The sequence below is a fragment of the Phascolarctos cinereus genome, unplaced genomic scaffold (genome assembly GCF_003287225.1).
Source record: "Phascolarctos cinereus isolate Bilbo 61053 unplaced genomic scaffold, phaCin_HiC Scaffold_8;HRSCAF=390, whole genome shotgun sequence".
In the NCBI taxonomy this organism is placed as follows: Eukaryota; Metazoa; Chordata; class Mammalia; order Diprotodontia; family Phascolarctidae; genus Phascolarctos; species Phascolarctos cinereus.
This window is the reverse complement of record NW_027556291.1, coordinates 71,804,891-71,949,069: the sequence shown is the minus strand read 5'-3', so window position 1 is coordinate 71,949,069 and position 144,179 is coordinate 71,804,891. Positions and strand designations below refer to the sequence as shown.

Below are 144,179 nucleotides of genomic sequence, written 5' to 3'. Positions count from 1 at the left end.
TTTATTTCCTTCCATTCAAGCTATGTTGAATGCAGACTGGCCCAGGTGATCTTGTTTCCTGAATACAGAATTCTATCTATTGCTTCCATGTCTTTGACTAGGTCAGTCCCTAAGCCAGAAAACCACTTCTGATGATACAATAGTGCAGCAGAACTTACCTTGTCTTTCTTTTTTTATTTTCATTTTTTTCTCTTAGCTTTCAAAGCATGAAAAGATCATTGTTCCATAAATATTGTAGAACTTCATGGGTTTCCCAAATGCTTCTCTGAATCCTTTGATACTGACAACACTCTCTTTTGAAGGACTTACGGACAGCCAGTGACTGACAAAGATATTGACTGCTTGATTGGTGGAGATGAGCCACTAGTGTGAAGACTGGGTAGGGGCGGAATGGGGAGGGAGGTGAAAGATAAGCTGCTTTTGTAAGTGGTCAATTCTTTAGTATTTTCCCCTTTTCATGACTTTATGACATTATCAAGAGGTAGTAGTAGATGGAGAGTTAGCCCTGAGTCAGAAAAACCTGGTTTCAAGCCTTGACTTGGAAAAATGTCAAGTTGCTTAAACTCTTAGTAATGAAATGAAAACCTCTAAGACTGTAACTTGGATAGGAGGAGGGCAGAAAGGCTAATATAATAAGGCTTCTTTGTTGTTGTTGTTGAGTCATTTTAGTCATGTCTGACTCTTTGTGACCCCATTTGGTTTTTTTTTTTGGGAAAGATATTAGAGTGGTTTGCCATTTCCTTCTCCAGCTCATTTTATATATTTTTAAAAATTTTTTTTAATTTTAATTTTTTTTTGCTTTTAGGCAATTGGGGTTAAGTGAGTTGCCCAGGGTCACACAGCTAGTAAGTGTCAAGTGTTTGGTCTGAGGCCGGATTTGAACTCAGGTCCTCCTGACTTCAGGGCCGGTGCTCTATCCACTGCGCCACCTAGATGCCCCTCCAGCTCATTTTATAAATGAGGAACTGAGGCAAACATGGTGAAGTGACTTGCCCAAAGTCACAGAGCTAGTAAGTGTCTGAGGCCAAATTTGAACTCAGGTCCTTCTGACTTCAGGCCTGGCACTCTATCCACTGTATCATCTAGCTACTGCGGGGCTTCTTTACCCGCCCTCAAATCAACAGAGGACAGGGCTATAATTTTAAGGTCGTCTACTGGTGCAGGAAAGTTGCTCATACGTCTGTTATTTAGTTGGTTTACTGCTGTTCTATTCACTGCTTTTTAATCAGGGACTTTTGTTTCCCCTAAGAGTTTCTTAACTTATGTTTTAAGAATTCCAATTGAATCTTTCCATCAGTCCTGCAGCTTTGGAATTATAAACTAGGTGAAAATTCCACATAATTCCATGAGTTTCAGCCCAGTTTTTAACTTTGTGGGGGGTGAAGTATGATCCTTGATGACTCTGTACTCTCACAGGTCAACTGTAACAGCCAATCAACAAACATTAGTGGAATCAGTGTCTGCTCATGTACAAGGGTGAACAAAAGCCAATCCTTTGCACCTGCAAATTACAATTTAAGCAATATTTTTGTTAAGCTTATTAATTGAATAGGCCAAAATAATCTATATGGCAGACTGTTCTCAGAGGCCAGCCTTTGGTGATGAATCCAGATAGTGGTTTCACTAATGGTCTAGTGTTCTGGCAAATGGAGCAGAATGGTTTTGTATATCTCATCACTTCCCTTGTACTTAGTCTCATTTTATATTCTATACAAGATTTGGTGGGCCAAATGCCTAAATGTCCAATTTTCTCCTGAGTCTGTATCACTCTGATTCTATTCCTCTTACAATCCTCCTTTACCTCTCTCTCCCTTAGTTTGCTAACGTGATCCACAATCTCATTGCACTTTGCTTCATCTGATTTCTGTTTAGTATGAGCTGACATGTAGCCAACCTTAATCTGCATATTTGCATAAGCTATGTCTTCCCATAGCTTCTTGCTCCAGACCTCACTGCTATTCACTGTCTAGTTATTATTCCTTCATTTACCAAGATTTTCCCTAGAGGCCTAATGACAGACAACCAACCATGTTGCTCTTACTTCAGCACATTGGGCTGATTTTCCATTCCCTTCTTAGACCATTTGGTCACCAATGGACAGACTGAGGAAAGATGCTCATCACTTCATGCCTTGAAGGGTGAGAATAGTACTCCCATCAGTGAATTACTTCTTGCTTTTGTCTGTCAGCTCTTGCTAAGTAGGCGACCATTCAGCAATACTCTGTTGATGTCCCTTTCTAAGCATTCAGTTGGCTTATCAACAGAATGGGCAGCTATCTCTTCATAGGGTTGACTTGTCTCTTTCTCTCTAGCACTGGTTCTGTCACTTAAAAGCCATTTCCACTTAGGCACTGACTGCATGGTGTTTGTTCCAATGTGTTTGTTAGCCATGATAGTATAGGGATTAGTATGCGTAGTGTTAGTGATGTGCCATGGATCAAATCTTTGTTTTCAGAAATGGTGTGATACACTTACAGGGCTATCTTTTCTGTAATAGTATATCTAATCTATGAACCAGTGACCTTTTAGTCCATAGTCCTACTAGTATGTAAACTTTCTCATTATTTTCCTTTAGCCTGGTCCATGTGAATTAAGTCATGAAATCTTTATAGCTGACTTATAGCCTAAAGGAGGGGTCTGAGGAACTTGGACTTAGAGGCATAGCATGTCACACAGTTACCTTGTTGTTGTTCGTCCTTTGTTTGCAAAGAAGGCTAATGACATCACAATGTTGGGGTCAGAGTACAGAAAATAGTAGATGATGGGTGAAGTCTTGACTCGTGCATGAATTGGATTTAAGTGAGGCAGAGTTGTGTAAAGTCATCAGCCTCACTCTACCAGCCACCAAACTCCAGTGGCAAGACAAAAGTCAAGATGACGTGATGGCCCATGCTGCAGTGGGTGACCTTGGCATTTTTGATGTCTGACCAAGCTCTAAGCACTCCCCAATGCCTGTTTCAGCCACCTTCATGGCCAGTTGTTCTCATCTGTCCATTCCTCCAGGTCTTTACATGCTTGGGGTAGACATCCCTCTAATTCACTGACAGTTTTGAGGACTCTCAGTTATCCTCAACCTGGTTTAGCCCATCTATTACAGCTTCTTGGAGACACAGGTGAGAGTTAGGTGACAGGTGGACACCAAAGGTGGATGAGCAGCCCAGAAAAGGGCTCTGTAATCACTCACACCTATTCTTCCCTGACCACCCCATACATCTTTTAGGCATGGCTACAAATGAAGGAAAGATGAAAGCTGTAACTTAAATAAACCATTTCTCTTTTAGGCTTTATGTGCTAATATGCTTAAAGGTCAATCCTCAAATTTTTTTTTAATCTTAAGGATAATATACCAATCACTCAAAGCTCATGATTTAAACAAAATAATAGCTAACATTTACAGAGTACTTATGTGCTAAGCACTTTACAGTTGTTATCTCATTTGATCCTTACCTACCCTGGGAGTTAGGTACTATTATTAACCCCATTTTACAAATGAGGAAACTGAGGCGGGCAGTATTTAAGTTACTTGCCCAAGGTCACACAGTAAGCATCTGAAGCTGGATTTGAACTGTGCTCTTCCAGACATGCCAGCTCAAATACCAAAATCAATATGGTAGACTTTCATTTATGATAGGTTATATCTCACTCAACAGAGCATCCTCTAAACACCACTCGTGTGGAATCATAGTGCTAGAGCTTGAAAAGGCCTTATAGGTCATCTGGTTATAAATAAGTAAACTGAGAGTCAGAGACATGACTTGGCCATGCATCACAAAACTAATGGCAGACCCAAGCCTCAAACCTAGGTCTTCAAAATTCAAATCCAACATTTCTTCTACTATACCATGAGCCTTCTCCTATAAATACAATAAAATCTCTGGTCTTCAGTTTTATTATTTATAAAAGAAATGGGTTGGATTAGATTATTGCTTAAGTCCCGTCTACCTCTACAATTCAATAAATTGTGTTAAACAGTAAATCTCTTTTAGCAAACATGCCTAGCAGCCAATTTAGTGAAGATGCTGTCCTTATGGTAAGGTACATTTTCATTTACTAAGTATTATTTTATTTTGTGCAAATATTTTCCAAATGTAGGGGTGGAGTGGGGTGGAGAGGGAAGGGAGGAGGTACAAAAGAAGGCAAAAATGCTTTCTGGCAGTTGATAATTGGACTATTTGGGCCTATAAAATGATATGAATTTGGTCAGGTCAGAAACGAGAAATCTGTATGGATATCACAAACTTGGAAAGTTAGCAAACTACTAAATACTTTAGTTTCTCTCTGCTCCAAAGACAACTGGGGACGGAACGCTTTATAGCCCCATCTCAAACCAAAATGGATGTTTTTCAAACTGTGTATGTCAAATATGTTAATCATACTTTATAACGCTTTTAAATATGAGAGAGCTTCAAAATTTGTGGTTTTGAGCAGTGGTGTCAAACTCAAATAGAAATGGATTCCTGTGAACCATATTGACTTAGGAAACTGCAAGTTAACACCATCTATGTTGTATTTTTATGTCTTTTGTTAAACATTTTCCAATTACATTTTAATCTGGCTTGAGCTACACTGGGGAATTTTGCATTTGATACCTCTAGATTTGAGTATTTAAAGTGTTCTGCTGATTCAATGGATAAGGGAGAGCTTTAAAGGGAAATAAGGTCAGCAATCTTGAAGCATTCTCTATTGGAAAGAAATACTTTAGGATTTCTCTGTTTGAAGGAAGTTCTCGAGTTTATCCCCTGTGATATAATAACATTTACCCTCTTGTAAATTATGGTTTTGGAAGCAGGAAAGCATTAGTTTTTGTATATTCTCCATTACTCTTCCTACTCTTGCAAATATAGTGCATACTTAACGTAGTGTATACTTTGTATACGCTGGAGCAACAACCTTGCAAAAAGATTAGGTAATTTTGAGGCATAGTAGTCACAACTCATTTATTTATCATTATTGAGGAATAATCCAATAGGTCTGTGATTTACTTGATGTGGTTATTCCCTCCAAAGAAACATTGTAAACCCTCCACGTCTGCCCATCCTGTAATTGCTGTTTAAATCCTAGCATAAATCCATCATACAGGGTCAACCCAATATGCTGGAGGCATTCCTTGAATTCTTTTAACATTGTGTGGATACCAATGGAGCTGTGGGCTTTGTCCTGTCTCTCACTCTTGCCACAAAACTGTCCCACTATTTTTTTTTGGGGTGTCAATTTACAATTTCTGGATTTCCTTGTAACTTCATACATTGGCACTAGCATCGTACTTAAAATGGGAATATGATTTCTCCAGAAACCAAATAATCTTATTAGTTTATTTGCATCCTTCTTATCCTTTAGGAATAAAGATTCTTTAAGGCCAATTTATTTTCTACAACTGGTTGAGAAATTGACACTCCTTCTAATATCCAAACCATCTCTAGAAATTTGGCTGATGACTGTCCTCTTTGTCCATCGTCTATCAGTTAATGCTTCAATAATCCTGTCTGTAAGTTCCTCTACCTCTTGCTTATCACGTCTCTTGACTAATTTATCATCTATATAATGCTGTATCAAATAATTACCTGTATCAATTTTGTTCATGTCTGGTCTACATAAATTATGGCATAGCACTGAGCTATTATATATTCCTATAATATATACCATGCCCTGCCATGTGAAGGCAAATTGTTCCTGGCTTTCTTCAGCCACAGGCACTGCAAAAAGCATGACTTAAGTCAATAACCAAAACCCAATGTCCTTTGCATCCTTTAATTTCATCAATCATTTCTAAAATATTTGAAGGGTTCCCTTAATAGCCTTAGTCTAAGAATGAAGTTTTCTATAGTCTACTGTAAAGCTCCACTCACTATTTGCCTTTTTCGCTGTCTAAAATGGAGAGTTATATGGACTAGTTGTTTTCCTAATTGCTCCTTCCTGCTCTAGATCCTTTCAAATTGCAGTGATTTATTTTTATTCTCCCTTGATTCTGTATTGAGAGGTATTTACAATTCATTTTGAGGTGGGCAAATACTACTGGATCCCACAGAGTGAAGCTTCCCTACTAATAACTGGACCTTAAATTTTGGTTTCTGGCATAAGACAAAAGTGTTACTCAGTAATCAATTCTAATTATTGCTTCATCTGAGCCTGGATTAATGACAATTCTATAGGTGACCTCAGTCCAATCTGTGATTTTTAGCTTTCTATATACTTTTCAGTCTAGAGCTCTAGAGTCTCCAAAACCATTCATCCTGGTCTGGTTTTGTGGATATTTCTCATTTTCTATTACTGAGTTTTGTATGATAGTAACTTGAGAACCCATCTCTAAGGGTGTTCTCAACTTATATTTTACAAAATTATGAATTCCAGATAGGGGCAACTCTCCCCCTTTTGGAACCTAACAAAGGAACTGGTGAATCCCTACAGGAAAATTAAGCCTCTTTATCAGAGTGCTAGCTTCATTTTGATTGACTTGCTTTAGAGGTCTAGGGGGTCGAAAATTTCTATTGTTTCTTTGATTCTGAGAAAGAAGTTGAGTTTACCTCTCTATATCTATTCTGATAATGCTTTGCCATGAATAGTTACAGAGGCTATTCCTCTCTTAGTTTATACCATACCTCTACCCAAATAGGACTTTGTTCATTTTGTGACTTTTCTTGCCTTGTCCACAATTCCTAAAATTGCCTTGATTCCTATCATCTTGCCCTTTAAAGGGGGTATGTACCTGGTAGGGTTTCTGTACATATTTTGTTCTGGAGATGATAATCCATGCATAGTCTTAAGGCTATCACAACAGGCTCCATCATCTCTGCCCCTCCTAAGAGTTAGAGAAGTTCAATTTTGTCATTTTTATGACCTGTTCTAATCCATATTCTCTTCATTGGTATGGTTTGGGTCTTTCTATGTCTTTATTCAAATGCACATATACCCATTCTACCGTGTTTTTTTTTTTCAATAAAAACTAATGTACTTTCATTGGTTTGGAGTGGGCCATTGCCTTCTTCAAGCATTGAAAATTCAATGCAGGAGAGTATTTTATAACACTCTACCTTATGATGCCTGATTTTTAATAGTTTAATAAGCCTCTTTCCTTACTAACCATCCCTAAGGCTTTAACATCTTCATGATTTGGCAGGATCAAGGCAAGCCAGGAAGCATCTTTTTCTTTTGGTTTCTGAGCAAAATCTTTTAAAAAATTGGCCTAGTTCAGTTCTGTCATAGGCTCTGGGTTTTGCACTGATGATTATATCTTCTCCATCCTTAAAAACCTTCAGATTGGTTAGAGAACATGAGACTCAGCAAGAATCATATCCACTTGGCTAGTAGATCAATTGGCCTACTGTTAAACAAATACTTGTTTGGCCTTTATTTACTGTTTTTATTACCTTGTTTTCTCTGGAGAAGACAGAGAGTCTCAGAAGAAGGTGTTCATCTTGCCCTTGTGATTAGAAGGGCAATTTGCTAAGAAATTTGATTCCATCCCTGGTCAGTGGCTTGTGATTCTAAAAAGAAATGTCAGAATTCGGTTCTCGGCTGACTTTTCCTTTCTATCTCCCTCATGGGATGCCTTTAATAGTGTCCCATCCTCACCAGCAATTGTAACATACAGTGCATACTTATAACTGATTTACCTATACATGTCTGACTAGTGTAATTGAACCACTAATTAGACTTCTACTTCTCAATTCATGTAATCAAACTTCATTAATCAAAGTATGCAAACAATATGCTCTAAGAACAAACCACCAACTTTGGTTGCAGAGGTTCCAATAAGCTTGTTTCATACCAGACTTTGACAAAGTTCCTTCTCTGCCCAGCTAAAGGCCATGTGTCTCCCTCAATCAATCAGCACTGCCCTCTAGTGAAGATGGACATGCTCTAGTCTCAAGTGCAGGGAACTCAGGAGCCAGCCAGTCACACCCTAGGAACAAGCTGATAACTGGGGCCTCAGTTGAGTTTTTAACAGTTTTAACTTTAGAAGGAAGGAAACAGCATCTATTAGGTACCTACTATATGTCGGGCACTGTAAGTGCTTTACAAATATTATCTAATTTGATCCTTACAACAACTCTGGGAGGTAGATGCTGTTATTATGCCCACTTTACAGGTTAAGTGACATGCATAAGGTCACACATCTAGTAAATGTCTGAGGCAGGATTTGAACTTGGGTCTTCTAGACTCCAGATCCAGTTATTTCTCCACTGTATCATCTAGCTGTCTCAAAGTATGGTTTTCCTGAATTATTTACCATGTAATTTGATTGATAGTTTGCTATATAAATGACTGATAAATTATTTATATTTTCTCATTGGTGGTCTGTCTTATCAGAAAGTTCACATATGTTTATCAGTTGTTTAAGAACACACAAAGTTGTTTCCTATATCATACCACACAAATGTTTATCTTATTGAAAAGCAACTTAGAAAGAGGTGGAGTAAAGAAGACAGAATGAGAGCCAGCATTTTTGTCCAGCTCACACAGTACTCCTCTTCCACAACAACCTAAAAATGTTGCTATGTTGAATTATGATTGGGAAAGCAAAAAAAAAAAAGTCACAGTGAGTCACTTTTCTAGACCAGGACAGCTTAGAAAAATAGAGAGCTTTGAGGCAGAGCCAAGATGGTGGAGAGAAGCCAGGAGGTTGCTGGAGCTCTCCCCAGTTTCCCTCAGAAACAACAATAAATCAAGCCTCTAAACAGATTCTAGAGAGACAGAATCTACAAAAAGATGGAGTGAAACAATTTTCCAGCTTAAGATAACTTTGAAGGATTTTAGGAAAGGTCTGTCTCACCTGGACAAAAAGAGAGCAAAGCCTAATGCAGATGGTGTCTGGGAAAGCCAGTGGGAGGCTTTTAGCTATAGCACAGATCAGCAACTGAGGCCTCATGATCCTGGCTCAGGAGGACAGTGCAACATCAGGCCAATTGTGAGGCTTCCAGACGCAGCACAGAAGGCAAATTGCCAGCCCTGGAAACCAGGCAACAAACAGGTGCAATCATGCCAGGCCACCCCAGCACAATGAGCAAGCTTCTAGCATCTGAGGATCCAGTGCACAAAGCCAGTGATCAGGCCCCTGGACCACAGCACAAGAAGCTTGAAACAGTGCCCTCTGTGTCCCAAGAGGAGAGCTCAAATTTAAAAGCCATGAAATAGGCAAAAAAGAGCAAGAAGCAAAAATGAACATTGACCATAGAAAGTTACTATGGTGACCGAGAAGATCAAAACACAAACTCAGAAGAGGATGACATTGTCAATAAACCTATATCCAAAACCTCAAAGGGGAATATGAATTGGTCTCAAGCCCAAAAAGCCTTATTGAAAGAGCTTAAAAAGGATTTTAAAAGTCAAATAAGAGAGGTAGAAGAAAAATTGGGAAAAGAAATGAGAGTTACTCAAGAGAGAGTTAATAGCTTGGAAAAGGAAGGACAAAAACTAATTGAAGAAAACAATTCCTCAAATAATACAATTGGCCAAATAGGAAAAAATCCACCAAAGAAAGCAACTTGTTAAAAAGTAGAATTAGCCAAATGGAAAAGGAGGTACAAAAGTTAACAATTCCTTAAAAATTAGAATTGGGCAAGTGGAAGCTAATGACTATATGAGACATCAAGAAACAATCAAATGAAATCAAAAGAATGAAAAAATAGAATAAAACATAAAAACCTTGTTGGAAAAAGAATTAACCCAGAAAATAGATCTAGGTGAGATAATTTAAAAATTATTGGGCTACCTGAAAGCTATGATCAAAAAAAGAGCCTAGAGAGCATCTTTCAAGAAATTATGAAGGAAAACTGTCCTGAGGTCCTAGAACCAGAGGGTAAAATGGTCATTGAAAGAATCCACCAATAACCTCCTGAAAGAGACCCCAAAATGAAAACTCCAGGGGATATTGTAATCAAATCCCAGGGAGAAAATACTGCAAGCAGGCAGAAAGACACAATTTAAATATCCTGGAGCCACAGTCAGGATTACACAGGACTTAGCAACTTCTACCTTAAAGGATCAGAGGGCTTGGAATATGATATTACAGATGGCAAAGGAGCTTGGATTACAACCAGCAAAACTGAGCATAATCTCTCAGGGGAAAAGATGGAAATTCAATGAAATAGGAGACTTTCAATCATTCTTGATGAAAAGACCAGAGCTCAATGGAAAATTTGATCTTCAAATACAAGACTCAAGAGAAGCATAAAAAGGTAAATAGGAAAGAAAAAAATGTTACTCAGTAAGGTTAAACTGCTTACAGGAACTATACAGGAAGATGATACTTATAACTCTTGAGACCTATATCTTTATTACAACATTTAGAAGGGATATACATAGGCAGAGGGCATGGATATAAGTTGACTTCAATGTGATGATAAAACAAAACCTAAATAAGAGGTGAAAAGGGATTATACTGGAAGAAGAGGAAAGGAGGAGGCAGAATAGGGTAAATTACATCATGTGAAGAGGTGCAAAGACCTATTACAGTAGAAGGAAAGAAGGGAGATGAGCATTGTTTGAATCTTACTCTCATTTAATTTGGCTTAAAGAGGGAATAACATAGTTAGGTATAGAAATCTAACTTACCCTATAGGAAGTAGGAGGGGAAAGGGGAAAGAAAAGGGAGGGGACTGATAGAAGGAAGGGCAGATTGAGGGAGATGGTGGTCAAAAGCAAAACACTAGTGATGAGAGAAAAGGAGAAGAGAGAGAAAAGCATAAACAGGAGGGAAAATAGGATGGAGGGAAAAACACAGTAATTATAACTGTGAATGTGAATGGGATGAACTCTCCCATAAAACTGAAGCACGTAGCAGTGGATTAAAAATCATAATCCTACAATACGTTGTTTATAAGAAACACATTTGAAGCAGAGGGATACACACAGTAAAGGTAAAAGGCTGGAGCAGAATACATTATGCTTCAGCTGAAGTAAAAAAAAAAGCAGGGGCAGCAATTTTGATTTCAGACAAAGTAAAAGCAAAAATAGATCTAATTAAAAGAGATGAGGAGGGAAACTACATCCTGCTAAGAGATGCCATAGATAATGAAGTAATATCATTACTAAACACATATGCACCAAGTGGCATAGCATCTTTTTTTAGAGGAAAAATTAAGTGTGTTACAGGAAGAAATAAAGAGCAACAGTATACTAGTGGGGAACCTCAACTTTCCCCCCTCAGAAATAGAGGAATCTAAGCATAAAATAAACAAGAAAGAAGTTAAGGAGGTGAATAGAATTTTAGAAAAATTAGATATGACAGACCTCTAGAGAAAACTGAATGGGGATAGAAAGGAATATACCTTTTTCTCAGCAGGACATGGCACCTACACAAAAAATGACCATGTATTAGGGCAAAAAACCTCACAATCAAATGCAGAAAGGCAGAAATATTAAATGCATCCTTTTCATATCATGATGCAGTAAAAATTACATGTAATAAAGGGCCATGGAAAGATAGACTAAAAATTAATTGGAAACTAAATAATCTAATCCTAAAGAATGAATGGATCAAACAGCAAATCATAGAAACAATCAATAACTTCATCCAAAAGAATGACAATAATGACACAACATACCAAAACTTATGGAATGTGGCGAAAGCAGTTCTTAGGGGCAATTTTATACCTCTAAATGCTTAAATGAGTAAAATAAAGAGGAGACCAATGAATTGAGCATACACCTAAAAAAGCTAGAAAAAGAACAAATTAAAAAACCCAAATTAAATACCAAATTAGAAAATTTGAATACAAAGGAGAGATTAATAAAATTGAAAATAAGAAAACTATTGAACTATTAAGTAAAACTAAGAGCTGATTTTATGAAAAAAGAAACAATCAAATAGATAAACCTTTGGCTAATTTGATTTTAAAAAAAAGAAAGAAGAAAACCAAATTACCAGTATCAAAAATGAAAAGGATGAATACAACCAAATAAAGAGGAAATTAAAACAATAATTAGGAGCTGTGTTGCCCAATGTATGCCAATAAATTTGACAATCTCAGTGAAATGGATGAATGTTTACAAAAATACAAATTGTCCATATTAACAGAAGAGGAAATAAAATGTTTAACCCCATTTCAGAAAAAGGAAATTGAACAAGCCATCAATGAACTCCTTAAGAAAATATTTTCCAGGGCCACATGGATTTAAAAGTGAATTCTAACAAACACATAAAGAATAATTAATTCCAATACTCTATAAACTATTTGGAAAAATAGGTGGAGTCCTATCAAATTCTTTTTATGACAAAATACGGTGTTGATACCTAAACTAGGAAGAACCAAAACCAAGAAAGAAAATTATAGACCAACTTCACTAATGAATATTGATGCAAAAAATTTAAACAAAATGCTAGCAAAGATATTATAGCAATTTATCATGAGGAAAATACACTATGACCAGGTGAGATTTATACCAAGAATGGAGAGCTGGTTCAATAGTAGGAAAACTATCAGCATAATTGACCATATCAATAACAAAACTAACAGAAATCATATGATAATCTCAATAGATGCAGAAAAAGCTTTTGACAAAATACAGCATCAATTCCTGTTAAAAACCCTAGAGAGCATAGGAATAAATGGAGTTTTCCTTAAAATGATATTTGGCATCTATTTATAACCATCAGCAAGCATTATATGTAATGGGGATAAGCTAGAAGCATTCCCAATAAGATCAAGGGTCAAACAAGGATGTCCATTATCACCACGTTTATGTCAAATTAAGAAAGTTTTTGCACAAAGCCAATTCAACCAAGATTAGAAGGAAATCAGAAAGCTGGGAAACAATTTTTACTGCCAATATTTCTGATAAAAGCCTCACTTCTAAAATATATAGAGAACTGAGTCAAGTGTATAAGAATACAAGTCATTCCCCTATTGATAAATGGTTAATGGCATATTGGTCATGCTGTTTCCCTACTTGTCCTTGCATTTGCTGTCGTGGATTGTGCCTCCACTATAACTCATTGGTACACTCCTCTGCTTCTTCCATGTTAATGAAACCACTCATGTACCACTCAGGGAACCTTGCAGAAGATAGTATCAGAAAGATTACTGCTCATAAGCAGGTCCCAAAGAGTGGAGTGTATAGGGGTAGCCCAGAGTGGGAAAATGACCTCAAGTCTCAAAGAATGCAAACTACCTTGAGTAAATGTAAACAGCAAAAGAAGCTCCAACTATCCCATGGAAAAACTTGGATGTGACTCTGCCTTCTTTATTCTGTTTCCATATAATACCTGAGCTGCCCTGGGGTTGGTGTGGGAATCCAGTGTTACTTTGTCCTGCTACTGCCCAGGACAACTGATCACTCTCCAATTAACCTAATTAGCCCTAATAAAACCTATTAATAACCACACTTTTATGAGTCCCTTTTTCGTTTGTATACCAGTATTCTTTTGGAGGGTGTACAACCCTACAATTGGCATAATTAGGGCTGAACATATCTGCCCTCTGACAACAACAAAATGTACAAAAACAGAAATATTAAATGAATCCTTCTCAGGTCATAATACAACAAAAATTACATTCAATAAAGGGCAATGGAAACAGATTAAAAATTAATTGGAAACTAAATAATCTAATCCTAAAGAATGAGTGGGTCAGAGAACAAACCATAAAAACAATCAACAATTTCATTAAAGAGAATGACAACAATGAGACAACATACCAAAATTTATGGGATATAGCCAGAGCAGTGCTTAGGGGAAAGTTTCTATCTCTAAGTGTTTACATCAATGAAAGAGAGAAAGAGCAGATAAATAAATTGGGTATGCAACTGAAAAAAAAACTGGAAAAGGAACAAATTAAAAATAACCAGTTAAATAGCAAATTGGAAATACTAAAAATCAAAGGAAAGATTTATAAAATTGAAAGTAAGAAAGCCATTGAACTAATAAATTAAACTAGGAGCTGATTTTATGAACAAAAAAGCAATAAAATAGATAAACTATTGGTTAGTTTGATTTTTAAAAAATGAAAGAACACTAAATTACCAGTATCAAAAATGAAAAGAGTGAATTCATCACCAATGTAGATGAAATTAAAGCAAGTATTAACAGCTATTTTTCTGAATTATATGCCAATGAATCTAACAATCTAAGTGAAATAGATGAATATTTAAAAATACATAAATTGTCCAGATTAACAGAAGATGAAATAAAATATGTAAATAACTACCTTAGAAAAAGAAGTCGGGGGCAGCTAGGTGGCACAATGGATAGAGCACCGGCCCTGAAGACAGGAGGACCTGAGTTCAAATCTGGCCTCAGACCAAACACTTGACACTAGCTGTGTGACCCTGGGCAAGTCACTCAACTCCAATTGCCTAAAAAAAGAAAAAAGGAAAAAAAAAGAAATCATAAATTACCTCCCTAAGGAAAATTCCCCAGGACCAGATGGATTCAGAAGTGAATTCTACCAAACATTTAGAGAACAGGTTTTTTTTTTTTAATTATGAGATATTTCACATTTTCTTCTATTTTTTAGTTCTTTTGACTTAATTATTTCTTGATGTCTCATGGAGTTGCTAGCTTGCACTCAGCCAGTTCTAATTTTTAAGGAATCATTTTCTTCAGTGAGGTTTTATACATATCACTTTTACCATTTGTCCAATTCTGGTTTTTAAGGAGTTATTTTCTTCAGGATTTTTTGTGTCTCTTTTACCAAGATGCTAATTCTTTTTCATAACTTTCTTGGATAACTCTTACTTCTTTTCCCACTTTTTCCTCTACAGCTCTTGTTTGATTTTTAGGATCTTTTTTTTTGTGTGTGTTCCTTTTTATCTCTTCTTTTAACTCTTTTAGGAATTCTTATTCAGCTGGTGTCCAATCTGCATTTTTTTTTTGATATCTTGTAGATAATGTCAAGTCATTGTCTTCTGCATTTTGGTCTTGAATTTCCCTGTCACCAAAGTAGCTTTTTATGGTCAGGTTCTTTTTGTTGTTGTTTGCTCATTTTTCACAAGATACTTCTTGAGTTTGGATTTTATACTCTGCTCACCTCTGGAGGGATAATTCAGGATTTGGCTTGAGCTTCTGTCTTTTTATGATCATTTTTTACAGATCATTCTTGGGACCTGCAAGTTTTTGATGCTATCAAGGTGGTGTAATCTGTAGAGAAGTTTCTTCCCTGCTTGCTTGGTCTGAGCTCTGCAAGTTCCTGACCTAATTTTTGGTCTGTTGGATTATGTGATTGTATGTACATTTCTGTAGGCTGCTGCTGGACTCATCTACTGTTAGCCTGCCAAGAGGTCCTGTAGGTTTAGAGCATCTCAACTATTTGACTCCCTGTGGTCTTGGTCTCCGGCCTTGGTTTATTCCACTGTAGGCTTAAGTGTGAAGCTAAAGGTTAGAAACGGTCCCCATTCTGCTCTAGGGCTCAGAGCCATACAGCTATTATTCTAGAACTTGTTTATTGCTGCATACAAAGGTAGGCCCCCCTGTTACCTTGCAACCATGACAACTCCTGTCTGCCCTGGAACTGTGACCCAGAACTGGGTAATGGGTGACAGAGCTACCAAATGGTATCATTACTGCTCCCAGTGCTAGTATAGAGGGACACTGGGAGCTCCTTCTGCCCAGGTACTTCCTGCTCTGGTGTTGGGTTTTGGCCCCCCATACTGTCCCTAGCTGCTAGGATGCTCCACATAGCTACTGTCACCACTGTATTGCATACTTGTCCAGCCCATGCCCCCAAGTGTCTGCAGAGCTCTTTCTTTTTCTTTTTCTTTTTTTTTATTTCTGTTGGTTTTATATTTTCCCACTTAATACGATTTTAGTTTTTTCTAATTACATGTAAAGATAGTATTTAACATTGACTTTTATAAAATTCTGAATTCCAAATTTTTTTCTCCCTCCCTGACCTCCCTCCTCCCCAAGAGGGCAAGCTATTTCCTATAGGTTTTACATATACAGTCATATTAAACATATTTCCACATTAGTCATGTGAAAGAAGAATCAGAACAAAAGGGGAAAAAACATGAGAAAGAACACCCCTGCCCAAAATAGAAAATATTGTGCTTCAATCTGCATTCAGACTCCATACTTCTTTCTCTGGATGTGGATAGCATTTTCCATCATGAGTTTTTTGAAATATTTTACATTATTGTATTGCAGAGAAGAAGAAAATCCATCAAAGTTGATCATTGCACAATGATGCTGTTACTGTGTGCACTATTCTCCTGTTTCTGCTCGCTTCACTCAGCATGAGTTCATGTAAGTCTTTCCAGGTTTTTCTGAAATCTGCCTGCTTATCATTTTTTTTTAGGCAGTTGGGGTTAAGTGACTTGCCCAGGGTCACACAGCTAGTAAGTGTCAAGTGTTTGGTCTGAGGCCGGATTTGAACTCAGGTCCTCCTGACTTCAGGGCCAGTGCTCTATCCACTGTGCCACTTAGCTGCCCCTGCTTATCATTTCTTATAGAACAATAGTATTCCATTACATTCATATACCAAAACTTGTTCAGCCATTCCTCAATTGATGGGCATCCCTTCAAATTCCCAGTAAGGTCAGGATGCCCATTATCACCAGTATTATTCAATACTGTACTAGAAATGTTAGCCTTAGCCATAAGAGAAGAAAAAGAAACTTAAGGAATTAGAATAGGCAATGAAGAAACAAAGCTATCACTCTTTGCAGATGGTATGAAGGTATACTTAGAGAATCCTATAGTAATCTACTGTATGATAAACACAAAGCCTCTAGCTTCTGGGATAAGAATTCACTATTTGACAAAAATTGCTGGGAAAATTGGAAAATAGCATGGCAGAAACTAGGCATAGACTAACATCTTACACTGTGTACCAAGATAAGGTCAAAATAGATATATGATTTAGAGATAAAGGGTGATACCATAAGGAAATTAGAAGAGCAAGGAATAGTTTACCTGTCAGATCTATGGAGAAGGGAAGAATTTATGATCAAATAAGAGATAGAGGACATTATGAAATGCAAATTGGATAATTTTGATTGCATTAAATTGAGAAGTTTTTGCATGAACAAAGCCAATGCAACCAAGATTAAAAGGGAAGCAGAAAGCTGGGAAACAATTTTTATAGCCAATGTCTCTGATAAAGGCCTCATTTCTAAAATATATAGAGAGCTGAGTCAACTTTATAAGAATAAAAGTCATTCCCCAATTGATAAATAGTCAAAGGATATGAACAAGCAGTTTTCAGATGAAGAAAATAAAATTGTCTACAGTCATATGATAAAATGCTCTAAATCACTATTGATTAGAGAAATGCAAATCAAAATAACTCTGAAGTACCACCTCACATCTATCAGATTGGCCAACATGACAATACAGGAAAATGTTAAATGTTGGAGAAGATGTGAGAGAACTGGAAGACTAATGCATTATTGGTGGAGTTGTGAACTGATCCAACCATTCTGGAGAGCCATTTGGAACTATGCCCCAGGGGCTATAAAAGTGTGCATACCTTTTACCCCAGCAATGCCACTTCTAGTTCTGTATCCCAAAGAGATTATACAAATGGGAAAAGGACCCACATGTACAAAAACATTTATAGCAGCTCTTTTTGTGGTGGCCAAGAATTGGAAATTGAAGGGATGCCCATCAGTTGAGGAATGGCTGAACAAGTTGTGGTATATGAATATAATGGAATACTATTGTTCCATAAGAAATGATGAACAGGTGGACTTCAGAAAAACCTGGAAAGACTTACATGAACTGATGCTGAGTGAAGTGAGCAGAAGTAGGAGAACATTGTACACAGTAACAGCAACATTGTGCAATGACCAGCTTTGATAGACTTAACTCTTCTCAGCAGTATAAGGATCTAGAACAATTCCAAAAGACTCATGATAGAAAATGCTATCCGCATCCAGAGAAAAAACTATGGAGTCTGAATGCATATCAAAACATACCATTTTCTCTCTCTCGCTTTTTTTCTTCTTTCTCATAGTTTTTCCCTTTGGTTCTAATTCTTCTTTACAACATGACTAATGTGGAAATTCTTTTTTTAAAAGAATAGAGAATTGAAACTCCCATTATATCATGGTAGAGAAGGGCTTGTTTGGGGTATCACTGCCACATGCCAAGCTTTTGAAGACTGGCCCTTTTCACAATGTTGTAGAACAAAGTTCTTCTGAACCCGGAACTTGTCCATAGACCTCCTCTGGTTGGAGACAAGTCTTCATCTTTACCTGCATTCCCTACTCTGAATGCACAGCTCAGCATCTTCCCTAGTCATTGGATGGTATCTTTTTCTGAACAATTAGATTCCTCAGAATAGGCGTCTACTTACTTAGAATCTTACTTAGAAGCTGAGAGAATGTATTAATAGTCTAAGGTCCCTTCCAGCCATGACATTTGTTTTAAGGTCCCTAATAACTCTAATACAGTACTAATTAAGGTCCTTTTCAGTTCTGTTCTAAATCTTCTCCTAAATCTTCTCTCTAAACCTTCTCTATTTTAAAGTGACTCCCAGCTCTAAAATGACAAGATCTTAGGTCCCTCCAAGCTCTGACATTCCATGGTCTAAGGTCTCTCCACACTCTAACATTTTGTGTGCTAAAGTTATTGCCAACTCTGAAATTCCACGTTTCAAAGTTGTTCTCAGATCTGACATTCTATGTTTTAATATGCCTATGAGCATTGACTATGTTCTTTTTTACATCTAATTTATTTTATTTTTCTCAATTACATGTAAACAGACATTGTTAACATGATTTTTAAAAAAAATTTTTGAATTCTGGATTCTCTCCCTCCTTTCCTACCCACCTTCCTCCTTGAGAAGGCAAGTAATTTGATATAGATTATGTATGCACAGTCATGCAAAACATTTGCATAGTTTCCATGTTGCAAAAGAAGACAGACCAAAGGAGAAAACAAGAATAGTAAAGAAAGTTCAAAAAGTATGCTTTGATGTGCATACAGACTCCATTAGTCCTTTCTTTGGATGTAGATAGTATTTTTCATCGTAGGTCCATTGGAATTGTCTTGGATAATTTTGTTGCTGAGAATAGCTAAGTCATTCACAGTTGCTCATCATGTAATATTGCTGTTATTGTGTACAATGTCTCCTGGTTCTGCACATTTAATTTGCATCAGTTCATGTAAATCCTCTCAGGTTTTTCTGAAATCTGCTTGCTCATCATTTCTTATAGAAAAATAGTATTCCATCACAATCTTATACTAGAACTTGTTCAGCCATTCCCCAATTGATGGGCATCCCATCAATGTCCAATTCTTTGCCACCACAAAAAGAACTGTTATAAATATTTTTGTACATATAAACATTTTTGTATGTAGGTCCTTTTTCTTTTTCTTTGATCTCTTTGGGATATGAATTTAGTAGTGTTATTGCTGGGTCAGAGGGTTTGCAAAATTTTATAGCCTTTGGGAATAGTTCCAAATTGCTCTCCAGAATGGTTCAATCAGTTCACAACTCCACCAACAGTGCATAAGTGTCCCAATTTTCCGACATCCCTCCAGCATTTGTCATTTTCCTTTTTTGTTATATTAGCCAATTTGATAGGTGTGGAGTGGTACCTCAGAGTTTTTAAAATTTCATTTCTAATGAATATTAACTTTGAGCATTTTTTCATATGACTATGGATAACTTTGATTTCTTCTTCTGAAAGTTTTCTGTTCATATGCTTTGACCATTTATCAACTGGGGAATATTTCATATTCTTATACATTTGACTCTGTTCTCTATATATTTGAGAAACAAAGCCTTTACAAGAGAAAGTTGCATTTCCCCCCAGTTTTCTGATTACCTTCTAATTTTAGTTGCATTGGCTTTGTTTGTGCAAAACCTTTTAAATTTGATATAACCAAAGTTATCCACTTTATATCCCATAATACTCTCTATCTCTTATTTGGTCAAAATTCATCCCTAATCCATAAATCTGATAGGGAAAATGTTTCATGCTCCTCCAATTTGCTTATGAAATTACCCTTTATGTCTAAATCATGTACCATTTTAACCTTGTCTCGTACAGTGTGAGAAGTTGGTCTATACCTAGTCAACTGCTTTCCAGTTTTACCAGCAATTTTTTTTTTGTCAAAAAGTGAGTTCTTGTCCCCAAAGCTTAGGTCTTTGGGTTTATGAAACACTACATTATTATGGTCATTTACTAGTGTGTATTATGTACCTAATCTATTCCACTGATCCTCCACTGTGCTGTTTTATAATATAGTTTGAGATCTTGACTCTTTGTTCTTCCAGATGAATTTTATTATTATGTCTTAACCAGTACCAGATTGTTTTGATGATTATCACTTTGAAATATAATTTGAGATCTGATACTGCCACCCCACCCTTCACATTTTTTTCATTGATTCCCTTGACATTCCCTTGACCTTTTGTTCATCCAGATGAATTTTGTTACTATTTTTTCTAGCTATATGAAAAAATTTTTGGTTGTTTTATTGGGATAGCACTGAATAACTAGATTAGTTTAGGTAGAATTGTCATTTTTATTATATTAGCTTGGCTTACCCATGAGGAACTAATATTTCTCGAATTGTTTAGATCTAACTTTAGTTGTGTGAAAAGTGTTTTGTAATTGTGCTCATAATTGACTCAACCATTATGTAGAGCAATTTGGAAGCATGCCCAAAGGGCTATAAAACCATGCATGCTCTTTCTCCCAGCAATACTGCTACTAGGTCTGTATCCCATAAGAGATATAAAACAAAAAGAAAAGGAAGTGTATACACACACACACACACACACACACACACACACACACATATTCATAGCATCTCTTTTCTGGTGGCAAAGAATTGGAAGTTGAGGGGATTAGCATCAATTGAGGGATGTCTGAGCAAGTTGTGGTATATGATTTTGATGGAATACTGTTGTGCTATAAGGAATGATGAACATGATGCTCTCAGAAAAACCTGGAAAGACTTAAATGAACTGATGCAAAGTGAGATAAGTAGAACCAGAAGAGTATTGTACACAGTAACAGCAATATTACATGATGAGCAATTGTGAATGACTTAGCAATTCTCAGCAATACAGTGGTCTAAGACAACTCTGAAGGACTTATGATGTGAGAGAAATGATTATTAATAATCAATGATTTAGGGAGATCCAGAGTTCCCCCTTTTTTCCCCCCTTTTTTCCCTAAAGTCCTGATTTTTAAATTTTTTTTTCATTTTTAGGCAATTGGGGTTAAGTGACTTGCCCAGGGTAACACAGCTAGTACGTGTCAAGTGTTTGGTCTGAGGCCAGATTTGAACTCAGGTCCTCCTGACTTCAGGGCTGGTTCTCTGTCCACTGTGCCACCTAGCTGCCCCCCTCAAGTCCTGATTTCAAAAGTTTAGTCTCTTGAAGGACATTACTGATAATGAGATTGGACTAAGACCTCATCCAGTTGGGGAAGCCATTGTGCTCTACTCAGGTTTGGGTGGGGATAACTTCTTTGAACAGATTGCCCAAGGCTGAGAGTAACTTGGAAGTAAATGACATAATTAAAGTTCTTTTGAATGCATTCAGCCCCTCATTGTAATATCCATTCTCTCATTATTAACCAACCAGAGTTGACTGCCACCCTCAGGAACACCCCTTTTATAATGGGCATATAAGCTGTGAGTCCACCATTATGATTGTCTTTGGTCTTAAGAGAGACGGCCAAATGACCATCCTTTTAGTAAAATGCTGGCATTATTAATAAAATGATTAAACTACCCAGAAATTATGTCTCTCAAACTTTTTAAATGCCACAGATGAAAAATGGCTGCTAACTGATAAACTCATCTCCTATCCTTAGATCTGATAGGTAATTTCTTCCAAGCTCCACTAATTTGCTTATGATATCACCATTATGTTTAAATCATGAACCCATTTTGAGCTTATCTTGGTATCCAGTATGAGATGTTGGTCTGTGCCTAGTTTCTACCAGACTACTTTTCAGTTTTCCTAACAGTTTTTGTTTTTGCCTAGGATATCTGGAATAGCTGGGATCTTTGGGTTTATTAAAATACTAGGTTATTGTATTTATTTTCTTCTCTATATTGTGTGCCAAATGTGTTCAACTAATTAACCTCTCTATTTCTTATCCAGTACCAAACTGTTTTGATTATAGCTTTGTAGTATAGTTTGAGATCTGGTACTGCTAGGCTGCCTTCCTTCCCATTTTTAAATTGATTTTTTCCTATTATTGACTTTTTGTTCCTCCAGATGAAATTTATTATGATTTTTTTGTAGCTCTATGGAGTAATTCTTCAGTTATTTGTTTGATATGGCAATTAATAAGTAAATTAACTTAGGTAGAATTGTAATATTTATTATATTGGCTTGGCCTACACATGATTAATTACTAATTCTCTGATTATTTAGACTATGTGAAGAGTGTTTTGTAATTATGCTCAAATGTGTATGCCTTGGCAGATAGACTCCCAGATATTTAAATGTAAACTCTTCACTTCCTACTGGATTTAGTTGGAAATATACCAAAATTCTGGTGATTTGTGTGGGTTTATTTTACATCTTGTAACTTTGCTGAAGTTTTTCATTGTTTCTATTATTTAGGGGGGGGTAAATATTCATTTATTTTATTTAGATTTTCAGTTTTATTGGTATAAAGTTGGGGAAAATAATTCCAAATAATTGCTTTAATTTCATCTGTATTCATTGTGAATTTACATTTTTAGTTTTTGATACTGATAATTTGGTTTTCTTCTTTTTCTAAAAAGAAACAAATTAGCCAATAGTGTATCTATTTTGTTGTTGTTTTTAAACCAGCTCCTCATTTTATTTATTAGTTCAATGGATTTTTAAACTTTTATTTTTGAGGTGGAGCCAAGATGGTAGAGAAAAGGCACAGATTTGCCTGAATTCTCCCCAAATCCCCTCCAAACAACTTTAAAATAACACCTAAAAATGAATTCTGGTGAGGCAGAACCCACAAAAGGTGGAGCAAAATAATTTTCCAGCCTAAGATAACTAAGAGGATTGGCAGGAAGGATCTGTTGCACCAGTGCAGGCAAAGCCCAGGCAAGACAGCAGCAGACCTTGGGGGCAACTGAATCAGCAGCAGTGGCTTCTAGAGCTCTCAGCCCACAGATAGTATGGGGGTCAGACATCTGATCAGAAGGAGATTACATGGATCCCTTTACTGGCACTGGGTGCAGGACTTTGTTGTATTGCCCACATGTGGATCCTGGTCACGGTCCCAAGGCAAGAAGGAGCACTAGCACAATAGAGCTTGCAGCTGCATGGGCCTGAGACCCTGGTCACAGCTCCATGGCAGAAAAGAGTTCTTGTGATCACTCACAGACAAGAGCACAGGCCAGGAGAGTAGTAAACACATTTCTCTTTAGATTATAGCATCTTGGAACAACTAAAAATTTACAGATCCTTAGAATTAGCTCTGAAAGTAGTTGCCCAAAAAACCCTGAAGCTTGGGAAAGTGCCCCCTCCATCCCAGGAGTAGAGCCCAATTTTAACATAAAGTTCAAAGTCAAGAAATAGGCTGGGAAAATGAGCAAACATCAACAAAAAAGAACATGACCATACAGCCTGACCGTGTCACTATGGTGACAGGCAAGATCAAAACACAAACTCAGAAGAAGATAACAAAGAAAAATGTTAATTGGGTTCAGGGCCCAAAATAATTCCTGGAAGAGCTCAAAAAGGATTTAAAAAAATTAAATAAGGAATAGAGGATTCTGGGAAGAAGTTGGAGTAAGATGGGAAACACAGGGCTTTCCAAAATTCCCCCACAAACACAATAAAAATATTAGCTCAAAGGGAACTTTGAGAGGCAGAAATAACTAAAAGTCAGGGTAAAGTAGTTGTCCTCCTAAGACAGGCGGGAAGGACCTTAAGACCTGACCTCCAGGGGCAAAGGTTTTGCCTGATTGAAGTACAAACTCCTCCAGGCAGACTCCACTGAACCAATAGACAACAAGCCCTGGAGGCAGGCTGTGCCTCAGCTTTAAGAACTTTTGTCTCATGGACTATGTGAGGATCAGAGAGCTGAACAGGGGAAGATTGAAGGATCCTCCCAAGTTGCTGGATGCCAGGCACAGGTGCATTGACCAGACAATCTGGGTTGCAGCTGTGGGTGAGGAGGAGTGGGCACACACCCAGTGAGTTCAGTAGCAGAGGGGCTGTGGCTGATTGACCCTAAATGTGCACTTGCAGGAGAGAGGAGTCCATGGTTTCAGTTTTGGTTCCAAGGCAGAGGGGTGAGCTGAAATTAGCAGCCAGGAGAGAGACAACAGAGAGCAAGAGAATTTGCAGTGACTGTGTGGCTGGGGCCCTTAGGCATAGCTCAGAAGTGGAGAGGAGTGCCCAAGGTCAGGCTTCCAGACAGAGATTAGAAAACAACAGTATATGAAACCTGAAACCTGAGGCATCCTCCCTCATATCTCAGGACTAGAATCAATTATAATAAGCTACTAATACCAATACTACTACTACTACTACTACTACTACTACTACTACTACCACTACTACTACTACTACTACTGATAAGTATATAAATGAGTAAGCAAATGAAAAAGAATTTGAGCATAGATAGCCACTGTGAGGATAGAGATCTGGATTCATACTCAGAAGACAGTGAAACTAAAAAAAAACCCAACCCATTCCTACTTCAAAGAAAAATGTCAAATGGTAACAAGCCCAAAAAGAGTTCTTGGAAGAGCTTAAAAAGAATGTGTGTGTATGTGTGTGTGTGTGTGTGTGTGTGTGTGTGTGTGTGTGTGTAGTCATATGAAAAAATGCTTTAAATCATTATTGATTAGAGAAATACAAATTAAAACAACTTTGAGATACCATCTCACATCTGTCAGATTGGCTAAAATGATAAAAAGGGAAAATGACAAATGTTAGAGAGGATATAGAAAAATTGGGACACTAATAAATTTTTGGTGGAACTGTGAACTGATCCAATTCTTTTGCAGAGCAATTTGGAATTAAACCTTAACAGTCATAAAACTATATTTACCCTTTGACCCAGCAATACCACTATTAGGTCTGTTTTCTAAGATGATCAAGGAAACAAGTAAAAGAACCTATATGTTTTAAAATATTTATAGCAGCTCTCTTTGTGGTGGCAATGAACTGAAAATTGAGGGGATGCCTGTCAATTGGGGAATGTCTGAACACGTTATGGTATATGATTGTGATGGAATACTATTGTTCAGTAACAAGTAATGAACAGGTTGATTTTAGGAAAACATGGAAAGAATTGCACGAAATAACAAAGAATGAAATGAGCAGAATCAAGAGAATATTGTATACAGCAACAGCAATATCTTTTGAAGAGTAAATGTGAATGACAAAGCTATTACAAGTTATATGAATATTCAAATCAACTACAAAGGACCTGTGAAGGAAGATGCCATCCACCACTAGAGAAAGAACTGATATATGGAACCATGTATTATATAGTTTCATGTATCTATATCTACATCTACATAGATATAAAATAGATACACAGACATCTATCTATCTCTATCTATTTATCTATCTATCTGTGTCAAATGTTGGCCTTTTCTAGTGCAATGGGAGGAAGGGAGAGAAACAGCTTGGAACTCAAATGTAATAAAACATTTTTTAAACAGAAAACCAAAACAAAATAATTCTATAAAAAATAGAATTGGGCAAGCAGAAGCTTGATGTCTTCATGAGACTTCAAGAAACAATAAAACAAAGTCAAGAGAATGAAAAAAAGTGTAAGAAAACATGAAATATCTCACTGGAAAAACAACTGACATTGAAAATAGATTGAAGAAAAATAAATTAATCATTTTTGGACCACCTGAAAAACATAATCAAAAAGAGTACCTAGACATCACCTTTCAAGAAATCATCTAGGAAAACTGCCCTGATATCCTAGAACCAGAGGGTAAAATAGAAATTGAAAGAATCCATTGGTCACCTCCTGAAAGAGATACCAAAATGAAAATTTCCAGAAATATTATGGCCAAATTCCAGAGCTCTCAGGTCAAATTCCAGAGCTCTCAGGTCAAGGAGAAAATATTGCAAGGAGCCAGAAAGAAACAATTCAGATATCGTAGAGCCACAGTCAGGATAGCACAAGATATAGCAGCCTCTACATTAAATGATTGGAAAGCTTGAAATATGACATTCCAGAGGGCAAAGGAACTAGGATTACAACAAAGAGTCATCCACCTAGCAAAACTAAGTCTAATCCTTCAGGGGGAAAAATGGATTTTTAATGAAATATAGGACAAGAAGAGAGCTCAATAGAAAATATGACTTTCAAATACAAGACTCAAGGAAAGCATAAAAAGGTAAACATGAAAGAGAAATCAAGGGATTCAATAAGGTTAAACTCTTTACATTCCTACGTGGGAAGATGACACTTGTAACTCCTAAGAACTTTCTCATTATTAAGGCACTTAGAAGGTGTATACATAGACAGAGGGCAAAGTTGTGAGTTGAATATGATGGGATAATATCTAAAAAATAAAATTAAGTAGCAATAAAGGAAATATACTGGGAGAAGGGGAAAAAGAGAGGTAGAATGGGGTAAATTATCTCACATAAAAAGGCTTGAAAGAGCTTTTATGTTGGAGGAGAAGAAGGTGGAGGTGGATGGAAGCATTTGGGCCTTATTCTCATGGGAACTGGCTCAAAGAGGGAATAACTTACTCAGTTAGATATAAAAACCTGTCTTACCCTACAGAAAAGTAGTAGGAGAAGTTGGTAAGGGAGAGTGGGATTGGGGGAGGTGATAGAAGCAAAACACTTTTGAGGATGGACAAAGTGAAAGGAGAGAGAGAGTAGGATAAATGGGGAAAAGAGGAAGGAGGGAAATACACAGTAATCATAACTGTGAAAAAATTTTTATAGCAAGTTCCTCTAATAAAGGCCTCATTTTCAAATATGTAGAGAACTGAATAAAATTTATGAGAATATGTCATTCCCTAATTGATAAGTGGTCAAAGGATATTATCAAGCAGTTTTCAGAAGAAGTAATGAAAGCTGTCTATAGACATATGAAAAGATGCTCTAAATCACTAGTAATTAGAGAAATGCAAATTATAACAACTTTGATGTACCACCCCATATCTATCTCATTGGCTAATATGACATAAAAGGAAAATGATAATTGTTGGAGGGGATGTAGGAAAATTGAGACAGTAATGCACTGTTAGTGGAGTTATAAACTGATCCAAGCATTCTGGAGAGTAATTTGAGACTATGCCCAAAGGGGTTCCAAGCTGAGCATATCCTTTGATCCAGCAATAACGCTACTAGATCTGTATCACAAAGAAAGAAAAAAACAAAAAAAGAAAAAGACCTATAAGTACAAAAATATTTATAGTAGTTCTTTTTGTAGTGTCAAAGAATTGGAAATTGGGGGGGGGATGCCCATCAGTTGAGGAACTGAGAAACAAGTTGTAGTTTATGATTGATGGAATAATATTGTTCTATAAGAAATGATGAGCAGAATGCTTTCAGAAAAACCTGGAAAGACTTATATTAACTGATGCAGAGTGAAGTGAGCAGAACCAGGAGGAGATTGTACACAGTAACAGCAATATTGTAGTATGATCAAGTGTGAATGACTTAGCTATTCTCAGCAACACAATGATCCAAAATAATTCCAAAGGACTTATGATGAAAAATGCCATCCACCTCCAGAGAAAGAACTGATGGAGTATGAATGCAGATCAAAACATAATTTTCAAAACTTTCTTTCTTTTTCTTTATTGGTCTGTTTTCTTTTACAAAATGACTAATGTGGAAATACATTTGCGTAATTGCACACATATAATATATATCAAATTCTTTGACATTTCGGGGGGAAGAACATAAGGGAAGGGGAGAATTTAGAACTCAATATTTTAAAAAATGAATGTTAAAATTGTTTTTACTTGTAACTGGGAAAAATAAAATATTAAGTAGTGTCATTAAAAACTTTTACTTTTGTTAATCTTTCCTTTATTTTTTTCAGGATTTCTTTTTTTGCTGTTTAATTGGGGAGGTGGTTTAATTTTTTGATTTTCTAATTTTTTCATCATACACTCAAGTTTGTTGATCTGCTTTTTAATCCTTTTATTGCTGTGTTTGGAGATATAATTATTCCCCTCGGTATTGCCTTGGCTGTGTCCTACAAGTTTTGGTCTGTTGTCTTATTGCTGTCATTATCTTTAATGAAATTATTGTTTCTATGCTTTGCTCTTTTACCTACCCATTAAGTTATTTTGTTTCCAACTGACCTTTAATCTATATTTCAAGGTATGTAATTTTTATTACATTATGGACAAAAAGGATGCATTTAATATTTCTGCTTTTCTGTAATTGTTTGTGAGGCTTTTATTTGTTGTAAATGAAATTCTAAGAGACAAAGTTCTGAGCAGGGCTAGCAACTGCCAATAAATGGGGTCAGCTGTCTCTCAATGATCAAAGACCCTGAGTGGGAACTGACAGGGTCTGCCACACCTTTGCCCTGAGTGAGAACTTGACAGAAGGACAGTGCAAAATCTGAAGTAACATAGGTGTGCCTTCTGATTGGCTAGAAAGAAAAAACCTCTGACATCAGCTTGACATTACATAATTTGGACCTCCCCTTCTAAGACACCCTTAACCATAAACTAGGCATGTAATTTGGGGAATTTGGGAGTGGCTACAACAACTCTGACTGAATCAGCTTGACTTTTTGGTTAAGCAAGTTTCTCTGGAATATGGGTTCTTTACCTCTTTCATTCCTACTTCTTTGTTGGGTAAGATGAATTTCTGTACTCAACCTCTCCCTCCCTCCCTCTCTCTTTCTCTCTCTCTCTCTCTCTCTCTCTCTCTCTCTCTCTCTCTCTCTCTCTCTCTCTCTCTCTTTCTCTGTGTGTGCGTGTATGTGTGTTTATTCTTCCCTCTTGGACCAGTTGAGATGAGAGTGAGGTTCACATGTTGCCAGCTCCCACTGGCTCCACTACTCCTTCCTTGATATCAGCTCTTCTTTGCACATACCATGTGCATATATGAGATAATTTCCCCCCTTTTTCTTCTCCCTTCCCCCTTCTCCTAGTGCCTGCCTCTTACCTACCCTTCCATGCTCTTTTCAGATCATTCAGATGTAGTAGAATCATACCCAGGCCCTTTGTCTAATTTGACTCCCTCTAACACCCCTGGTGATGATAAAGTTCTAAAGGGTTACATTTATCATCTCCCTATATGATAATGTAAATAGTTTAACCTATAGTTAAACTATAAAATAGTTTAACCCTTATGATTTCTGTCTCATATTTCCCTTTGTACGCTTCTCTTGAGTGTTGTATTTGAATGTCAAATTTTTTATTCTGCTCTGGTCTTTTCATCAGAAATGCTTGGAAGTCCTCTATTTCATTAAATATCCTTTTATGCTCAGCTTTGCTAGGTAGATTATTTTTGGTTGTAATCCTAGTTCCTTTACCTTCTGGACTATCATATTCCAAGCCCTCTGTGGCTGCAAAATCCCCACAATACTTGATTTTTTCCTTTCTGGCTGCTTGTAGTATTTTCTTCTTGACCTAGAAGCTCTGGATTTTGGCTACAATATTCCTGAGAGTTTTCATTTGGGGATTTTTTTCGGGAGGTAACCACTGGATTCTTTCAATTTCTACTTTTCCCTTTGGTTCTAAGATATCTGGATAGTTTTACTTTATAATTCCTTGAAATATGATGTATAGGCTCTTTTTTGTTCACAACATCCACTGATTCTTAAATTATCTCCCCCTTGATCTTTTTTTTCCAGGTTAGTTGTTTTTTTTTCCTCCCATGTTAGGTACTACATGATTTCTTCTATTTTTCCCATCTTTTGACTTTGTCTTATTATTTCTTGATGACTCATGTAGTCAGTAACTTTCATTTGGTCAAATCTAATTTTTAAGGAGTTATTTACTTCAGTGAGGTTTTGTACCTTTTTTTTTTTTTACCATTTGGTCAATTCTTATTTTTAAAGGGTTATTTTTTTCAGCAGTGTTTTGTTCTCTTTTACAAAAATGTTAGTACTCTTTTCATAACTTTCTTGGCTAGCTCTCATTTCTTTTCCCATGTTTTCCTCTACTGCTCATATTTGGTTTTTAAAATAAAAAAATTACTCTTTTAACTTATTTTTCTTTATGTATTTCTTTAACTCTTCTAGGACTTGTTGGGCTTGTATCCAAACTGCATTTTTCTTTGAGGCTTTGCTTGTAAATGTTTTCAGGTCATTCTCTTGTAGATGTTTTCAGGTCATTCTCTTCTTTTGTGTTTATGCCTTGAGCTTCCCTGTCACAATAACTCTTTATGGTTGAGTTCTTGTTGTTGTTGTTTGTTCATTCTTCCAGTCTGTTTCTTGACTTTGGATTTTATGTTAGTGTCAGGATCTGCTTAGTTCTGGGTGAGAGGTGGGGAATGACTGGTTTGAGATTCTGCTGCTTTCACAGTTTCAAATGGGAGCCTATAAGTTTTTAATACTTCCAAAAGTGGTATGATCCAGAGAGAGGTCTTGTCACTGCCCTCTTGGTCTGATCTATGTAAGTTTCTGATCCAGGTTTGTGTCTGTTGGCTTGTATGTTGTTGAGTTTCAGTAGACTACTGGTGGACTCAGTCCCTGTTCTGAAAGATTCTGTAGGGTCAAACTGACTGAACTGCTGTTTCCTCTTTGGTCTTGGTCTCCTGCCCTGGTTTTTTACAGCATGATTATGTGCTGGGATAAAGGTTAGAACTGAATTACCACTCTGCTCCTGTGCTCAGAGCCTCATAGCTAAGTTTTCTGGAATTATTTTTATGCTCAGTGCTCCATACTCAACTAGGATCCTGTGCTCAGTTGCAGCTGCTCCTTTCTGTCCTGGTTCTATGACCAGAAATTGTATAATGGGTGATAAAGCTAATAGATATAACTGTTTCTTCTCCCAGTGTCAGTTCAAAGGTCCCCTGGGATCTCTTTCTCTCCTGGTGCTTCCTGCCCTGGTGCTCTGTGTTGTTTTCCTTTCTGTCCCTGGGCTCTGGAATGCTCCCCATCTACTACAGACTTATGTGCTGGACTAAAGGTTGGAACAGAATTTCCACTCTAATTCTGGGCTCCAAGCCACACAGCTATGGTTCTGGAACTCGTTTTGTGTCTAGCACTTTGCTAGGGCCCTGTGCTTAGTCATGACTGCTCTTCTTCACCCTGGAACTGTGACCTGGAACTGGGTAATGGATGACAGAGCTGCCAGAAGACATCCACTTCTGCTCCCAGAACTGGTACAGTGGTCCTTTGAGGTCTCTTTCTGTCCAGATGCTTCCTGCCCTCATGTTCTGTCTCAGCCTCCTTTCTGTCCTTAGGTGCTAGAGTGCTTCAGGTCCCACCACTGCTGTTGCTGTTGCTGCTACCACACTGCACACTTCTCTATCTGTCTTCCTAAGCTTCCTTGATCTGGAAAATGACTCATTGTAACTTTTCTTGGCTTTCCCTATAAGAATTTTGTTTGGTGTGTTTTTTACACTGTTGTAGAGTTGGTGAATTGAGGGAGCTGGGCAAAATGCTTCCCTTCACTCCTGTTGCTACCTCTACTTACTTTAGTTTCTCATTGACTTCCATGATCATTATTTAGTCTGGGGTGAATTTCTGTTTTTGGAGTAGGGATAATGGAGCTGGACAGACAGCCAATATTCAGGTAGTCATCTTGGCCAGAAGACCCTTTGTACTTTATGTTTGTGCCCACTCTTCCCACCATGGGCTATTTGTGTATTTGTGGGAGAGTTTTAGTGGCTTTGCACCATTTGTGCTATGCCATTTGAGTAAATGTCTTTTCTTAAGAGCTGACTTGCTGTGCTAGATGACTATTAAGGGCAATGAATGAAAAAAATATTAATTGCTTACTATGTGTCAAGCATCATGAAAAGTGCTAGTGATACAAAGAGAAGAAGTGAGGCAGTTCCTGATTTCAAAAAGCTCACACACTCATTGGGAGAGACAAAACATAAAGGAAAATTCAGTTTCAGGGCAGATGGAAGGTCCATAAGTCCTAAGGTTTTACCATCTCTGTGGATGGCAAGGAGCAGGAGTCAGATGACAGTGTCTATTCTGGAGAACATAGAGGTAGGGCAGATGGTAAGGCCTGGAAGATCTCACTGGAGGGAAAAAAAGTTGGTGACTCTCATATTATCCAAGCAATGTAAGCAGTTGAACAGCCTGGATGAGTTTTGGGTTCTGAGGATAGGGAAGGTGTGAAAGCAAGGAAAATGGAGAAGATACCCACCACCCCCACCCAGTGCTGGCAGGAAGCAAAACTACATTGGTTTGTGAGCTACATTGTTAGGAGTGATAAGCCTCATTGTCACCCATAGAAGTCAAGGCAGTCATCATTCTTTTGGGGACTCCAATTGTAATTTTCAGTGTTTACTGAAAGAACGATTCCAGAAAGGGTTCCACACTGCTGGGGATATTCCAGGAAACTTAGCACTTCCTATGATCAACTGGATAGATTGTCCACCTAAGATTATCCTTCTTAGATGCCCTAGTCTTTCATGGATCCACTAGAGAAAAATTATCATTTTTCTAAATTTTAATTGTAGGGGCATCTAGGTGGTGCAGTGGATAGAGTGCCAGGCCTGAAGTCAAGAAGACCTGTGTTCAAATCTGGCCTCATATACTAGCTGTGTGACTCTGGGCAAGTCACCTTCTTGCCTCAGTTTCCTCATCTGTAAAATGATCTGGAGAAGGAAATGTCAAAATACTCCAGTATCTCTGCCAAGAAAACCCAAAAATGAGGTCACAAAGAATCAGACACAATTGAAAATTATTGAACAAGACTCTAATTGAGCAATTTTCTGATGTTTTTTCTTTACAGATCAGACTAAACTCTGAGATAATTTTTGCAGGGCTGTATGTTTCAACAATGATACTTGTATTACTGTATCTATTACAAATATGGGGTATAATATGAGTGATGTAAATGGTGCATGACTAGAGGACAGGTGCCTAGCAATGCAGATTAGACCCTCATGGAGAACTCCTGGCCAAAAAGTGCCACATAATGTAAGAGACAAGGATATTGACAGCATTTTGTGAAGTGCTAGTGAAACTTTGAGGAGATGTGAAATACTCATTAATCAATATGAAGAAAAGGATGAAACATCTGTTTTCTGTAAGTTACCTGAGAATGTGGATACTCCTAAAGTTCCTAGTAGGACAGGACTTTCATAAAGTACTTGGAAAGTGAGCACCAGGCCTCTTACAGAGGATGAGAGGATTAATTGACCATGTACTAAGGCATAAAAACCTCACAATCCAATGCAGAAAGTCAGAAATATTAAATGCATCCTTTTCAGATCATGATGCAATAAAAATTACATGTAATAAAGGGCCATGGAAAGATAGACTAAAGATTAATTGAAAACTAAATAATCTAATCCTAAAGAATGAGTGGATCAAACAACAAATCATAGAAACAATCAATAACTTCATCCAAGAGAATAACAATAATGAGACAACATACCAAAACTTATGGAATGCAGCCAAAGCAGTTCTTAGGGGCAATGTTATATCTCTGAATGCTTGCATGAGTAAAATAGAGAAAGAGGAGATCAATGAATTGGGCATGCAACTAAAAAAAAAAAAGCTAGAAAACAAAAAATGAAAAATTCCCAATTAAGGGGCAGCTAGGTGGCACAGTGGATAGAGCACCGGCCCTGAAGTCAGGAGGACCTGAGTTCAAATCCAGTATCATAACAAACACTTAACACTTATTAGCTGTATGACCCTGGGCAAGTCACTTAACCCTAATTGCCTAAAAAAAAAAATTAAATCCCCAATTAAATACCAAATTAGAAATTCTGAAAATCAAAGGAGAGATTAATAAAATTGAAATTAAGAAAATTATTGAACTAATAAATAGAACTAAGAGCTGCTTTTATGGCAAAAAGAAACAATAAAATAGATAAACCTTTGATTAATTTGATTAAAAAAAGAAAGAAGACAACCAAATTACCAGTATCAAAAATGAAAAGGGTGAATTCACCACCAATGAAGAGGAAATTAAAACAACAATTAGGAACTATTTTGTTCAACTGTATGCCAATAAATCTGACAATCTTAGTGAAATAGGTGAATGTTTACAAAAATATAAATTGCCTAGATTAACAGAAGAGGAAATAAAAATACTTAACCTCATTTCAGAAAAAGGAAATTGAACAAGCCATCAATGAACTCCTTAAGAAAAAATCCCCAGGGCCAGATGGGTTCACAAGGGAATTCTATCAAATATTTAAAAAAACAATTAAGTCCAATACTATGTAAATTATTTGGAAAAATAGGCAAAGAAGGAGTCCCACCAAATTCTTTTTATAATACAAATATGATGTTGATATCTAAACCAGGAAGAGCCAAGATAGAGAAAAAAAATTATAGACCAATTTCTCTAATGAATATAGATGTAAAAATTTTAAATAAAATATTAGCAAAGAGATTATAGTAATTCATCACAAGGATAATACACTATAACCAGGTGGGATTTATACCAGAAATGTAGGGCTGGTTTGATATTAAGAAAACTGTCATCATAATTGACCACATCAATAACAAAATTAACAGAAATCATGTGATTATCTCAATAGATGCAGAAAAAGCATTTTACAAAATACAACACCTATTCTTATTAAAAACATTAGAGATCATAGGAATAAATGGAGTTTTCATTAAAATGATAAGTAGCATCTATCTAAAATCATCAGCAAGCATTATCTGTAATGGGAATAAGCTAGAAGCATTCCCAGTATGATCAGGGGTGAAACAAGGATGCCCATTATCACCACTGTTATTCAATATTGTACTAGGAATGTTAGCTTTAGCAACAAGAGAAGAAAAAGAAATGGAAGGAATTAGAATAGGCAATGAAGCTATCACTCTTTGCAGATGATAGGATGGTATACTTAGAAAATCCTAAAGAATCAACTGAAAAACTACTTGAAATAATTAACAACTTTAGCAAAGGTGCAGGATATAAAATAAACCCACATAAATCATTGGCATTTATATACATTACTAACAAAGCCCAGTAACAAGAGATAGAAAGAGAAATTCCATTTAAAGTAACTGTAGACAACATAAAATATTTGGGAGTCTACCTCCTGAAACAAACCCAGGAACCATATGAACACAATTACAAAACACTTTTCACACAAATAAAGTCAGATCTAAATAATTGGAAAAATATCAGTTGCTCATCGGGAGGCCAAGCTAATATAATAAAAATGATAATTCTACCTAATTTACTTATATAGTGTCATACCAATCAAACTACCAAAACATTATTTTATAGAGCTAGAAAAAATAATAACAAAATTCATCTAGAAGAACAGAAGGTCCAGAATCTCAAGGGAAATAGTGGGGAAAAAAAGCAAGGGAAGGTGGGCTAGCCATACCAGATCTAAAACTGTATTATAAAGCGGCAATCATCAAAACTACTTGGTACTAGTTAAGAAATAGAGTGGTACATCAGTGGAATAGGTTAGGTATGCAAGACACAGTAGTCAATGACTGTAGTAATCTACTGTTTGATAAACGCAAGACTCCAGCTTCTGGGATAAGAACTCACTATTTAACAAAAACTGCTGGGAAAACTGGAAAATAGTATGTCAGAAGCTAGGCATGAATTAACATCTTACACCCTATACCAACATAAAGTCAAAATGGGTCCACAGCTTACATATAAAGGCTGATACTATCAGCAAACTAGGAGAGTAAGGAATAGTTTACCTATCAGATCTATGGAGAATGGAAGAATTTATGACCAAATAAGAGATAGAGAACATTATGAAATGAAAAATGGATAATTTTGACTACATTAAATTGAAAAGATTTTGCATGAACAAAGCCAATACAACCAAGATTAGAAGGTAAGCAGAAAGCTGAGAAGAAAATTTTACAGTGTCTCTGTTAAAGACCTCATTTCTAAAATATATACAGAACTGAGTCAACTTTATAAGAATAGAAGTCATTCACCAACTGATAGATGGTCGTAAAGCTATCTATAGTCATATAAAAAATGCTCTAAATCACTGTTGATTAGAGAAATGCAAATTAAAACAACTCTGAGTTACCATCTCACACCTATCAGATTGGCTAACATGACAAAACAGGAAAATGTTGGAGAAGATGTGGGAAAATTGGAACACTAATGCATTGTTAGTGGAGTTGTGAACTGATCCAACCATTCTGGAGAGTAATTTGGAATTATGCCCAAAAGGCTATAAAAGTATGCATAACCTTTGATTCAGCAATACCATTTCTAGGTCTGTATCCCAAAGAGATCACAAAAATGGGAAAAGGACCCACATGTACAAAAGTATTTAGAGCAACTCTTTTTGTGGTGGCTAAGAATTGGAAGTTGAGGGGATGCCCATCAATTGAGGAATGTTTGAACAAGTTGTGGTATATGAATGTAATGGAATACTATTGTGCTATAAGAAATGATGAGCAAGTGAACTTCAGAAAAAACCTGGAAAGATTTACACGAACTAATGCTGAGTGAAGTGAGAAGAACTAGGAGAACATTGTACACAGGAACAGCAACATTATGCAATGACCAACTTTGATTGACTTAACTCTTCTCAGCAATGCTAGTATCTAAGACAGTTCCAAAAGACTCATGATGAAAAATGCTATCCACATCTAGAGAAAGAACTATGGAGTCTGAAGGCAGATGAAAGCATACTATTTTCTCTTTTTTTTGTTGTTGTTTGTGGTTTTCCCCTTTGGTTCTGTTTCTTCTTTTACAACTTGACTACTGTGGAAATATGTTTAACATGATTGTACATGTATAGCTTATATCAGATTGTATGCCATCTTGGGGAGGGGGACTGGGAGAAAATTTAGAACTCAAAATCTTATAGAAGAGAATATTGAAAACTAAAAACAAATAAAATTTTAAGAAAAAGAAAAAAGAGAGAACATTTGTCTAGCACTTTAAGGTTTGCAAAAAATGCTTTACAAATAGTGCCTCATTTGACCCACACAACAACCTTGAGAGGTGGAGGCTTTATTATCTTCATTTTAGAGCTGAAGAAATTGGGCAGCTGAAGTTAAGTGACTTGCCCAGTTACACAGATAGTAAGTGTCTGAGATCAGCTTGGAACTCAGGTCTTCCTGACTCAAGGTCCAGTGCTATATTCAATGAGACACATAGCTGCCAGGCAGGGGCAGAACCACTTGGTACAGGTAGATAGCAGCTGACTGAGCAAGAGACGACAGCAGAAGCAGGTGCCGGTGGCAGTGAAAAGAAGAGAAGGTAGCTGAGTCAGTAGATGCCTGGACTTTGGTAGAATGACAGGCCCAGAGTTGCTCTTTGATACCTATAATTCAGAAGTGTCTGGTCCTCCACACTGCTGCCACCGTAAAACCAGTGATCACTGGACAACTCCTTCCCAGGGAGGGCTGAGAGGACCAAGGGGTGGCAGTGTTTGGAGGCTGCTTACTTTCCAGCAACAAGGAAGAAGTAAAAATGTCTACTCATCTTTCACAGAAGAAAGTGCTGTCCTTCAGAACCCTCTAACACAGCAAATATTTGGCATTTATCCCACTACTCCCCATTCATGAGGCTCCCAGGGAGAGTAACGTCCTGACTGGTGAGCAAAATAACACAAAATTGGAAAGGGTGTTCAAATAATTCTCCCTGGCTTAGTCACTATGTCATCATAATACAGTAACATTACTAATGTTTCTGGTGCTGTTCCTGTTCACGTCCAACTTTTTACATGGAGAGACCCATTGTGAATTGTAAAGATTGGCATCTCCTACTACACATACCAGATCATTTAGAACCAGGACTTGATCTTTCCACAGGTAAGGGGCAGACAAAGCCTGTGATTTCTGGCTTTTGTTCTCCCATATTCAGCCACTCCTTCAGGGGGTTATAACATTTTGTTTTTGGTATCTTTTTGTTTTTGTTTTTCTCCTTCAACCCCTGTCTATGTCAGGTTTCTTGGATTCCTAAAGTCAGGTTTCATCAGTAACAGGCCTTAAATCACTTGAGTGGTAGAAAGTCTTCTTGAAGACTTTATAAATCCTACCACTAAACTGTGGTATGCTGGAAGTGATATCCTCTATCCCCTTCCTCCATGCTATTTAAACTACTTTTTTTCTTGAAAGGTATTGAGGTTTGATTAGCTCAGGGGACTAAAGGTTGTTGACATCACTTCCTAGTTGCCTGAATATAAAATAGCCACAAGAAGTTCCAAACTTGCTTGGCAGTTAGGCTGACAGACCACCATGGGCAACTCAGTGGTAGAGGAACTTCTTTCAGCTGAATCAGCTTGTGATATTCTCAGTGCATATTCTTGTTGAATTTTCTTCCACTGATATAGCTAAATGCATATTTTGTTAACTATTCAATGACCTCATCTCATTCCAATATCAAATGTAATGATGAATTATGACCTAATGAACTGGCCTAAGTCAGGCTTAGCACAGAAAAATAGGTGCCCCTAATAAATGCTTGTTTGATTGTTTGACTCCATAAATAGACCCTCTCCAAGAATTGCCTCATCTCCAGAGTTAGTCAAGAGTTAAGCTTCTCTATCAGCCAAGGGGAAAGCATGAGAAACCAATGGAGTCTCTCCTTCTCCCTCTGGTGAGCTTTACTTTTCTAGGGACCTATATCCCCAGACTCATGGTAATGCCCCTCTTCACCCCTTCCCCTATTATCCTTGGGACTACCTACCTCACAATTCTATTGGAAGAAAAGTGTTTTGTAAACAGGTAAGCCTAGAAAAATGAGAGCTATTAATATTGTAACAGGGCTCTGCATATACCCAGATCACCTAAGATGTAGGCATCCAGAGAGTGGGGACTTGTCTGGGAGAAGACATTCTGCCTTCCTCTACCATGTGGGTGGAAGCAGCCTCTTTGCATTGGCTGCATAGTCAGAACAAGCTGCATCTTTAAGACTATCAGATACTGAGATAATCTCTCTCTCTTCCTGGCAGCATATAAAAGGTGAAGGTGTGCTTTATCAACAGCACAGGTACCATCAACTAAGCTGGGTGGATGTGATAAGAATTACCTTCCTAGGGGTAGCTAGCTGGTGCAATGGATAGAGCTTCAGCCTTGGAGTCAGGAGGACTTGAGTTCAAATGTGACCTTAGACACTTGACACTTACTAGCTGTGTGATCCTGGGCAAGTCACTTAACCCCAATTGCCTCAGAAAAAAAAAAGGATTACCTTCCCACTCTCTTTTTGACCTTGTGTCTGCAAGAATTGGACTTGGTGTTTTCATCTGTTTCATTTGTCCTCAGTTCTAGGTGCAGGTGGTAGTGAACACTGGACTTGAGAAACAGTGACCTTGGAGGCATGATTCCAGGCCAGGTATTGCTACCAGCCTCTCAGGAAAGCTCTGAGAAGCCAAGGTGCTGGGATTTGAACCCAGTGGGGCTTTGGACTTGGAACTCAGTGGGACTGATGCTCTATAGGAAATTGAGCTAATCGTTGAATTCAACTCTCCCTACCCCTCCCCAGAAATCGAGATGTTACCAGGTGGTATGGAGTTTATAAGATTATCCTTGCTACAGATTTGAAATAAATATTTCTTTGTAAAAGTGAATCTGAATGTTAAGTGGTCAATTGGGCCTAGGGTGCAGGGGATCCCTATAATTAGAGGAATGCTATTGGTGGAAGCTTGAGCCAATGGCAGAGAAATAGGATACCCCTAACCCTCCTCCCCACAAGGTCTAGGAGAACTCTTGGGGAGGGTATGAATGTAACAGACCTGGCTTTCAGGCCTCGGAGCCAGGGAGTGAAAGTTACACTTAGAGTTCTTAGGTTTACATATTAATCATTAATATTAGCATTCCCCATATTAATATTAGCATTCTTTGAAGTGGGTCAGCCACAGAAGTGGATTTAAATGAACTTCCACAAGGGAGCTGAGTCTGATATTCAGTCGAATGAAGCAACACTGCCATCTAGTGTCCAGAAGGCAGCACAACACCAGAATAAGTGGTACTAAAAATAGAGTCATTCGTTGCACTCCACTCTTATAGCAAACCTTGACTTACCCAGTGCTTGACATTGTATTTGTGCACAAGGATGAAAGAAGACTTCCAGCCCTGATAAGCAATCTGAGTAAAGGTCCTGGGAGGGAAAGTGGGGATGGCTTAGTGCAACCCATCTCCACCTCCTTCAATGGAAGATTCCCGTATATCCTCTGGTCTGCCATGTTTATTCCCATAGGCTGTTTTAGGACAGAATAAGTGGCTGATTGTGAAAAAATAATTATTAATTAAATATAAATCATTAATAATAACTAGTATTTCTATAGCTCTTTAAGGCTTACAAAGATCATTGCACATATTTCATTTTATCCTCACCAAAATCCTGGGAAGTAGATGTTATTGCCCTTTTTATACAAATGAAGAAACTGAGGCAGACAGAGGTAAGTGACTTGCCCAGAATTACATAACTAGTCAGTACCTGAGGCTGGATTTGAGCTTAGCTCTTCTGGATTCTAGGCATAGGGCTCATTTCCTTAGAGTCAAAGTCCTGAGACATGGAAAGGATCCCAACACATGGAACTGAAGCTTACACACAGCAAAGTATGAGTCTGCCTATGCAGGGTGATTCGAGAGGTACTGTCTCCCTCTCCCCAAAATCTTTTCACCACTGGTCTATTATGATACCTGAAATTCCACTCATTCACTGTGATGTCAGGGAAATTCTCTGTTCTTGGATTTGGAGTCAGAAAACATGGGTTTAAATTCTTGCTTCATTCTTGGGAAAATAATTTTTTAAAGTTTAATTTTCATCATTAGCATTTTCCTATAACTTTCTTAAATCTAGACAAACGAAAAATAATTTTAAAAAGCCCTGATTTGTGGCAATTGCTAATTTCTGAGGTGTAAAAATTCAGATTGAAAATTAAACAATAGGCTGTCATAAGTTTGTCCAGGCTGGCTAAGAGCACATCCCTGAACTTTATACCATAATTTTTTTTAATTCAATTTTGTTTTATTTCCAATTCTGAATTTTCTTCCTTTCTCACCTCCCTCTCCCACCCACTGAGAAGGCAAGAAAAACAAAACCTGTTATATAAATATATAGTCAATTAAAATAAATTCTCACATTAGCCTTAGCCAAGAGAGGAACTGGGTCAGGGGGCCATGCTTGGTGATTCCAAAATTCAAAACCAGAAGTTTTCTCACTCTATCACAGTGAATGAGTGGAAGGAAGAAGGATGGAAACAAGCATTCATTAACACTGTTGCAATTGAAATTGAGGTAAACTGAGGCACAAAGTTCTGAGCACATTCAGTTTATTTGTAAGGCTAGACCAATGAAAGGGGTCTCTTGACTTCTCAATCAGTCAAAAGACCAGTAATAAACTTTTACATTCCAAATGCCTTAGCATCCAAATTCATAATGAAAACATTAAGTTACCTACAAGAAGACATACATAGTAACACAGAAGTGACAGAAGACTTCAATATCCCTCTAGAGCACTGGGCCTGGAGTCAGGAAGACCTGTGTTCCAATGTATTTCTTTGAATTAGGGTGATTTATAGGACAACAGCTTAGAGAGGAAAGCTGAATTTCTGACTTTAACTCAGATAAAGAAATATGGCTTAGGCAATTTTACAACATATTGAGGGTGATACAAAATAGAATCAATTATAAAATGGAATCAGAATCAATTTGATTTTCTCAATGAAAAGGAACACTTACTTGTGTATGACCATGAACAAGTCACTTCACTTCTGTATCCTAGCCGTGAAATGAAGATAAGAATATCACCTACCACTCAGGGGGGTTGTGAGCATCAAGTGAGATAATGTTTATAAAAGAAGTTAGCACAGTGCCTGGCACATAGTAGGTGCTTAATAATAGTTGGTTGATTGTTGAATATACTTCCAGTTCTTGAAGATTATAACTTCTTTTTAGTGTAATAACGTCCCCAATTTAGAGTTCAACCAGTCTACACTGGAGAGTGTAAGGGAGCAAAACCAGAAACACTGAAATGCACAAGAGAAGGCCTTTCAGACCTAAGAGAAACATTCCACCCTTAGTAAAGGTATGAGGCTTCAGGGCCTCAACTGCATATCTGGAGTTTTGGGGTAAATTCTTTGTAACTACTGCTTTTTCTATGCTATTTAAAAGCTTTTGCTTTGAAACTAAGTCTATTGGCACATTGTTAAGGGGAAACACATGAGTGAGGGCTTATCAACTAGTGTTAGTTACCATCGGAGTTGCACTCTCTGCAGTAGAGTTTGAATGGCTGGCAGTTTAGTTCGAGAAAGGACCTCAGTGTCTGGTATCTTATCCTGCCAGATGATCTTCAGAATCTTCCTAAGACAATTGGAATGGAAGTGATTCAGTTTCCTGGCATGGTGTTGGTGTATTGTCCAGGAAATGGAGTGTCTTGTGTAAAGAGAAGTAAGGAGTAAGGAGGCCCAAGCCTCTGGATCACAGACTATCTGGGAGGAGAGTGTAGGGTGTAGAAAGAATGTAGAGATGGGGGGAAAGTCATAAAGGGCTTTGAATGCCAAATAGTGGATTTAATATTTGATCTTTGAGGCAATAGGGAGCCAAAGGAATATCTTGAGTAGGGGTGTGATATGATCAAACCTATGTGTTAGGAAGATCAGAGGATGGATTGCAGCAGGGAGATTTATGGCAGGAAGACCAGCCAGTGGCTGTTGTAGTAGTCCAGGCATAAGGTGAAGAAGGATGTAGACATCCTGAGTCTTCTCTTCTCCAGAATGAACACCTGTAGTTTTTTTTCAAGTATTTAAAAGCTAAGAATTCTGCCTCTGGTTGCTGAATGTGCTGGCCCAACTTTTAGTCTTATTATGCTGGAAGTCAACAACAACCAGGGAATTCTATGCAGTAAGTTCATCATGCTGCCTAGTGGGAGCCAGCTCTCTCTTGCATGGAGATGACTGACAATTCATGATCAGGAGGTCTCTTGGGACCAGGAGCTGTGCAGTGTCTGGCTATCTGGTTAACCCATCCTCCATATTTTTAGGACTCTTGCCCCAACCCAGCTACAATGTGAGTCATGAAGTCTTTGAATCTCATCCCAATTGCCAACTATGTCAAATGTTAGAGGCCAGACTAATACTAGTCCTCAGTTCAGAATCACTGTTGGGATGAAATGGGGCACTCCCAAGTTAACTACAGCAGGTGTACTTTGCCCTCGCACAGCATGGAAATGCAACAAGGATAGACTGACCCTTAGTTTCTCTGGACTTGGCTTTCCTTGTCTCCATATGAAAAAATGTCCAGTCAGTAGGGAAGGGTACCAGGGCAGGGCATGGTGACTGCAGAATATCTTCAGAAATCCACCAAGTTGTAGGGGTCTTGACTGCATGTGGGTGGGAATTTTTCTGCCCTTAGGTGGCCAAGAAGCTTTGCCAGGGAAGCAGGAGCCAATCAGGCCCTGGGATTGCTTTGTCTCATTTTAGGGAAAAAGAATTGCTATTTGAGGATGGAAGGAGGAGACATGGACCAAACCCACATTGTGGGGAAATACTGGTAGACATAAGCCCTATCACGCAGACCTTAGAACTAAAATGAAAATAATACTTTGGTGAATTTCACATCAGCCCTTTATAGATACACTGTCAATGGTTTTCAGATGGGGGAAAGGACATGAAATGGCATCTTGGGCTATATGTTTCATTATTCTGTTAATACAGCAAAGCACTTAAAGGAAGAATGCAGTTTTCTGGGAAGTGATCACCCAGGACCAACATGAAGATGACTAGTGTGGGTCTGGATGCATCAGACTGTGGTACACATTTTTGAAGAACCACAGGGTGTTTTTGCTACCATGTCCCCTTAGGGTCCTTCTGATATATATGTGAGTAGAACTTGATTAGATGGCTTGCTGAGAGGATACCTGGCAGAGGGGTTTGTATTTGATTCTAGATGTACTCTAGAGAAGGGGCACTGTATGGAACAGTCTGTATTGATCTGCTATGGTCAGACCTGGCAGGCTTTTCAACTTTGCTCTTATCTGTGTGACCCCAGGAAAGTCACTCCACTCTGGGCCTCAGTTTCCCCTATTTTAAAATGAAGGAAGGGGCTGGACTGGATGGCTGATGAGATCCCTTCCAGCTGGAGATCTGTGATCCTGGGAATCTAGTGACTAGAAGGATGCCGTTAAGAGAAATGGGGCATTTGGGGAGATGGTGGGGTTTGGAGGAAGGATCTTGAGTCCCAAGGCTTGCCTGGGAGAAGGCCAGTGCCCAGAGGGCCATCCATCCTCCTGGAGATGATGTATGGTCTCTGGGCTTGATTGCTTCCCCATTTCCTTGGGCTCACCTGCTTGGTGGTCCTCTGACATGGCTCCCTCTCTCTTATTGAACTAGAAGAGCATGTTCATTGGTCTACCCAGCTTCTTAGGGCAGAGATCACTTGGGAGACAACTTTTTGGGCTGACCTGTGGATCCTCCACCACATATTACCTGTATGTATTGGGGGAGGGCAGGGCAAGTCACCTAAGGTCTCTGTGCTCTAGGCAAGTCTGAGAGTACAAACTGTAGGCAGAGAAGGTGTCAGTGGAGGGCTTTTGCTTCTCTGGGAGTCCCCAATACCCCTCATGTGTCCAGTCCCTGTCCCTGTAGTTGCCTAATAAAGACACCACCTTTCAGAATCCTGGGGCTCTTGGATGGATGCCTGGGCTAATCCCTTAGGTGATCAGGGTCCCCTGAGTGATGCTCCTCATGGGCAAGGCAGCATTCTGGAGCCTGGGAGGACACCCCAAGCCTCTCCTCATTTGTGGAGTTGCCCAGCAGCAACTGCCCCCAGTTTCCCATAGCCTAGGCCTGTACAGCAGCAGTTGTGGCTGCTGGGGTGCCCACATGTCCCTTCCTGATCCTGATCTTTCCACATCCCTGGAGAAAGGAGGCTGAAAGGTGCCCCTTCCCCAGACCACCTCTTTCATGCTCTGCTGTGGGGGTTTGTCAGGAATCCAAGTCCCATGCTGGGGAGCTGGTTTGCAGATGCTGCTGCTGCTGAGCTCTTCCCTTTTGGGAAGCCCAGGACACTACCCTCTCTGGACCTTCTTGTTTCCGTCAATCCCCTCCCCCTCCCTGTGTTCTGTAAAGGGGATGATCCCGACCCGCCCAGGCTGAGTTCAGATGAAACACTCCTAGCCCCACGGTCTGCCCTCAGGAGCCCCGGACCCTGGTCATCCCCTGGCCCACCTCCCTCCAGGTGGAAGATGCAATGTAGGCCCCTCCCTCACCAGGCTGGGCTATGCAGACAGAGGGAAATGGCGGGGGAGGGGGAGCTCCCCCCTCCTCTGGGCATGACGTCACAGAGCCCCCTCCCCTCACTCCCTCCTCTCTGGGGGAGGCCAGCGCTGGTCCTGGCCTGTCTCATCTCCCATTGTCAGAGTCCAGCCCCGCCCCAGGTGACGTCACCGGTCCCGGGCCCCCGCCTCCCACCCTCCTCCAGGGGTGGTGAAGGAGGAGGTTGAGTTACATGTTCACCTGTGTCAGGAGAGGGGGGCACGAGGGCAGCTCGAGGTGTTCCTGCCCCGCCCCCTCCCTTCTCTTTCCCCTCCTCTCCCCCACCCCCTCCTTCGTTTACCACCCTCCCCCACATTCCCTTTCCCCTCACTTACTCCTCTGCCCTTGCCTGACGATCCCGTGGAGGATCCTGCGTATGCATGCGTGGGCCTGTGTATGCATACGTGGGCCTGTGTGAGGTAAGTGCCCTTTTGCCTACTCTCCGCCCCCACCCCCCACGCTGGTCTTAGTGCGCTGGGGAATGTGTGTGTTGTTGGGGGGGAGGATCGTGGGTCCTTCCTCCTTTCCTCCCTCCCTTTCTTTTCTTCCCTCCCTTCCTCTTTTCCTCCCTTCCTTCCTGTCATCCTGGGCTTGGCCTTGGAGATGGGGGAGAGGAGACAGTCTATGAACTCCTCCCCTCCCCTTCTTCCTATCGTCTCTTTTGTTTGGCCATGTTTAATTTAATGGTATATTTATTTTTGTTCTGATTTCAACTAGCACTGGTAAACAGGGCATTTCCATGTACATTGCTGTGGAACACAAAGAGGGGACTGTTCATGAATCTGCAGATTCCCCATGATTTACAGACTGAAAGAACAGATTTGTTTTAATTTGCAGTTCTCTAATTATGAGGGATTTGGAGTATTTTGTCATAGGGTTACTGATAGCTTGGATTTCTTACTTTGAAAACTTCCTCTTCATATCCTTTTGAAGAGGTCTAGGACTTTTGGGGTTCTGTTGGGAACCCCAAGATCACGGTACTGGGCCCTGACTGAATGAATTCAACTCAAATCTTCCTCAATCCAGAGGAAAAGTTTATTAGTGATAAATCGCATAGGTCAGGTGACACCCAGGTCAGGTGACACCCATAAGGACCGGCGGGCATGAGAAAAGCTCAGCCTTTGGGGCATGAGAGATTCTCAGTGTATTAGCTGAATGTTACCGGTGGGGACCAGCAGGTATAAGAAAGTCTCAGCCTTTTGAGCATGAGGTTCTCAGCATCTGAATGGGGGCCAAGGTGATCTTAAATACTAAAGTAACTTTGGGTGACCAGAGAAGGGGGCTGAGAAAAGGGTCTAGGTAAGAATTCTAATTGGGGAGGTCTGAGAGATTGAATAGACGATGGGAATAGCTAATGGAGGGAATAGGAAGTGTTTTATGGGGCCTGTAATGAAGGGAACTGCAAGGCATATGAGTAAGGTCAAAAGGTGAGGCTAAGGCTTCCAAAGGGAGATAAGGGGCTGGGGCCTGTAGACAAAGGGGAGCCAGATTCCCTTTGGGTCAAAGGGCGAAGACCTTGGCTTTGGCCACACCTCATCACTTTGACCTCTTGCAGAATGGCTCTTAATGTTTGAAATTGGAATCCGTTCCTTATATATCTTGCACATGTACCACTCATTAGAGAACTTTGATGTTTTTCCTTACTTAACTGTTACCCCTTTAATTTAACTACATTAGATTTGTTTGTGCAGAAACATATCAATTTTTTAGAAGCATATTTATTCATTTTATTTTCTGTAATCTTCTCTGTCCCTTGTTCTGTCTTGACCTCTTCCCCTATCAATATATGTGAAAAATAATTTCCTCCTTGCTCCTCTAATTTGATGATTCCTCTTTTCTACCTAATTTCTGCATCTGTTTGTAGTTTAATTTGATATGTGGTGTGAGGTGTTGATATCCTATCAAACTTCTGCTAAACTGCTTTTCACTTATCCTGTTTTCTTTTTTATCGAAAAGTGTGTCCTCCCCTGCACCCCCCAACTGCTGTTTTTTTAAAAAACATTATGTTGTTATTCTGTTTGCTTCTGTTTACTGCATATCTAATCTTTTCCTTTGATCAACCTCTCTATTTTTAACAAGTACCAGTTGTTTTCATCATCACAGATTTGTAATATAGTTTGAGATCTGCTACTTGTAAATGCTAACCCAAACCCCTTTCTTTACTCCTCCTCCCTCCATTTTTATTCTTGAGATTCTTGAACTCTTTAAACTTTTATTTTGATGTCTTCTGTTTTTTACATCAGCATGATGTTCCATGTATACTTTCCTCTTCCCCTCCCTGAGAGCCATGTTATGTGAGAAAACAGTATTTTTTCTTTTAGGGAGGGAAAAAAGCCATCCCACCTGATGGATGCATTGGGAAAACTTGTGCCATGTGTAACACCTGTCACCTCGAGAAAGGGGTAGGTTGAAGGTGTCTTCTCCCATCTTCTTTTGAGTCTCACTTGATCTTTAACATTTCGTTCCAGGTACTTTTAACTTTTTGGTGCATTGTTCTTTCCATTTAAATTGTTGTAGTTAATGTGTATACTGTTTTCCTGGCTCTGCATATTTCACTTTCCATCAGTTCACAAAGGACATTCCAAACTTTTCTGTACTGATCACACCCATCATTTCTTAAGAGTGCAATAGTAGTACATTACATTCATATACCACTCTTTGTTTAGCCATTCCCCAGTTGAAATGCATCTACTTTGATTCTAATTCTTAGCTGGTACATTTTTAAAAGCATTGTTATAAATATTTTGGAGCAAATGGGGATTTTTTTCTTCTTGATGGTTTCCTTGGAGTATTATCCTAGTAATGGAATCTTTCTTTTAAGAGTATGGGCATTTTTGTTACTTTCTTTGTATGATTTCAAATTATTTTCCAGAATGGTTGTACCATTTCATAGCTCCACCAGCAATGTATTTATTGGTGTGCCTATCTTCCCATGCTACTGCCAACTTTGCTGTGCCATTTTTATCCTTTTTGGCAATTTGCAGAGTGGAAGATGAAACTTCAGGATTGTTCTGATTTGCATTTCTCTTATTATTAGTGATTTGGAGCATTTTTTTTCATGTAGTTGTGAATAGTTTGCTGTTCTTTTTTTAAGAACTGTTTGTTCATATCCTTGGACAATTTTTCAATAAGAGAATGGCTTTTATACATACATACATACATATATACATATATATATATATATACACACATACATATATATATATATATATATACATACTTACACACACACATATATATATATATTTATATAACTTGCTGTAATTGAAAGGATTGCGTACTACGCAGATTCAATTTAGGTTTGGATCTCAAAATATGATGACACGTACTCAGGATAAACTTAACAAATAATCACATTTATTTTACAGTGATTCAAAACTACACAAGCAATAAGGGTAAGAATAACATTCAAAGCAATAAGTAATAATCAACATGAAGGAAAGTAGGAATAAGAAAAGAAAGGATACACACTCACTGACCAGGTGAGCTCAAATACCCATAGAGCTGGGGAGACTAGAGACGGCCCAATGGATCTGGTCAGGGAGGCAACGGGGAGCGTCCTACCCTGGGACACAACAAAGGCCATGCCAGAGTTGGCATCCCTATCTCTGCATCAAAGTACTCCAAAAATCCCTTTCCAAATGACCCCTTTTATATCCATGTAAACCAGGGAAAGACAATCTTGATATTTTGTTTTGTGTACATCTCCTTGGTGAGTGCTCATGTCCAGGTATGCACAATCTCTAACAAAAGTTGGGCCTTTACTGGGAAATAAGAAATACAGGAAATGAGGTACAGAGGTCTATCCTGCCCTATAGGAAAATAGAAGGGGAAGGGGATAAGAGAAGGGGAGAGAGATAGAAGAGAGGACAGACTAGGGGAAGGGATATTCAGAATGCATGCCATCTTGGGGTGGGAGGAGGGAGGAGATGGGGTATAAATTTGGAATTCAAAAACTTGTGGGAGTGAATGTTGAAAGCTAAAAATAAATAAATTTATATTAAAAAAAAAGACTGGGGCACAGAAGAATCACAGATAGAGGGCTAAAAGGGAACAACCCCCTCATTTTTATGGAAGAGGGGACTGATGCTCAGAAAAGGTAACTAATTTGCCTAAGGTCACACAGCTAATAAGTGACAGCAGTGGAACATGGACCCTGGTCCTCTCCAAATCCAGTTACTTTCCACTAAACTATTCTGCTCCTGAAGTACAGGGTTCTGAAAAGCCCAGGTTTCATCTGCCCTGAGCCAAGGTGTGAAAATATGTCTTTTCATTCATCAGACCTTCCCATTCAGTGATAATAATAGATAGATAGATAGATAGATAGATAGATAGATAGATAGATAGATAGATGGATACATGACAGATAGATAGATAGATGATAGATAGATGGATGGACGGACTGATTGATTGGTAGATGAATAAAAGAGGTTAGTGGGAAGCAGAGAGACAGATTTGGAATTATTTGAGGAAAATCGTTAAATGAACCATAAGCTTTGACCCAGTTATCCCATATTACCCCAAATGAATGAAAGATTTTAAAACTTTATGAAAAGCCAGCCTAATAAACATCAAGCTCTATACTCTAAAAAGAAAAAAAAAGTTGGGCCTTGATCAGAGCCCCAACTACCTGTTTGTTGTGTAAGTCTCCAAGGAGTGATCAGTTCCTTGGACAGTTACACACCTTTCACAAGAAAAATGTTGAGATAAATTGCTTTCCCAGGTAACATAGTTTGTTGGTTATTTAATGTTTCGTCTCCATGGTCATCTCCGGCCATGCATGGTAACTCCCATCTATCCTTATGTTGGGTCATGAGGCAGTTACACCTTTAGGTCATGAGATGGTTACACAGGGGCTGGGGAAGATCTATCCTCCTCAGTTTCCCTTATACTTGCTTCTTGCTTATATATCTTGAATATTAAACCCTTATTGGAGGAATTTGACACAAAGATTTTTTTCCCCTTCAGCCACTTCTCTTCTTATCTTAGATACATTAATGTTGTTTGTGCAGAAGCTTTTAAGTTTTAAGTTATCAAACTTATCAGCTTTATATTTTGTAATTGCCTCTATTGCTTGTTTGGCTAAGAATACATCTCTTACCCATATCTGTGCAAGGTACATGATCTATTTCTCTTCTGATGTTTTTAATAGTACGATCTTTTATATTATGGTCATGTATCAATTTCGATTATGTTGGGGAGAGTGGTTTGAAGTATTGGTCAAAGCCTCATTTCTACCAGACTGTTCTCCAGTTTTTCCAGCAATTTTTATTGAATATGTAGCTTCTCTCTAGGTAAGTTATGTTTTCCACTTTATCAAACACTACGTTATTGAGTTCTGTTGTTTCTGAATCTCCCTTCTCTAGTATGTTCCATTCATCTATTTTTCTGTTTTTAAAAAATATTTTGTTTTTTTTCTCAATTGCATGCAAATATTTTTTAGCATGCATTTTTTTGAAATTTCGAGTTCCAAATTCTCTCTCTCCCTCTCACCTCATTGAAAAAGCTAGCAATTTGATATAGGTTATACGTATGCAGTCATAGAAAACATATTTCCATATTAAACATGTTGTGAAACAAAACAGAGGCCAAAAAAACCCCACCAAATAAAATAAAGTTTTTAAAAAGTATGCTACTGCCTGCATTCAGATTGCATCATTTTTTTCTCTGGAAATGGATATTATTTTTCATCATGAGTCCTTTGAAATTGTCTTCGATCATTGCATTGCTGAGAATAACTGAGTCATTTACAGTTGATCATCATATACTACTGCGCTTACTATGTACAGTGTTCTCCTGGTTCTGCTCACTTTACTTTGTATGAGTTATATAAGTCTCCCTAGCTTTTTCTGAAAGCATCTTGCTCATTATTTCTTCGATCACAATAGTATTGCTTCACAATCATATACCACAACTTGTTCAGCCATTCCCTATTTGATGGGCATCTCCTCAATTTCCAGTTCCACAAAAGGAGCTGCTATAAATATTTTTGTACATATAGGTACTTTTCCCTTTCATTGATGTCCATGGGATACAGACCTAGTAGTAATATTTCTGGCTGAAAGGGTATATGCAGTTTAATAGCCCTTCGAGTGTACTTCCAAATTGTTCTCTAACACGGTTGGACTAGTTGACATCTTTTTTTGTAAATTTTTTATTAATTTTAAACTTAAATACAAAATTAGAAAAGAAAAAAAGAACATTGCCACGTACACAGCAGAATATAAGAAAGGATTTGCTATAAAACAATAAATTTCCATTTCATGAAAACCTGTATAATAAATGCTACACAGTGTTTTCAAAGCTGCCCAGCTTTTGTTTGCTTCCTTGTTGATTTTCTTTTGTTCCTTGCTATGCAATTTTTACTTTATTTTTTCCCCCTCTTTCAGCCCCTACCCCCACCCCACCATCTACCCTAAAGAAGGCTACAATTAAACACAGATTTTATATATATATATATGTATATGTGTATATACACATACATATGTGTATATATACATACATATATTTATGTATACTTATATATGTGTGTATAGATATTTGTGAATATGTGTACATATACACGTATTCACAAATATTTATAAACATACATATATACACTCATGCACATATGTGTAAGACCGTGGTATGCATATTTCCACTTGTGATCTCTTTCTCTGAAGGTGGATAGCATCTTCCTTCATAGGTTCAAGTCTTTTTATGTTTTTCAAAAATCAACCAGCTTATCATTTCCTACACCACAGTGTGTGGGACAGCGACCCTAACCCAAATTAAACTCAGAGACTTCTCAAGATGGAAAGCAAAGGTTACCTTTATTACAGTCTCCGAGATGGCTGTCTGTTCCTTTGATAGACGTGGAGAGAGAGAGACCAAGTAACAGGGGCCACCTTATGAAAGCAAATCTCCGCCTACCACACAAACAAGTTTCCACCCACCACTATGCCTTACCCCTTAACTGGGGGTGGGCTTACATTCTAACTGGGAGGTGGGGCTTACATTCTAAGCTTGAAAGTTTCTTCCTATCCCCTTAACTGGGAGGTGGGGCTTACATTCCAGGCGCCAAATTCAAAGACAAGGAAAGAGGCTGGAAGCCAAGGGCAAAGGCTCAGGTTGGGGGTGAGGCAGGGCTTATTCTTTCTGTTAAGTGCTTAAAAACAAGGGTCTGAGTAGGGGAGGATTTTGAAAGTAATAATCAAGAATTATTTGACCCTTTGAGGAGCCTTCACTTCTGAGAGTTCATTTCTCACACTACCTTCTGAACTCATTACCTTAATTACACTGAGAAGTCTTCAGTGGGACATCCCATTCAACAGCAATATTCCAACACAACCACATCCTATCTGAGAGATTGTCTATGGAAATTTTTCCCACAATTTTATGCATTCCTTCTATTCTTGGCTACATTGGTTTTTATTTGTACAAGAAATTTTTAATTTAAAATAATTGAAATTATCCATTTTACACTTCAATAATGTTCTCACCTTATAATATAGTTTAAGGTCTGATACTGCTGAATCTCCTTTCTTAACATCTTTTTTTCCCCGGTTTCTTTGAAATTCCTGACCTTTTGTTCTTCCAAATGATCTTTGCTATTATTTTCTCTAATTTTCTAAGATAATTTTTTAGTAATTTAATTGGGATGGCATTGAATAGATTAGTTAGGTAAAATTGTCATTTTTTTGTTATATTGGGTTTACCTACACATGAACAATAAATATTACTCCAATTATTTAGATCTGACTTAATACAAAAAAGTGTTTTATGTTTATTTTCATATAGTTCTTATGTCTGTTCTGGCAGGCATACTCTCCAATATTTTATATTATCTGGTTACTTTAAATGGTCTAAAACAATATTGAATAATATTGCTGACACATAGTTTAGTTTCCCTATTTTTCTCTTTTGAGTAAGTCTATTTTAGCTTTAACTTTGTCTGAGATCATGATTACTACCCTGCATCTTTTTTTTTTAAATAAATTCTACTCCTGCCCTTTATCTTACCTTTGTGTGTATCTCTCATTTTTCTTGTGTTTCCTGAAAGTAACATATTGTGGAATTCAAATTTTTAATCTCCTATCCATTTCCATTTTATGGTAAATTCATTCCATTCATATTCTAAGCTATAATTACTTGCTGTGTATTTTCCTCCTTCCTATTTTTCCTCATTATCCTTCTTACCCTATTTACCTATCTCTCCTCACTCCTCTAATTTACTTGTACCTGCTAACTTGCCTTCCTATTCCTTAATCTACCCACTTCTCTGAGTCCTTCCCTTATCCTCTCCCCCTGCCTTATCCCCTTGCCCTTTTATTTCTTTCTGAATTTAGAAGACTGTTATACCTTTCTTGATATATATGTTCCCTCTTTAACCCATTCCCAAGGAAAGTAAGGTTCCAGCACTACCCGCCCTCCCCCTACTAGCTTCTTCTGTATCAATTCTTCTTTTTATGCCTCATTTATATGAGATAATTAGCCCTTTATATCTCTCCCTACAATTTTTTTAGAATCACCCCATCATACACAGCTCAGCCCCAGTCTTTCTTTCAAACTACCCAAATAATGGTACTAGTCATAAGACTACTGATTAAATTTTCACATATAAGAAGTAAACACTCATTAAGTCCCTTATAATTGTTCTTTACTAATTCACATTATTAAGAGGTGGAAGAGGTTTATTAAATGTAACATCAGTAATGAAGATAAAACATATGTCCCTCGCATACAAAAATGATGTTTCTGACTTAGTAGCAGCAGCAGGGCAGATATTTTTGGAGTTGTTTTCCTAGTATTGGTGATGGATCTATGCTCATCTGCCAGTGCTTTCTCACAGTCTCCCTTAGAAAGATAGACAAAGGAAAGTATCCTATATGTATAAATGATATTATTGAAAGATACAGCCAATTCTAGGGTTTTCACACGAGCAGATAGCTGAAATAACTAGAATTCCCAATCTTTCTGTTCCTTCTCTTCCCACCCACACTTTTCCCTCTCATTTTTTTTCTTCTTTGTTTTTTTAGGCATTGGGGTTAAGTGACTTGCCCAGGGTCACACAGCTAGTGTCAGGTGTCTGGTCTGAGGCCGGATTTGAACTCAGGTCCTTCTGACTCCAGGGCCAGTACTCTATCTGCTGCTCCACCCAGCTGCCCCTTCCCTCTCATTTTCTGAGAAAGGGTCAATGACAACATATGGTGGCAAGGATATTGAATTTGGAGTAAAAGGATCTCAGTTTGAACACTGGCTCTGCCACTTACAGTCTTCATGAAACAAACCACTTCTTTTCTCTCGACTTTAGTTTCTTTATTTGTGAAATGAGGGGGTTAGATTTGCTAGCTTCAAAGTTTCCTACCAGCTCTAAATCTACGATACTGTGAACAAGTTTTATTTGCCAAGTAAGCAAGATGATGTCAGGGTGCTGTTTGCAAAAAGACAACTTCCAGGATTTGTCATTTTAACTCATTGAAATTTGGTTCAATTTCATCTCTCTCCTACTAAACCCACAGCTATGGGTTGTTTAATAATAAATTATGTTTGTGTATTATAGATGCTGATGAGCTATTCAGATTAGGTGAAGTAAGGAAGAGTAATGAATATTTCAGGGAAGGAAGCATGAGCAAGTAGTTTCTTGGGAGAGATGAAAAGGAGACAAATGGATGTCTGAAATTAGCTTGGTTATTTGCATGGGGATCTGTTGCAATTTTTAAATCATGGATTGGTTTTTCTCTGCTATTCAACCTAACTTTGGGTTAATTGCCTTCCCTCCACCCTTCCTTCATTGGGGTATATGCTTTAAAAAAAAGCAAAGTGTTTGTGAAATGTGTTTCAGGGGAAAACACAATTTGAAATGTAAACACGATGGAAAGAAGACATAATACCAATGTAATGATTCAGAAACAAGGGCGTATGTGTACAGGGACGTGTGTTTATAAAGACATTATGGCTCCCTTTCGTTGGTCAAAAGATAGTCATGAAACCATAGCATTTAGAGTCAAAGGGACATAAGAGATCACTTCAGTCTGAGCTCATTTTATTGTAATGCAGGAATCTGAAGCCTGGAGGTGATAAGTGACTTTTCCAAGGTGTGATGAAAGTAAAGGAGAAGGTGAAGATATTGAGACACAGGCTTGATGCATAAGAGGGGGGAGTGAGAGGATGGGAAATAAAGGAAGAACAGTCAACAGAATTTTGTCACATGACAAAAATAATCCTCAGGCAGAAAAGCTGGGAAACCATTCAGTTAGAAAATTAACAACACAGAATCCTTTCTTGCTTTAAAAAAGGTATTGGAAATATCTCCCTATTATCGTTCAGATACAAGTCTCTGGATTGACTGTCTAATCATTGAATTTGGAGCTAAAACAGCTCTCAGAGACCATCTATTTCAAAAACCTCTTTTTACAGGTAGGAAACTAAAGCCCAGAGAGGTTGTGACTGGTCCAAGGTCACAGAGGTATAATAAGTAGTCTGTGAACATAGTTTCTTCTTTTTTAATGTTTTAGTTATTTTATTTGAGGAAGTTAGGTGGCACAGTGAATAGAGTACAGTTCTTGGAATTTTAAAGACCTGTCTGTGATCAGATCTTGCTTCAGTCACTCCCTAGCTGTGTGACCCTGGGGTAGTCACTTCTGTGCCTCAGTTTCCTCACCTGTAAAATAAAAATAATAATAGCACCTACCTCGCAAAGTAGTTGTAAGAATCAAATGGACTAGCATATAAAAACACTTGGCAAGCCTTGAATGTTTATTATTATTATTTTTATTATTAGTTTTATTAGTTTTTTTTTTCAGCCAAAGACAAAGTTTATTAAAGACCCCCATATTTCCAGACTGAGAGTCTGTGAAGTATTGGCTAGATTCTAAGAATCTGAGCAGTGGCTAGATTTTAAGAATCTAAGCACCTTAATGGAGACCAGTTGGACCTTATCTATAGAAAGACTGTGGGAGGGATCTAGGAGTGGCTAAGTAGTTTGGGGTGACTGGAGGAGGGGTTTAAGGAAGATCTGAATGGGAGTTGCCAGTATACTGGAGTGAACAGGACTCCTGGGACCTGGACAATGGAGCCTAGCTAGGATTAAGTGTGGGAAATGGCCTGGGGCCATAGGGAGGGCTAGGCTAGGTTAAGGGTAACAGAATTGGGAGACTGGGTGTAGCCACAAAGAAAGGCCAGTTGATGGGATTATAGCCTCAGGAGAATGCCAGAGATTTGGCTATGGGGGAAAGTTCAGGGTTTTTCCTTTTTTGGGTCTAGATCCCATCCTCATCATTCTCCTCTCAAACAAATGGGACCCAAATTCTTTTGGGGTAAGGGGCGAAGGTCTTGGCTTCTGAAACTGCTTCCTGCTGTCAAGGGGCATAGAGCTGTCCCTGCCTTGAGGGGGTCCCAAAGAGGAGATTGACTGGAACCTAGCACAGGCTGCATCTGGGGAACAATGGGGAGACATTGGCTGGTGCCCGCTGTTTGCTATGAACTATAGGTGAATGGCCTATACATAAATCTGACAGAAAAAAACTGCAGGGCCCAGATATGACAGGATAAAACATCCTTAGCTCTGTTTGTGATGAGGATGGGATCTAAACCCCAAAAAGGAAAAACTCTGGACTTTCCCACAAGGCTAAACCTCTGGCATTCCCCTGAGGCTATAATCCCATCAACTGGCCTTTCACTGTGACTGTGCCCAATCTGTTTCCCTTAACCTAGCCTAGACCTCCCTATGTCCCCTGGCCACTTCCCACCCTTAATCCTATCTAGGCTCCATTCTCCCTTGGCCACCCCTGGAGTTCTGATACCTCATGGACTACTTGGCCACTCCTAGATGCCTCCTATAGTCTTTCTGTATATAAGGTCATCTCATCTCCATTAAGATGCTCTGATTCTTATAATCTAGCCACTGCTCAGATTTTCACAATCTAGCCAAGAGCTCACAGATGCTCGGATTCCTTAAGAGTCTAGCTAATATGGCGAATCTTCAATAAACCTTGGTTTTGGCTGAAAGAAGGCTTGGGTCGAATTCTTTTAGACAGGATCCGCATGTTGTGATCTTGGGTCTCCAGGACCCCTGACCTCTAGACCTCATCATATGGTTCCCTGACCGGGAAAGACTGCCTATACCAAGCTCTTCACCAGCTGGGACTGGAGGGTACTTAAGCCTCCCCTCTTCCCCTAATCCCTTTTTTGCCCTACAATAGGGCAGATTTCCAAGAAACTAGAAAGTCTTGGCTTGGAAGTGCTTTTCGGGCCTGACCTCTCAGGTCCCATTAGGTCAGAGAGCTACAAGCTTGTCTTGAACTCAGCCTGACGCTCTTAGGCTATCGGTCCAGTGGTTCTGTTAAAGACCGTGGATGTGGGCACACCTTCTGACTCCCTATCTGGAAATGTAGGCCCAATCCTCTCAGTTCTCTCAGCACCAGGGACTTGGGAAAACCTAACTTCTTTGCTTCTACTTTTTTGGGCTTTTGGTTTTTTGTTTGTTTCCCGAGGCTTATTCCTAAATCCTTCTTTAAGGAAGGAGGGACTTCCAGCCCCCAACCCCACAAAGGGTCAGTCCTCTACAGTTCCTGAAGATTTGCCTTTGGGCTGTCTTTTACGAAATTGGGAAAAAATTTAGTTTCTCTAAAGAACTAGAAAAGACAAAGCTGGTGTTCTTTTTCAACACCATTTTGCCTCAGTATCACCTGGAAAATTATGAGGCATGGCCCGTTTTTGGGACATTACAGCAAAATACTCTCTCAGAGTTAAAATGATATTGTAGCAGAGGAGGAAAATGGGTAGAGATTCCCTACATAATGACTTTTGTCGAACTTTCTTGGGACCCCATTCTCAGAAAAGATTGTAGGATGCTCATAGTTAGAGCTGCCACACAAATGGGGAATGGGGATCAACTAGACTTTTTGGATGACCCTCTTATGGCCCCCAATGCTAGATCACCCCGCTCTTCCCATCCTTTGTTAACACCACCTCCCCAGCTCCTATCTCCACCACATTTTCCCCTGGCTGCCCCTGTTTCCCATTGCCCCCACCCCCCATTTCCCATGCTCCTCCCCCCATCCTTCCCTTGGTTTACCTTCCCTTTTCCTCTAGCCTCATATCCTGCCTACCCTGTATTTCCTCCACAGGTCCATGCACCAGAGGTGACCCCTACTCAGGTTTTGGACAAGGGCCTTGCCTGGGCACCTCCTCCCCAGGCCCTTTACCCTGAGGCAAGGACTACCCAGGCCCCAGTCTCAGTGGTATCTCCTCCCCTGACCCCTCCTCCTCCTCTGGTGCCAACTGATTTTTCCCCTTGCCAGTGGGATCCCCTGGCTTTGCAGTCCAGTCCAGTTTAGCCAGCATTTCCCAGTCCCTCACTCAAAAGAAGTGGGAATTCCTATCTCTCTTCCTCCTGAGCCCCAGTTCCCACAGTGCTTTCAGGGCTTTTTCCCCTAAGGGAAGTTCCTGCCTTGCCCAATGGGGCAGTTAGGGTACATGTTCCTTTCTCCATTTCAGACCTCATTCAGGTCAAAGACAAACTGGGGCGATACTCAGAAGATCACACTAAGTTTTAATTTTTTAATTTAAATATTTTTTTTAAAGTTTCTCTTTTTTTTTTAGTTTAAAAAGTTTTTTGATTTATCAACAATCACTTCCATATGCTTTTGAGTTTTAAATTTTTCTCCCTTTTCCTCCCCACCACCCTCCCCAAGACTGTGCACAATCTGATATAGGCTATACATATACATTCCTATTAAATGTATTTTCACATTAGTGATGTTGTAATTAAGAATTAGAACCAATAGGAGGAACCACCAGAAAGAGGAAACAAAACTCAACAGAAGAGAAAAAAAATAGCAAATAGTATGCTTCAATCTGCATTCAAATTCCATAGTTCTTTCTTTGGATGTGGATAGCATTTTCCATTACAAGGCCTTTGGAGATGTCTTAGAACCTTGTATTGCTGGGAAGGGTTAAGTTTATCAATATTTGTCGTTGCACAAGGACTGTGCCCAAGATGTGACCAGGAGGGACATTGGAGGAAGGATTGTCCTTGAGGTTGGAAAAGTGGTGGAGTCGCCCCCCAGTATCCCATCCTCCAGTCTTCTCGAGACTGGGAATGACAGGGGAGCCTGGGGCTTGGTAGCGCTCCTGCTTTCTCTATTTCTCTCGTGGAGCCCTGGGCAAAAATCAAGGCTGAAAGTAAGGTTACCCACTTTATCATGGCTATGTTCTGTTTTCTGTTTTAACCAATTAGTCTGGCCCTACTTGCCCCTAGACCTGTCTGGTCATTGGCATTGAAGGGAAAACTAAAGGATGTCTCCAGACATACTCCTCCCCCGCCTATTTGAAGATCTGTTGTTTGAATAGTCCCTCCTTATGCTGTCCTCTTGCCCTGCCCCTATTGTTGGGAAGGGACCTGATGGTGAATTTGGGGAGCCAATCTTCTCTAGTTAAGCCTCCCATATCCCATTTCCCTCTCTTCACCAGATCTCTCCATGTTCCCCATAAATGTGAGAGACAGTTGAGCTAATTGTTTGGCATCATTCATAATTTCATTACCTCTAAAACAATTTGACTATTTTTGGTTATTGTTTTAATGTGTAAACTTGCCAAAAAGCTTGTTTGGGTTTTGTCTTGCTGAGAATTTGCAAGTATATAGAAATAATTTCTAATGATTGGCTTTTTACACTGGGACAAATTTAAGTTTGAGGTGTAAATCCTGGAAAAGTTTTTCCTAAGCTGTGATTAGTGAAACTTGTTGTTTGAGATAAAAGCTCGTGGGATTTATTTTGAGTTGTCTGATGGATCATAATAATCCATCGATAATCAATAATCCACCATCTGTGAAATGCCACAAGCCACTCCGAGAGAATGTGATTATGGTGGGAAGTCAGCATTAGGAAAAGCTGAGAGGACAATTTTAGCCTCAGTCTAAGAATGGGAGCCTTCTGGCTCAGTTTCCCCATTATGTTCCTCTGAAAGGGAATGTTACCCACCTGGCTTTTCCTGAGTCTGGCTATGAGGTGGATTAGATACTGCATGGTTGGAAAACTGAATTATCTGAATCCAAATAGAGCTAAGGATGTTTTATCCTCTCATATTTGGGCCCTAAATCTAGTCCCTGTTTTATATCTGGGCTCTGCAGTCTTTTCTGTCAGATTTGTGTCTTCCAGACTACGAAACCATTCACCTACAGTTGATAGCAAACAGTGGGTATCAGCCAATGTCCCTTCATCATTTCCTAGATGCAGCCTGTGCTCTGTTCCAGTCAACCTCCTCTTTGGGACCCCCTCGAGGCAGGGACAGCTCTACACCCCTTGCTAGTAGGATGCGGTTTCAGGAGCCAAGACCTTTGCTCCTTACCCCAAAGAATTTGGGTCCCATTTGTTTGAGGGGGAGATGATGAAGATGGGAACTAGACCCCAAAAAGGCAAAACCCTGGACTTTTCCACATCACCTAATCTCTGGTGTTCCCCTCAACTGGCCTTTCTTTGTGGCTATGCCCAATCTCTATTACTCTTAACCTAGCCTGGCCCTCCATTGTCTTACCTCCCTGTTCCTCCCACCCCCCTCACCACCCCCCCAGCCATTTCCCACCTTTAATCCTATCCAGGCTCCATTCTCCCTTGGCCACCCCTGGAGTTTTATTACCTCAGACTACTTGGCCACTCCTAGATCTCTCCCATAGTCTTTATGTATATAAGGTCCATTTTGTCTCCATTAAGATGCTCTGATTCTTATAATCTAGCCACTAGCTCACAGATGCTCAGATTCCTTAAGAGTCTAGCTAATATGGCGAATCTTCAATAAACCTTGGTTTTGGCTGAAAGAAGGCTTGGGTCGAATTCTTTTAGGCAGGACTGCATGTCGTGATTTTGGGATTCTAGGACCAAAATGATGCGGTTTAGAAGTTTAGGGGTGCTGGGATCCCAAAATCACGACATGTAGGTCCCGTCCGAAAGAATTCAACCCAAGCCTTCTTTCGGCCAAAGACAAGGCTTATTAGAACATCCATAATATTGGGTAGACTCTTAAGGAGTCTGAGCATTAGTAAGCAATTGGCTACATTTTTACAGAAAGACTGTGGGGAGGATCTAGGAGTGTCCAAGTAGTTTGGAATGACTGGAGGAGGGGTCTAAGGAGGATCTGGATGGGAGTTGGACCTGGACAGTGGCCAAGAGAGAATGGAGTTTAGCTAGGATTAAGGGTGGGAAATGGCCAGGGGCCATAGGGAGGTAAGACAATGGAGAGGAGATTGGGTGTAGCCACAATGAAAGGCCATTTGATGGGATTATTAGTCTCAGGCCAATGCCAGAGATTAGGCCACCTGGGAAAGTCCAGGGTTTTACCTTTTTGGGGTCTAGCTCCCATCCTCATGATTTGGATTCAGATAATTCAGTTTTCCAACCATGCAGTAACAAATCCATCTCATAGCCAGACTCAGGAATAGCCAGGTGGGTAACATTCCCTTTCAAAGAAATATAATGGGGAAACTGAGCCAAGAGGATCCCATCCTGGACTGAGGCTAAAATTGTTCTCTCATCAGCTTTTTCCCTGTGCTGGCTTCCCACCAGTATCACATTCTGAGTAGCTTGTAGCATTTCTCTCAGGTGGGGGATTATTGATTATCGATGGATTATGATCCATCAGACAACTCAAAATAAAATCCTAGGAGCTTTTACCTCAAACAACAAGTTATATTAATCACAGCTTAGGAAAAAGTTTTCCAGGATTTACATCTCAAACTTAAATTTGTCCTGTTGTAAAAAGCCAATAGTTAGAGATTTCTATACACTTGAAAATTCTCAGCAGGCCATACATAACCCAAACAAGCTTTTTGGCAAGTTTACACATTAAAACAATAACCAACAATAGCCAAATTAATTCAGTGGTAACGAGATTATAAAGAGTTGCTTGACGTAACTGATAAAGAAAGTTCACCAATTTGAAACATGAAACAAACCCATGACCAATCAGGTGACTTCAGTTTTTTAAATGCATTTCCAAATTACTTTACACAGAGAATCAACATCTCATCCTTAACAGTTAAAACTACAATAGCATTCACATTCTTACAGGAGAAGCTCAGGGAGTTACAGGAAGAAACAGACAGCAAAACTATACTAGTGGGGGACCACAACCTCCCCCTCTCTGAACTAAATAAATCTAACCACAAAATAAACAAGAAAGAAGGGGAAGAGGTGAATAGAACATTAGAAAAGTTAGGTATGATAGACCTCTGGAGAAAACTGAATGGGGATAGAAAGGAATATACTTTTTTCTGGGCAGTACATGGCACATACACAAAAACTGAGCATGTACTAGGGCATAAAAACCTCACAATCCATCCTTTTCAGATTATGTTGCAATAAAAATTATATGTAATGAAGGTCCATGGAAAGATAGACTAAAAAATAATTGGAAACTAAATAACCTAATCCTAAAAAACGATTGGATCAAACAACAAATCATAGAAACAATCAATAATTTCATTCAAGAGAATGACAATAATGAGAACATACCAAAACTTATGGGATGCAATGAAAGCAGTTCTTAGGGGAGGTTTTATATCTCTAAAATGCTTACATTAAAAAAAAATAGAAAAAGAGGAGATCAATGAATTGGGCATACAACTGAAAAACTAGAAAAAGAGCAAATTAAAAATCCTCAGTTAAAAACCAAATTAGAAATATTGAAAACCAAAGGAAAAATTAAGAAAATTGAAATTAAGAAAACTATTGAACTAATAAATAAAACTAAGAGCTGGTTTTATGAAAAAACCACTAAAATAGATAAACCTTTGGTTACTTTAATTAAAAAAAAGAAAGAAGAAAACCAAATTACTAGTATGAAGAATGAAAAGGGTGAGTCTACCACCAAGGAAGAGGAAATTAAAACAATAATTAAGAACTATTTTGCCCAACTGTATGCCAACAAATTTGAAAATCTTAGTGAAATGGATACATATTCTCAAAAATATAAATTGCCCGGACTAACAGAAGAGGAAGTAAAATACTTAAATAACCCCATCTCAAAAAAAGAAATTGAACAAGCCATTGATGAACTCCCTAGGCAAAAATCTCCAGGACCAGATGGATTTACATGTGAATTCTGTCAAACATTTAAAGAACAATTAATTCCAATACTATATAGACTATTTGGGAAAGTAGGTGAAGAAGGAGTCTTACCAAATTCTTTTTATGATACAAATATGGTGCTGATACCTAAACCAGGAAGAGTCAAAACAGAGAAAGGAAATTAGAGACCAATTTCTCTAATAGACAGATGCAAAATTTTAAACAAAATATTAGCAAATATATTACAGCAACTTATCACATGAATAATACACTCTGACCAGGTAGGATTTCTACCAGGAATTCAGGGCTGGTTCAATATTAGAAAAACTATCAGCATTTGAGCATATCAACACCAAAACCAACAGAAACCACATGATCATCTCAATAGATGCAGAAAAAGCTTTTGACAAAATACAACACCCATTCCTATTAAAAACACTAGAAAGCATAGGTATAAATGGAGTCTTCCTTAAAATAATAAATAGCATCTATCTAAAACCTTCAGCAAGCATTATATGTAATGGGACAAGCTAGAAGCATTTCCAATAAGATCGGGGGTGAAACAAGGATGTCCATTATCACCACTGTTATTCAATATTGTACTGGAAACGTTAGCTTTAGCAATGAGAAAAGAAAAAGAAATTGAAGGCATTAGAATAGGCAAAGAAGAAACAAAGCTATCACTCTTTGCAGATGACATGATGATATACTTAGAGAATCCCAGAGAATCAAGTAAAAAACTACTTGAAATAATAAACAACTTTAGCAAAGTTGCAGGCTATAAAATAAACCCACATAAATCATCAGCATTTCTATATATTACCAACAAAGCCCAACAGCAAGAGATAGAAAGAGAAATCCCATTTAAACTTACTGTAGACATAAAATATTTAGGAGTCTACCTCCCGAAACAAACCCAGGAACTCTATGAACACAATTACAAAACACTTTTCACACAAATAAAATCAGATCTAAATAATTGGAAAAACATCAGTTGCTCATGGGTAGGCCGAGCTAATATAATAAAAATGACAATCCTACGTAAGCTAATTCACTTATTCAGTGCCATACCAATCAAACTACCAAAAATTATTTTATAGAGTTAGAAAAAATAATAACAAGATTCATTTGGAAAACAAAAGGTCCAGAATATCAAAGGAACTAATGAAAAGAAATGCAGGGGAAGGTGGCCTAGCAATTCCAGATCTTAAATTGTATTATAAAGCAATCATCAAAACTGCTTGGTACTGGCTAAGAAATAGGGAGGTGGATCAGTGGAATAGGTTAAATATGCAAGACACAGTAGTCAATGACTATAGTAATCTATTATTTGATAAACCCAAAGACCCCAGCTTCTGGGATAAGAACCCACTCTTTGAAAAAAACTGCTGGGAAAACTGGAAAAGAGTATGGCAGAAACTAGGCATAGACCCAAATCTCACACCATATACCAAAATAAAGTCAAAATGGGTTCATGACTTAGATATAAAGGCTGATACATAAGTAAACTGGGAGAACAAGGAATAGTTTACCTATCAGATCTATGGAACAGAAGAATTCATGACCAAACAGGAGATAGAGAACATTATGAAAAGCAAAATGGATAATTTTGATTACATTAAATTGAAAAGTTTTTGCACAAACAAAGCCAATGCAACTAAGATTAGAAGGAAGGTAGAAAATTGGGAAAGAATTTTTACAACCAGTCTCTCTGATAAAGGCCTCATTTCTAAAATATATAGAGAATTAAGACAAATTTATAAGAACACAAGCCATTCCCCAATTGATAAATGGTCAAAGGATATGAACAGACAGTTCTCAGATGAAGAAATTAAAGCCATCTATAGTCATATGAAAAAATGCTCTAAATCATATTGATTAGAGAAATGCAAATCAAAACAACTCTGAGGTACCACATCACACCTATCAGATTGGCCAACATGACAAAACAGGAAAATGATAAATGTTGGAGAAGATGTGGGAAAATTGGAACACTAATACATTGTTGGTGGAGTTGTGAAATGATCCAACCATTTTGGAGAGCAATGTGGAACTATGCCCAAAGGGCTATAAAATTGTGCATACCCTTTGATCCAGCAATAGCACTTCTAGGGCTATATCCCAAAGAGATCAAACAAATGGGAAAAGGACCCACATGTACAAAAATATTTATACCAGCTATTTTTGTGGTGGTAAAGAATTGGAAATTGAGAGGATGCCCATCAATTGGGGGATGGCTAAGCAAGTTGTGGTATATGAATGTAATGGAATACTGTTGTGCTATAAGAAATGGTGAACAGTCTGACTTCAGAAAAACCTGGAAAGACTTGTATGGTCTGATGCTGAGTGAAGTGAGCAGAACCAAGAGAACATTGTACACAGTAACAGCCATGTTGTGCAATGACAAATATAGAGAAACTTAACCCTTCCCAGCAATACAAGGATCTAAGATATCTCCAAAGGCCTTGTAATGGAAAATGCTATCCACATTTAAAGAAAGAACTATGGAATTTGAATGCAGATCAAAGCATACTACTTGCTATTTTTTTTTCTCTTCTGTTGAGTTATGTTTCCTCTTTCTGGTAGTTCCTCCTATTGGTTTTAATTTTTACTTACAACATTGCTAATGTGAAAATATGTTTAATAGAAATGTGTATGATAGCCTATATCAGATTGTGTGCAGCCTTGGGGAGGGTAGTGGAGAGGAAGGGAGAAAAAATTTAAAACTCAAAAGCATGTGGAAGTGATTGTTGATGAATCAAAATAAATTAATTTAAAAAAAAGAAAAAAAGTTAAAACTAGAAATTTAAAAGAGCATGCTTGTCCAGTTTGGGAGGCTAGCTTCTTTACCTTGAGCAGAATGTGCTGAACCTGAGTGATGCTTCTAGGCAAAGGTTACCCTAGGACCCAAGGCCATTGCCAGGGGGACCCATGGTGTAGCTGCTGCCCCTCCCCCCTCCTTCCTTTCCCAAGTAGGGGAAGGTGAAATCAAAGGTGAGGGATAAAGGGTGAAACTCTCTTCTTCTATGAGAGGGGTTAACAGATACCCTCTTGACTCAAGGGAAGAGAGTGGGAGAAAGGAATGACCAGGGTTGTAAGGAGGAGTTTCAAAACTCCTTAATGATCAATCACAAAACCTCCAGAATCTGCCAAGATATTTTTACCTGTTTTAACTTTTCCCTGTAACCTCCATGAAGGAGGATTCAGAAATGTAGAGGGAAGGGAATAAGTAAGCCTCAGGGAACTGATGAGGATGGGAGCTAAATCCCAAAAAGGAAAAACCCTGGACTTTCCCAGGTGGCCATATCTCTGGTGTTTGCTTGAGGCTGTAATCCCATCAACTGGCCTTTCTTTGTGTCTATACCCAACCTCCCAATTCTGTTATCCTTAACCTAGCCTAGCCCTCCTTATGGCCCCAAGCTATTTCCCACACTTAATCCCAGCTAGGCTCCATTGTCCAGGTCCCAGGAGTCCTGTTCACCCCAGTTTACTGGCCATTCCCATCTAGATCCTCCTTAGACTCCTCCTCCAGTCACCCCAAACTACTTGACCACTCCTAGATCCCTCCCACAGTCTTTCTGTATGTAAAGTCCATCTTGTCTCCATTAAGGTGCTCAGATTCTCATAATCTAGCCAATAGCTCACAGATGCTCAGATTCCTTAAGAGTCTAGCTAGTATGGCGGATCTTTAATAAACCTTGTCTTTGGCTGAAAGAAGGCTTAGGTCGAATTCTTTCAGACAGGACCCATGTGTCGTGATCTTAGGGTTCCAGCACCCCTAACTTCTAGACCTCATCAGAACCAAAAAGCAACTACAGTTTTCCCCAATTCCCTAGCGCCCAAGAGAACTGACAGAATTGGGTATACACTTCCTGGTAGGGAATCCGTCCTTCTCCTCTATGCTCCAGAAGGTGTACCTAGGTCCACGGCCTTGAACCGAACCAGTGGACCAATAACCTGAGAGTGTCAGACCTAGTGTGAGACAGCCTCATAACTGTCTGCCTGAAAAGCACCTTGAAAGACTGCTTGGAGAGTGACCCCAACTGCAGAGCAAGATGTGGGGGGGAAGGGCTTACATACCTTCCAGTTTTGGCTAAAGAAGAACTTGAGTCTAGGCAGTTTCCCAGTATGGGACACTGAAATGTTGGAGTTTAGAGGTGCTGGGACCCCAATATGACAACATGCAAATCCTGCCCAAAAAAATTTGACCCAAGCCTTTTTTCAGCCAAAGACAAGGTGTATTAGGACATCCGTCATATTGGGCAGGCTCTTAAGGAGTCTGAATGTTAGTGAGCTATTGGCTAGATTATAAGAATCTGAGCTGTTTATTGTTATTATTAGATAATTTTGCAAACATTTAAAAAATTACATCATCCCTTCAAAACTAGCACACAGATCTATTGCTTCAGTAGTTGAGAATTTGACTTTTCCTCCGCAGCAGGGGTAATAATAGCTAACAGCTGCATAGAACTTCATATACGTTGTCTTACTTGATCATCAAAATAGGACTGTAAAAGGTAGTTATTACCACAATTATACCCATTTTAACAGATGAAGAAACCGAAGCTCAGAGAGGCATGATTGTCTGAGGCAGAACTAGAACCCAATTCTCACCTGAATCGTGGGATTATACATTTAGAGATAGAAGGGAACTTTAAAGTAATCTATCCCAATATTCTTGCTTTACAGTTATGGAAACTGAGACCCAGAGATGAGACATATCTTCTTCATGGTACTGGAGGGAGGTAGTGTCAGCTGGAATCTGAATCTATGTCCTTTTAATCAAATCCAGCATTCATTCCCCTACACCAAGAGGAGGGGGATGTGTTTCACTGTTAGTCCTTGGAGTCAAGATTTGATGGTGGCTTTACTCCATTACTGTTCCCTTTGCACCTCTATTAAGAATAAAAGAGAGAGGAAGGGGGAGAGGAAATGAAATACAAAGTAATGAAATTTCCTCTCTATTCATTTTCTGTCACAAAGTTTATCCAGGAGTGGAGGTCAAAACAGAGAACAATTATCTTCAGAGAAGTCCATACTGTTCTTTTCCTGCCTATCTATAAACAATAGGATGCTAAGACAGGAGAGGGAAGCTATGGAATGATGTCCTTAATTTCTTCAGCAAAGCCTGAATATTGAAATACAATTAGTAGAACCTTAGACTTTTAATATATGAATTATTTTTTCAAAATATTGATAATAAAAGTTGAAAACTATAACATCTATTCACTTTTTAATTGTTTACTGCCTTCCTCACATCAAGTGTATTTCCCTTTCTTTTCTTTAAGAAACAACACATTTTTCATCTTTAATTAAAATGTGTTCAGAATACATTGGAATTCACATTCATTAGAAAATATTTAAAAAACCCTGCAGAAGACATTTACAAACAACCAACTTAATCATTCTAGACCAAGTCCAAATAATATAGGTCTACCCAGGTGAAATGTAATAAACTCCTGAAGGGCTGGGGCATTTATTTGTGTTTGTGCATTTTTCAGCACCAAGGACAGCACTAGGCAAATAGTTCTTAATAGCTCTCAATGCATTGAATGAACGAAGATTTGGAGCTGGAAAGGACCTTAGAGGTCATTTAGTCCAGCTCTTTTATTTTTCAGATGAGGGAACTGAGGCCCAGAGAATTTAAGTGACTTCCCAAAGTTATTTCATTTGATTCTTGCAACAGCCCTATGGAATAGGGTCTATTATTGTCCCCATTTTGCAGATGAAGAAATTGAGGCTAAGGTGAGGGTAAAGAGGAAAAGTGATTTGCTCAGGGACATACTACTAGTAAGTATGTAAGGCATGATTCCAGCTCAGGTCTCCTAATGTTAAGCCTCACCCTATGCCACCTAGAACCCTTTTTTTGGGGAGGGATTACATATTCTGAGAGTAGATATACATTAAAATAACATTTATTTTAAAGAACATATTAAAATTTTGATTTGTAGAATGCGAGTTGGTATGAAGGTATAAAATAAACTCTTTTGAGGAGGCTACACAACCTTTCAGATTTATCACTTGCTATAGCATTCTTCTTTAAATCCAAACCTGTGACACCATTAGACTGCTATGACAAGGCTGTAATAAACCACTTTGGTTGATTTCAACATCAGATCTGTCTTGTCTTCAATTCCATGTTACCATATAATTTATTTCTCACAGCATTTGGCCTACTGTTATAAAATAAATAACAATACAGTATTTTCAGACCAAATGTCTCAAAAGGTTACCTTTCAACTCCTTATACAATAAGAATTGCCTTTTTCTCTGCTTCCAGGGCTATCGAGATCTCTCACAAGAAGGCAGAGTCAGAATTGTAACACATGAAGTTATTGTCTCTATCACTTTCACAGTAAGAGAGAAATTCTGAATTTAGAATTCCAGAAGAACAGCAAAACAGGCCCTAAAAGTTGTGAATGACAGGTGGGTTTTATGATAAAGCATGTGATCCAAATATATTCATTTAAGAATGTATTGTTTTCATATAAACTATTTCTTAAATCTACAGACAAAGGGGTCCAACTATGTCAGTATGGCAGGGGCTACACAACGAGGTGTTGGATCCTAGTGCTGGCATTTTATGGTCAGCACTATAATTTCCCTTGTCCTCTCCAATTTTACTAGATTATAATTATAGAATCATCTTTAGGTCAGTCCAAAGAGACAGCAGGAGATCCAAGCTTCATAGAAGCACTGCTCTTATATCTTGAAATTCTATGGAGAAATTGACAAAACCCTCCAAATAAAATCAACATATACCTTGGTACTTGGTGACTTCAGTGCAAAAGGGGCACAGGTAAGAGAGCCAAAAAGAAATTGGAAAATATGGTTTAGGATAAAGAAATTTAGAAAGGTTAAATGTCTTGGAGACTGCCAAGAACTCTCAAATTTGTATATTCTGAATATTCTCTTTAAGAAGAGAGCTGGGGGCAGCTAGGTGGCACAGAGCTCCAGTCCTGAAGCAGGAGGACCTGAGTTAAAACCTGACCTCAGACATTTATTAGCTGTGTGACCCTTGGAAAGTCACTTAACTCTGATTGCCTCCAAAAAAGAAAGAAGAAAGAAAGAAAGAGAAGGAAAGAAAGTTAGCTTGAAGGAGCTGGGCATGATAAAGATTGAACAATATTGGAGAAAAATGTAATTGATTATATCTTAATAGATAGGAAACAATAAATTAATTAGAAAGAGTAATTGCTGATTTTTGTGAATTAGTTTTTTCTTCTATAACATCTGAGTTACCATATGGGCACAGTGGATAGAGTGTTGCATTTAGAGTCAGGAAGACCTGAGTTCCAATTCTGCCTTAGTCACTTACTAGCTGTGTGGCCCTAGGCAAGTCACTTAACCCCTATCTGCCTCTGTTTCCTCATCTATAAAATAGGGATAATAATAGCACCTACCTTCCAACATCCTTGTGAGATTCTTGTGAGGGATATTTGTAAAGGGTTTCCTTCACACAATGCCTGGTATATGCTTGGCACTTAATAAATATTTATTCCTTTTCTTCCTTTCCATTCATATGTAGAATTTCAAGGGGAAAATCTGTAGCTATGTCCATCAGAGAGCTTTTGACCCTCACTTCTGACAATTAATCAGCAATCATTAAGCATTTATTCAGTACCTGCTGTGTGCCAGGAACTCTGCAAAGGGCTGAGATACAAAGATTAAAGTGAACCAGTCCCTACTTTGAAGGAAATTATGTTCTAATGGGGTAGATAACTTGTCTGTCTGTGTGTATGTTTTTTATATACATGCACACACATACATTTATGTGCATATATATATATAATATATATCTAGATAAAATGTATATAAAATTAGTGAGAAAGAGAAGAAGAAAGGATTAGTTTGTGAGCTCTTTGTATCCCTAGTGCTTAACATAGTGAGAGCTTAATAAGTGTTTATTGCTGACCTAGCAAGCACAGAACTAAACACTTCCTAGAGAGTGAAGTTCCCCTTAGTCCCTACCCTTCTTCTTTCTCGTTTCCCATCCCTCCTCTGCAGAGCCTAGGATTATGCTGAACATGTTATAGGTGCTGAACAAGTAGTGCTTTTCTAATAAGAATTGATATAAAATTTAATAAACAGGCAATATCTAACTCAAATTTTATTGATCATCTGCTTAATACTTCCTCATAAGAATAGCTTTCTCATTTGTCCTGACTCTTCCATGCATATGTAACACAGACTAACCTCATCTCCACTGCCCCAAGACCAGGCAGTTTGCATTTCACTCCTCCCCACAGGTTCTGTTACCCTTATGGGGGTTGGAGGTATCTGGGTTCCTTGCTGTTGACTTCAGCCCCAATCTGTGGTATTCTCTCAAGTGTAGGTGTGATCTTCTGCACCCCAGTTCCATATAGCTACTAACAGATTAACTTTTACAAAGGAGTATATAGTTCAAAAAGTATAATCCAAAATATGTAAACTTACTCCCCAATACATGTGGCGTAATCTACCCCTCTCACCCCATATCACCTTATTTATTGCAAAGTGGAAGGGGATTATGTTCCCAGCTATACTCAATTCCTTTAGAGCACAATCCAAGGTCCATGTCCAAAATGCCCATCAGGCTCAAGTCCCAGGCTGTCTGGCTTCCCTTGGCTTCTCTGCCTGGCTAGCTAGCTTCAACCTCCCGCTTGGAATCCTGGCTCCATTGTTCCCATGGCTCTAATTCCCAGTCCTGTGAAGATCATTGGCACCTCAATCTGAGAAAGACAGATGAAACAGAACAGAAACAAATACTACTAGGCCAGTCTAGTGGAGGGTATACTGCTTCCCAGTTCAGTTTGTAGTGCATGTATAACATCAGCCCAAAACAGTGAACTCTCTTAGTCTGGACATCTTAAGGGGGTAGCCAGTTCTGGTGAGGCAGCCAATGAAAGCAAGCTACCTCCACTCATATCTTAGGGGATATGGGGATCCTTAATGTTAATTGATCTAGGAATGCACATGTAACTCCTGTTACATATACAATTTTATAAAAAATGATTTTTCTTCCTCTCTAAGTCTCACATATATAAAAATATTTGGCCCTGCCACTATACCCAGTATGAGGTTTCTTTAGGGCAATGCCAGTCAATCATAAGTCTCTGAGCAGTCTTAGACCAGACTTTGGAACTGATAATAGAACTGTATACTTTGGTGAAATTCCCATCAGCTCTTTTATAAGTATTACAAGCTAACTGTTGGTGTTTTATGGGGTTCTGAGACCTGGAAAATGACAAGTTAAGGCAACTTAGCCCATATGTCTCCTTATTCTGTTTACCTAGTAAAGGGGCTGTAGAAAAAAATGAGTTTTTCTGGGGAGTGATAAACCTGGATGTAGGTTCCTTAGAGTATGTACCCCTTTGTTCTTTTTTGGTGATGCTTGGCACACTGTGGTCTGTGTCAGTCAATAGATGTGTAGGGCTGGGTGAGAAGGAGTTAATACATTAGCGTCAGACTCAGCTAGACAACATTTTTTCCCCAAAAAAGCACAAGGTAGTAGAGCCACCATCTTACCACAGCCTCCCTCTGATGCATCTCAGAGTATTATTGGATTAAGTTATGTATGTGATAGGCTACCAACAAGAGCTTTCCATTATTTTTTGTGCTGAAGTGATGATTTTTCTATCTAGTTATGTCTCTCATAAACGAAGCAAATATGCAAATATGCAAATCCTTTAGAAATTCTCATTTTAGTAAAAGGCAAACCTGGGTGAAAGAATTCACACATTCAAGATATAGGATTATGTAGAGAGGAAGCCAGAGTCTTCACTTTAAGCCACTGCATATCTACTGAAAGCTCACTAGGTAGAACTTTAATTTGGGGGAAATTATTTTCCCTTTAACAGTTTCAAGTCCCTCACAATTTTAGCCTTAAAACTTCCAGAGAGATGAGAAAAGCCTAGTGAGGTGAGAACATAGTTTAGTGAATATGGTGTTTGATTTTGAGTCAGGAAGACCTTTGTTTAAATCCTGCCTCAATACTTACTAGCTGTGTGATCTCAGGCAATTCACTTTGCCTCTCTGGGCATCAGTTTTTCTTCTATAAAATGAGAGGGTTAGATTAGAAGGCCTCTGGAGTTCATTTGAGCATTTGAACATCTCTGACTACAGTCCAGGGGCCCCAATACAAGCAACTTGTGTTGCTTAAAGGAATGACCGTATGAAGAGTGAATTGAGGCAGCCGATAGAAAGCACACATTTGAGAAAGTAGTCAGTGACTTAGATGAGAGAAGCTTTGTTCAGAGTGGGAGGACGTGGTACATTGGCAAGAACACTGCATTTGGCCTTAGAGAGAACAGGTATGAATCCCAGCTTTCCTAATTACTACAAAGCTGTAGCTTTTGACTTACTTTCAAATTTGTTGTACTCCAGGCTTAAATTTTTCTACACTAGCACTGGGCACCTAGGCAAATATTCACTTGTGTGCCTGATTTGACAGTGGTAATGTCTTCACTAAACTTCTGATATTTAAGACTAGCCATTTTCTCTTCTTTCTCTTCTTTCCTTTTCCTTTCTTTCTTTCTTTCTTTCTTTCTTTCTTTCTTTCTTTCTTTCTTTCTTTCTTTCTTTCTTTCTTTCTTTTTCTTTCTTTCTTTCTTTCTTCCTTTCCCAGCTGTTATTCCATATCTTTCCTCCTTTTTTTGCCTAAATTCCTTGATTAGGCCATCTATATTTGGTTCCTCTACTTCCTTTCTTGTCTGTCTGTCTGTCTCTTTTTCTCTCTCTCTGAAAGAGTTTATTTTTTCAGAGGAGTCAAAATATTCACATATAAAGAGGCAGAGGACAAAATATGAACTTGGATCATTCATTCCTTAATTGTACATTTTAAAAGAGAATTTCACAGCAAGTGACATGATGCCAATGAGTTTTTCAGATTAGAATGCAAACAAAAGCAAATCACCATCATTTGGATGTCATCAAAAGTCCTTGTTGTCCATTCCCCATTCTCTCCCCCTACCCCAAGGTGTCAGGAATCCCTCTAGGTTTTTTTCCTGTGGGGGAACTGTCAGGATTGAGAAACAAATTGGAAAGAAACCTGCTCTACTGTGCATGAACAGGCTTGACTTTAAATAGGGTTTAGGAATGGCTCTATAGAAAGAGACAATCCCCTGCACCTACAGTGCCACTCTCCTGGACACAGATTTAGCTGCCAAAGAACTCCATTTCCAGCTATTGTTTGGAGTTACACATGGGGCTCTCTACCTCAGCTGTGGTTGGTGTACATCTAAGAAGAGTAAAGCTAGGGATAGTGAGAAATCTGATCTTCTTTTTGTCCTACTGAAGAGGTGCTATCCTTTTGTTGTTGAATTCACAAACCCCTGGAAAGCTGAACATTGCCCTGTAGTTGGATCTTTACCTTCTGTTGTTTCAGTGTTCTGTATTACTGGAATCCTCATTTTCTCTCTAAAATCTTTCTCTCCCTGCAGGAATTTTCTTCAACTATCAACTAACTCTAAAGCAGCAAACTTGGCCTTACCTTGCCAAATTTGTTCTACTCCTTCTATCTACTAGTGCCTGACCCTTACTTACATGACTGAGCCATCACATCTGTCATAATGAGAGTGATTGCGAGAGAGGAGAGAAAGAAGAGAAGGAGATGTCCATCCTAAGTAATTTCTGAGGTTAAAACTTCAAGGGTAAGGTCAGGAATACAGTTACTAATTCCAAGGTTTGTTTTTATCGGTGGGTAATATTAACCCTTTATTAGTCAAACTGTACATTGTAATGTAAAAATAGCTGAATGTTTTATGTTGTAATGAATGGTGTTTGGTGTAATTGAGAGTTTAGTAAGCATTTTTAATGGTGATGGTTTGGATGGCTATATTTACACTAAAGGAATCCATGACTACTTCCATAAATTCAAGACTTGATTTGGCTTTTTTGCTCCCTTCACCAGTACTGAACTGTTACATGGGCAATAGAAGCAGAGATTAGAATGTATCCAAGTGTCATAGTAGGAGATGAACTGGAATCAGCATACAAAAGCTATTGATGATAAAATGTTCTCCTAGTCTGTGTTTCTCCCCTTTCTTCTCTGGTCTTAACCTTTCAGTAAACTGAAATATCATTTTTAGACACTAGATGGCACCAAAAACGGATATTTTCCTCAATAATCCTTAAACATCTATTAAGCATATATTTTGCCAGTCACGGCAGATAGCCTTTGCTAAAGTATGCAGATGAACGAAATGTCATTTATAAAGAAAAGCAAGAAGACCAATTGGCTAAACCATAGAGTGTGAAAGGGAATTGTATATTCTTGAAAATAAGCTTGAAAGAGGATATAGCCAGGGAGCTCCTCAAAGGAGCCTGTATTTGATGCAAGATGAACTGGAAGCCATTGGAATTAACTGAATATGTTTTTTGACGATTGCTATTAGAATATTCCATTAGCTGTTGAGTGAATGATAGACTGGAGAAGGGGAAAACTTGACACAGATAACCCCAACAGTACATTATTTTAGTAGTACAGGGGATAAGTGACAACATACTATGTAAGTAGAGAGAATGGGGTGAATACAGGCAATATTGTGGAAATAGTAATGACAAAATTTGGCAACTGATTGAATCTATAGCAGGACAGAGAGGAGATCATAGACTAGATAAGGATACAGACAGACAGATAGATAGGTATTGAGAATAAAAAATAAAAACAAGATAATTTATGACCTCAGTGAGATGACATTCTGGTAAGGAAAGAGACTACCTAAAAGGAAGCTTAAAAGAGAGGAAAGGGGACATAGTTTATAGGTGGTGTCCAGAAAAGGAGGGGGAGATTAGTTCCAGGCAAGATAAGGTCCAAGTTCACCTGTCAGAGTAGGACTTTGAGGTTGCAAACCTGGGTGGCTGGAGAGATCCTTATGTCCCTAACAGCAAAAAGGAAGTTCAAGAGAACAGTGGATTTTCTGGGTGAAATCATACTTTCTGTTTTGAACATGTTCATTTGGAGTTGCCTTTAGCACATCTAGTTCCAAATGGCAGCCAGCCGTTTCTCCCTTACTCACCTTCTTCCCTTCAAGTTATAAGCAGCTAGAGTGATGTCCCCTCAAATATAGAATTTCCCTGTTTAGCAAAACTTATGTTTTTGTTCTAGACATAGTATGAAAGGAAGACCAAGTTAAGCCATTTTCTTGGATTTATTTACTCCATGTTTTGCTCTTGTGGGTGGGTAACATTAATACTTCCCTCAGTTCACATGCACTATTCAGTATTCTCCTATAGCAGATGACCTTTGCTATGACTAAGGGCTTAGTTGGCATTTTTAGAGGTGATGATTTGGTCTGAATGGCTAGATTTACACCGAAGGAATCCATTACTAGCTCCCTAAATTAAGGACTTCATTTGGCTCTGTCTTGTCCCCTTTTACTGGGACTGAACTATTACATGGGCTAATATCCAATAAAAACAGGATTTGAAAGGTTTCAAAGTGCCATTGTAGGGGTTAGACAGGAGCCAGCATACTCAAAATGTTGATCATGAAATGTTGCTCCATTAGTCTATGCTTCTCCCCTCCTTGCTTGTCTGGTATTAATCCCTCAGTAAACTGAGGGTGCTATTGAAATATTCCAGTTAAGTGATGAGAAGGGAATAGATGTAAGATCTATTGTGGAAGTCATGATTGATTCAGGTGAGTGGCACAAAGCAACACTAGCATAGGTTCAATTGGTTTATTGATACTCACAACCAAGCATGTAGGAGGGTATGGACAGATGAACAGCAGTTTGGTCAGGGAGAGAGTGTCATGTCAAATTCTACTCACTGACCATCCCATGGGGCAGAATGCAGTGTAATAGCCCAGATGAGCAATGGGATGAGGGATCTGGTTGAAGGCACAGAGCCCTAGGAGTCTGGTTTCAATAGGGTTTTCATACAATGGGCCTCACATGGCAATTATCACATGGTTGGTGAGGTGATGGGTTCAGAGAACATGGACCAATAGCAAAGTGGGCATCTCTAAAGATTTACCAGGAAGACCTATTCAGGAAGAGGAGAATTTAATAACTACCACATCATCAAGCTTGTGGAAGAGTTTCACTGGCTAGTTCTAATAAGAACTGATTTCAGGTCGGCCTTATGAGGACTGATATATGGAAGAGTAGGGCCATAGGCAGCTCTGGCTACTAAATACAACCCTGATCCCTCTTTCCTAGACTGTCTCAGCACAAATTTTCCCTTCAGAGGAGATTTACCTCAGCCAAGAGGACATAATACAGATGAGGATACATCTTTCCATTGGATTCATCTCAGGACCCATTTGACCTCCATAGTATTCTATGGCACACAAGATGAGTATTGGGGAAACTGACTGAGGAAGGCCTCAGCCTCCCCAAGAGGCTCACCTTGACCAGAAGAACAAATTCCTTGGCTATTTCTATTTGAAGTTGGAGAACCAATTGAGCTGTTCCCTAATCTTTTCCATGGATGTTGCCATTTCTCCACTAATATTCACCCCAAAGCAATGTGCAGTGTTGGTTGTGGGACAGTTGCCTTCTTCACTAGCTAGCAGATAACCTAGGGCAATGTTGTGGTCTAAAACCATCAGTGCCAGGGAGTGAAGATTTCTTTCCTGGGCACCTGTGGCTTTATTGGTTTCACTGGCTATGAAGGCTGTGATAGCTCATAATTCATTCCACCTCACATGGCCTTATCTACAGTAGGAAGAACCTAACAATTCATTGGAATCCAGTTTCTCAAATGTCCTGTTTGAAAGTTTTCCCTACACACACTGTGTAAGTCAATGAATCTGCTCTTCAGCAGGTTCTTGTGTATAGTAAATAGTGTGACCATCATACCAGGGGAAGAATCCTTGTTTGGGACCAGTGTGAGGCAATCTGTGGTAACCCAGAGACACAGGATTGCATGAGGTCTTTGCCAGGACAGAAAATTTGCATTTAAACTATTGTCAAATCTCCAAAGGCCTTGTGATGGAAAACACTGTCCACATCCAAAGAAAGAACTATGGAGTTTGAATGCAGATCAAAGCATACTATTTGCTATTTTTTTTCTTCTGTTGAGTTTTGTTTTCTCTTTCTGGTGGTTCCTCCTATTGGTTCTAATTCTTACTTACAACATCACTAATGTGAAAATATGTCTAATAGGAATGTATATGTATAGCCTATATCAGATTGTGTACCGTCTTAGGGGAGTATGGTGGGGAGGAAGGGGGAGAAAAATTTTAAACTCAAAAGCATATAGAAGTGATTGTTGATAAATCAAAATAAATTAATAAAAAAAGAAAAAAATAAACTGTCAAGGGAAAGGCTTGTCTACATTATTAATGGAATTCCTTTCCATTTTAGGAAGCCTGGGATTGAATAGTTACGGATTTGAGAGAGCTTGGTTGCACACAAATATCACTTAATTTCTTACAATTTTCCCACATTGTAGCAGGAGGCATGAGTAGGGAGCAAGGGTCACCACCGGCCTCTGCCATGGCACATTACTTCAGAAATGCAGCCTGTACACCCTTATTTACAAAAGGAGCACCTATGGCAATTGAGGTATCTACTAATCGTGTCCAAAATTCCTTTCTCCACCACAGGAGTCAGGTCCTCTGGCAGCTATTAGGTTGTAGCATGGAGTTCACATTGAGATTGTTTTAACTTCTCATTCAAGAATCATAACCTCAAGGGGTTTTGTGATTTTTTTTTTTTAAGATTTGGACTAAAGCATGTGACTTCAAATCCAGGCTCTGCTACTTTTTATCATTTTGGTTTGGGCACACTCTTACCCCCTCCCTGAGCTTGCTGTTCTTCCTCTGAGCAGGTTTCATTAGATAATATCCTGTGGCCTTTCCATCTCTTAATCCTGTGGTCATGTCAGTGAAGAATATAATTTGTTTGAGCAAATGAAGGCTTCTCTAACTTTTCATAGAAGAGTTATGCCTAGAAATAGGCCTACCTGAACATGGGCCATGGGAGACTGTAGAAGAAGTCCAGAAGTTATCAACATATCCTCTAGTGAAACAAGTGAGTGAGGCATTTATAATATTACGCATGGAATACCAGAACATCAAAGAGTTGTTACAGATTCAAAGAAGGATGACTCTGGATTCAAGGTGGCACTAGCAGCTGCAAAGAGCCCACACATTTCCTCAAAAACCCAACTCAGTGAATAAACTTCACAGGAATCACTTCTTGATCAAAGGCCCATAGGTTATTTAAGCACTTAATCTCCCTTCCTACATTTCACCCTCACCCTTAAAATGGGATCAAAGATAGAGAGACTTCTTGGGGAACTTCAGGCACTTTAGTCTAATTATACTTGTTTTATAAATGAGTGAACAGATCCAGAGAGAACAGTTAATTGCCCAAGGTCATAGAGACAACCTTGAAAGAAAGAACTTGGCCTCAAATTCTTGTCTACTGACTCCAAGGACCTTGTCAATGTTCTGGGATGAGAAGCCCATTCAGAACAGGGGAGGGCTGATTCAGGCCTGTGTCAAAGCCATCAGAGTCCTCAAGAAGGATTTTATGTAGTGCCTACAATGTCCCAGGTAGTATGTTTGGCACTAGAGGTACAACAATGAAAAGGGAACAATCCTGTCCTCAAGAAATTTATATTCTACTGAAGGACTACATGTTCAGAGTTAAGTAAATTCAGGATTGGAGATGAGGAGGAGGGGAGCACTGATATCTGGGGATTCTGAGAGATGAGGAGGGAGTACTTTTCATGCATGGGGCATGGCCTGTGTGAAGTCACAAAGACAGGGATGTCATGTTCCATGTAGGGTACAATGAGCAGGCCAGTCTGACCTTCATGAAGGTGAGGCATAGGTAATCAGCGTGAAAAGGGAGACTGGATCAAGATTGTTAAGGGCTTTCAAAAGCAAGCAGAAGAGTTACTATTCTCTTTTAGGGGCCCTAGTTGCCCTGTAGCTTCTTGATCAGAGGAATGACATGGTCATAGAATTGTGATTTAGGAATGCCAGTGTGGAAGCTGTGTGATGATGGGTTCTTGAGGGGAGTGGCAAGATGAAGGGGATGGAGAAGGAACTAGCATTCACTGAGCTCCAGGTGTTTGTCAGGTCCTGTGCTTTTTCTAACTGTTATCTCCTTTGATCCTCACAACATCCCTAGGAGGGAGATGCCATTATTAACCCCATTTTACAGTTGCGGACTCTGAAGCAGCCAGAGCCTAAGTGGTCACAGAAATAGTAAGGGTCTGAGCTAACTGAACTCAGGTCTTCCTGAGTCTAGGCCCAGTGTTCCATCCACTGCATCACTGAGCTTCCAAGGATGAATGTACCACTGGGTGGAGAGCCCCTCACCATCACCCTCACTAGGAGACTGTTGCTATTGCTAAGTCTTGAATTTGGGTGGTTATGGTATGAGTGGGGGGAGGGGATGTATGTTAGAAATATGGAGAAGTGAACTAATGACAACTTGGCTGCTTAATGGACTCGAGGTGGGAGTGGGAGTATCATCAGTCTGGGATGACTCTAGGGTTTTGAATCTGGGTGGCTTAAAAGGGGGTGGTGCAATGCTTGGAATACATAATAGGTGATGAATAAATTCTTGTTGCCTTAGTGACCTCAACAGAAGTAGGCAAATTAATAGAGTGCGTTTAGAGAACATATTAAGTGAATTTGGAATGCCTATGAGACTTCCAATTGGAAATGCCAAGCAGGCATATGACTGGAGCTCAGGAAAGGGAAGAAGGTTTGTATATGTAGACATAGGTGTTTTCAGCCCCAGTGGTAGATGAGAATTGAATACTTGGACACTGAAAAATGAGTGAGAGACAGACATTCAGAGACAGAGACATTGAGACAAGAGTAGAGGGTCCAGGACAGAACTATGGGAAATAGGGTGTAAAATCTTTGATTAAGGAGAGCAGGGAGGGGCCAGAGAGTTGTAGAGAGGCAGATTTGGCCTCAATGTCAGGAAAATCATCCTAATCCTTAAAACTATGGAAAGTAGAATGAGTTGCCTAGGGAAGTAATGAGTTCCCTCCCACTGGAGGCATTCAAGAAAAGGCTTGTTGATACTTGTCTGGGATATAAAATTACAGAAAGAGTATCTGAGCTCTTATCTGGCTTTTCCAGACAATGGCATTCTTTATAATCTTTGTAAAATAGATATTTGAATCAATGGTTTTATATATATGTATATGTTTATATATATATATATATCTGCATACATATATATATACATATATACACACACACACACACATATATATATATATATATATATATATGCATATATACACATACATATACATGTGGTACACACATATGGGTGGGGTACGAAGACCCTTACCAATAAATTGGAGACTCAGAGATATTAGCAAAAAGAATAGTTCATTCATTGGCTTTCTCAAGAAAGAGCTCTCTCAGAGCACCCACAAGATGGCACCGACTGAAGAGAGCGGGAACGTGTTCAGCTCAGCTCATCAGATTATATAGATCCTAACTGCAGTCCCCCTGCCCACCCACTGGCTCTTCTTCCCATTGGCTGGGTTTCGGAGCTCACAGTCTAAGTGAGGAAACTTCTTCCCAGCACCAAGGACAAAAAGGGTGCGAAACAGGGCCAACAACTAGGGAGGGGGCCTGAGGAGGGATAAAATCTGGGTGAACACGATGTGGCTGTGTCACCTGATCTTGTGACACTTTGCTTTCTCAGCAAGGCAGCTTCTAAGAAATGTAGGGAGGGGTCAACTCCACTGAGGGGGCTTCACTATTTCAGCATTCCATTCAATCCCCTCCTCTTATTTTCATCCTTTTGAAGACCCCTCACACCATTCTTGGTAAACCTCATCAACCCAGTCTTTGCCTCCCTCGGGACCCCGACGTTCTTCTGCTACAAGGTAATCTAGTACTCGCCTATGTTGGAGGACTGCTTCTCTTGTCTGAGTTGCCTGGTCTGCTAATAAGTCAAGAGCCCTTGTAGTCTGGTTAGTGATAATTTCTACTACTGCCTATTTAACATATAAATTGGTGTTATTGTATCCCCAACTACCATCCTGTGCTGCAGGTAGTGGGTCCATAAGTTTGGATAATCCTATCCGGGGCCAAGTATCACTCCCTCTGTTTACATCTCTGATACTGGTAAGGGAAATGTCTATGCTTCTCTTTTCTCTTTTTAGATAAAAACTTTGGTCTCACTGAGCCTATATAACACACCCCAGTCCAATTAACAGGAAGGTGTGTATATGCTGTTAATCCACAGATCCAATAATGTCCTTCCAAAGCGGGCTGCTCTTTTTCAAAAATTTGGATACTATTTTGAATGAAGGGATAATACTGTTGGTCCTTGGTTCTGAGGGGACCCCCCCCCCACTAGACTTGGATACTGACATTTCCATAATGCATGTTGTTCCCTACGTTCACTTTTCTCTGTAGGCCACTGAAAGGAAAGGTTAGAGTTGCTCCAAAAATCAGAGAACAGAGTTTGTATGCCACCTTTAGTATGTGCACCAAGCGTGTTGTTATGCCATCCCCATTTGTGGGTTTTCCCCAAATATATTTGTCCCTTTGTCTGATTGGAAAGGATTAAACCCATTAGGGAGTAAACAAAGGGAACTGCTAACATAGAAGGCTAAAACAGGGATAGTTATTAGCAAAAACAACACAATACGCAGTCTCTTCACCCATTAATAGGAACCTTCTTCAATTTCACTTTTAAGTCTTCAGGGCTCAGCTGCACCACTCTCCATTCAGCTAGGGGGCCACTGGTCCCTTGACTTGGGTGTAAGAGTCCAACCTTGTTCCTTGGTCCTAACTGCAGCATTAGAGGTCAGTAGGATCTGGAATGGTCCCTCCCAAGAGGGAATGAGTTTCTCTTCTTTCCAGGTCTGAATCAACACCTAGTCACCAGGCTAAAATTTGTGCACTGGGGACCCCAGAGGAGGTGTTTGGGCTATTAGTCCTTTCTTCTGTAACAAGATTAGAGATTTTGCCAAGGACTGTACATATTCTCTAAGAAACTTGTCCTTACAGCCTATGTTCAAGACTCCTTCTCTCCCTGTTGGATATGGGTGCCCATAGAGGAGTTCATATGGAGACAATCCAATGTCCTTTCTAGGCTTTGTCCTTATCCTTAACAAGGCTAAAGGTAGGCATTTTGATCAAGGGTCTCTAATGTTAATTTGGTAAGTTGTCTTTTCATTTCCTGATTCATCCTTTCCACCTTTCCTGAGGAGGGAGGGTGCCAGGGAGTATGAAACTCCCAATTAATTTCCAAGGCCTTCATCAGGGATTGGAGAACCTTGGAGATAAAATGTGTTCCCTGATCTGAGTCTATCCTCTCCACTACCCCATATCTGGGAATTATTTGTTCCAATAGGACTTTGCTCACTGCTGGAGTAGTGGCTTGGGCTAAGGGAAAATCTTCAACCCAAGAGGTCAAGTGGTCCACTATGACTAGGAGATATTTCAGTCTCCCAGCCAGGGGCAACTCGGTGAAGTCCACCTGTATACTCTGAAATGGTCTAATTCTGGGTGGTCATCCTCTGGCTGGTACCTGACGTTGGGTGTATTTATTTGTCCTTTGACAAATAATGCACCCATCAACCATCTGGGGGGCTAAGGTATAAATACCAAGAGACACAAACCAAGTCAGGACTGCATCACAAGTTGCTGGACATCCCAGTGGCTACCCTGGTGTAGGTGTTGCAAAATCTGCCTCATACTTGCTTGATTGACCACTTCTCGACCATAGGGGAGTAGTCACCTCCCACTACTGTCTGGTTTGGCTCCTAATTCCCGAGCCTGTTGTTTTTCTCTCTCAGATGGAGGTGGAGCTTTTAGACTCGGGGAAGGTGGGGATTAAAACTAATTTCTGATCTTTCTCTACTTCTCCTTCATTCCCTGCCCTCTTTGCTTCTCAAGCTTATTTATCCCTCTCTAACCATCCTTAATCTAAAAGAGTGAGATGCTTTCAGGACTTATCTTATACAGTAATTTTAGCACTTGCTAGGCCATGGAATGAATTCAAATTAAAATAGTAAGATCTTTACTACTTACAGCTTATATGCTTTAGTATTAATCATTAGCCTTAGATCTCTGACATTGCTCCCACTGAGACTGTTTCTCTAAAAACACCCAGTTAAGTCTAGTCCAAGGATACAACAAACCCGGGAATGAAACTCTAAGTTCATAGTAGGTTTGGACATAAATTTCTTGCAAATAGAAATTTAGTAGGCCCTCTAAAAGAAATATCAAAGATTATATCAAAACATTTTTTTTCATAAAAGTATCTCCCTTTCTCAAAAACAGCTTACAATTGCCACAAAATTCCGAGTTACCTAAATTCTCTAGTCAAAAGGTGTCTGTATGAGAATTATGAGATTTCACAAAATCTCTCCCTTTTTTTGCATAATTACCAAGTTTCTTTTCACACACAAAATACTTTTACCAGTGCTTAACTTAAACAATAACTCCAAATAGCTTAGTTAACAATTTTAAACTTCATAAGTGAAAGCCAGATAATCCCAGCTAAAACTTCCCTTTAAATACTGACAAAACTTGGAAGTTCTCATTTCTTAAATTACAATACTTACAAGGAAATGTTACAAAACAGGACCATATAGAATGCCCGAACAGCCCCGATTCATTCCTTTTTCTCTTTTCTCTGAAGGCACAATTAATTTAACAACATTCTGTATTATAAAATAAATTGCCCTTCCAGCAACATAACTAATACAATTGCTTATCAGATTACATCACATAAGAAAATTCAGAAATATGTAATCAGTGTATTAAAAACTTAAAACAGACCCAATAAAAAATCTTTCTTTTTTTCTGGACCCCTTTACCAGGTCCAACAGTCTCCTGGGGCCACTCCCACCCCTATAGACTGGCTTCCCCCTTTTATTTATGCTAGCCCATCATTGTCTTTTACTGGTCTGATAGCCTCAGGCTACATCCAGATTCCCTACTGGGCCTCAATGCCACTCCCAATCAAGGCATTTCAAGACCTAGACTTCCCCAGGACCACTAGTCCCTGCCTTAAGAGCCTGGCTCATACTGCCCATCCCCCAACAAACCCAGTAGCTAGCCTAAAGAAGGCCTGGGTTAAAAAGAATTTTTTTTTTGAATTTCTAATTGAAGCCCTGATATATGAGAGAATGCCTCATTAATTCCAAATCAATACATATCAATAAGTTGTTCACAATAAAGTATGTTTGTACCACAGGGCATACATTATGAAATTATTTCCAAAATTGTAATAAACTTTGAAATAACCCACTATCAATTTAGATGAATGTGCTCCCAAATCACTTTGCACAGAGAATCATTCATCTCATCATTAATATGTTGAAACTATAACTTTAAACCACCATATATTTTTATAATAGTCAAGATTTTAAATGAAAATCTCCTATCATATTCTTATAATCAAATATACCTCACTAGATATTTAACAGCTTCAAATTATCTCATCTTTATCACTAAAAGACCCATTCAAGAGTTACAAAAACACCATTTCTGCCTCACAACGGTCCCTCCAATTTTACAATCTAAGAGTTTTAGAAATACAGTACAATTTAGAAATACAGTAATAATTTAAACAATAAACTTCAGATAACATCAATTGCATTTCCAGATTATCACATACAGAAATTATCAGTCTTATTATTCTTAGTACTTCTAGCAATTACATTAACTAATAACGTCATATCTCATAACAACCCTTTTTTAAAATAGTAAACTTAAGTCCAATCAGATCCGAATTTATAATCATTAATGATAAACAATTAAAAACATTTTTTTTCAATCTAATACTCTTGGCCCTTTAAAAGGAAATATCCTCCACAAATTTATGTATTCCCTTAAAAAGACACGTGGTGACAATTCCTACTCTAAATCCTCCTTTTCTTTCCTACTTCCTTAAGGGAACTAAGAAAAAGCCCCCTCTACTTCTTAGAGGCTTATCAGATGGAACCTCCCTCCTGAAAATCTCAAGCTTCAGCAATTTGAACAGGGCGTAACCCTCTACCACTTTATTGGTTTTCAAATTAATCTAAAAAAAATATTTTTCCATCCTTCTACTTAAAACAGACCACTTCCTCACACCTTCGCAGTTTACTTAAACTATCTAAAGCTATCCCCATCCAAGGGTGGGGAACTTAAGACCCCCACCCAAATTACACTCACCCAGACTACTACACAGCTTTCTTTTGCAAATCTGAAGGGAGATAATTGAATAGGGCTCTCCATCTCCCCCTCTCTCTTCCCAAACTGCTTTTACAACTTTACTGTGCATTCTAAACAATTCACTGGTCTTACACAATTTTTTTTCACTGTCCTTTAGTTTCTTTCAGTTTACTTTAATAACATCCAAATTATGAAAAGCTATTCGACATAACAATACAAAGGTTTACCAATTTGAAACAATACTAGAGGTTTAAAACTTGAAACAGACACATTACCAGTCAGGTGGCTCCAGTTCTGTCAACTGTTTCCAACTGGTCACATCTAATTTAAGGAATGGTTGTTAACATTTTTGGCATCTGCCCTCTGCTAGGCATTGTGTTAGGCACCTTCCAATCATGTGAGATAAACTGAGGTAACAAATTTCAGATCCTTACGTTTTCCCGATTTACCTTAGAGCCAAACAGCATAATAAATTCTGAAATTAAGAACATCACATTTCATTTAATGCATTTACCAATTTGAATGAGTTGGGGCCTGTGGGGAAATATCATGGCCTCGACAGCCACCTACCCCAGCCACCCCCAAAAAGCCACTGCCCTCAGCACAGCCCCCGGCTGCCTGTATATTACCTTTTGTTTGTGTTCTGGTACACAAAAACTTTTCTCTTTTATGTGAGGCAGAATAGATTAGGTGCTACTCAATCTGCCTTTCTTTTTCATCTGAGGGGGAAAAGGTTCCCCTTTTCATTTTTTTTTACTTTTCCAAAAGTTTCCAAACCTTTTACTCTCAAACCCTCTATTCACACTATTAACATTCATTCACACCACAGACACAAACAGGAACACAAAACAGGCATACAACAAATTGCTGTAGAATCCTCAAATCATCAAATCATATTTAATAATTTTCTTTTTATCTTTCCCTTTATATTTTGGTAGTTCGTCCGAATTACTAAGTCTAAATCTCAAGGGACTATCAGCTGACACATCTGGTAACTTTTCCTTGTCTCCATCCAATTTTGAATTCAATTTCCCCATCCTCCTCAGATGGCCGCTTTACCAACTCAAAGAGTCTAGGTGGGATGGCCGCTTTACCAACTCAGAGAGTCTAGGAGGGCTCGTAGGGCTTCCCCTCACAAGACTTCAGTTCCCTCGGACGTCTTACAGACCTCTCCACTTAAACTCCAGGTAATCCGGTTACCCAGAGGGTTGCTGTTCCGGGCTTGGGACACCTTACAGGCTTCCCTGCTTAGGTTCCAAGCCCTCCCGGTCTGCTTACCTGGGCCTGTGTGCACAAACTTATGTGACCGAAAATTTTTCACTTCACACAGGTGGCTGCGGTGGTCTTCTAGTTACTGGTGCTGAAGAACTTTCATTTTGCTGCTCTGAGATCTCCCTTTGGGTTTTCCCTCTTCAGGGGAGAATCCCAAACCAGCTGAGACTCGGAGGCTGCCAGAAAGGTCTGGCGCAGTGCCTGCCCCTGAATTTGGATTGGGGGAGTCCCCCAAAAGGGGGTGATATCTCAGATGATTCCCCAAAACTGTGTGGGGTACGAAGACCCTTACCAATAAATTGGAGACTCAGAGATATTAGCAAAGAATAGTTCGTTTATTGGCTTTCTCGAGAAAGGCTCCCTCAGAGCACCCACAAGATGGTGCCGACTGAAGAGAGCAGGAGCATGTTCAGCTCAGCAGATTATATAGATCCTAACCACAATCCCCCCACCTACCCACTGGCTCTTCTTCCCATTGGCTGGGCTTCGGAGCTCACAGTCTAAGCGAGGAAACTTCTCCCCAGCACCAAGGACAAAAAGGGCGTGAAACAGGGAATGGAACAACCAGGGAGGGGGCCTGAGGAGGGATAGAATCTGGGTGAACAATATGTGGCTCTATCACCTGATCTCATGACACTTTGCTTTCTCAGTGAGGCAGCTTCTGAGAAATGTAGGGAGGGGTCAGCTTTTATCCTACACTGAGGGGGCTTCACTATTTCAGCATTCCATTCACATATATACATATACATATACACATAAACTTATATCCTGGAGTCTTATAAATTTGATTGAGTTTTACAAGCGAAAGTTGGGGTAGAAATCTTCTATCCCTATGTAACCCCCCCCATACCCACCCCTATGCAAACACACACACACACACACACACACACACACACATCAGCCAAGCCAGATTATCTACAAAGGAGAAAAAGGCAGATTAGTAGTTGAAAGCTAGGAAATCACAGATGTTATCTAAAGGGAAAGCCAGCAATCAACCCATGATTTGTTGTTATTGTTGTTCAGTTGTTGCAGTTGTGTCTGACTCTATGTGACCCCATTTACGATTTTCATGGCAAAGATACTGAAGTGGTTGGCCAATTCCTTCTCCAGCTCATTTTTAAAGCACTCACTCTGCACTTTTTCCCCCTTCCCCAGCCAGTCGGCTGCTGTCCATCAGGGACACACACACTGACAGGTGAGCTCCTGCTTGGGGCAGGAGCTTCAGAGATTTTGCCAGCACATGTCCCTAAACAACCCAAACCATTTATGGGAGTGAGTTGTATAAAGGCTTCCAGAGGAAAGGAAGCCTGGCTTTTCAGGGGGACCTGAGGTATTTTTGTAAGTGATATAAAAATCCTCTGAGAGAGTAAGACCTTGAGGCCAAGGCAACTGTGCATTGGAGTCAGAATAAGGAAGGACTGGAAAGAGTCAGCCAGAAGTATTTCTCAAACCAGTCTATTCTTATCAGGCAAGTCTTCCTGGAGAATGGATTGCTAGAAACTATTGGATCAGAGAGCCTTCCCCTTCCCAGGGTGACACTGATCTGTTACTGCCATAACTTCTGTGAGGTTGTGCACATGTTCTGGGAATTCAGATGCAGCTACAGCTATAGCTTATTGGAGCAAACTTTTTGCCCTGAGGTGGGAGAATGCCAGTTTGCCATATGAAGGCAGGTTGAGTTAGCTGGGTGCTTTGGCACAAGGAGCGTTATTGGGCAAGAATGATACAGATGTCTACACTATGTCTTCTCTTCTCCAGTCTCATGGCTCTAGTCTCAGCAGGTAGTTGAACCTGTGGGTAAGAGACCATAGGGTGGATTCTTGGCTGTAGCCTTTCAGTCCCCAATCCAATCAGGAGAGATCCCTTCACCTGCACAGCCACCAGTGCCATTAGCTGGCTTTAGGTGCTCTTTGCACAATCCCTGAAAACTAAGAGCTCTGCCTCTGGCTACTGAATGTGCTGGCCCAGCTTTTGGTTTTATTATGCTGGCAGTCAACAGCAACCAGGGAATTCTGGGCTTGGTGCTTTCTTTAGCCTCTTGGCTAGAGCCCTCCAGCATGCACTAAGTTCATCATACTGTCTGGTGGGAGCCAGCTCTCTCTTGCATGGAGATAACTGACAGTCTATTATCAGGAGGTCTCTTGGGACCAGGAGCCATGCAATGTCTGGCCATCCAGTCACCCTGAAGAGATCTAGGACTTTGGGGTTGTGCTGGGGGAACCCCTGAGATCGCAACGCAGGGCCCTGCCTGAATGAATTCAACTCAAATCTCCTTCCAGCCAGAGGAAAAGTTTATTAGTGATAAAACACTTAGGCCAGGTGACACCCTAAGGATGAGTGGGCATGAGAAAAGCTTAGCCTTTGGGGCATGAGAGATTCTCAGTGTATTAGCTGAACGTTAGTAGTGCCTGCGGGGACGAGTGGGTATGAGAAGATCTCAGCCTTTTGGGCACGAGATTCTCAGCATCTGAATGGGGGCCAGGGTGGAATTTTTATACACTGAAGTAACTTTGGGTGGCCAGAGAAGGGGGCTGGGAAAAGGGTCTAGGTAAGAATTCTAATTGGGGAGGTCTGAGAGATCGAATAGACAATGGGAATAGCTAATGGAGGGAACTGGAAGTGTTTTATGGGGCCTGTAATGAAGGGAACTGGAAGGCATCTGAGTAAGGTCAAAAGGTGAGGCTAGGGCTTTCAAAGGGAGATAAGGAGAGTTGATAAGGAACCTGAAAGTTTAAGGGTTTTCTGGGTCCTGTAGACAAACGGGAGCCAGATTCTTTTTTAGAGCAAGGGGCAAAGATCTTGGCTTGGGCCCCCGCCCCCATCAATCCCATCCTCCATATTTGCAGGACTCTTCCCCTAATTCAACTACAATGTGAGTCATGAAGCCTTTGAATCTCATCCTATTTGCCAACTATGCCAAATGTCAGAGGCTGGCTTAAAACTAGATCCCAGGTCAGAATCACTGTTGGGATGAAATGGGGCCCTCCCAAGTTGTTGAGTCTAACAATAGCAGGTCTACTTGGGCTTACACAGCATGGTTGTCATGACAGTTGACCAGTGTGGATCTGGGTGCATCAGACATAATGTTTTTGAAGAACCACAGGGTGGTTATGCTACCATGTGCCCATAGGGTCTCTCTGATGCATGCATATATGACTATGACTAGATTAGGTGGCTTACTGAGAGGATACCTGGCAGAGCAGAAGTTTCCATTGTCTTTGGTCCTTAAATGTGTTTTTTTTAAAATCTATGGATATCTCATGTAAACCAAGCTGTTGTGTAAATTATTGAAAACTCATTTTGGCTAAAGGTAAAGTTAGGATAAGGACTTCTCACAAAAATGAAATGGTGGCAGTGGGGGGCACTTCTCTGGGCTAGACTTTATAGATGCCCCTTCCTTCCCTCTCTCCTGCATCCCTTCTCCCTCTGTTCTGGGAAGAGGTCACTCTAGCTTCCTCAGTGGTCCCGCCTCTCATTTCTCCCATTGGCTGAGGAAAGCTTCAGCTCCAATAGGACATCACCTCTTCCTGGCCCTCTACTTCAGTCAGTCCTTTGTTTGTCTAGAGGAGGAGGAGGAGAAGGGGGAGGAGGTTATTCCCTGTTCCCTGGAGTCTGGAAGGGGCTGCAAGCAGCTGGAGGTCCTCTTGCTCATGCCCCTTTTCTACTCTTCTTCCCCACTATACCCCTCCACTCCTCTACCCTCCTTCCCCTATCTGGTGAATCCCCAAGGGTCCTGCCTGTGCAAGTGTGGGAGTGTGTGAGGTAAGTGATCTCTCCCTTTCTTCTACAGCCCCTACCACTCTTGCCCTTGCCCCTCCCTACTCATTTTCTCCAGAACTGCCCCCATAGCCTTCTTTCAGTGCCAAGGGGGATGTGGTTTAGGGTTCCTAGGAGCATTCTTACCACTGCTTTTTCACATGTTGTGTCTGTAGGTAGGATTCTTTGTGTGTAGGTAGGAGGGAGGTGTCTGTGTATGTCTATGTGTGTGTACCTGTTTGTGCCTGCTCCTCCAGGGCTGCTCAGACTTCTGCTTTGCCTGGGGCTATCTGCCTGCCCAAGTCTTGGTCTGGAGGACTGGGGGCTTGGAGGGTAATGGGGTGGGGTGGCAGCCAGCAGGGCTTTTGCTTTTGGCTTTTGCCTTTGGGGATACTCCCTCTTCATATGGAGGCTTTCTTCTTCCCTCCTTTACTCCCTCCCTCCCTTCATTCCTTCTGTCTTGGGCTTGACCTTGAAGATGGGGAGAGAGTAGACAGTCTACAAACTCTTCCTCTCCCCTTCTCCCCATCATCTCTTTGTTTGCCACATTTAACTTAATTGTATATATTTTTTTGTTATGATTTGAACCAGCACCTGATGAAAAAGTCATTTCCATGTATGTTGTTATTGAACAGAAAGGGGAATGTCTGCAAACCTGTGGATCTCTGTGATTTACAGACTGAAAGAACTGAGTTGTTTTAATCTGCAGCTCTCTAATTATGAGGGATTTGGAGCATTTTGTCATACGGTTATTGATAGCTTGGATTTCTTCCTTTGAAAACTTCCTGTTCATATCCTTTGATCTCTTGGAAAATGGCTCTTAATGATTCACATGGAAATTAATTCCTTATATATTATGCATATGCAATGTTACTTAGAGAACATTATTACAAAGATGTTTTTCCTCTCTAAACTGTTACCCCTTTAATTGAACTGCATTAAGTTTGTTCGTGCAAAAACATTTCAATTTTATAGAGGCAGAATCATCCATTTTATTTTCTGTGATCCTCTCTGTGGCTTGTTCTGTCATGACCCCTTCCCCTGTCCATAGATGTGAAAAGTCATTTCCTCCTTGCTCTTGCTCCTCTCATTTGCTAATGATTTCCATTTTATATCTAATTCCTGTATTCATTTGTAGTTTTATTTGATATATGGTATGAAGTGTTGATCTCCTATTAAATTTCTTCCAAATCACTTTTCACTTATCCCATCTGTTGTTTTTTTTATCAAATAGTGTGTCCTCCTCTGCCTCCCCCCCCAACAACCAATGTCTTTGGATTTATTAAACACCATAATATTGTATTCATTTGCTGCTGTATATTGCATGCCTAATCTTTTCCATTGTTCAAGCTCTCCTTTTAACAAGTACCAGTCATTTTCATAATCACAAATTTGTAGAATATTTTGAGATCTGCTACTTGTAAACACTCACCCAAACCCCTTTCTTTCCTCCTTTCCCCTCCTCCATTATCTCACTTAACATTTATGACCTCTTTTTAAAAGTTTTTATTAATGTCTCTTCTCCTCGCTGAGAGCCATCCCATGTGACAAAGAGTATTTTTTTTTGTTTTGTTTTAGGGATGAAAAAAAGTCAGCACAACTGAAGGATGCATTTGGAAAACATGTGCAATGTGGAACACCTGTGGACTTCTCACCTCCAGGAAGGTGTAAGTTGATGGTGTTTTTTCCTATCTTCTTTTGAGATCACTTGATTTTTAACATTTTGTTCCAGGCACTTCTAACTTTTTGGTGCGTTGTTCTTTCCATTTAAATTGTTGTAGTTAACATATATATTGTTTTCTTGGCTCCACTTACTTCACTTTGAATCAGTTCATAGATGTTTCTGTGCTTCTCTATACTCATCACACCCGTCATTACTTACAGCACTATGGTGATATTCCATTACATTCATGTACCACACTTTGTTAGGCCATTCCCCAATAGATGCGCATCTACTCTGTTTGCTATTCTTAGCTGGAACAAAAAGTGCTAGTCTAAATATTTTGGAGTATATGGGGACTTTTTCTTCTCAACAACTTTCTTGGGGTATAAGCCCAGTATTAGAGTCTTTATGTTAAATGGTATAGAGATTTTTGTTGCTTACATGATTCCAAATTACTTTCCAAAAATGATTGTGACCCCTGACAACATACTAGTGTGCCTCTCTCTCTAACCTCTCCAACTTTTACCATTGCTCTTTTTTGTCCTTTTTGCCAATTCACAGAGCGTGAGGTAAAACCTTAGGATTGTTTTGTTTTGTATTTATGTTAGTGTTAGTGATTTGGAGCATTTTTTTCCCACTTGGTTGTGAATACTTTGCAGTTCTTCATGAGCTATTTGTTCATGTCCTTTGACCATTTATCAGTAAGGGAATGATGTTTATATATCTTGAACATTAAACCCTAATCAGGGGAATTTGATATAGAAGTTTTTTTTTTCCCATTCAATCACTTCTCATCGTATTAATTAATTAATTAATGTTGTATTAGTGTTGTTTATACAGAAGCTTTTCAGTTTTAAGTAATCAAAGCTATAGATTTTATCCTTTCTAATTGTCTCTACTGCTTCTTTGGTTAAATATATATTTCTTACCCATAGCAGTGAGAGGTACATGATCTATATCTATTCTGATGTTTTTCATTAGTATGATATTTTATTTTAAGGTCATGTATTTATTTACACTGTATTGTGGAATGTGGTTTGGAATATTTTTATACAAATAGGTTCTTTTCCTTTTTATTTGGATTTTTATGGGATGTAATCCTAGGAGTTGGTTAAATGGTATGCACAGTTTTATGTCCTTTGGGTATAGTTCCAAATTGCTTATCAGAATGGTTGGCTCAGTTCACAACTACACCCACAGTGCATTAGTATCCCAATTTTTCCACATCCCCTCCAGCATTTGTCATTTTCCTTTTTTTGTCATGTTAACAAATCTGATAGGTTTGAGGTGGTATCTTAGACTTGTTTTAATTTGTATTTCTCTAATCAATAGTGATTTAGAGCATTTTTATATGACTATAGATAGCTTTGATTTCTTTGTCTGAAAACTGTTTTCAAAGGATGTGTCCTTTAACCACTTATGAATTTCAGAATGTCTTGTATTTTTATAAATTTGGCTCATTTCCCTATATATTTGAGAAATGAGACCTTTTTCAGAGAAACTTGCTGTAAACTTTTTCTTTGTTATTTTCTTTGTAATTTTGGCTGCATTACTTTTGTTTGTGCAAACTCTTTTTAATTTCATGTAATCAAAATTATCTGATTCACTTCCCATGATCCTCTCCATCTCTTGTTTGGTCATAAGGTTTCCCCTTATCCATCAATCTGACAAGTACATTTTTCCATGCTCCCCTAATTTGCTAATGATATCACCCCTTATGACTAAATTCTGTACCCAATTTGACCTTATCTTATTGTACAATGTGAGATTTTCTTTATGCTGTTTCTGACAAATTGCTTTCCAGTTTTCACAGCAATTTTTGTCAAATGGTGAGTTCTTGTCCCTGGAAATTGGATCTTTGGGTTTATCAAACACTAGATCGCTGTGGTCATTTACTCCTGTGTATTGTGTACCTAATGTATTCTACTGATCCACCACCCTATTTCTTAATCAATACCTGATTGCTTTCATGATTACTGCTTTGTATTGTAGTTTGAAATCTGGTACTGCTAGGCCACCTTCTTTTACATTTTTTTCATTGATTCCCTTGATATTCTTAACCTTTTGTTCTTCCAGATGAATTTTGTGTGGGGGGATATTTTTTTAGGTCTATAAGATAATTCTTTGGTAGTTTGATTGGTTTGGCACTGAATAAGTAAACTAACTTAGGTAGAATTGTCATTTCTATCCTGTTGACTCAGCCTACTCGTGAACAATTAATATTTCTCCTGTTGTTCAGATCTGTCTTTATTTGTGTAAAGAGTGTTTTGTAATTATGTTCATGTAGCCCATGGGTCTGTCTTGGCAGGTGGACTCCCAAGTATTGTGTATTGTCTATAGTTATTTATTTTTTTTTTTATTGTTGTTGTTGTTATTTTAGGCAATGGGGTTAAGTGACTTGCCCAGGGTCACACAGCTAGTAAGTGTTCTGTGTCTGAGGCCAGATTTGAACTCAGGTCCTCTTGAATCCAGGGCCGGTGCTCTATCCACTGCGCCAGCTAGCTGCCCCTTTGTCTGCAGTTGTTTTAAATAGAATTTCTCTGTTTATCTTTTCCTGCTGGGTTTTATTGGTTGTATGTAAAAATGTTGATGATTGATGCTAAGCTATGCCATGCTGAGCTGAAGGGATGAGGAAGTGGAGGTACAGGCCAGGCCAGAGCTGCTCCCAGGGCTACCATGAGTGAGTTGGTAGCAGAGCTGAGTTGGGGCCCCGTGTTTCTGGCTGGGGATGCACTGGAGTGTGTGGTGACTGTCACAAACCCCTTATCTTCCATGGCCACCTCTGCATCCAGTGAAGCATTGGCCTGGGCCAGTGCCCAAATACATTGCCAGTTCCATGCCAGTGAGAGCCGTGTGGCACTGCCCCACCCCCAGACTCCAGCTAGCCAGACGTTCATCCTGAGAGCCAGACTGTGCTCTTGCCACACCGAGGTGAGTGGGGTCAATGCATCCTGTCTACTCCTCTAAAGATTCTGTTCTGTGACTTGAGACTAGACCCTGGAGAGTCCAAATCCTATTCCTATAGTGAAGTGCTTTCTGTGGAAGGGCCACCATCTTTTCAGGGTCAGTCGGTCAAGTATGTCTACAAGCTGACCATTGGCTGCCAGTGGGTCATCTGTCCCATTACTTTGCTTAGGGTACCACTGAGGGTGCTCATGTTGACTGGCTTCCAAGATGCCCTGTTCCCCCAGGAATGAGGCTTTGGCTCCATCCAGCCCATTCCTGGAAGAAGAAGAAGTAGGTAGAAAGGAATCATGACTACCAGAATTGGCAGGAGAGTTACTCTTGACTGCCACATCCCGCCACAGTTTGTATCTATATAGTATCAGTGATGGTCAAGGGAAAGTTGGGACCTTTGGAATCTTTTTTTTTTCTTTTGTGGTTGCCAACGGAAATCTTTTTTTTTAAATTTTATTAATTTATTTTGATTTGTCAGCAATCATTTCCATATGCTTTTGAGTTTAAACTTTTTATCCCCCTTCCTCCTGACCACCCTCCCCAAGACGGTGCACAATCTGATATAGGCTATACATTTACATTCCTATTAAACATATTTTCACATTAGTGAAGTTGTAAGTAAAAATTAAAACCAATAGGAGGAACCATCAGAAAGAGGAAACAAAACTCAACAGAGGAGAGAAAAAAAAAGATAGCGATTCAACTTTCATAGTTATGATTACTATCTGTGTCTTTTTCTCTATCCCTTTTTCCCCATTTATGCTTTTCTTTCTCCTCTCTCCCTTCCTCCCCCACCGGTTCTTTGCTTTTGACCACCGCCTCCTTCAGTCTCTTCTCCCTTCCCTCCCCCCTCCCTTTTCTTTCCCCTTTTCCCTCCTACTGCCCATAGGACAAGTTATATTTCCATACCTAACTGATTATGTTATTCCCTTGTTGAGCCAAATCTGATGAGAGCAAGGTTCCAACAATGCTCACCTCCCTCCCTTCTTTCCCTCTACTGTAATAGGATTTTCTGTCTTTTCCTGTAATGTAATTTACCCTTGTCTGCCTCCTCCTTTCTCAGTACATTTTCTAAGATCAGACTAATCCACTTACTTGGATCCATTTAACCCACTTATTTAGATTTTTTTTTTATCATTATATCAAAGTCAACTAATATCCACCCCCTTTATGTATACTCCTTTAACATGGTGTAATAACAGTACAGTTCTCAAGAGTTACAAGTGTCATCTTCCCTTATGGGATGTAAACAGTCCTCCCTTATTAACAACATTTTGTATCTTTCTGTCCCATTTACCTTTTTATGTCTTTCTTGAATCTTATACTTGAAGATCAAATTTTTTGTTGAGCTCAGTCTTTTTATGAGGAAGCTTTGGAAGTCTCCTATTTCATTGAACATCCATCTCCTCCCTTGAAAAATCATGCTCATTTTTGCAGGGTGGTTGATCCTTGGCTGCAGTCCTTATGGAATATCATGTTCCATGCCCTGCAGTCTTTTAATGTAGAAGCTGCAAGGTCCTGTGTAATCCTGACTATGGTTCCATGATATTTAAATTGTTTCTTTCTGGCTGCTTGCAGCACCTTCTCTTTCATCTGGTAATTTTGGAATTTTGCTATTATATTCCTTGGTGTTGTCTATTTGGGATCTCTTTCAGGTGGTGAGCGCTGTATTCTTTCTATGGTTATTTTACCTTCTGGTTCTAGGATTTCAGGGCAGTTTTCCTTTATGATTTCCTGAAAGATACTGTCCAGGCTCTTTTTTTCATCATGATTTTCAGGTGGTCCAATGATTTTTAAATTGTATCTCCTGGACTGATTTTCCAGGTCAGTTGTTTTACCAATGAGGTATTTTACGTTTTCATGTGTTTTTTCATTTTTTTGTTTCTGTTTGACTGATTCTTGCTCTCTCATAGAGTCATTAGTTTCCATTTGTCCAATTCTAGTTTTTAACAGATTGTTTTCTTCTGTTAGTTTTTGTACTTCCTTCTTCAATTGGCCAATTTTGTTTTTAGGGACTTGTTTTCTTCAGTGTACTTTTTTTCCAATTGGCCAATTGTATTTTTTAAGGACTCTTCTACCTCCTCATTAGACTTTTAAAATCCTTCTTGAGCTCTTCTAAGAAGGCTTTTTGGGCTTCAGACCAGTTCATATTCCCTTTTGATGTTGCAGATGTGGGTTTGTTGACAATGTTGTCCTCTTCAGAATTTCTGCCTTGATCTTCTCTCTTCTCATAATATGAATCTATGGTATGTTTCTTTTACTCATGATTTCTTTATTCCCTGGCCTTTAAAGAGATTGAGCTCTCCTGCTGGGGAACAGAGGGCACTGACCCAAGCTTCTTGTGTTGGGAGCCTAGTTCTTGGTCACTGGCTTTGTGTGCTGGGGCCTCTTATGTTGGCAATTGGAGGCTGTAGGGTTTTGGCAGCTTACCTGGTGTTGGGCTGGAATCAGCAAGGCTGGAACTTTCAGGCAATTCTAGGTTGCCTGCTTTTCCTTTCCTTTAGCTTCCTTCAGCTCCTTTTAGATGGGTGCTGCAGGGTGTTTATCTGCCTGGGGCCCCTTGCAGTGCTGCCTGCCTCGTTTCTGCTAATGCACTGGGAGATTCCTTTGCAGTAGAGTGCTGAGGCACCTGGTGGTTTTCTGAGCTGGTTTCCACTGGTTCCTCTGCCCTCATTGAGGCACTTGGAGGTCTAGGTGTTGGTGTTTGCCTGCTCTACCACCTGGGCTTCAGGATCTCCTCCTAGTTGACAGTTGGAGGCTGTAGGGTTCTGACAGCTTACCTGGTGTTGGGTTGTGTTGCCCGCAACCAGATTGTACACCGAACGGAGAGGCGTGAAATAACTTATGACATGGGCCAGGCGGAGTAGAATTACTGACTCCGTTTATTCATCTGAGGGCACAGAATATATAGGGAAAATCTAGCCTAACTTCAAAGAGTCCTCCCCGTGAGATACTCCCCAGAACATCTGCTGAGGATGTAACAATCATGAATTTCCTCCTTATCAGGGTTCCTAGATTGGGCTGTAGATTCCAAGGTTTTCCCAGGCGCCTAGGCGCCACCTGCATAGAGGAGTAAATACGTAAACCTAAGGTTCAAAGAGAGAGAAGGGATGTCTCAGAGACCTCTTTATCAGGAAGGAATTTGGGGAGCCGTACCACTTAATCCTTTGAGCCCTTTGGGGTGAAAGCCTGAGCAGAGGTCAAACTCTGCCTTGGATCTTAAACCCTTATCAGACTCTTAAGATCGGCCCTCAACAACTTCCTCCCTTCTCGAATTAGCAAGGAGCTTGAGGTGATGAACATCCGTTCCCAACACTGTGATCCTTGATTTAATTAAGGTAACAATGCAGGGGACAATAAAACATAATATGATGAATAATATTGCCCAAGACAATGCATGAAGTAACAAGGCAGGTAAATTGTTAAATATATTGGTCTCACTTAATTTTTTCAGGATCTCTACAGCCAGATTTTTTTGGTTAATCCCCGGGGAGTGACTATCTACAATCACCTGGGTGATATTAGCAAGAAAAGACAAATCAGCAGAAAGGTTACTATTATGCCAAACACCTTCTAAATGATTCTTAACCATGTTCCAATTTACAATGCTAGAATTATATGGAAAAGGAGTAACACATACCATAGTAAAGCGATAATCACATTTTAAAGTAGCTCTAAATTCTATTTCTGCAACTTCATCCCCAATAAATTCCACAGCATCTTTTAATGCATCCAATTTTCTCTCAAAATCTAAATCAATTTCCTTTTGTGTGTGAAGTGCCAATGACACATTCCTAGCCAATGCTTCAGTGTATTGTGCATCATGCACTTGCTGTGTAAATGTATGAAATGTTACTGCAGATGCAACAAGGGATGAGATAAGTGATACCAGGGACACAACTCCCCAAACGACACATTGGACACATCTCTTTTTTCTAACAGAAATCTCTCGATTAAGATAGTACAATGTTTGATCAGCAGGAGCTAAAAACCATCCCTCCTGTACTTGAGTAGGAAATATAGAATATTTAGGTCTTTCTAATATCATAGCTACAAATTCCCAAGTTCCATGTGCATAATATAAGCATCTATTTACTACACAATTTTTGCATACAATTTTATAATACCCATCAGGTGTCAGTGTGATGTTGGGTCTTCCCAAAAGAAATGCTTGATGCCTGGGTAAACAGGCAACTAGCTTTGTTCTATTATAAAAAAGAGCAATATCAGGTTTAAAGGGAGTGGCAGCATGTAAGTATATAGGATCAAATGCTGCCATTGCTAACCAAAGTTTTTCCTGATGTACACCATTCTTATTGATAATTCCTGGCATAATCCACCCCTGTCTTGCACCCTCAATATCATTATCTAATTTATTCCATATTTCAAATTTTTCCCACTTGTAATTAGCTACACCCCTATACTGAGTATGACATTTTACCCAAGGTGGAATTTTATGCCATGCTGATGATACAGAGATATTAGAACAATCTGGCCAGGGAGAAAGATGAGCTGGCCCTTTCACAGATCTAGTAGTTTCCATACCAAACATAGATATATTCCAAACTATTCCCCTAGGAACAAATTGAGCAGAGTGAGTAATATTTTCTAACTTAACACAATAATCTATAAAGTCTACATTAATTCCAAAACATATTGGGGGTGTGCCAGTTTTGCCTTTAAAATTGTATCCTAAAACATCCTTCATTTCTAAGTCTTTAATTCTCCAATCCCTTTGTCCAAAAATTTCTGCCGCTTGTCCTGCGGGTATAATGTCAATAACTGGATCATCCCACGTGAGTAGTCTCGGCCACGGGGGTTGTTAATGTATGACCAAAGCTGTAAAGTCTTTGCTTCAATAGTCATTGTTTGTAACAGCATCATCAGTTGCAGCAGCCATCCTGCCGAGCTTGCTCCTCGCTATCGCCTCCGGCGCTGCTTCTGTTTTCTTATGTCCTTTTTCCTCTTTGGTATTTGAAGTTTCTGAAACCTCCGGGTCATCTCTGAGACAGATTCTGATGTTACGTTCAGGGATCCATATTGGTCCTTCTGCACCATCTGGAAAGACAGAAGCATACCCTCGTCCCCAGGTCAATAATCTATCTGGTCCAAACCAATGATTGGTTTTTGGGTCCTTCCACATGACTCTTTTTTGAGTCTTTTGTTCCTCATAATTACTCCCCTTATGTAATCTAAAGTGTTTTTCAGCTGGGGTACAGCCTTCTCTATCAGGAGTAAGAAAATTTAAAGCATATACTGCTTGAGCCAATTGTCTTCGTGGCCTACCCCTGGCTTCTCCCCCTTTTGCTTTTGAAGAAATGTTTTAAGAGATCTATTTTTCCTTTCCACAATTGCTTGACCGGTAGGATTATAAGGAATCCCGGTAATGTGGTGAATATGAAATGTAAGACAGAACGTACGAAATGCATGAGAAACATAAGCAGGGCCATTATCAGTTTTTAAAACTGAGGGCACACCAGAAATAGAAAAGCAATGAAGCATATGATCTATGACATTTTGTACTGCTTCCCCTGCTTGTGCAGTAGCCATAGTGAAGGAAGAATAAGTATCGACTGTTACATGAATAAATTGTAACTTTGCAAAACTGCTGTAATGAGTAACATCCATTTGCCAAATTTCTCCTGAATATAATCCGCGTGGATTAACAGCCATTTTATATGGTGTGGGTATATAAGGAAGACATTTACAGCAGGATTTTACTATCTGTCGAGCCTGTTCTCTAGTAATCCCAAATTGTTTCCTTAACATAGAGGCAGACTGATGAAATTTGTCATGTGATTCCTTAGCTTCCTCAACAGACAACATTAACAGGGTTGGTCTAGTGAGGTCATCAGCTATCTGATTCCCATGTGTAATAGGTCCTGGAAGCTCCGTATGTGAAGGAACATGTGTACAATATACTGGGGAAGTTCGTTCCCGAATAGTTTTTTGTAACATCATAAAAAGTTGCAATATATTATAATTAGATGACACTTTAATTTGAGCAGTTTCTATGTTATTAACCATTCCTACTGCATATTTACTGTCTGAAAATATATTAAGAGGACCAGAATATCTTTGTAGTACTAATATTATAGCATAAATTTCATTTTGTTGTGTAGAATCAAATGGTGTATGTGCTGCATATCTCTCATCAGGGGGAATAAAATATGTTGAAATGTGATGAGAGGAAGCGTCAGTAAAGGCACAGAGTGCTCCCACTATGGGATCCTTTTGCACTATCGTGTTAATAATCCACTGATGTTTCCTGGCAAATTGTAAAATTGGGTATTGGTATGTATTATCTATTTCCCCTTGAAAAATAGTAAGAAGCACCTGCCAAGAATGGTCTTGACTGAGCAATTCCTCTATTTGTTTTTTATCATAAGGTTGATGTATAATACTAGGGGCATTTCCAACTAATTGTAATATTCTTTTGCAGGCTTTCTTAGCCAAGTCTGCTACCATAGAAGGATATGTTTGAAGGGTATATTTCGGCTGTGAAGGCCGAAAAACCCACTCCAGTAACTTGTCTTTCTGATGTATACATCCAAAAGGTATATCTGGGGTATCTAATATTGTAACTTCTAAAGGCACACCAGATTCTATGCGATGAGCCATTGCAGTTTCAATTGATTCTTGTATTTTTTCTAATTGCTGTTTTGCTTTTGTAGTAAGTGTTCTAGGAGATGTAGGATCAGGGTCGCCTCTAAGAATATCATATAGATCCTTTAATTCATGAGTCCCTATTTTTAAATAAGATCTGATCCAATTAATGTCTCCTAGGAGTTTCTGAAAATCATTTAATGTTTTTAGTTTATCTTGTCTAATACATATCTTTTGAGGCTGAATTTCTTTCATCCCTACTAATTGTCCTAAGTACGAGTAAGGAGGTGCCTTTTGAATCTTTTCAGGTGCAATCTCTAACCCATGATCTCTAAGAGCGGTAAACATGTCCCCCATAATACTAGCTAATTGCTCTTTTTGTGGATGAGCACAAAGGATGTCATCCATATAATGAATTATGTATGCTTGGGGGTATTTTTTCCTGATGGGATCTATAGCATCTGCTACGTATTGCTGACACATGGTGGGGCTATTCTTCATCCCTTGAGGAAGCACCTTCCACTGATATCTTTGGTAAGGTTGTTTCAAATTTTCTGATGGTAATGAGAATGCAAAGTATTTACAATCTTCTGCTCTAAGAGGTATAGTATAAAAACAATCTTTTAAATCAATTACCCACAAAGGCCAGTCTGCCGGGATTGCAATCGGAGAAGGCAGCCCTGGCTGTAAGGTTCCCATAGTTATCATACGAGCATTAACTTGTCTGAGATCTGTTAACATTCTCCATTTGCCTGATTTTTTCTTAATAGCAAATATAGGAGAATTCCATGGACTAGTGGAAAATTCTATATGACCTGCTGCCAATTGTCTGGTTATAATATCTCGAAGAGCCTTAATTTTTTCTAGACTAAGGGGCCACTGGTCCACCCATATGGGGGGCCCTTCTTTCCATGTTATCTTAGGAACCTGTACTGTTCTTTTCTTTTCGACCGTGACCCTACTAAAAATTTTTGCTACTTACAGTAACATTCATATGTTTCAATAAATCTCTTCCCCAGAGGCAGTATGGAAGGTGTGGCAATACATATGGTCTAAATCTCCCTTGCTGCCCCTCCACTCTCCAAGTAAGCCATGCTGCGCTTTGTGCAGGAGCGGCTATTTCTCCTATTCCCTGTAACATCACATTTCCTTGATCTAGTGGCCAGTTTCTAGGCCAAGCCCGTAAGGTGACAACTGACTTATCAGCTCCAGTGTCTATTAACCCTTCAAATTCTTTTCCTTGTATTCTATTTTTAGAGTTGGTCTGGCATCTGTGATAGTTCTATGCCAAAACAGTCCTGTGCTACCAAATCCTTCTGTCCCCCTTACCTTTTTTGTCATATTCCCCAGTTTTTTATAATCCATTACAATCATTTGTGCTATTCTTTCCCCTTTTTGAATGACAAAACGACAACGAGGAAAAGCATAAACCATAACCTCAATTTCTCCAGTGTAATCAGAGTCCACCACTCCAGGAATGACCATGAGTCCCCTAAGTGTCTGGGAACTACGGCCTAAGATTAAACCCACCATCCCTGGGGGTAATGGACCATGTACTCCAGTGGGAATACGTACAACTTCATCTCCAATGTTTTTATCAAGAGTGGAACTTAAATCTAATCCGGCACTACCTGGGGTGGCATGAATAAGGTCTAATATTGTGAGTCTTGTGGGCGAGGAGCAGGGACTGGTTGAATCAATGACAGCCCTGCTCCTATTGTTTGGTGGGGCCAGAGCGGGCCCCTCCGGGGGTTTAAAGGCTGTTCATTAACATCTGAAGTAGATCTACATAATGAAGCCCAATGATTTCCTCTTTGACACCTAGGACAAGGAGTAGTAGGGGGCTGAGACCCTGCCTTCCTAAGATCCCTACAATCCTTTTTTATATGGCCAGGCCTTCCACAATTAAAACATTTTAACCTTCTCAGGTCCCTCTGATTGTTAGGAAAGGCAGCTGCTAGCATTTCTGCTTGGGCTGCTGCCATAGCCTGTACCTGAAATTGCGTGGTCCCTACACTCTCACACCGCTGAATCATTTCTGTAATATCCATATTGGACTTGCCGCCTTGTAAGGCTTTTTTACAATCAGCATTAGCATTTTCACAGGCCAATTTTTGAAGGAGTATTTCAGCTGCTTTTGAATCAGAAATGCTCCTTTGTATGGCTTGCGTAAGTCGGGCTACAAAATCTGGGAAAGTTTCTTGGGGGCCTTGCTTTATCTGAGTATACGAGGCTCCCCTATCTTGTTTCCCAGGAACCTTTAACCATGCCGCCCGTGCAGCCTTCGTAATTTGTTCATATGCTACAAGTGGATAATCTAGCTGTTGCTGCAGTGCAGTAAACATTCCTGTCCCTGTGAGCTGCTCCAAAGAAACAGGAATCAATGTTCTTGTATTGTATCCTGCCTGCTCTTGGCATTGCTCAATAAATTCTGATTTCCATATTAGATAATCTCCTGGCTCCAAACATGTTTTTGCTAATGAATACCAATCATATGGGGCCATGGCTGTATTAGCTATTGAATCTAATAAAGTTTGTACATAGGGACTGTTTGGCCCATATTGTACTGAGGCTTGTTTTAATTCTCTTAAAACTTTGAATTCAAAATTCCTATGTTCCCTAATCATCTGTCCAGGATTATCTGGATTCTCTTCTTCATATAGTGGAAACATCATGCTTTTTGGGATAGCTAATTTTAAGTCCATAGGCACTTCTTCCCCTCTGCTTTCTGCCCTTTGTATTGTCTCTTCTAACAAGCCCTTACATATTAACTTTCTCCCAGGCTGTTGTTTAACTGAAGGTAAATACACATCTTTCTGTTGCTTAGGGGAATGCACATTTCTCTGTTGTATAACAGAATACACATCTTCCCTCTCCTCTTCAACTATGCTCAATTGTTCCTCAAAGGCTTTATGCATTTCTTCTTCCTCATCTGTTCCTACCCCCTTATCTGCCCGTATCACTTTCTCAGCCACTAGTACTTTATCCGGGGGCATAAGACATATTTTTAGCACATTCCACATTAAAAAGGTAGCAATCGAGAATGCACCAGGGCCCTCTTCTCTGTAATATTCTCTTAGTTGCTTGCCTACAATCTCCCATTTCTCTAAATCAATTGTCCCTTCTGGTGGAAACCATGGGCAGCATTTTTCTATAACTTCTAAAAATTCCTGTAACTGACTGTTTGGAATAACTAAACCTTTTTCTTTCACTATTTTCTTTAGTAATCTTAGGTAATACTCTCTATCTCTTTTTCCACTTTGTACTTGACCCATACTTTTGATCTTAAGGGCGCCTCTTAAGATCGAAAGTATATATGTGGGCCTTTCCAAAGCGACACTATATCTTATGCTCTAAATACCGAGCCTGTTTCTAAACTTTTTTCTAATCAATTTTTTTTTAATTTTATAATCTCCCACGTAAGCCTGGTGATTTTCCCCCTCTTAATCCTATTATTTCTATGGGGAAACCTGTAATGACCCTCGTTCCTTTTTACCTTAGTACCGCGTTGAGCCACTTCAGGACCTTGTTTCCTGGCGTAGTGACCAGCAAGGATTTCTTCCTCCGGAGCGTTTCAAGGAACCGTCCTCTCTCTGACTTTTAGTCACTGTTCGACGCGCCAAAATGTTGCCTGCAACCAGATTGTACACCGAATGGAGAGGCGTGAAATAACTTATGACATGGGCCAGGTGGAGTAGAATTACTGACTCTGTTTATTCATCCGAGGGCACAGAATATATAGGGAAAATCTAGCCTAACTTCAAAGAGTCCTCCCCATGAGATACTCCCCAGAACATCTGCTGAGGATGTAACAATCATGAATTTCCTCCTTATCAGGGTTCCTAGATTGGGCTGTAGATTCCAAGGTTTTCCCAGGCGCCTAGGCGCCACCTGCATAGAGGAGTAAATACGTAAACCTAAGGTTCAAAGAGAGAGAAGGGATGTCTCAGAGACCTCTTTATCAGGAAGGAATTTGGGGAGCCGTACCACTTAATCCTGAGCCCTTTGGGGTGAAAGCCTGAGCAGAGGTCAAACTCTGCCTTGGATCTTAAACCTTTATCAGACTCTTAAGATCGGCCCTCAACAGGGTTGGAATCAAGAGGGCTGGGACTTTAGGAAGACTCTAGGTTGTTTTCTTCTCAGATGAATGCTGCAGGGTGCTTATCTGCCTGGGGCCCTTTGTAGTGCTGCTTCCCTTATTTTTGCTGAGGCACTGGGAGACCCGTTTGCTGGGCTGCTGCACTGCTGTTCCTGGGTGATATTTTCTGAGTTTTCATTGGTTAATAGGGGAGGGTGAGAGCCACTACCTTTTTACTCTGCCATCTTGGCTCCAGGAAGCGGAAATTTCCCTTTGGAATCTTCAAGTCCATATATAGACTTGGAGAGGATGTAACAGGGACCCTGAACTTGGGGGAGGCGACTGTGGCCTTTTTGCAGTTCTCAGTTGAGTCTCCAGACAGAAGAGACTGTCCAACGTGAGTGCCAGCAGCGCCGGGGTGGGGGGGAATGGGGCTCCATCTGTGTCCCATGTCTTCCCATTCCACTGAGCTCTATCCCAGGCTTCTGCTGGCCATTCTGTCCTTGAAGTGGTGGCTACACTTTGAATTTGTGACATCTCAGGAACCTGGCTTGGCACTGCTCCCTCCCGTGGAGCAGCCTCAGCCTGTGGTCTGGACAAGACCTGAACAAGTGCCTCTGGGCACCTTCAGTTGGGACCTCTCCATCAAGGTGCTGCCCACGCTGGTTTCCTATGCTGCTCCAGGCTCCAGTTCCAGCACCATCGCCATCTGATCTGGGCTCCAGTTACCCACTATGGCACTACTGTGTTGGGGCACAGCATGAAAGATAGACTCCTGCGTGGCGCTCTCCTTCCTTTCTGGTGTTGTGTGAGACTGAGAATGGACTCCATGGCAGGCATTTGGCTGTCCATTAACTTATTTATTTAGAATAAATTCACGGCTACTAGTTGTTTCTCTGGAGGTGGCAGCAGCCGCAGTGGGCAGGCAGCAGGCAGCGAAGTGGATGGTCAGTGGAACCTAACTGGGATGTGATCCTGGGGCCCTGGAGTCAGGAGTATTGTCTGAGCCCCATTCAAGATCGGCAGCAGGGGGGGAGCTCCCCTGCAGGGCAGGTGAGGGTCATATTTTGGCATCAGGGAGATGTGGCAGGTCCCTTCCTTCCATCGTACCTCACACTCAGTGGGGAAGTTGATGGGATGCTGGAACCTAGATGAACATCATAGGTAAGGAAAGTACACACTGAAGTACTGCCTCTTCCCACCGGCTCTGCCTCCAGTCAAACCACTCTATTCCAGGAGCCCTTGTTTTAAAGCAAGAATAGGACATGACTTCCACCCTGGACATTCTCCTATTCTGTACTTACTCCCTCTCCCCTTCCCAATACAATATATTCTTCCTTTTCTCCATGCCTTAATCCCTTTTGTCACGTCTCATTAATTCTATGTCATCCCTAGTCATTTCCCTCCTTCTAGTCCTTCCTCTCCCATTCCTGGTCAGGCACATCATAGTAACCCCAAATCACTTACATATTGCAGCAGCACCAATGGGGTGTATGCAGGTGCAGGTGGAAATAGTTGCTTTGGAGCTAGGATTCACACAGGGTAAACTATTCCTAAGGAGGAATGAGGAAAGTTAGTAGGAATAGTGTGCCTTACGAGAAGAGCTTTGGCCTGGAGTGGGAGGAGAATTACAATACTCTGTTTTTTTTTGGGGGGGGTAGGCAGGAAAGGAGTGGGAAAGAAGGGAAAAGGGAGCATCCTTCCATAAATAAGAAGGAAGTATACTTGTGCTAAGGATTGGGCTCAGATTATTTCCCCTCAAGCCCCCCAGTTTCCTGTTTCCCTACTCTCCCCTCTTCTGTCCTTTTTACCTTGATCTTGGAAGTAGCATTTGCTGTGAGCTCCTTGCAGTTGCAAGAGGAGTGAAATCACCAAGCAGATGGTTCCCCAGCTTCTTGGGGTCCCTCTGCTCCTCCCAGCCCACCGCCTCAGTGCCATTCCTGCAGGGCTAACTTTTACAGGCCCTGCTTTACTCTCAGGACGTGTTGTCTTGTCTCTTCTACTTCTCTATCTCCCCTCTAGTCTGTCTCCCCTGGGCTCTTGTCTCACATCATTCTATGCCCTCTGCTCTTGCAGGCATGGGGGTGTTTATAAAGTGAGGACCCTGGCTCCCTGCTGAGGAGAGCTAGAAAAGCTGTAACTTGGTGTTTCCTGGGGTGAGGGCATGAAAACAAGAGATACAGCTTTAACAAGCTGTAAGAGCTGATTCATGTCGCAGCACAGCTTGGGAGGGGTGGGGGTTGATGGACATGGGGCACTGGGCTGGGCACTTCCCCAGTAAAGAGAAGTGGGAGGGGTGGTAGACTGATGGGTGGTCCCCAGATCTTTTCCCTGACCTAGAAAGGAGAGATCATTTTCCCTCTATCTCATGTCCCTAATATATCTGTCCCATTCTTCATCTATGTGCCATCACAGGATTCCTTAAGGTGGGTAGTGGAGGCACTCTTGTGTAAGGGGAAGAGCACTGAATTTGGAGGCAGAAGATATGACTTTGAATCCTAGCTTTGTTGTTCTCTGTGTGATTGTAGGCCTCTCTGGACCTCAGTTCCCTCATAAGATGGTAGGAGGAGGGTGAGTGGTTCTGTAAGGTCCCAGCATTGACATGATCCTTGCTACTACCATTAAATTTATATTCTGGAAAAAAAAAGAAATGTTGATGATTTAGGTGGGTTCATTTTATATACTGCAACTTTGTTGAAGTTCTTTTGTTTCAGCTAGTTTTTTAGTTGATTTTCTAGGGTGCTGTAAGTATATTATCATATCACCTGCAAAGAGTGTGTAGTTTTGTTTCCTCGTTCCCATTCTAACTCCACTGTCTTTTTCTTGTTTTATTGCTATAGCTAGCATTTCTAATACATTATTGAATAATAGTGGTAGTAATGAACATCTTTGCTTCACTCCTGATATTACTGGGAAGGCTTCAAATTTATCCCTTTTACAGATAATGCTTGCTCTTGGTTTTAAATAAACACTAATCATTTTAAGAAATGCTCTATTGATTTTCATACTTTCTGGCATTTTTAATAGGAATGGGTTGTTAATCAGAAATCATGACTGCATGGGACATGCATAGAAACTGGATTTATTACAAGACAAATGAACATGCACGTGGAACTTCTTATACCAAGTATGAAGAAGTTTGCAATGCTGCCAGAAACTTGACCTCATATGAGTTACAAAAGGGCAAGTCGCATGGGAGAAGTACGGGACAATCTCCTCCCAAATGGGAGTGTTATGGGAGGAGGAAAGGAGCTATAGGGTAGGGGAAAGAACTAGTCCCCACCCTGAACAGGAGGAGAAAGGGAAGAGGAGCACATGCAAGTAGTATGGTAAAAGCAGCATTCTTTTCCCTTGGGAACTGCTAGCCTATGGAGTTATGGTGGCTTGCTTGTCTCCAAGGGTCCCAGCTGCACATATAGTTTATCATTCTGGTGCAGACTGACCAGCACCTGTCTTGTAACTGGTTCAGCTCTCAAGCACACACTGAGAGTCCAGCTAGGGGTACAAGTAGCAAATTATGTCAGCTCAAGGCAGGCTTCATCATTAACTCATTCTGGGCCTGCTCTATACTCTGGATCAAGTATTTCTGTGTCTGGCACATATAACGACTCAGGAAGATGGGCATCAGGGCAACATGGTGTTGTACTTTTTAAAAAGCTTTTCTCTACATTTATTGATATAATCATATGATTTCTGTTGTTTTTGTTATTGATCTGGTCAATTATGCTGATAGTTTTCTTAATATTGAACCAGCCTTGGATTCCTGGCGTAAATCCTACCTGCTCATAGTGTAGGATCTTTGTGATATATTGCTTTAATTTCCTTCCTAGTATTTTATTTAAAATGTTTGCATCAATATTCATTGGGGGAAGTTTGTCTCTTTTTCTTCTATTTTTACTCTTCTTGGTTTACGTTATCAGTACCATATTTGTCTCATAAAAAGAATTTGGTAGGACTCCTTCTATCCATACAGTTTATAAAATATTGTGATTAATTGTTCTTTAAATATTTGATAGCATGTACTTGTGAATCCATCTGACCTGGGGATTTTTTCTTAGGGAGCTCATTTGTGCCTTGTTCAATTTCTTTTTTTTTTTTTTATCCTAATACTTAAAAAAATTTTTTTAACGTGTTTTTAAAACTTTGAGTCACAAATTTTCTCCCTTCCTCCCTCCCCACCCACCCTCATTGAAAAGGCAATCATCTCGATACAGGTTATAGATGTGTAGTCATGCAAAACACTTCCATAGTAGTCATGTTGTGAAAAACTAAGTGTATTTCCCTTCATCGTATTCTACCCCCCATTTATTCTATTCTCTCTTTTGACCCTGTCCCTCCTCAGAAGTGTTTGCTTCTGATTATCCCCTCCCTCAATCTCCCTCCCCTCTATCAACCCTCTGCTCTCTTGTCCTCTTCCCCCCTCATTTTCCTGTAGGGTGCCCAATTGTGTATGTTATTCCCTTCTTAAGCCAAATCCTATGAGAATAAGATTTACTCATTCCCTCTCACTTTCCCCTATTTCCCCTCCACTGTAAAAGCCTTTTCTTGTCTGTTTCATGTGAGATAATTTACCCCATTCTTCCTCTCCCTTTCTCCTTCTCCCAGTATAATCTTCTCTCACCCCCTTAATTTTATTTTCTAGATATCACCCCTTCATCTTCAACTCACCCTTTGCCCTCTATGTATCTATCTATCTATACATACATATAATTTTTTTCCCTCCCACTACCCTAAGACTGACAAAGGACTCATGAGTTACAAATATCATCTTTCCATGCAGGAATGTAAACAGTTCAACCTTAATATGTCTCTTATGATTTCTCTTTTCTGTTTACCTCTTCTGTGTTTCACTTGAGTCTTGTATTTGAAAGTCAAATTTTATATTCAGGTCTGGTCTTTTCCTCAGGAATGCTTGAAATTCCCCTATTTCATTGAATGACTATTTTTTCCCCTGAAGGATTATACTCAGTTTTGCTGGGTAGGTGATTCTTGGTTGTAATCCTATCTCCTTTGCTCTCTGGAATATCATACTCCATGCCTTCCGTTCCCTTAATATAGAAGCTGCTAAATCTTGTGTTATCCTGATTGTGTTTCCACAATACTTGAATTGTTTCTTTCTGGCTGCCTGCAATATTTTCTCCTTGACCTGGAAATTCTGGAATTTGGCTACAATATTCCTAGGAGTTTTCCTTTGGGGATCTGTTTTAGGAGGTGATCAGTGGATTCTTTCAATTTCTGTTTTGCCCTCTGGTTCTAAAATATCAGGGCAGTTTTCCTTGATAATTTCTTGAAAGATGATGTCTAAGCTGATTTTGATCATGGCTTTCAGATAGTCCAATAATTTTTAAGTTCCCTCTCCTGGATCTATTTTCCAGGTCAGTTGTTTTTCCAATGAGATATTTCACATTGTTTTCTAATTTTTCATCCTTTTGGATTTGTTTTACAGTGTATTGATTTCTCATAAAGTCACTAGGTTCCAATTGCTCCACTCTAATTTTTAAGGAAGTATTTTCTTCAGTAATCTTTTGGACAGCCTTTTCCATTTGGCCAATTTTTCTTTTTATGTTATTCTTCTCCTCATTGGCTTTTTGAATCTCTTTCGCCATTTGGGTTAGGTGTCCTTTAGCATCACTCTCAGTTTTTCCTCTACTTCTCTTACTTGCTTCTCAAAATCCTTTTTGAGCTCTTCCATGGCCTGGGACCAATTCATATTTTTCTTGGAGGCTTTGGATGTAGGAGCTTTGGCTTCGTTGTCTTCTTATGGTTGTATGTTTTGATCTTCTTTGTCACCAAATTAAGATAATATAGTCTGACTCTTTTTGTGCTGCTTGCTCATGATACAGGCCAATTACTTTAGTTATGAACTCTTTGTTAAGGTAGGGGTCTGTTTGCAGCGTGGAGAGCTTTGAGGGTTTTGTGCACCTATTTTCAGGGATACTTCTAGGGACCTGTAAATTTTCAGTTCTTCCAAGGTGGTGTGATCAAGGGTGAGGTGTTTTACTCCTTTCCTGTCCTGTACTCTGGTCTATGAGTGGCCACAAGCACTCTTTTCTGTCTTGTAACTGTGAGGTGGATTTCTCTTCACAGCCACTATAAGCTCCACTGAGCCAGTGCTCCTCCTTGCCCCAGGACCGCCACCCAGAACTGTGACCTAGATCCAAGCACAGGCAAAGCAAGAGAATCCTGCACCAGCAGAGAGATCCCTGCAATCCCCCTCTGACCAGCCACTAGATTCCTCCTCTGTCTGTGGGCCAGAAGCTCAGGAGGCAGCCACTACCCTGGGGCCAAGCTCAGGGAATGGGGCTGGGACCCTGTGCTTGTCTCTCACTGCAGAAGCAGACTTTTTCCACTGACCTTCTAAGTTGTCTTTGGCATTTATGGGTTGAGAAGTCTGGAAACCACCATAGCTGCCTGTGATTTGGTCCTCTGAGTCCTGCTCCAGATTCGCTGTGGACTGCGTGCCCACACACTGAACTGCCTTCCTCTGCCAGCCTGGCATGATATACCTTCCTGATCAACCATCCAGGTTATCTTGGGCTGGAAATTTGTTTCACTTTGTCTTTTTGTGGGTTCTGCTGCTTTAGAATTTGTTTAGAGCCATTTTTTATAGGTATTTGGAGGGGTTTGGGGGAGAGCTCAAGTAAGTCACAGCTTTTACTCTGCCGTCTTGGCTCTGCCCCCTCAATTCCTTTTCCTGAAGGGGAATTATTTGAGCATTCTATTTCTCTTTCTGTTGATCTTGACAACTTATATTTATGTAAATATTCATCTATTTCACTTAGATTGTAAGATTTATTGGCATATAATTGGGCAAAATATCTTATAATTACTTTAATTTCATTTTCATTAGTGGTAAATTCACTCCTTTCTTTATTGATACTGGTACTTTGGTTTGCTTCTTTCCTTTTTTTTTTAAATCAAATTAACTATTTATTTATTTATTTTATTGTCTTTTCCCCATTCAAGCAGCTCCTAGTTTTATTTATTAGTTTACTGGTTTTCTTACTTTCAGTATTATTAATCTTTATTGAATTTTTATTGCATTGTAACCTGAAAATAATACAGTTAATATTTCTACTTTTCTACATGTAGTTATGAGGATTTTATGCCTTAATAAGTGTCAATTTTTGTAAAGTTGCCATGTACAACTGGATAAAAAGTGTTCTTTATATTCCCATTCAATTTTCTCTAGTTTGTAATATCTACCTTTTCTCAAATTCTATTCGTTACCTTAACTTCTTTCCCATTTATTATATGGTTAGATTTATCTAGTTCTGAGAGCAAGGTAGGAGTCCCTCGCAGTATAGTTTTACTGTCTATTTCCACCTGTGATGCTTTAAACTTTTTCTTTTTTTTTTTTTTAATTCAATGTATATTTAGTATATAGCCTTGGCAAGACACTTAATACAGGGTATCCCAAAAATATTAGTGCAGTTTAAACTTTAATAGGTTAGAAGTGAACTAAGACTTTTGCAACACCGTATATCATATATTACAATTAAATAAAGGAGCATGGCACAAGTAGAATGTGATCAATACAAAGGAGAGACCCAAAGTATTCTAAGAAAATGTGAGGAGAGAGTTCAATCGAAGTGATGAGAGGAGGCTTCCTGGAGAAGGGGGAAGCTGGGCTACTAGGGAAGGGAATTATTTTACCAGGCCAGATAGTGAAATCCAAGCCTGGGGGCTGCTGCCTAGACTGAGGCGGGAGATCATGGAATGAGGTCTGTCTCTTACTTAGCTCTGATCTTTCTCTCTGATTGACTTATGCTCCTCCTAGAAAATGTCCCAAGGCCAGCTAACTAGATATTATTTCTTTTTTTTTTTAATTTCAAAAAGAAATTTAAATTGATTAAATTGATTAATTTATTTTTAGTTTTCAACTTTCACTTCCACAAGATTTTGAGTTCCAAATTTTCTCATCTCTTTCCTCCTCCCACCCCAAGACAGCATGCATTCTGAATACCTGTTTCCCCAGTCTGCTCTCCCTTTAATCACCACTCCCCCGCCTTCTCTTATCCCTTTCCCCTTTTATTTTCTTGTGGGTTAGATAGATTTCTATAACCCATTGCCTATGTATCTTATTTCCCAGTTGAATGTAAAAACAATTTTTAACATTTATTTTTAAATGAGTTCTAAATTCTCTCCCTTCCTCCCTCCCCACTCACCCTCACCAAGAAGGCTCGATATAGGTTATACATGTGTAGTCATGCAAAACACTTTCATAATTGTCATGTTGTGGAAAACTAACTATATTTCCCTCTATCCTTTCCTTCCCCCCACCCCCCACTGTTTATTCTATTCTCTCCTTCAATCTTGTACCTCCTAAAAAGTGTTTACTTCAGATTATGCCCTCCCCCAATCTGCCCTCCCTTCTATCATCCCCCCTCTTATCCCCTTCCCCCCTGTCTTCCTGTAGGGTAGGATAGATTTCCATACCCAATTGATTCTGTATGTTATTCCCTCCTTAAGCCAAATCTAATGAGAATAAGATTCACTCATTGCCTCTCACCTTCCTCCACTTCCCCTTCACCGTAAAAGCTTTTTCTGTTCTATGTGAGATAATTTACCTGATTCTACCTCTCCCTTTCTCCTTCTCCCAGTATAATCCTTTCTCACTCTTTAATTTTATTTTTTAGATATTCCTTCACATTCAACTCAACCCTGTGCCCTGTCTATAGATAGAGACAGATTGATAGAGATATATAGATTATAGATATAGATATAGATACATATATAGATTCCCTCCAACTATCCTAATTCTGAGAAAGGTCTCATGAGTTACAAATATTATCTTTCCATGTAGGAATGTAAACAGTTGAACTTTAATAAGTCACATATGATTTCTCTTTCCTGTTTACCTTTTCATGATTCTCCTGAGTCTTGCCTTTGAAAGTCAATTTTTTTTTTGTTTAGCTGTGGCTTCTCAAGCATGCTTGAAAGTCCTCTATTTCACTGAATGTCAATTTTTTCCCCCTCATTGATTACACTCAGTTTTACTGGGTAGGTGATTCTTGGTTTTAATCCTAGGTCCTTTGACCACTGGAATATCATGTTCAAAGCCCTCTAATCCCTTAATGTAAAAGCTGCTAAATCTTGTGTTATCCTGATTGTGTTTCCACAATACTTGAATCGTTTCTTTCCGGCTGCTTGCGATATTTTCTCCTTGACCTAGGAACTCCGGAATTTGGCTATAATATTCCTAGGAGTTTTCCTTTTAGGATCTCTTTCAGGAGGTCATCAGTGGATTCTTTCAATTTCTGTTTTACCCTCTGGTTCTAGAATATCAGGGCAGTTTTCCTTGACAATTTCTTTTTTATTTTTTTAAATTTATTTTATTAATTTATTTTGATTTATCAACAATCACTTCCATATGCTTTTGAGTTTAAAATTTTTCTCCCCCTTCCTCCCCACGACCCTTCCCAAGACAGCGCACAATCTGATATAGGCTATACATTTACATTCCTATTAAACACATTTTCACATTAGTGAAGTTGTAAAAATTAAAACCAATAGGAGGAACCATCAGAAAGAAGAAACAAAACTCAGCAGAAGAGGAAAAAAAAGATAGCAATTCAACTTCCATAGTTCTTTCTTTGGATGTGGACAGCTTTTTCCATCTTGAGGCCTCTGGAGATGTCTTAGATCCTTGTATTGCTGAAAAGGGTTAACTTTACTAATAGTTGTCTTCACACAACGTGGCTATTATTGTATACAATGTTCTCTTAGTTCTCCTCACTTCACTCAGCATTAGACCATACAAGTCATTTCAGGTTTTTCTGAAGTCAGCCTGTTCATCATTTCTTATAGCGCAATAGTATTCCATTACATTCATTGCTACCCCTGCTTTTTTTTACTTCAACTGAAGGATAATATATTCTGCTCCAGCCTTTTACCTTTACCTTATATGTGTCACCCTTTTTCAAATGTGTTTCCTGTAAACAACATATTGTAGGATTATGGTTTTTAATCCATTCTGCTATCCACTTCATTTTATGGGAGAGTTCATCCCATTCACATTCACAGTTATGATTACTATCTGTGTCTTTTTTTCCATCCTTTTCCCCCCGTTTGTGCTTTTCTTCCCCTTTTTCCTTCCCCCCCACTAGTGTTTTGCTTTTGACCACCTCCTCCTTCAGTCTCTCCTCCCTTCTATTATCCCTTTCCCTTTTCTTCCCCTTTGCTCTTACTGCTTCTTCCCTCCCTTCTATCCCCCCTCCCTTTTCTTTCCCCTTTTCCCTCCTACTGCCTATAGGGCAAGTTAGATTTCTATACCTAACTGATTATGTTATTCCCTTGTTGAGCCAAATCTGATGAGACCAATGTTCAAACAATGCTCACCCCCTCCCTTCTTTCTCTTTGCTGTAATAGGATTTTGTGTCTTTTCCTGTAATGTAATTTACTCTTGTCTACCTCCTCCTTTCTCAGTACATTTTCTAAAATCAGACTAATCTACTTACCTGGATTCATTTAGCCCACTTGATTAGATTTTTTTTTATCATTACATCAGAGTCAACTAATATCCACCCCCTTTATGTATACTACTTTAACATGGTGTAATAACAATATAGTTCTTAAGAGTTGCAAGTGTCATCTTCCCTTGTAGGGATATAAACACTCCCCCCTTATTAACAGCATTTTGTATCTTTCTGTCCCATTTACCTTTTTATGTTTTTCTTGAATCTTGTACTTGAAGATCAAATTTTTTGTTGAGCTCTGGTCTTTTTATGAGGAAGGTTTGGAAGTCCCCTATTTCGTTGAATATACATCTCCTCCCTTGAGAAATCATGCTCATTTTTGCAGGGTAGTTGATCCTTGGCTGCAATCCAAGCTCTTTTGCCTTATGGAATATCTTGTTCCACACCCTGCAGTCTTTTAATGTAGAAGCTGCAAGGTCCTGTGTAATCCTGACTGTGGTTCCATGATATTTAAAGTGTTTCTTTCTGGCTGCTTGCAGCACCTTCTCTTTCATCTGGTAATTTTGGAATTTTGCTATTATATTCCTTGGTGTTGTCTATTTCGGATCTCTGTCAGTGGTGAGTGCTGTGTTCTTTCTGTGGTTATTTTACCTTCTGGTTCTAGGACTTCAGGGCAGTTTTCCTTCATGATTTCCTGAAAGATACTGTCCAGGCTCTTTTTTCATCGTGATTTTCAGGCAGTCCAATGATTTTTAAATTGTCTCTCCTGGACTGATTTTCCAGGTCGGTTGTTTTACCAATGAGGTATTTTACGTTTTCATCTACTTTTTCATTTTTTGTTTCTGTTTGACTGATTGTTGCTCTCTCATAGAGTCGTTAGTTTCCATTTGTCCAATTCTAGTTTTTAACAGATTGTTTTCTTCTGTCAGTTTTTGTCCTTCCTTCTTCAATTGGCCAATTGTGTTTTTTAAGGACTTGTTTTCTTCAGTGTACCTTTTTTCCAATTGGCCAATTGTACTTTTTAAGGACTCTTCTACCTCCCTCATTAGACTTTTAAAATCCTCCTTGGGCTCTTATAAGAAGGCTTTTTGGTCTTCAGACCAGTTCATATTACCTTCTGGTGTTGCAGATGTGGGTTTCTTGACAATGTTGTCCTCTTTAGAATTTCTGTCTTGATCTTCACTCTTCTCATTATATGAATCTATGGTACATTTCTTTTTACCCATGGTTTCTTTATTCTCTGGCCATTAAAGAGATTGAGCTCTCCTGCTGGGGAACAGAGGGTACTGACCCAAGCTTCTTGTGTTGGGAGCCTAGGTCTTAGTCACTGGCTTTGTGTGCTGGTGCGTCTTATGCTGGGAATTGGAGGCTGTAGGTTTCTGGCGGCTTACCTCGTGTTAGGCTGGAATCACAAAGGCTGGAATTTTCAGGCAATTCTAGGTTGCCTGCTTTTCCTTTCCTTTAGCTTCCTTCAGCTCCTTTTAGATGGGTGCTGCAGGGTGTTTATCTGCCTGGGGCCCCCTGCAGTGTTGTCTCTCTCGTTTCTGCTAATGCACTGGGAGATTCCTTTGCAGTAGAGTGCTGAGGAACCTGGTGGTTTTCTGAGCTGGTGTCCACTGGTTCCCCACCCTCACTTAGGCACTTGGAGGTCTAGGTGTTGGTGTTTGCCTGCTCTACCACCTGGGCTTCAGGATCTCCTCCTAGTTGACAGTTGGAGGCTGTAGGGTTCTGACAGCTTACCTGGTGTTGGGTTGGAATCAACAGGGCTGGGACTTTAGGAAGACTCTAGGTTGCTTTCTTCAGCTCCTTTCAGATGAATGCTGCAGGGTGCTTATCTGCCTGGGGCCCTTTGTAATGCTGCTTCCCTTATTTTTGCTGAGGCACTGGGAGACCTGTTTGCCAGGCTGCTGCACTGCTGTTCCCCACCTTTCTTCTAGTTCAGCTGTTCCAGGGTTTTTTTTTTCCTGGGGCGATATTTTCTGAGTTTTCATTGGTTGATAGGGGAGGGTGAGAGCCACTACCTTTTTACTCTGCCATCCTGGCTCCCAGAAGCGGAAGCTGATAATTTCTTGAAAGATGAAAGAGCCTCTTTTTTTTCTTTTTTTAATCATGGGTCTTAGGTAGCCCAAGAATTTTAAAATTATCTCTACAGGATCTATTTGCCAGGTCAGGTGTTCTTCCAATAAGATACTTCACATTGTCTTGTATTTTTTTTTATTCTTTTGCTTTTGTTTTATAATTTCTTAATTCCTCATAGAGCTATTAGCTTCCATTTGCTCCATATTATTTTTTCTCATTTTTAAACTATTTTTTTATACATGTGCAGTTATGCAAACACTTCCATAGTAGTCATGTTGTGAAAAACTAACTCTACTTCTTTTGATCCTATCCTGTCCCCCCCATTTATTCTATTCTTTCTTTTGACCCTGTCCCTCCTCAGAAGTGTTTGCTTCTGATTACCACCTTTCCCAATCTGCCCTCTTCCCTATCATCCCCCTGCTCTCTTGTCCCCTTCTCCACCTATTTTCCTGTAGGGTAAGACAGATTTCCATACCCAATTCAGTGTGTATGTTATTCCTTCCTTAAGCCAAATCCTATGAGAATAAGATTCACTAATTTCCTCTCACCTTCCCCTGTTTCCCCTCCACTGTAAGAGCCTTTTCTGTTTTTTTGCAAGATAATTTACCTGGTTCTGCCTCTCCCTTTCTCCTTCTCTCACCCCTTAATTTCATTTTCCACTTATGACCCCTTCATTTTTAGCTCACCCTGTGCCCTTTATCTGTCCATCTATCTATCTATCTATCTATCTATCTATCTATCTATCTATCTATCTATCTATCTCTATATCTATATCCATATCTATGTCAATATCTATAACTATGTATACATACATACATATAATTTTTTCCCTACAACTACCCTAATACTGACAAAGTTCTCATGAGTTATAAATATCATCTTTCCATGCAGGAATGTAAACAGTTCAACCTTAATATATCTCTTATGATTTCTCTTTCCTATTTACCTCTTCATGTTCCACTTGAGTCTTGTATTTGAAAGTCAAATTTTCTATTCAGCTCTGATCTTTTCATCAAGAATGCTTGAAAGTCCTCTATTTCACTGAATGACCATTTTTTCCTCTGAAGGATTATACTCAGTTTTGCTGGGTAGGTGATTCTTGGTTGTAATCCTATCTCCTTTGCTCTCTAGAATATCATACTCCATGCCTTCCGTTCCCTTAATGTAGAAGCTGCTAAATCTTGTGTTATCCTGATTGTGTTTCCACAATACTTGAATTGTTTCTTTCTGGCTGCCTGCAATATTTTTCCTTGACCTGGAAATTCTGGAATTTGGCTACAATATTCCTAGGAGTTTTCCTTTGGGGATCTGTTTTAGGAGGTGATCAGTGGATTCTATCAATTTCTATTTTGCCCTCTGATTCTAAAATATCCGGGCAGTTTTCTTTGATAATGTCTTGAAAGATGATGTCTAGGTTCTTTTTTTGATCATGGCTTTCAGACAGTCCAATAATTTTTAAATTCTATCTCCTAGATCCATTTTCCAGGTCAGTTTTTCCAATGAGATATTTCACATTGTTTTCTAATTTTTCATTCTTTTGGATTTGTTCTACTGTGTCGTGATTTCTCATAAAGTCACTATCTTCCAATTGCTCTATTCTAATTTTTAAGGAAGTATTTTCTTCAGTAAGCTTTCGGACTTCCTTTTCCATTTGGCCAATTTTGCTTTTTCGAGCATTCTTCTCCTCACTGTCTTTTTGGACCTCTTTTGCCATTTGGGTTAGGCTATTTTTTAAGATGTTATTTTCTTCAGTGTTTTTTGAGGTCTATTTTAGCAAGCTGTTGACTTGTTTTTCATGATTTTCTTGCATCACTCTCATTTATATTCCCAGTTATTCCTCTACTTCTCTTACTTGCTTCTCAAAATCCCCTTTGAGTTCTTCCAAGGCCTGGGACTGATTCATATTTTTCTTGGAGACTTTGGATGTAAGAGCTTTGACTTTGTTGTCTTCTTCTGCTTGTAAGTTTTGATCTTCTTTGTTACCAAAAAAAGATTCTATGGTCTGATACTTCTTGCAAGGTTTGCTCATGATCCCAGCAAATTACTTGAGTTATAAACTCTTTATTAAGGTAGAGGTCTGCTTCCAATGTGGAGAATGTACTGTCCCGAGCTTTGGGGGTTTGTACAGCTGTTTTCAGAGATACTTCTAGGGACCTGTAAATTTTCATTTCTTCCAAGGTTGTATCATAAGGGTCGAGGTGTTTGCTCTTTTCCTGTCCTGTGCTCTGGTCTATGAGTGACCATAAGCACTCTTTTCTGTCTTGAAACTGTGAGGACAATTTTCTCTTTACCGCCAACACAAGCTCCACCATTCCAGCCCTCCTCCTTGACCCAGATCCAAGCACAGGTAAAGCAAGAAATTCCTGCCTCAGCACTGGCAAAGAGATCCACTGCAATCCCCCTCTGATCAGCCACCTGATTCCCCCTCAGTTTGTGGGCCGGAAGCTCAGGAAGAAGCCGCTAACCTGGGGCCGCGCTCGGGCACTGGGGCTGAGAACTAGTTTCTCTTTCACTGCAGAAACAGACTTTTCCCACTGACCTTCCAAGTTGTCTTTGGCATTCTTGGGTTGAGAAGTCTGGAAACTGCCACAGCTGCCTGTGATTCAGTCCTCTGAGGCCTGCACCTGCACACTGAAGTATGCTCCTCTCCCAGCCTGGTGAAATATAACATCTGGGTTGTCTTGGGCTGGCAATTTGTTTCACTCTGTCTTTTGGTAGGTTCTGATGCTTTAGAATTTATTTAGAGCCATTTTTTACAGGTATTTGGAGGGGTTTGGGGGAGAGCTCAAGCAAGTCGCTGCTTTTACTCCGCCATCTTGGCTCCGCTCCCTCCATTCTAATTTTTAAGGAAGTATTTTCTTCAGTGAACTTTTGCATCTTCTTTTTCATTTGGCCAATTTTACTTTTTAAGGCATTATTCTCCTGCTTGGCCTTTTGGACCTCTTTTGCCATTTGGGTTAATCTATTTTTAAGGTATTATTTTCTTCAGTAATTTTTGTTGACTCATTTTTCATGATTTTCTTGCATCACTCTCATTTCTCTTCCAAATTTTTCCTCTACTGCTCTTACTTACTTCTCAAAATCCTTTTTGAGCTCTTACATAGCCTGAGACCAATTCATATTTTTTTTGGAGGCTTTGGATATAGGTGCTTTTACTTTGTTGTCTTCTTCTGGTTGTATGTTTTGATCTTTTTTGTTGCCAAAATAAGATTCTATACTCTGAATAATTTTTTGGGTTGTTTGGTCATGTTCCCAGTCAATTATTTAACTTTTAAATTCTTTGTAAGGTAGGGTTCTGCTTCCAGTGTTGAGGGTGTACTGTCCCAAGCTTCAGGGGTTTTGTGCAGCTCCTTTCAGAGATACTTCTAGGGACCTGTAAATTTTCAGTTTTTCGAAGGTGATATGATCAAAGGAGAGGTGTTTACTTCTTTCCTGGCCTGTGCTGTGGTCTGTGAGTGACCACAAGCACTCTTTTCTGCCTTGAAACTGTGAGGACGATTCCCTCTCTACTGCTACCACATGCTCTGCCATGTCAGCACTCCTACTCACCCTGGAACTGACACCCGGGGCTTTGCAGATCCAAGTATAGTAAAGCAAGAGTATCCTGCCTCAGTGCTGGCAAATACATCTCTGCAATCCCCCCCCTTTTTTTAAATTAATTTATTTTGTTTTATCAACAATCACTTCCATATACTTTTGAGTTTAAAATTTTTCTCCCCCATCCTTCCCACCACCCTTCCCAAGATGGTGCACAATCTGATATAGGCTATACATTTAAATTCCTATTAAACGTATTTTCACATTAGTGATGTTGTAAGTAAAAATCAGAAACAATAGGAGGAACCACCAGAAAAAGGAAACAAAACTCAACAGAAGAGAAAAAAAAATAGCAATTCAACTTCCATAGTTCTTTCTTTGGATGTGGGTAGCATTTTCCATCACGAGGCCTTTGGAGACGTCTTAGATCCTTGTATTGCTGGGAAGGGTTACATTTATCAATATTAGTCATCACACAACTTTGCTGTTACTGTGTACAACATTCTCTTGGTTCTGCTCACTTCACTCAGCATCAGACCATACAAGTGTTTCCAGGTTTTTCTGAAGTCAGCCTGTTCATCATTTCTTATAGCACAATAGTATTCCATTACATTCATCTCCCACAACTTGTTCAGCCATTCCCCAACTGATGGGCATCTTGTCAATTTCCAATTCTTTGCCACCTCAAAAAGAGCTGCTATGAATATTTTTGTACATGTAGGCCCTTTTCCCATTTGTATGATCTCTTTTGGATACAGCCCTAGAAGTGCTATTGCTGAGTCAAAGGGTATGAACATTTTTATAGTTCTTTGGGCATAGTTCAAAATTGCTCTTCAAAATGGTTGGATCATTTCACAACTCCACCAACAATGCATCAGTGTTCCAATTTTCCCACATCTTCTCCAACTTTTATCATTTTCCTGTTTTGTCATGTTGGCCAATCTGATAGGTGTGATGTGGTACCTCAGAGTTGTTTTGATTTGCATTTCTCTAATCAATAGTGATTTAGAGCATTTTTTCATATGACTATAGATGGCTTTAATTTCTTCAACTGAGAATTGCCTGTTCATATCCTTTGACCGTTTATCAATTGATGAATGACTTGTGTTCTTACAAATTTGACTTAATTCACTATATATTTTAGAAATGAGGCCCTTATCAGAGAGACTAGTAAAAATTCTTTCCCAATTTTCTACCTTCCTTCTAATCTTAGTTGCATTGGCTTTGTTTGTGCAAAAATCTTTTCAATTTAATGTAATCAAAGTTATCCATTTTGCTTTTCATAATATTCTCTATCTCCTGTTTGATCATGAATTCTTCTGTTCTCTATAGATCTGATAGGTAGTTTGATTGTAGTATCAGTCTTCATGTCTAAATTATGAACCCATTTTGACTGTTTTTTGGTATATGGTGTGAGATTTGGTCTATGCCTAGTTTCTGCCATACCCTTTTTCAGTTTTCCCGGGCAGTTTGTTTTTCAAAGAGTGGGTTCTTATCACAGAAAATGGGGTCTTTGGGTTTCTCAAATAATAGATTACTATAGTCACTGACCACTGTGTCTTGCATATTCAACCTATTCCACTGATCCACCACTCTATTTCTTAGCCAGTACCAAGCAGTTTTGAAGATTGGGGGCTTTATAATACAAGTTAAGATCTGGAATGGCTAGGCCACCTTCCCCTGCATTTCTTTTCATTAGTTCCCTTGATATTCTCAATCTTTTGCTCTTCCAGATGAATATTGTTATTATTATTTCTAACTGTATAAAATAATTTTTTGGTAGTTTTATTAGTATGGCACTGAATGAGTAAATTAGCTTAGGTAGAATTGTCATTTCTATTACATTAGCTCAGCCTATCCATGAGTAGCTGATGTTTTTCCAATTATTTAGATCTGACTTTATTTGTGTGAAAAGCATTTTGTAATTGTGTTCATATAGTTCCTGGGTTTGTTTTAGGATGTAGACTCCTAAATATTTTGTAATGTCTATAGTAAGTTTAAATGGAATTTCTCTTTCTATCTCTTGCTGTTGGGCTTTGTTGGTAGTATATAGAATTGCCAAAGATTTATGTGGGTTTATTCTATAGCCTGCAACTTTGCTAAAGTTGTTTATTGTTTCAAGTAGTTTTTTACTTGATTCTCTAGGATTATCTAAGTACATCATCATGTCATCTGCAAAGAGTGATAGCTTTGTTTCTTCTTTGCCCATTCTAATACCTTCAATTTCTTTTTCTTCTCTTATTGTTATAGCGAACATTTATCCAGTACAATATTGAACAACAGTGGTGATAATGGACATCCTTGTTTCACCCCCACTCTTATTGGAAATGCTTCTAGCTTGTCCCCACTACATATGATGGTTGCTGAAGATTTTAGGTACATGTTATTTATTATTTTAGGGAAGACTCCATTTATACCTTTTCTCTCTAGTGTTATTAATAGGAATGGGTGTTGTATTTTTCCAAAAGCTTTTTCTGCATCTGTGGAGACAATCACGTGGTTTCTGTTAGTTTTGGTGTTGATATGATCAGTTGTGCTGATAGTTTTCCTAATATTGAACCAGCCCTGCATTGCTGGTATAAATCCTACCTGGTCATAGTGTATTATTCTTGTGATAAGTTGTTGTAATCTATTTGCTAATATTTTGTTTAAAATTTTTGCATCTATATTCATTAGAGAAATTGGTCTCTAATTTCCTTTCTCTGTTTTGACTCTTCCTGGTTTAGGTATCAGCACCATATTTGTATCATAAAAAGAATTTGGTAAGACTTCTTCTTCACCCATTTTCCCAAATAGTCTATATGGTATTGGAGTTAATTGTTCTTTAAATGTTTGATAGAGTTTGCATGTAAATCCATCTGGCCCTAGAGATTTTTTCCTAGGGAGTTCATCAACAGCTTGTTCAATTTCTTTTTCTGAGATGGGGTTATTTAAGTATTTTACTTCCTCTTCTGTTAATCTGGGCAATTTATATTTTTGTAAATATGTGTCCATTTCACTAAGATTATGAAAATTGTTGGCATACAGTTGGGCAAAATAGTTCCTAATTATTGTTTTAATTTCCTCTTCCATGGTGGTAGCTTCACCCTTTTCATTCTTGATACTAGTAATTTGGTTTTCTTCCTAGGGTTGTTGTGAGGATCAAATGAGATAACAGTTATAAAGAATGTAATGCCCGGGAATTAGTAGGAGCTCATTGAATGCTTGTTTCGTCTTGTTCCCCCACACTTTGATCTAGCCACTCTCCTCAAGATCTCATCCTCACACAGAATCCATGATGGAATTTCTTTTTTTTTTTTTATTAATTTATTTTGACTTATCAACAATCACTTCTATAAGCTTTTGAGTTTTAAATTTTCCTCCCCCTACTTCCCTGCCTCCCTCCCCAAGACGGCAGGCAAACTGCTATAGGCTACACATATGCATTCCAATTAAATATATTTTCACATTAGTGGTGTTGTAAGGAAGAATTAGAAACAGTAGAAGGAACCACCAGAAAGAGAAAGCAAGAGATTTCCGCTCCCAGGAGCCAAGATGGTGGAGTAGAAAGGTAGTCACTCTCACCTTCCCCTATCAACCTTGGAAGCCCAGACAATATTACCCCAGGATAAACCCTGGAACAGCTGAACCAGAAGAAAGAAGGGGAGCACCAGTGCAGTAGCCCAGGTAGCTTGAGGGATTAACAGGAAAGGCCCCTCTTTCCCTGAGGGAAGGGGAGTAGAACAGAAAGGGAGGTGTCCCAGCCAGCTAGTGGAAATCTCCACTTTAGCACACCAGGAAGAGATCCTGGTGCCTAGGCATTCAGCAGCAAACTGGTCTCCCAGTGCCTCAGCCAAAATAAGGGAAGCAGCATTAGAAAGGGCCCCAGGTGCATAAACACCCTGCAATATTCATCTAAAAGGAACTGAAGAAAACTAAAGGAAAGGAAAAGCAGGCAACCTAGAGTTGCCCTAGCATTCCAGCCTTGCTGATTCCAGCCTAACACCAGGTAAGCTGCCAAGAACCAGGAGGAAAAATAGCCATAGAAAGAATTCAACGCTCATATCCTGAAAAAGATCCCAAATTGAAAATGCCAAGGAATATAATAGCCAAATTCCAAAATTACCAGGTCAAACAGAAAATACTGCAAGTAGCAAGAAAGGAACAATTTAAATATCATGGAACCAAAGTCAAGATTGCACAGGATCTTGCAGCTTCTACATTAAAAGACCATAGGGTATAGGACATGATATTCCATAAGGCAAGGAAGCTTGGATTGCAGCCAAGGATCAACTACCTAGTGAAAATGAGCATGATCTTTCAGGAGATGAGATGGATATGCATCAAAATTGGGGACTTCCAAACCTTCCTGATAAAAAGACCAGAGCTCAACAAAAAAATTTGATCAAGTACAAGATTCAAGAGAGAAATAAAAAGGTAAATGTGACAAGAAGATACCACATGTTGTTAATAAGGGCAAATTGTTTACATGCCTACATTATGTTTAATACAGGCACTTCTTCTGGGCAAACACTTCTAATCTCAGAACACTCAGAGGAAAAACATTGAGACTTGAGACACTGTTCCTGAGAATGTTATGGTTACTATAGGCTTGCTTTCTGGCCAAAGAAATATAGCCTTAGAACACTCAGAGAAGATACTTGTGGCTGGGGACACTGTCTCTCAAAACATTACAGCTACTACAGGTTTGCTTTCTGGGGAAAGACATCTAGTCTCACACAACTCAGAGAAGATACTTGTGGATGGAGACATTGTCTCTGAAAACATTGTCTTTACTACAGCTTTGCTTTCTAGGGAAACACATCTAGTCTCAGAACACTCAGCGGAGAAGATATATGAGAATTAGGACACTGTACAGTTACTACATCCTTGCGTTCTGGGGAAACATCTATCCATAGAACACTTAGTGGAGAAGATACTTGCGGCTGGGGACACTCTCTCTAAAAACATTGTGGTTACTACATACATGCTTTCTGGGCAAACACATCAATCTCAGAAGATTCAGAGGAGAAAATACTTGTGGCTGGAGACACTGTTGCTGAAGACAGTATGTGTACTACAGGCTTGCTTTTTGGGGAAACACATCTAGCCTTATAACACTCTGTGGGGAAGATACTTGTGGATGGGGACACTCTCCCTGAAAACATTATGTGTACTACAGGCTTGCTGTCTGGGAAACATATCTAGTCTCAGAATACTCAGTGGAGAAGATATTTGTGGCTGGGGACAATGGCTTTGAAAACATTACTGTTACTATAGGCTTGCTTTCTGGGCAAACACATCGATCTCAGAATACTCAGAGGAGCAGCTTCTTGTGGATGAAGACACTGTCTCTGAAAATATTATGTGTACTACAGACTTGCTTTCTGGGGAAACACATCTAGCCTTAGAACACTCAGTGAAGAAGATATTTGTGGATGGGATCACTGTCTCTGAAAGCATTATGGCTACTATAGGCAGGCTTTTTGGGGGTACACATCTAGTCTCATAACACTCAGTGGGGAAGATATTTGTGACTAGGGTCAATGTCTGTGAAAGCAGTACTGTTACTACAGTCTTGCTTTCTGGTGAAACACATCTAGCCTTAGAACACTTAGTGGAGAAGATACTTGTGGCTGGAGAGAGTGTCCCTTTAAAGGTTATGGTAACTGCAGGCTTGCTCTCTCAGCAAACACATCTAGCCTCAGAACACTCAGAGAAGATACTTCTGACTTAAGATGCTGTTCCCGAAAACATTATGTGTACTACAGGCTTGCTTTCTGTGGAAACACATCTAGCCATAGAACACTCAGTGGAGAAGATACTTGTGGCTGCAGACACTGTCTCTGAAAACAATATGTTTACTAAAGTATTACTTTCTGGGTAAACACATCCATTTTCAGAACACTCAGAGAAGATACTTGTGACTTAAGACACTGTCCCTAAAAATATTATGTGTATTCCAGGCTTACTTTCTGGGGAAACACATCTAGCCTTAGAACACTCAGTGAAGAAGATACTTGTGGATGGGGACACTGTCTCTGAAAACATTGTGGTTAATACAGGCAGGCTTCCTGGGCAAACACATTAATCTCAGAAGATTCAGAGGAGAAGATACTTGTGCCTGGAGACCCTGTCCCTGAAATCGTTATGTTAACTCCAGGCTTGCTGTCTGGGCAAACACATCTCATCTCAGAACACTCAGAGAAGATACTTGTGACTTGAGACACTGTCCTTGGAAACATTATGTGTACCACAGGCTTGCTTTGTGGGGAAACACATCTAGCCGTAGAACACACAGTGGAGAAGATACTTGTGGATGGGGATACTGTCTCTGGAAATATTATGTGCACTATAGGCTTCCTGTTGGGGTAACATATCTAGCCTTAGAACACTCAGTGCAGAAGACAGCTGTGGCTAGGGAGAGTGTGTCTGAAAACATTAAGTTTACTACAGCCTTGGTATCTGGGAAAACACATCTAGCCTTAGAACACTCAGGAGAGAAGATACTTGTGCCTGGGGACTCTTACTCTGAAAACATGTTTGCTACAGGCTTGCGCTCCGGGCAGAGACATCTATTCTCAGAACATTCAGAGAAGATACTGGTGACTTAAGACACTGTTGTTAAAAACATTATGTGTAGTCCATGCTTACTTTCTGGGGAAACACATCTAGCCTTATAGCACTCAGTGGAGAAATTACTTGTGGATGGGGATGCTGTCCCTGAAAACATGATGTTTAATATAGGCTTACTTTCTGGGCAAACACAACTAGCCTCAGAATACTCAGTGGAAAAGATACTTGTGGCTGGGGCCACTGTCTCTGAAAACATTATGTTTACTACAGACTCACTTTCTGGGCAAACACTTCTAATCTCAGAACACTCAGAGAAGATATTTGTGCCTTAAGACACTGTCCCTGAAAACATTATGTGTACTCCAGGCTTACTTTCTGGGGAAACACATCTAGCCTTATAACACTCAGTGGAGAAGATACTTGTGGATGCAGACACGCTCCCTGAACATATTATGTGTGCAACAGGCTTGCTGTCTGGGACACCCATATAGCCTTAGTCAGTGGAGAAGATACTTGTGGCTGGAGACACTGTCCCTGAAAACATGATGCTTAATACAGGCTTACTTTCTGGGCAAACTCACCAATTTTCAAAACAGTCAGAGAAGATACTTGTGACTTAAGACACTGTCCCCGAAAACATTATGTATACTACAGCCTTGCTGTCTGGGGAAACACATCTAGCCTTAGAACACTCAGTGGAGAAGATACTTGTGGCTGGGGACGCTGTCTCTGAAAACCTTATGTGTACTACAGGCTTGCTTTCTGGGCAAACACATCTGATCTCAGAACACTCAGAGACTGTACTTGTGACTTAAGAGACTGTCACCGAAAACATTATGTGTACTACAGGCTTGCTTTGTGGGGAAACACATCTAGCCTTAGAATACTCAGTGGAGAAGATACTTGTGGATGGCGATACTGTCTCTTAAAATATTACGTGTACTACAGGCTTGCTGTCTGGGTAACACATGTAGCCTTAGAACACTCAGTGGAGAAGATAGTTGTGGCTAGGAACAGTGTCTCTGAAAATATTATGTTTACTACAGCCTTGCTGTGTGGGGAAATACACCTAGCCTTAGAACAGTCAGTGGAGAAGATATTTGTGGCTGGAGACAGTCTTTTTTTTTTATTTTCTACATTTTAAAAAACTTTTATCAATTTATTTTGATTTATCAAGAATCACTTCCATATTCTTTTTAGTTGAAAATTCTTCTCCCCTTCCTCCCCTCCCCAATATGGCACACAATCTGATATAGGCCTTACATTTACATTCCTATTAAACATATTTCCACATTAGTGAAGTTGTAAGTAAAAATTAAAACCAATAGGAGGAACCATCAGAAAGATGAAACAAAACTCATCAGAAAGTAAAAAAGTGATAGCAGTCCAACTTCCATAGTTCTTTGGATGTGGACAGCATTTTACATCACGAGGCCTCTGGAGATGTCTTAGATCCTTGTAATGCTGAGAAGGGTTCAGTTTAACAATATTAGTCATTGCATAACGTGGCTGTTATTGTGCACAGAGTCCTCTTGGTTCTGCTTACTTCACTCAGCAACAGACCATATAAGTCTTTCCAGGTTTTTCTGAAGTCAGCCTGTTCATCATTTCTTATAGCACAATAGTATTCCATTACATTCATATACCACAACTTGCTCAGCCATTCCCCAATTGATGGGCATCCTTTCAATTTCCAATTCTTTGCCACCACAAAAAGAGCTGCTATGAATATTTTCGTACATGTGGGTCCTTTTCCCATTTGTATGATCTCTTTGGGATATAGCCCTAGAAGTGCTATTGCTGGATCAAAGGGTATGCACATTTTTGTAGCCCTTTGGGCTACAAATTGTTCTCCAAAATGGTTGGATCATTTCACAACTCCACCAACAATGTATTAGTGTTCCAATTTTCCCACATCTTCTCCAACATTTCTCATTTTCCTGTTTTGTCATGTTGGCCAATCTGATAGGTGTGATGTGGTACCTCAGAGTTGTTTTGATTTGCATTTCTCTAATCAGTAACGATTTAGAGCATTTTTTCATATGACTATAGATGGCTTTAATTTCTTCAACTGAGAACTGCCTGTTCATATCCTTTGATATGAATGATAAAATATTATGTGTACTACAGGCTTGCTGTCGGGGTAACACATGTAGCCTTAGAAAACTCAGTGCAGAAGATAGTTGTGTCTAGGGATAGTGTCTTTGAAATTGGGGAATGGCTTGTATTCTTATAAATTTGTATTAATTCTCTATATATTTTAGAAATGAGACCTTTATCAGAGAGACTGGTTGTAAAAATTCCCAATTTTCTACCTTCCTTCTAATCTTAGTTGCATTGACTTTGTGCAAAAACTTTTCAATTTAATGTAATAAAAATTATCCATTTTGCTTTTCACAATGTTCTCTATCTCCTGTTTGATCATGAATTCTTCTGTTCTCCATACATCTGGTAGGTAAACTATTCCTTGTTCTCCCAGTTTACGTATAGTATCAGCCTTTATATCTAAGTCATGAACCTAGTTTCTGCCATACTCTTTTCCAGTTTTCCCAGCAGTTTTTTCAAAGAGTGGGTTCTTATCGCAGAAGCTGGGGTCTTTTTGTTTATCAAATAATAGATTACTATAGTCACTGACTACTGGAGACACTGTCTTTGAAAATGTTATGTTTGCTACAGACTTGCCTTGAAGGGAAATAAATCTAGCCTTAGAACAGTCAGTGGAGAAGATACTTGTGGCTGGAGACACTGTCTCTGAAAACCTTACGGTTACTACCGGCTTGCTTTCTGTGGAAACATTTCTAGCATTAGAACACTCATTGGAGAATATACTTGTGCCTGGGTGCACTGCCTCTGAAAACATTCTGGTTACTACAGGCAGGCTTTCTGGGGAAACAAATCTAGTCTGAGAACACTCAGAGAAGATAGTTGAGAACTGAGACACTGCCTCTGAAAGCATTACAGTTATTATATGCTTGCTTTCTGGGGAAACATATCTAGTCTTAGAACACTCAATGAAGAAGACACTTGTGGATGGGGACACTGTCACTGAAAAAATTATGGTTACTACAGGCAGGCTTTCTGGGCAAGCACATCAATCTCCGAATATTCATATGAAAAGATACTTGTGGCTGGAGACCCTGTACCTGAAAATGTTATGGTAACTGCAGGCTTGCTTTCTGGGCAAACACATCTACTCTCAGAACACTGAGAGAAGATACTTGTGACTTAAGACATTGTCCCCGCAAACATTATGTGTGCTTGCTTTGTGGGGAAACACATCTAGCCTTAGAACACTCAGTGGAGAAGATACTTGTGGATGGGGATACTGTCTCTTAAAATATTATGTGTACTACAGGCTTGCTGTCGGGGTAACACATGTAGCCTTAGAAAAATCAGTGCAGAAGATAGTTGTGTCTAGGGACAGTGTCTCTGAAAACATTATGTTTCCTACAGCCTTGCTGTCTGGGGAAACACATCTAGCCTTAGAACACTCAGTGGAGAAGATACTTGTGGCTGGAGACTCACTCTCTGAAAACATTATGTTTACTACAGGCTTGCTCTCTGGGCAGAGACATCTATTCTCAGAACACTCAGAGAAGATACTGGTGACTTAAGACACTGTCGCTAAAAACATATTGTGTACTCCATGCTTACTTTCTGGGCAAACACATGTAGCCTTAGAACACTCAGTGGAGAAGATGCTTGTGGCTGGATACAGTGTCTCTGAAAACATTATAGTTACCAGAGGCAGGCTTCCTGGGGAAACATCTAGTCTCAGAACACTCAGTGGAGAAGATATTTGTTGCTGGGGACAATATGTTTGAAAACATTACTGTTACTATAGGCTTGCTTTTTGGAGAAACAGATCTAGTCTCAGAATACTCAGAGGAGAAGCTTCTTGTCAATGGAGACACTGTCTCTGAAAATATTATGTGTACTACAGACTTGCTTTCTGGGGAAACACATCTAGCCTTAGAAATATACAGTGGAGAAGATACTTCTGGGTGAAGAAAGTGTCTTTGAAAACATATTACTACAGGCAGGCTTTCTGGGGGAATACCTAGTCTCAGAACACTCAGCAGAGAAGATATTAGTGGCTGGGACAATGTCTCTGAAAACATTACACTTACTACATCCTTGCTTTCTAGGGAAGCATATCTATCCTTAGAACACTCAGTGGAGAGAACTTCCAGCTGGGGACACTCTCTCTAAAAACATTATGATTACTACTTGCACACTTTCTGGGCAAACACATCTAGTCTCAGAATACTCAGAGAAGATTCTTGTGACTTAAGACACTGCCCCTAAAACCATTATGTATACTCCAGGGTTACTTTCTGGGGAAACACATCTAGCCTTAGAACACTTAGTGGAGAAGATACTTGTGGCTGGAGACACTGTCCTTGAAAACATTATGTTTACTACAGGCTTGCTCTCTGGGCAAATTCATCTAGTCTCAGAACACTCAAAGGAGAAGATACTTGTGACTTGAAACACTCTCCCTGAAAATATTATGCTTAATACAGCCTTACTTTGAGGGGAAATAAAATCTAGTCTCATAACACTCAGTGGAGAAGATTTTTGTGGCTGGGGGACAATGTCTCTGAAAACATTACTGTCCCTACAGGCTTGCTTTCTGGGGAAACTCATCTAGTCTCAGAACACTCAGTGGAGAAGATACTTGTGACTTTAGACACTCTCCCTGAAAACATGTTTACTACAGCCTCACTTTGAAGGGAAATAAATCTAGTCTCATAACGCTCAGTAGAGAAGATTTTTGTGGCTGGGGACAATGTCTCTCAAAACATTACTGTTCCTACAGGTTTGCTCTCTGGCGAAACTCATCTAGTCTCCGAACACTCAGTGGAGAAGATATTCGTGGATGGCAACAATGTCTCTGAAAACATTACAGTTACTAAATGCTTGCTTACTGGGTAAACATATCTATCCTTACAACACTCAGTGGAGAAGATACTTGCGGCTGAGGACACTGTCTCCAAAAACATTATGGTTACTACTTGCTTTCTGGGCAAACACATGGATCTAAGAAGACTCAGACTTCTGGCTGGAGACACTGTCCCTGAAAATAGTATGTGTAATACAAGCTTGCTTTCTGGGGAAACATATCTAGTTTCAGAGGACTCAGAGGAGAAAATACTTGTAACTTAAGACACTGTCCCTGAAAACATTATATTTACTACAGCATTGCTTTGTGAGGAAATAAATCTAGCCTTAGTACAGTCAGTGGGGAAGACATTTATGTCTCGGGACGCTTGTGGCTCTGAAAACATTATGGTTACTACAGGCATGCTTTCTGGGGAGACACATGTAGTCTCAGAACCCTGAGGGAGAAGATATTTTTGACCGGAGATATTGTCCCTGAAAACGTTATGGTTACTACAGGCTTGCTTTCTGGGGAAACACATGTAGCCTTACAACACTCAGTGGAGAAGATATTTGTGGATGGGGACATTCTCCCTGAAAATATTATGTGTACCACAGGCTTACTGTCTGGGAAACCCATCTAGTCTTAGAACAGTCAATGGAGAAGATATTTGTGGCTGGGGACACTGCCCCTGAAAACATGATGCTTAATATAGGTTTCATTTCTGGGCAAACATATCTATTTTGGGGATACTCAGAGAAGATACTTGTGACTTAAGACACTGTCCCTGAAAACATTATGTTTAATACAGCCTTAATTTGAGGGGAAATAAATATAGTCTCATAACACTCAGTGGAGAAGATTTTTGTGGCTGGGGACAATGTCTATGAAAACATTGCTGTTCCTACAGGCTTGCTTTCTGGGCAAACACATCGATCTCAGAAGACTCAGAGGAAAATATACTTGTGGCTGGAAATAGTATGTGTACTATAGGCTTGCTTTCTGGGGAAACACATCTAGTCTCAGAGGACTCAGAAGAGAAAATACTTGTAACTTAAGACACTCTCCCTGAAAACATTATATTTACTACAGCTTTGCTTTGTGAGGAAATAAATCTAGCCTTAGTACAGTCAGTGGGGAAGACACTTATGTCTCGGGACACTTGTGGCTCTGAAAACATGGTTACTACAGGCATGCTTTCTGGGGAGACACATGTAGTCTCAGAACTCTCAGGGAGAAGACATTTTTGCCTGGAGATATTGTCCCTGAAAACATTATGGTTACCACTGGCTTGCTTTCTGTGGAAACACGTGTAGCCTTACTGTTCCTACAGGTTTGCTTTCTGGCGAAACTCATCTAGTCTCCGAACACTCAGTGGAGAAGATACTGGTGGCTGGGGACACTGTCTCTGAAAACATTATGTTTACTACAGACATACATTCTAGGCAAACACATCTAGTCTCAGAACACTCAGAGAAGATACTTGTGACTTAAGACAGTGTCCCTAAAAACATTATGTGTACTCCAGGCTTACTTTCTGGGAAACACATCTAGTGTTAGAACACTCAGTGGAGAAGATACATGTAGATGGGGACCCTCTCTCCAAAAACATTATGGTTACTACATTCTTTCTGGGCAAACACATCGATCTCAGAAGACTCAGAGGAGAAGATACTTGTGGCTGGAGACACTGTCCCTGAAAATAATATGTGTACTACAAGCTTGCTGTCTGGGCAAATACATCTAGTCTCAGAACATTCAAAGTAGAAGATACTTGTGACTTGAGACAGTCTCCCTGAAAACATTATGTGTATTCCAGGCTTAGTTGCTGGGGAAACACATCTAGCCTTACAACACTCGGTGAAGAAGATGCTTGAGAATGGAGACACTTTCTCTGAAAACATTACAATTATTACATGCTTGCTTTCTGGGAAAACATATGTATGCTTAGAACACTGAGTGGAGAAGAAAGTGTGGCTGGGGACACTCTCTCAAAAAACATTATGGTTACTACAGGCAGGCTTTCTGGGCAAACACATCAATCTCAGAAAACTCAGAGGAGAAGATACTTGTGGCTGGAGACACTGTCTCTGAAAACATTATAGTTAGTACAGGTTTCCTACTGGGGAAACTCATGTAGTCTCAGAACTCTCAGTGGAGATGATATTTGAGAACTGAGACACTGTGCCTGAAAACATTATGTGTACTCCAGGCTTACTTTCTGGGGAAACACATCTAGTCTCAGAACACTCAGTGGAGAAGATACTTGAGAACTGAGACATTGTCTCTGAAAACATTGCAGTTACTGCATGCTTGCTTTCTGGGGAAACATATCTATCCTTAGAACACTCAGTAGAGAAGATACTTGCAGCTATTGACACTCTCTCCAAAAACATTATGTTTACTGCATGCTTTGTGGGCAAACACATCAATCTCAGAAGACTCAGAGGGGAAGATACTTGTGGCTGGAGACACTGTCTCTGAAAACAGTATGTGTACTACAGGCTTGCTTTCTGGGGAAACACATACAGCCTGAGTACATTCAGTGGGGAAGATATTTGTGACTGGGGCCAGTGTCTCTGAAAGCATTGCTGTTACTATAGGCTTGCTTTCTGGGGAAACACATCTAGTGTCAGAAGACTCAGACAAGAAGATACTTGTGGCTGGAGACACTGTCTCTGAAAATGTTATGTTTACTCCCAGCTTGCTTTCTGGGTAAATACATCTAGTCTCAGAACACTCAGAGGAGAAGATACTCATGACTTATGACATTCAGCCTGAAAAAATTATGTTTACTACAGCCTTGCTTTGTGGGGAAATAAATCTAGCCTTAGGACAGTCATTGGAGAAGATACTTGTGGCTGGGGACAATGTCTCTGAAAACAATACTGTTCCTACAGGCTTGCTTTCTGGGGAAACTCATCTAGTCTCAGAATGCTCAGTGGAGAAGATACTTGAGAACTGAGACACTGTCTCTGAAAACATTACAGTTACTACATGCTTGCTTTCTGGGAACATATATCTATCCTTAGAACACTCAGTGGAGAAGATAGTTGCCGCTGGGGTCACTCTTTCAAAAACATTACGGTTACTACATGCTTTCTGGGCAAACACATCGATCTCAGAAGACTCAGAGGAGAAAATACTTGTGGATGGGGACACTGTCCCTGAAAACGTTGTGGTTACTACAGGCTTGCTTTCTGGGGAAATAAATCTAATGTTAGAATTGTCAGTGGAGAAGATACTTGTGGCTGGGGACATTGTCTCTGAAAACATTGTGTTTACTGCAGCTTTGCTGTCTGGGGAGACACATCTAGCCTTAGAACACGGAGTGGAGACGATACTTGTGGCTGGGGACTCTCTCTCTGAAAACTTTATGATTACTACAGGCTTGCTCTCTATGAAGTATAGTCCTTCAGGGAAAAAATGGATATTTAATGATACGAAGAACTTTCAAGCATTTCTGATGAAAAACCAGAGGTCAATAGACAATGTGGCTTTCACATACAGGACTCATGAGAAACGTAAAGAGAAATAATTAGGGAAAATGAGAAGGTTAAACTGTGTACCTTTATATAAGGGGATATGTGTGTATGTGTACAAACATATACATATATACATTTGTTTGTGTGTATATAAATACACACGCACACAAAATGAACTGGTAATTGAAACCTATCTTACCTAAGGGAGAAGTAGGTGGGGAAAGAGATAAAAGAAAGAAGAGCTATAAATGGGGTCAGATAAAAGAAGACAGTGGTTAGACACAGAACAGACTTTGGAGGAGGGATAGGGGAGAGAGAAATAGGGAGGGAAGGAGGGAGTCAGGGAGCGAGGGAGGGGGGGAGAGAGAGAGAGACAGAGAGAGAGAGAATGAGCGAAAGAATATAGGATGGAGCACTGTTAGTAATCATAAGTATGAATGTGAATGAGGTAAACTCCTCACCTAAAAGAGAAGCAGACAACGGAATGGATTAGCTAGAATCCAAGAATTTTTTTTAACTTTTTATTATTTTTTTTTAGCTTGTGTTTTTAAAACTTTGGGTTACAAATTTTCTCCCTTCCTCCTTCCCCACCCACACTCATTGAAAAGGCAAGCAACTAGATACAGGGTATACATGTATAGTCATGCAAAACACTTCCATTGTAGTCATGTTGTGAAAACTAAGTATATTTCCCTTCATCCTATACTACCCCCAGTTTATTCTATTCTCTCTTTTGACCCCGTCCCTCCTCAGAAGTGTTTGCTTCTTATATCCCCTTCCCCAATCTGCCCTCCCCTCTATCAACCCCTGCTCTCTTCTCCCCTTTCCCCCTTATTTTCTTGTAGGGTAAGATAGATTTCCATACCCAATTATGTATGTTATTCCCTCCTTAAGCCAAATCCTATGAGAATAAGATTCACTTATTCCCTCTCACCTTCCCCCATTTCCCCTCCATTGTAAATGCCTTTTCTTGTCTGTTTCATGTGAAATACTTTACCCCATTCTTCCTCTCCCTTTCTCCTTCTCCCCGTATAATCTTCTCTCACCCATTAATTTTATTTTCTAGATATCACCCCTTCATCTTCAACTCACCCTGTGCCCTCTATGTATGTATGTATGTATCTATCTATCTATACATATGTATAATTTTTTTTCCCCTCCCAGTACCCTAATACTGACAAAGGACTTATGAGTTACAAATATCATCTTTCCATACAGGAACATAAACAGTTCAACCTTAATAAGTGTCTTATGATTTCTCTTTCCTGTTTACCTTTTCCATGTTTCACTTGAGTCTTGTTTTTGAAAGTCAAATTTTCTATTCAGCTCTGGTCTTTTCATCAAGAACACTTGAAAGTCCCCTATTTCACTGAATGACTGTTTTTCACCCTGAAGGATTATACTCAGTTTTGCTGGGTAGGTGATTCTTGGTTGTAATCCCATCTCCTCTGCACTCCGGAACATTATATTCCATGTCCTCCAGTCCTTTAATGTAGAAGCTGCTAAATCTTGTGTTATCCTGATTGTGTTTCCACAGTACTTGAATTGTTTCTTTCTGGCTGCCTGCAATATTTTCTCCTTGACCTGGGAATTCTGAAATTTGGCTACAGTATTCCTAACAGTTTTCCTTTGGGGATCTCTTTGAAGAGGTGATTGGTGGATTCTTTCCATTTCTATTTTGCCCTCTAGTTATAAAATATCAGGGAAGTTTTCCTTGATAATTTCTTGAAAGATGATGTCTAGGCTCTTTTTTTTTTGTCATGGCTTTCAGATATTCCAATAATTTTTAAGTTCTCTCTCCTAGATCTATTTTCCAGGTCAGCTGTTTTTGCAATGAGATATTTCATATTCTCTTCTATTTTTTCATTCTTTTGGATTAGTTTTACAATGCCTCGATTTCTCTTATAGTCACTAGCTTCCAATTGCTCCATTCTAATTTTTAAGGAAGTATTTTCTTCAGTAAGCTTTTGAACTTCCTTTTCCATTTGTCTAATTTTTCTTTTTAGGGCATTCTTCTACTCATTGGCTTTCTGGACCTCTTTTGCCATTTGAGTTAGGCTATTTTTTAAGGTGTTATTTTCTTCAGTATTTTTTTTGGGTCTCCTTTAGCATCACTCAGTTTTTCCTCTACTCTTCTTTGTTGCTTCTCAAAATCCTTTTTGAGCTCTTCCATGGCCTGGGACCAATTCATACTTTTCTTGGAGGCTTTGGATATAGGAGCTTTGGCTCCGTTGTCATCTTCTGGTTGTATGTTTTCATCTTCTTTCTCACCAAAGTAAGATAATATAGTCTGACTCTTTTTGCACTGCTTGTTCATGATCCCCACCAATTACTTGAGTTATAAACTCTTTGTTAAGGTAGGTATTTGTTTCCAATGTGGAGAATATACTGACCCATTCTTCAGGGGTTTTGTGGAGCTGTTTCTTTTTTAATTTTCTTAATTTATTTTGATTTATCAACAATCACTTCCATATGCTTTTGAGTTGATCTCTTTGGGATATAGCCCTAGAAGTGCTATTGCTGTATCAAAGGGGATGCACATTTTTGTAGCCCTTTGGGCATAGTTCCAAATTGTTCTCCAAAATGGATGGATCATTTCACAACTCCACCAACAATGTATTAGTGTTCCAATTTTCCCACGTCTTCTCCAACATTTATCATTTTCTTGTTTTGTCATGTTGGCCAATCTGATAGGTGTGATGTGGCACATCAGAGTTGTTTTGATTTGCGTTTCTCTAATCAATAATGATTTAGAGCATTTTTTTCATATGACTATAGATGGCTTTAATTTCTTCATCTGAGAACTGTCTGTTCATATCCTTTGACCATTTATCAATTGAAGATCCTGTTCCTGGAGCCAAGATGGCGGAGTGAAAAGGTAGTCTCTCTCACTATCCCCTATCAACCTCTGAAAACCCAGAAAATATCACCCCAGGAAAAAAACCCTGGAACACCTGAACTAGAAGAAAGACAGGGAGCAGCAGTGCAGCAGCCCAGCAAATGGGTCTCCCAGTGCCTCAGCAAAAATAAGGGAGGCAGAACTACAAGGGGCCCCAGGCGGATAAGTACCCTGCGCATTCATCTGAAAGGAGGTGAAGAAAACAACCTAAAGGCTTCCTAAAGCCCCAGCCTTGCTGATTCCAACCCAACACCATTTGAGCTGTTGGAGCCCTGAAGCCTCCAATTGTGAAGAAATCCTGAAGCCCAGGTGCTAGAAAGGACAAACACCAACACCTGGACCTCCCAGTGCCTCAGTGAGGGTGGGGGTAACCGGTGGAAACCAACTCAGAAAACCACCAGGTGCCTCAGCACTCTACTGCAAAGGAATCTGCCAGTACATTAGCAGAAACAAGGGAGACAACACTGCAGGGGGCCCCAGGCAGATAAACATCCTGCAGCACCCATCTAAAAGGAGCTGAAGAAAGCTAAAGGAAAGGAAAAGCAGGCAACCTAGAATTGCCTGAAAGTTCCAGCCTTGCTAATTCCAGCCCAACACGAGGCAAGCTTCCAGAAACCTACAGTCTCTAATTGCCAGCATAAGAGGTCCCAGCACACAGAGCCAGTGACCAAGACCTAGGCTCCCAACACAAGAAGCTTGGGTCAGTACCCTCTGTTACCCAGCAGGAGAGCTCTTTAAAGGCTTGGGAATAAAGAAACACCATGAGTAAAAAGAAATGTACCATAGATTCATATTATGAGAAGAGTGAAGATCAAGACAGAAATTCTGAAGAGGACAACATTGTCAACAAACCCACATCTGCAACAACAAAAGGGAATATGAACTGGTTTGAAGCCCAAAAAGCCTTCTTAGAAGAGCTCAAGAAGGATTTTAACAGTCAAATGAGAGAGGTAGAAGAGTCCTTAAAAATACAATTAGACAATTGGAAAAAAAATACACTGAAGAAAACAAGTCCCTAAAAAACACAATTGGCCAATTGAAGAAGGAAGGACAAAAACTGACAGAAGAAAACAATCTGTTAAAAACTAGAATTGGACAAATAGAAACTAGTGTCTCTATGAGAGAGCAAGAATCAGTCAAACAGAAACAAAAAAATGAGAAAAATAGATGAAACCGTAAAATACCTCATCAGTAAAACAACTGACTTGGAAAATCAGCTCAGGAGAGAGAATTTAAAAATCATTGGACTGCCTGAAAATCATGATGAAAAAAAGAGCCTGGACAGTATCTTTCAGGAAATCATAAAGGAAAACTGCCCTGAAGTCCTAGAACCAGAAGCTAAAGTAACCATCGAAAAATTCACTGATCACCACCTGAAAGAGAACCCAAATTGACAACACCAAGGAATATAATAGCAAAATTCCAAAATTACCAGATGAAAGAGAAGGTGCTGCAAGCAGCCAGAAAGAAACAATGTAAATATCATGGAACCACAGTCAGGATTACACAGGACCTTGCAGCTTCTACATTAAAAGACCGCAGGGCGTAGAACATGATATTCCATAAGGCAAAGAAGCTTGGAATGCAGCCAAGGATCAATTACCCAGCAAAAATGAGCATCATTTTTCAAGGGAGGAGGTAGATATTCAATGAAATAGAGGACTTTCAAGCATTCTTGATGAAAAGACCAGAGCTCAACAAAAAATTTGATCTTCAAGTACAGGACTCAAGAAGGACTTAAAAAGGTAAATGGGACAGAAAGATACAATATGCTATTAATAAGGGGGGGAAGGCTACAAGAGAATATGACAGTTGCCTGGGACCCCTACAAGGGAATATGACACTTGCAACCCTTGAGAACTGTATTGTTATTACACCATGCTAAAGGAGTATACATGAAGAGGGTGGGTATTAGTTGACTTTGATGTAATGATAAAAAAAAATCTAATCATGTGCAGCTGTTTTTAGAGATGCTTCTAGGGATCTGTAAATTTTCAGTTCTTCCAAAGGTGTTATGATCAAGGGCAAAGTGTTTACACCTGTCCTGTCCTGTGGTCTGCTCTGTGAGTGACCACAAGCCCTCTTTTCTGTCTTGGAACTGTGAAGAGGGTTCCCTCTGCACAGCCACTACAAGCTCCACCATGCCAGCGTTCCTCCTCATCCCAGGACCACCACCCAGAACTGTGCCTCAGATGCAAGCACGGGCAAAGCAAGAGAATCCTGCACCAGCAGAGAGATCCCTGCAATCCCCCTCTGATGAGCCACTCGATTCCCCCTCAGTCTGTGGGCCAGAAGCTCAGGAGGCAACCACTGCCCTGGGGCTGAGCTCAGGGACTGGAACTGAGACCACCGCACTTCTCTCTCTCGTCGCAGACATAGACTTTTCCTACTGACCTTCTCAGCTGTCTTTGGCATTCATGGGTTGATAAGTCTGGAAACTGCCACAGCTACTTGCAGTTCAGTCCTCTGAGGCTTGCTCCGGGTTCACTGAGGCCTGTGCATTCATGCTGAACTGCATTCCTCTCCCAGCCTTGTGCAATATATCTTACCAAGCAACCATCCAGGCTGTCTTGGGCTGGAAATTTGTTTCAGTTTGTCTTTTTGTGGATTCTTCTGTTTTAAAATTTGTTTGGAGGCATTTTTATAGGAATTAGGAGGGTTTTGGGAGAGAGCTCAAGCAAGTCATTGCTTTTATTCTGCCATCTTGTCTCTGCCCCCCGGGTCCCATTTGTTTGAGGGGGAATGGTGAGGATGAGAGCTAGACCCCAGAAAAGAAAAACCCTGGACCCGAGAATATTTTTTTTTACAGGAAATGTACTTGGACAGAGAGACACATGCAGATTTCAAGTAAGAGTCTGCAGCAGAATCTGTTATGCTTCATCTAAAGTAAAAAAGGCAAGGGTAACAATCATGATCTCAGACAAACCAAAAGCAAAAATAGACCTAATTAAAAGGGATAAGCAGGGAAACTACATCTTGCTAAAAGGAAGCAGAGACAATGTAGTGATGTCAATATTAAATAAATATTCAGCAAATGGCATAGCATCCAAATTCTTAAAGGAAATGTTTAATGAATTACAGGAGGAAATAATAAAAGTATACTGTCAGAAGACCTCAACTTTTTCTTTTCAGAAGTCAAAGAGATGAATAAGATCTTAGAAAAGTTAGCTATGACAGACCTGTGGAGAATGCTGAATGAGAATATAAAGGAGTGCAAATAGTTCTCACTTTAGATAAATTGGCATTATGCAAGTTCAACTTAAGGATTTCTGGAAGAAATCTGCGTTCCACAAAAATACCTATGTTAACTTTACCATATAGTATTGTACTCTTTTTCCCCACTACTGCTTCTTGGCTGGGTGCTCCCTGGACTCCCACCTCTCCTAGTCCCCTCCCTGAAAAAAATCCCTAAAACAAAACTTCTCTGAAGTGAAAGCAGAAGAAAAGATGCACAGAGAGACATCTGCCAGCACTTCTGGGTCAGGACTTGGCATGAAACCTTCAGTACTGAGAGAGGAGGCCTTTAGCCCACTCCACCCAGCTGCCCGCTTGTCTGACCTCTATGTATCTGTCTTCCATCCATCTGACCTTGGTTACAACATTTCTGTTCCTGGCCCCCACATGTTGCCCATCTGCTCCTGCCTATGTTTGTAAGCAGCCCCTACATGTTGGCCCCACTACATGTTCTTTTTGG

General features: G+C 39.6%; 1 long non-coding RNA gene and 1 pseudogene across 3 annotated transcripts; both read left to right on the top strand.

Moving 5' to 3' along the window:
- Positions 1-45,329: 45,329 nt before the first annotated feature.
- Positions 45,330-134,543, top strand: LOC110200357 (uncharacterized). Of its 3 annotated transcripts, none has more exons than XR_002322233.2 (6): positions 45,330-45,574; positions 47,477-47,557; positions 69,480-69,625; positions 74,620-74,829; positions 92,901-92,989; positions 134,039-134,543. It is a non-coding gene; the product is annotated as an uncharacterized LOC110200357 (long non-coding RNA). The 3 variants fall into 3 exon arrangements; XR_002322232.2 differs by having other exon boundaries at positions 74,620-74,834; XR_013483617.1 differs by lacking the exon at positions 69,480-69,625.
- On the top strand, positions 95,499-107,340 carry LOC110200355 (RAB6A-GEF complex partner protein 2-like; annotated as a pseudogene).
- Positions 134,544-144,179: the final 9,636 nt, after the last annotated feature.